We start from the raw sequence: 139,554 nt of genomic DNA on the forward strand, positions 1-139,554 counted from the left end.
GTTCGTAAGTTCTATTATTGAAGTGACTTGTGTTGATTATCTGCGGGTTCATTTTTTTGCTTATTTATTAAGTTAAGTGGCTGATTCAAATGTTTGTTAACATGAATTCTTTGTTGTTATGACTGGTCTATTCTGGTTTATTGAAATTGGAAGCCCTTGTCCTTGTTCTTTTGTGTGCCTCTCAGTGTTAGGAAAATTGACTAGCTCTCTGTATACATTCTTTGGTATCCTAGGTTCTGTAATTAAGGATCTATTGTTTCAGATTGACAGTTTAAGGTTGAAATGGCTGAATCATAAAGAAAACCATCCATCTAAATATTTAAAACGGGAGCTCAGGTTCTTTGTTGTCCTGATTGTGGACCTCCAATTTCAGAAGATTTCTGATTTCTGGAGTGCAGAGCTTATGAATTTGAACCCCAGAGCTTGTGCAAATAGATGAATCCATTCCAGAGCTGTTTGGATCCACTGAATAATCTGATCAAGCTGTTTCTATCTTCCTAGATGTTGCTGGAAATGAATCTTTGACCAAGAAAACTTATTAAGCAACAGGATATATGAGATGCAAAACTGCAAAGTGAAATGTTTGCAGTTTGCCTTTGCAGTTTTGCATTACTCATGAGCTAATGTCTTTGCATTTTGGGTTCACACTTGGAGATAAAAGGATGGTCAACCTCATGAATGTTGGTTTTGTTGTTGCTGGAATTCTCTGTGTTCTCAGTAAAGCTGGCATTGATTACTTTTACTACATTGAAGCTAATAACTGATATCTAAATCATATAAACAGAATCTGACGTTTCCTGACCGATTAGCAGCAGCTATTCATTACTTTGATCTGCTTTGTATGCCATTCTGCTGTAGAATTTAAGGACAGACAAAATGAAACAAATAATTGTTTAAGCATGTTGATACTTCTTGAGCTTTGGTACTTACTTAATGAATCAGTAGCCACTGGATTGAAATTTCTCAAAAGCCTGTGCTAAGAATATTTTTAGCAGAAGAAGTGCATATTACAAGAGTCATGGCAACCTAGGCGGTTGATCACCCAGAACTTCTGTTGTACTTCTTTTGACTGCAGCTGTGGCTGTGTTGCTTGATATGGCTTCGCTTGTATCTGATGATTCATTAGGTCAGTACTACTCAAAACGAGTACCTCATGATCAAGCAGCAAATATATCACTACTAGACAGGCATCGAACATTATGGATTAACTGACTGCGACATGCAAGCATGAATCCTTCCTTTTTGTGCTTAGCACCATATTTTATGGGCTGTGAATGTCATAAGTCATATTAGAGCAATGCATGAATCTAAAATGCTTTCCTAAGTTGCAAATAGGCCGTAACGTATGAGCTGAATTTCTGGGATTGTAGCATTTATTCAGTACTGTTGTATGATTTACATGAGGTCATAATTGGTTGTCCAATAATTATGCATTATTTGAAAAGTAGCCCCAATTAGATGCATAACCCACTGCCTGCATGCTCTCCACTAAAAGTTGGTATAACTGTTGTTTAGCCAAGATAAAGACAAAGTGGAGCGGATTCAGGTGATCAAGTTTGACATGAATAGTCTTCTACTTTGGTTTTTGGTTGCTTATTTCTTGAAGAAAAATTTTTTGGATGCTTTTATGATAGATTGTTTGATAGCATGTCTGATGTAACTTGTCAATAACCTCTTATTATGCGATAGCAATCTCTCTTCACATTTGGTAACGTTGGATGAACTCTATCCTGTGATAGCAATCACTCTTTACATTTTGTAATGTTGGTTTTAACAGTCAACGTATTGTGTTTTCGATTTGCCCGATTTTACCTTGCTCTTTCACATTTATATGTATTTGGCTGCTTATGGAGAATGTGAAACTTGTAAGTTGATGTTACAGTTCACCAATGTAACCAAAACTACAAATAGATGGATCCCATAATGAGAATCCACAGATTAGGAGTTTAGTGTGGATCTTTTGAGATGATATACCACTGATGTTATTAATATTTTTTAACGTGCACATAGATTAGAAATATCAACAAAAAAAAAAAAAAAACAAAAGCGCGCTAAGCAAAAGCTTTTGCTTAGACAGGTAAACTTTAAACTTTCTTGCTGAAGAAAAATACTAACTTCTTGGAACAGGCAGGCTGGCAGATCTGATGCAACAACGCCGTGCATAAAGATTTACTTGCACCTTCTCCTGCAATTGATCGAGAAGTTATTCAAAGCATGGTATCATGCATAGATATGAAAGTGACTTGGAGTAGGCACTGAGATTAGTTATTCAGTGCAGATAAATTCTGGATTGATGAAGTCCGTGAGGTATGGTTGGGCCTAAATAATGTCTTTACGAGGATGATATATCTCTTAGGAGCTGTGTTGTCCATGCTTCATCCAGGCTGATCAAAATGTACTTCTACAGGATAGACCATCTACTTGTAGTTGATGAAGGTTTAACAAAACAATTGTATCAAGCTCCTGTGTTTAATTATCGAATTTCTAGTATCACGAACAAAGTCATGTTTTCGGTTTTCTTGAGAATTAATGCAGAAAAAAAAATGGAAGAATTTTCCTTCAAGAAGTTCCCTGCCTGGCTTGCAACTCATTGGGCTTCCTAGAACTGTGGTATGAGGTGTAATTCTAACTTCAACTTCTGAAATGAGAAGTATCCATAATCAGGATTTTTTTCCCCCAATTTAATCTCTGTACCTGTTAGCTATCACTAAGCTGGCTATCATTCATTCTTTTTTTATTTTCCAGATATAATATTTTTTATCTCCTACTCCTCAAATCCCCTCTGAACCCCCAATCTGCTAGGCAAGGGCTCGAACTTCAGATCTTGCAAACAGGGAGAACCTTAAATGCCTCCCCCCTAGCCAAGCCCATTGGAGGAGGAGGGGGAAAGGGGGGGGGGGGGTGGTGCGGCTGGCTATTGTCGTAGGTTATGAATTATTAAGAGTACAATTTCTTCTAATTGCAGGCTTATGCATGTCTTGATAGTTTAAAGTGTCTACTTTGAATGCCGATACTTTCATGTCATTTGAAAAACCAAATCACCAATTAGTGAAATTTTGTTTTCTTGATCTGAATCATTGTTTTAATGGTTAAAAGTCCTTTTCATCATAATAATAGAAGAAAATGTTGCTTTCCCTTGATATAATAACATGATTCTCACTTGTCTTGAAGAAAAACCATATGTGGCCAGCCAGTGGCTCTCTAGTTGGTTGGATGAACAAACCAAGAAACTGTATGGTATCACTATTCTAATCCACAACGTTTCTTCTAGTTACAAGAAAAGTCATTATACAATTTCATATTAATGAAAGATTTCAAAATAATAAAGTGATTGTTTGAAAACTATAGTATAGACAATATATTCAAGAGAGGAAAAAGGGATATTCATCAGCAGACGAAGCCAACACTGTGTTGCTAAAAAGGTACTCAATTCAACCCAGAATTAGTTATCCTTTGGTAGCCTTCATGCTAAGGAAATCCTTTTTTTCACCATTTGAAAAAGGATTCTAGTACTTATTTTAATTGGGATCCAGAGAAAATACAAAAATTAAAAAAAAAAAATTAGTTCTTGTATAAATGAACTAGGAGAAATGTGAATGGACAGACGAAAAGGATTTTGTCTAATGGGGTCATCACCAATGATTTGGATTCGGCAATATCTCATAGTGGGAAGTGATATCAATTGTCTCACTCCCAAAGCATGCCTTACACTGCTTTGACCCTTGAAATTTCCTTTGTTGCTTTACATCAAAAGCTTCAACCATTCACTCACAGCACGGTTTTGGTCCAAAATTAGGAAAAACAAAAAAGATACATAGGACTCTAAAGTAAAACGAGCAGTCTTAATCCATCAATTATTAGCAAAGCATACGCTGCCAATGATTTTTCTTCACTTTCCTCTTTTTACTTTGTTACTGTTTCTTGAGAGAACAAAATTTTAATGATTGGAAATGACAACATGAAGAACAAGGTCAGGAATGGATGTTTACAACAAATTCAAACTATTCATTCAGGTCTTGAATGTAGTAATAATTTGACTGGGCACAGACATTGAAAGATGAATAAATATGTATACAACGCTAAGATCCATAAGTTACTTAGTAAATATGTATATAACGCTAAGGTCTTACACTCACTTTTCTGTTAAAGAAATAGAATTTCTTTCTTTAACAGGCCGTTCAATGGATGCTTATTAGCAGAAGACTTAATATTGGGATAATAGCCTTCCTTGAGATTTGTGATAATATCACTTAGTACCCTCTAAATTTTGAAAAATATTACTTGCCTCCTTTATTTTAACTTTTTTGTGACATTATCAACCCATTTCAACTATATTATTATAAAAATCATTAGTAGGTGAGAATATAACTTCATTCCAATATTGCCCTTTTCTTGTAAACCATTTTAGTCTCATAACAAATATAATTAATCCCTTAACTTTTAAAATCTCGGCCGACATAATTTTTTAATTAAGAATTACAAGGTGTTAACAAGGTTGAAAGACCTATTAATAATTTTCGTGTTATCAATCTAGACAAGAAATATAGTAAAATTTTGAGATTCTAAACAATTTAGAAAATTTGTAAAGTTATCTAAGAATTTTACAATGAAGAAAATAATATTTTATCCTTTAAAAGCACCTCAAATAATTTCCTAAATATATAGTTAAGAATTTATATTTTTCAAGTTTTCATGCCTTTGATCTTGACAAAAAAAATAGAAAACTCAAAAAACTTGTACATAATTCATAAATCCATAAATTCATCCACAAGCATCTTTTGAATTAAAAAAATAATTTTTGTCAATGAATAAACCTCAAATGACTTTGTAAGCATAAACATGTTATCTTTTTTTTCCTAGTTTTCAAGCCATCAATTTAAAGAGGAAATTTTCAAAATTTGAAAAACTCCTCAAATTGATCGAAAGCACTTCAAAGAAAAGGAATGACCTTTTTTTTGGCCTGAAAATAGTTTGAATATATATCCTTGAAACCAATTTTTTTATGTCAAAATACCTGTTGCTATATTGTCTCTATCAAAATTACACATTTATACAATTTGTCTTTATTTTCCACTTTTTATTACATACTTTCAATTTAAAAAAGGACGAAAAGGGAATTTTTGGTATGAAAACATCTTCTCTATCCAATAATAAATTTTTAAATAATATATTTTGAAATGGGTTGACAATGTTACAAAAGGTTAAAAGTATGGGATGCAGGTGATGTTTTTTAAAATTAAGGGGTGCTAAGTGAAATTGTCACAAACCTCAAGGGAGATTTCTGAAATTATCCCCTTGATATATATATATATATATATATATATATATATATATATATATATATATTCATGAAAACATTAAATACATACAAATATACAATTATATCTACAGATCCAGTAAGTCCCTCTGTGATTTCGTCAAAAGTCAACTAGCAGCCTTATGATTCCGTAACCACCTCATATTTTAAATTAATGTGAAATTGGACATGTAACCTAAGTGATGTATTATTATTTTTTAAATATTTTTTCTTTTTTCATTTTTTCCTTTTATTTCTGATGCTCAAATTCTTTTGACTTAACTAGCATGGGTGTTTTTAAAATTTCTAAAATTTTTGAGGTATTTTTAAATTTTCAAAAATTATCCATCCTCTCTCTCCACCCCACCACCCACCACTACCGCTCGCCAGCAGTCACCACCCCTTCTCTTCTCTCCCTTGCTTCCCACTTCTCCGCTTTCCCTTTTGTTTTCTCCTTCTCTTCATCCCTCTGCTCTCCCCTCTTTCCCTCCTCTTTCCCATTTTCCCTCTCTTGCCTAGCGATTGGAAAGGGAACGAGAAAGTAGGGAGGAGGGGATTAATGCTGGTAGCAAGAAAGGAAGGTGGTGGTAGTGGTGGCAGTGGTAACTATGTGTCAATGGAGGAAGAAAAAGGAAAAAGGAAAAGGAAATGAAAACTTAAATAAAAAAGCAAAAAAAAATAACAAAAGATTGGCTTTTGGTATTACAGCAGGTCAAAAAGCATTATTCCACTTTAGTACGAATCGCTTGGAGGTCATGTGGACATTTTTGAAAGATAGGAGAGTTTCTTCACTTTCAACGAAATCACAGGGGTTTATTGGATTTTATCCTTACATCTATCATCTCCACTTGCATTCTGATACTTTCTCATTTTAATTTAACTTTCGTTCAACAAATTAACATGTGATAATTAGTCTCCGTTAATCACCCTACCTTTGCTACTCCCAAGAGACTCGTTGAATAGAATGAGTGATCACCACTATCCTACCTTTGCGCTTTATGCTAAGTTTACTACATGAAGTTCCACGTACATACAGCCTTCCTCTCTGTTTTGGAAAGCCAAATGGGTTGAGAACTTAATAAACTAATCGAGCAATAGGAATTAGGGTAGGCCATTAATCTAAAAAGAATTACATACTCAACGATCAGTTTTACCGTCTTAACTAACAACTATTGCACTGCTAAAAGTGAACAACTGTGACAATGATCACGGTTTTCAAGGAAAGAATCTATGTAGGGATCACATAACCAATAATTACAAGCGTGATAATATTCATATGTCAAAATGTTCTTTTGCATGTATCTTTTTGGAGATTAGCAGGCTCACCTTATCCATAATATGAAAGAATAGCTCTCTAAATTTGACTATGGAATTATACTTTTGGGAACATAGAAAGATAGAGTAGATTGCCATTTGAGATTTCAGAATATATGCTAGTACACTTTATACTGTTACAAATTCAGGCGAATGAAGAAGTTTCCCTGTCAGATGATAGTAACTAAATCGTGCTTTTGGTGCATTTGCCCAAGCATATGTAGTGATTGAATGTGATGCATGCATTCTTAGAGCCGAGGTGATGATGAAACCCCAAAGTTTGGACTTAAGGCTAATTAACCTCCAAAGTCCCTTAACTTTGTATATATAACTAAGTATGAGAAGGGTATGTAACCTAGAAAGGGACCCAACTATTTGAAAGATTCTATTGAGTCCTTTAGGGTCTAAACTACGAGATTAATCTACTAAATTCTTGAACTTTTTTGTTAGACAGATAAATTTGCCTCACTTGGGTTCAGATTCTGTAGGATGCATATAACACCAATAAATAGACAATTATGTTGTAAGTCATATCCCGTATTTTGGTTCAATGGGGATGAATTTCAAATTGCAAAGTTAATATTTCCATCGACTCTCATTTTACAAATTACACTTTGTTTTGGATACTTGAAAACCTAGATGTTGCCAACTACTGTTAATTTTCATCTAATTTTTCTTTTTTAATTTTGAACTCTAAATTAGGACTTCTCCAAAATTACCCCAATCTTTGCTTAGAATTAATGAAAGAAAACAATCAATATGTGGATGCACACCCCAAAAGTGGTATTAGTCTTTAAACATGCAATAAATATGCTATAAGATTAATTTTTTGTCCACTTTTAGGAACAATGGGATTACTTATGGGTTGTATGGTATACCTTTTCAAAACTTTAAGAGTGCAAAGGGTTAAAAAGGGTTGGAGGAGAAATGTGAAAATTAGTGAAAATAATGGGTGCCAAAGTAGAATCAGTACTTTCAGATACATCCCAAAATATTGAACAAAAAAAAATCCAAGCCAAAACATAATAGACTTATATAATCATACCACTCATAAGTTCTGTAAAATTGAGAACATTAATGTTTGGTATCATTTTGGAGCAAAGTTACTATCCATGAAATGAATTTTTGTTCTAACAACTAACAAGAAGAATATGTCCTATTAATTTGCTTACTCAATTTTGTTGACAAATGTTTACAATGACTTGAAAAAGGTTGTGTAAATAAATACCCTTACATTGCCTATAATTTTACACGAAGAAAACAAAAAAATTAACTTAATTTCGTGGTAATGTTTCATTTTTTTTTTTCATAGTTTAACTTTGGAATAACATGTTTCTGGATGAAAATCCAAGAAAATTGTTTTGAGGATTTCCTATTAAGTAAAAGAGTACACTTTTGCAGATGAATTAGATTTCAAGGCTCAAGCCCTCCTTCAACTCCCCCATGAAAAATGAAGGCCGAAACACATATGTGAAATGGGCCACTAAATTCAACACTAATAATAAATCTCATAATAACAAAGACACAAAAACTTTTCCAACGGTCAAAATGTAATCTAACCATCATCATAACAGTAGCTCTCAAAGTTAGAATGACTAAGTCAACCATTCTAGTGCACCTTAATTTAATGGCTTAATTCATATTCTTTGAAAAGCCGTCCACAAATTATGCCCCTTCCACTTATGCTTTCAAGATTTTTTTTTCTTTTTTTTTTTGGGTCGAACTCCTGTTTAGCTTCATTTGCTTTACCAAAAAAAAAAAAAAAAAAAAATCGTAATTGTGTGTTAAAAAAGTCCTAAATTGTTAGAGTACATGTAATGATAATTTTAAAGCATGTATGTTTTACCTTGAAATTTGAAAATACATGAGAAGAAAAGGGAACGAAAACAAAGAGAAAAATAAAAGGGATTACGAAAGCGAAAAGAATGAAGATAAGAACGAAGTACAATAGAGACATCATGCGAGTAAAAATAGCTTTAACACAGGAATAATGGCGATGAGTAAAATAGTATTTTATGATAAGAACCGTAATTATATCAGAAAAGATGAAATGCATTTATCTCTTTCTCTTTCTTACTATAGTAAACAAGATTACCTGCAAGAGAGAAAGAAATATATATATATATATATATATATATATATATATATATATATATATATATATATATATATATATACGAGAACAAAAGTTCAGTTATAAGCTGTGTTGCTGATAAGGCATTAATCTGATGGTTAATATTGAGGCTTTTGAAATTAGTAGTCCAGAGTTTAAATCACACAATATATGAGTTTCTCCTAACCGCATGTTAGTATTCATCCCACCATATGCTAGTTAATTTATAATTTTTGAGTTACAATTTGTTTGTATTACTTCCACCATTGTGAGATTCTTGTAATTATTATTAATTAGAAGTATATAAATACATTATGTTAACACGTAAATTTTCTGTTTTTTCTTTGAAAAAAATCAAAGGCTAATTTTATTAAGCTCACCTTTTATGAAACATATGGCTGCTTACAAATGCAATTTCAAAGCAGTTTTACATATTTTTTAGCCTTCAATTTTCATGTCTTTCTCTTGTGGTTAAATTAGTGTTCTAGTAACCGAAATGTACTCACTTTACATTCACATCAAGGAAACCTAGTCATATTAAGCAAATGCTTCGTGATTGGTGGCAGTATGAACTTTAACAAGAGAAGATGGCCAAAAATAAAAATAAGAAAAGGACGCAATGCATACTAACTTGATATTTGAAGTCGTCTATACTAATAAATTTACATTATTGATTACATATTGTGTGTGAGATTTTTATAGAATAGTTTGTTACTATAGGACTTATTAATCTTGTGAAGTTCATTTCAAAATATAACGATGTTTACATTTTGATATAATATTTCGGTAATCTTTCTTCATTTCGGAGGGAAAAACTCTTTTTTTTTTGGCCCCTTCAATTCTTCTATCCTGAGTATGGGGTGTAATTCGATGCCTTACTGTTTAGAATCCATTTTACATAGGATCCATATGGCTAAATTCCATATTAGACCCTTGAACTATAGACACACTCTCATTTTAGTCGTTAAACTTTAGTTTTCGACACTTTTTCCCTAAAGTATGAAATCTATCCCACATTTTAGTTTCAGATTTTGAGCATTACTTATCTATTATTCCATTAGTTTTGACAATTTTGCATGATGGATTCCATACTTTAGGGGATAAGATGTCCAAAATTAAGTTTAAGGACTAAAATTGGATGAGTTTCGTACTTTAGGAGGTAAAGTGTCTACAATTAAGCGTCACTTGCATGTTTTTCAGTTAGTTTTGACAATTCTAGGTAAAGAATTTCATACTTTAGAAGGTAAGATGTCTACGTTAAGTTTCAGGACTATAGCAAGATGGGCTTTGTATTTTAGGGGGTAAAATATTCACAACTGAAGATTAAGAAATAAACTGAGGTGGATTTCATATATTAGAGGGTAAAATGTCAAAAAGTTAAATTTAATGATTCATGTTGAAGTATGTTTATAGTTTAAGAGTCAAAAGAAGAATTTACCCTATTTTTATCGTATTTAAATGCACACCGAGTTAAGCTCTTTAATATCCAATCGTTAAATTGCTCCAGTTCCATAACATAATAGATCTTATCAATTATGATCAATTAATTATTAGCATGAACGTCTAAGTTGCTTTGTGGATCTAATAATGGAATGCACTTTCCATGCTTTTTTTTGTAAAAATTATTTAAGCAAAAGAATTATACTAGAAATGAGAGAATGACTCAAAGCAAATAACAAATTTTATGATGATTATGCAACCAAGAAGAGAAAGGGAACTAGAAACGTTAGCATCAAAATTTAGAAAAAAAAAAAAAAAAAAAAGAATAGGAACAAATGTACAAAAGAAAAAAAAAAGAAAAGGAGAAAAGCCCATTATCCATATTTGTGGGCATATTTCTCCCTAAACATCTGTTATTCAAATGGGTACCCAAAAAAATTGATGAGATTAAAGTGACCTAATCTGCAAATTCAAGAAGGATCAAGTGTAATTTACCCAATTATCTTCATGGATTTGATTGTGTCCTTATCAATATAATTTCTACTCCTAAATTAATTTTTTTAATTTATATGTTGGCTTCTAATATGAGATTTTCTACAGATCCTTTTCGGTATTATCATACTCTCGAATTTAATTTACCAATGGATTGTAAAATAATTATTTTGGACCCTTAAATTTGAACCTCTACCATCACTTAGGAATAGAAGTTCAGAAAATGGTTTCCCAAAATATGCCATAGAATCTTCTCTCAATATGCACTTCTTCTATATAGACTCTTCTCGCAACTTTTAAAGTCTCCTCCACCATCTCATGATTTAGGGAAACTCTCCAAGGCCGCCATCTCCAAGATTTAACGTTTGAATTCGCAGCGAGGAGGGGTCTTTCCTAAGATGTTTGTTATGTAATGCATATCCTCTAGTTTTTCCCCAAAAAAAAACTCAAAATTTTTAATGACATTCATATTTAACCATTCTACCATCTAATTTAGAGAAATTGTTTTTAAGAGACTATAGTTTAGTTACCCACAAAAATGCGTATTTTAAAGCCAATTTTCAATAATTGGCCGAGATGATAGTGTTGGTGTCATGTCTTCCTCCTAACCTGAATTCGAACCTCTTTTAGAACATCCGTTTGATGCACAGGATTTGCCTAGTGCATCTTACTCCTCCTTATAGTTGGCAGGCTGTTGCACACTTTCAGGTAGTGACTACGGTTCCATATCAACAAATTTAGTTAGATCATTTTGATCTAGATCCATACCCATTAAATTTAATTAAATTTAGAACCAAATCCAAACCCTTATGGTTGAAAAAGTAAACCCGAACTCAAACTCTCATGAGTTTGGGTATCCATGGATATTTTTCTGAACATACTGCGAAGAACTAAAATAAAAATATTTTGAAAATATATAGTGTTCAAGATAATATAAATACCATCCAATTTTTATTTTCAAATAATAAAATTAACAATCATGATGTTGAATGCAATAATACGAATTCAAAGAAAGGACTATGCTCAACTAAAACTATTTATTTTCAAGGTTTCATTTGCATCTATATTCAATCTTTCATTTGTTTCTTTTTACTTTTTCTCTTTCTTGAAAAGGTTTGTACTAACTACAATAACATAGAATATTGCTTATTTTATAGATTTACTAGTATATACATAAAATCTGAGTAGAGTTTGATTTGGATTTAAATTTGGGTCTAGATCATAGAAAATCAGACCCTAACCAGACTTATAACTCTCTTGTAAGGTTTGGATTTGGATATGGTTTGGATTTGACAAATTAAACAAAATTCTATCCAAGTATATTGGATTTGGATTGAATTTGAGTGAGATTCAACCCATTGGCATGCCTATATGTAAAACTCATATTTTACGCTTTAATATGTTGACACATGTCTTCTAGGACAAAAGATACTCTGACACATAAGTGGATGTTACACCTATGCTACACTCCTCAAGTCACATACATCTTGCAATATTTAGAAATCGTTTCTTTTGATTTGTGGTTCTACTTAATCAGAATAACTCAAAAGTTTTTTCTTTTATAAGGACTATTTATTTATTGTGTTAGTTGACAAAACTAGAGTTAAACCTAACTAAGGCTTTTTATTGTGATAGTTTAAAGAAGGCAGATCGCAACACATTAAAATGTATAATATAAGTGTTACACAAGTAGGAGATTTGTAGCCATTTCAAAGTTGCAATTCTTAACTGTTGACTGTACTCAATATGATTAAAATGCATGCAATTCTTAAAAATCTGAAAAAATAACAACTTAGGATTATGTCTATGCCTTGAATTCTCAAAATTAATTTCTTGAATTCTACTATTACTCTTTGCCTAAGTAGTAACGACTTGGAATTATGTGTATGCCAAGAATTCTCGAAGTCACAATGCCTTCAATTCAATTCTTATATACACTGATAGTACATATACTATCACGGTTAGATCTATGACACGTGTAAAAATTGAATTTTAAATTCAAATTTTACATAGTTGTCATCCATCCAACGCTGATAGTGTATATACTGCCAGTGTAAGAAAGATTAATCCTTCAATTCTATGCCTTGAATTCTTGAAATCAATGTCTTTAATTCTACTATTACTCTTTGCCTAAGTATTAACGACTTGGGATCATGTGTATGCTAGGAATTCTCAATTCTACTATTACTCTTTGCCAAGCAACAATTTTTTTTTTGTTCTTCTCACACCCTTTGCCAAACACATCAGAGACACTAACAGCAGTTTTTAGTTATTGAATAACTTCGTGGACCAAGTAACCAGCTAAAAAGGACATTGCAACATCGAGATCAGAGATATTTGTAACAATTGAGCTACAACAAATCAAATGAGCAGGGAAAGAAACCTTATAAAATATTAGTATGTATCATTAAAATATCTTGTTTGCCTAAGCTTTCTCAGCAAGAAAAAGCAGCACCTCAATGGGGAATCATAACCTCTCATGCCCTTAGCCATAAGACTGCATTGATGCTCTTGTTCTTCTTTATTTTTTTTGGGTGGTGGGCCTTCTCAATTGGTTTTCTTTAACACAAATTTTTACTTTTCTCACAGGCAGCATAAATCCTTATGCACTATGATCATGATTACCTTCTCCCAACTCATGCACTAGCATTTGTTTTCTGGCCCTACATTAAATATTACACCCTAATCCCTACTAAAGCAAAAAATAGTTACATCCATGTTGGATTTAATCTCTTGTTGCTTGTCTTTTGAAATACACATCTGTATTTCTATATCTGAATTTTGATTTTGTCACCAAAATAACTGTTTTTTCCTCCGAAAATAAAATAACAAAAGGAGAAGAAACTTTTTCTTTATAATAAAAGTACTTGTTTGGAAAGGTTGAATGTCTTACCTCTCTTTTTACTTTTTTCTTTCCAAATAACAGAGGAAAATAAAATTTGGAGGAGAAAATAAGTAACATAGACATTTTAACTTGTCCTTTTCTTTTCTTACCTTCTTTTGGAAAGCAATATGTGTCTGCAATGTAAACCTACCAATCTGAGCTAGTAATTACAATTTTCTTAGTTGTATTATCCTATGTTAGACCCTAGCTAATATAACCATACGTACCCATGATAATTGTCCCTTTACAAGGCTTAGAAAGTGATGCCTAAAAAATGTGCAAGTTGAGCAACCATTTTCTGATATACACTTCATGTAAAGCTACTGCCCTGAAATTTCAAAATCCCCATGTCTCTGGTAGAGACAACCTTACACATCAACATTGCCATTGCATCAGATCCTATCAGATATGTGATTGGGGGAACATTCTCACGCTCACTGACAGAAAAAAAGGACCTCAATCTGGGATCAAACACAGTTGAATTTTTTTTTCCTCCTAAAGATCCTATCCTGGATAGACCTTGTCTGTGGGACCTATTTTTCTTTGACCAAAAGTTCATTCCATCCCTTGTGTAGTTATTTTATTCTAATCCCTTCTTGTGTCTGCAGAATAATACATTTTCACGGGCACTTAAATGTGTATGAAGTACATGTACACACTAGTGACTACACTACCAAACTCCAATCTAACTCCTTCCTTTTCTAATTCCTCCCCACGTTCCCTCCTTTTGTACATTTGCAAAACACACTAGAAAAGAACTTTCTCTAAAGCTCACTCTTCTGCTTTTTCGCTCAGAAAATTCTCCATCATACTAGCCACTCTCTCTCACTCTCTTTCTTCTTCACAAATACTTCTTCACTCAGCTCGTTTCTTCAGTTCTTGGGCCTTTTTTTTCTACCTTTCCCTTTTTTGCCACATTTTTCTTTCACATGGAGATGACCATCTCAATACGGCTTGCTCTTCCTCTTGCTGCAATACTGGTGTTAGTTTCAGTTTTAGCAGCAGATCAAGGAGGATTTTCATCGATGAAAACAGATGCGGAGGCTCTTTTATTGTTCAAGAAGATGATCCAGAAGGACCCTAGTGGAGCTTTATCAGGTTGGCAGCTTAGTAAAGATCCATGCAAATGGAATGGGGTTACTTGCAATCTTGAAAGAGTAACTCAACTAGATCTTGCCCAATCTGGTCTTGTTGGCCAAATCACTCTGGCTCCTTTTGCTTCTCTGGATATGCTGATATCCCTCAATCTGTCTGCAAATTCTCTTGCTATAAATTCGACATCTTTGGTGCAGCTTCCATATGGATTGAAGCAACTTGAATTATCATTTTCTAAACTTGTAGGTCAAGTTCCCGAAAATTTTTTCTCTAAGCATCCCAATCTCGAGTATGTGAATTTTGCTTTCAACAATATAACTGGTTCTTTACCCGAGAATTCCTTGTTATACATCGATAAATTGCAATATCTTGATCTTTCCTATAATAACCTCACAGGCTCTATTGCAAATATCAAAATTGAAACCTGCAATTCATTGTGGCATCTTGACTTGTCCGGGAACCAAATACAGGATTCCCTTCCCGTTTCCTTGTCCAATTGCACAGCTCTTCAAGAGTTGAGTTTAGCAAGCAATTTTTTCAGTGGTGAAATCCCACGATCTTTTGGTGAACTCAAAAGCTTGCAAAGATTAGATATCTCACAGAATCATCTGTCTGGTTGGATACCTCCTGAATTGGGAAATTCATGTGCCTCCCTCTTTGAGCTTAAGCTGTCTAATAACAACATTACAGGATCAATCCCTACTACTTTTGGATCATGCTCTTCGCTCCAATCATTTGATTTATCCAACAACAACCTGACAGGTCCCTTTCCTGATTCCATCCTCCAGAACTTAGGATCTTTGGAGACATTGTTACTGAGCAGTAACAAGATCTCTGGACCCTTTCCTGCTTCCATTTCCAACTGCAAGAAATTACGAGTGGTCGACTTCAGCTCCAACATGCTTTCAGGAATCATTCCACCTGATATATGTCCTGGAGCTGGGGCACTTGAAGAGCTGAAAGCACCAGACAATTCACTCATTGGAGGAATTCCACCTCAGTTATCCAAATGCTCACAGCTGAAGACAATAGACTTCAGTATAAATTACCTCAATGGTTCAATACCAGCAGAACTAGGAAATCTTGAGAATCTAGAGCAGCTCATTGCGTGGTACAATAGCTTGGACGGCAATATACCAGCAGAATTGGGAAAGTGCAAGAAACTCAAGGATCTTATTCTGAATAATAACTATTTGAGTGGCAAAATCCCTACGGAATTGTTCAATTGTGGTAATCTTGAATGGATATCCCTCACAAGCAATGTACTTACCGGTGAGATACCACGAGAATTTGGCCTTTTGACTAGGTTGGCAGTTTTGCAATTTGCAAATAATAGTTTGAGTGGTCAGATCCCGATGGAGTTGGCAAACTGCAGCAGCTTGGTTTGGCTTGACTTGAACAGCAATCGCCTTAGTGGTGAGATCCCACCTCGACTTGGAAGACAGCTTGGAGCAAAAGCACTGAGTGGAATACTCTCGGGAAACACAATGGTGTTTGTCCGAAATGTTGGGAACTCCTGCAGAGGAGTTGGAGGATTACTCGAGTTTGCAGGAATCCGCCCTGAAAGGCTATTGCAGGTTCCATCCCTGAGAAGTTGTGATTTCACAAGAATGTATTCCGGTCCAGTTTTAAGCATGTTTACTCAATACCAGACTCTGGAATATCTAGATATCTCATACAATGAGCTTCAGGGGAAAATTCCAGATGAATTTGGGGACATGATGGCTTTGCAAGTCCTTGTTATATCACATAACCAGCTATCTGGTGAGATACCTCAGACACTTGGCCAGCTGAAGAATCTGGGAGTGTTTGATGCATCACATAATAGACTGCAGGGCCATATTCCAGACGCTTTGGAGAATCTTTCTTTCCTTGTGCAAATTGATCTGTCCAACAACGAGTTAACTGGGCAAATTCCACAAAGGGGACAACTAAGTACGCTTCCTGCAAGCCAGTATGCAAATAATCCTGGGCTATGTGGGGTTCCTTTGCCTGTGTGCCAATACCAGCAACCTGCAACAAATTCAGCTGGAGATGGTCAAAAGGAAGGCCGAAGAACTTCAGCTGCATCATGGGCTAACAGCATTGTAATGGGGGTGCTTATCTCCATTGCTTCTATCTGCATTTTAATTGTGTGGGCAATTGCAATGCGTGCAAGGCAGAGGGAGGCAGATGGACTGAAAATGCTTAGTAGTCTGCAAGCAACTCATGCTGCCACGACCTGGAAAATTGACAAGGAGAAAGAGCCTTTGAGCATCAATGTAGCAACCTTTCAGCGGCAGCTTAGGAAGCTCAAGTTCTCTCAATTAATTGAGGCTACCAATGGTTTTTCGGCAGCAAGCCTCATTGGCTCTGGAGGATTTGGAGAAGTTTTCAAGGCAACTATGAAAGATGGATCAAATGTTGCTATCAAGAAGCTCATACGCCTGAGCTGCCAGGGTGACCGAGAATTCATGGCTGAGATGGAGACCTTGGGCAAGATCAAGCACAAGAATCTAGTACCCCTGCTGGGATACTGCAAGGTTGGTGAAGAAAGGCTACTGGTCTATGAGTTCATGGAATATGGAAGTCTTGAAGAAATGCTGCATGGAAGAGCAAGAGCACGTGATAGGAGAATTTTAACATGGGAAGAAAGGAAAAAAGTTGCAAGAGGAGCAGCCAAAGGACTTTGCTTTCTCCACCACAATTGCATACCCCACATAATACATCGAGATATGAAGTCAAGCAACGTACTCTTGGACCATGAAATGGAGTCTAGAGTTTCTGATTTTGGAATGGCAAGGCTCATAAGCGCACTTGACACTCACCTTAGTGTTAGCACATTAGCAGGAACACCTGGATATGTACCACCAGAGTATTATCAAAGCTTCCGGTGCACTGCAAAAGGTGATGTGTATTCATTTGGGGTTGTCCTTTTGGAACTCCTTACTGGGAAAAGGCCAACAGATAAGGAAGATTTTGGAGACACCAACTTAGTAGGTTGGGTGAAAATGAAGGTAAGAGAAGGAAAAGGAATGGAAGTAATAGATCCAGAATTACTTTCAGTGACTCAAGGGACTGATGAAGCAGAAGCCGAAGAAGTGAAAGAGATGGTGAGATATTTAGAAATTACACTGCAGTGTGTTGATGATTTCCCATCAAAAAGGCCTAATATGCTCCAGGCCGTAGCCATGTTGAGAGAGCTTATGCCCGGAAGTGCCAATACAAGCAATAGTTCCTGAAACATCATAAAATCTGTTAGTGCAACACAAGGATTGTAAGATTTGCTGTTCAAGAAGTCAGAATCTAGTTGTACTTACTTTTGCAAGAGTCTTATTTGTTTTGTATCAGTTCATTTTGCAGTAAATACCATCTACATAAAGGTTCAGAATTGTTGCCTGTAATAGAATTTACACAGAAAGTGATGAGCTTTAACCGGATGCTAAAAATAGTTGCCCTATGTAAATTCTTTCTTGAAGTGAACCAAACAAATGACGCACAGAGCTGTTATTTGGTTTGTATCTCTTTACACAGGATTAGTAAAATAGCTTAAAGTCAAGATAGCAGTCCCAACTTGCTCTTTGAGTATTTGAATGTCCATGACATATGCACCAAGATAGAATTGGACTTAGTTACGCATGTAGCTTCTACATTGTAGATTTTCAAGTTCAAGTTGAGAAATTTGTTGTGATTCTAGCAGAATCCAAGTCAACGAGTAAGGGAGTTGGCATGGCAACTTGCAAGGCCTCGATTCATAATATGAAGCAGCAGGAGTAAAAGACAATTTACATTGTTTTGGATTTCCAAAGTTGTTTAAACTTACAAGCCAATGAAATTTTGGAGCTAACACCTAAACTCATACAGAGAGAGCAAGCTAAACAATGTACTTATAAACAAATAACTGAAGAAGCTAACCAGTTTACCCCTCCCTTTAACAAATTCTGACCTCGAAAATGGTAGAAAACCAATTTTAAACAAAAGGTGCCACATAGTTATGAAGAAAATGAAACTCATAAATGCATGTATTGAAGGCCAATGGCCTCAAACTCTCTGTCTATTCTACATATGAGGTACCTGGCATTTTCCCCGAATTAATGCAGTTGATATACTCTAGAATGTCTACAGATTGTGCAGCTAACAAATAAACATGAACAGCTAGCCATTTAAATGTGAAACAATTCCTCCTCAATCTAATTGTAAAGTGTACTTTTCCAGCCATATTGTTGTGATTGACTTTGCAGAAAAAGAGATTTAGACAGGATAGAGACTCATTTGGTTACATAAGTAGATTAAATTACAATATATGATGACAAAACAGAATAAAAAAAATATTCGTAACCAAATAAAAAAGAATTAATCTTGTAAACGCTGTCAGTGTATACATTATCACCTTTAAATATATGACACATGTGTAAAATTTGAATTTGAAATTCAAATTTTATTTATATGTTGTTCATTCAACCGTAATAATGTATATATTAACAGTATATATAAGATTTACTCAATAAAAAATAGCAACCATGTAATAGCCATAATCAATTAATCATCACTGTGATGTTATTCAAACATAAGCATATTCACTACAGTGAAAGCATTTAAAAAGATTGACATCCACACTTAACCACACAGATAAATCAGAATTTCCCTCCCTCTAGTCTGTTATTATTCGATAGCCTTTTTTTTTTTTTTTGAATCAAAGGCAACTGCTTACAATTACTCCTATACTGGGGGAAGGGGAACAAATCCAACTGAAACCCTCCCCCTACTTTGCTATTATTCGAATGCTCTTTTTTTTGGGGTTAAAGGGTAACTTTTTTGTGGGGTTAAAGGGCAACTGCTTACAACTACTCCTATACTATGGGAAAGAGGTACAAATTCAATTGGATCATCGGAAACTCAAAGGGAACTAAACCACCTTTAAACTAGACAACATTACTGTCAAAAAGAACCAATTGTATTCCTGCTGACTTTCCAATTTAATTCAACTCGCCAATGAAAAAGTCATATCACACAAAAAATGAGGGAAAACACATGAAATTAGACCCGAAAAAAGAGACAGATTCCTCAAGTTATAGTCTAACTGGTACCCCGCAGCTCACTATCTTTGCATCCTAATTTTTGGCATTCTGCATCTTTATTCGTGTTCTCATCCAATGTCAATAAACCAATCCTAGTTTGCAGGGAAAGAATCGGATATAGCCCAGCGGTTAAAGGCTTTGTATTCGTCTTAGAATTAGACTTCTGACTCTCAATCAAACCACGGCTTCGGCACATCAACGCCCTATCGGAGCGGTGAGGAGCTGTGAGTTTTCACCTTTGCGCCTTTTAACAACAAAGAGGACGTGTAATTTAGTGCACTTTGGGGTAGTATGAAATCCTGACTTTATGTTGACTTCTGCGGATGGAGAGATGCTAAGAAGACGTGATACGAAACAGGCGTCTATGAAATATGAGAAATAACGCTTTTGTCTGTGATTTTTCTTCTAGACATCAATTGTCCCACGAGAATAAATCACGCCTTTAACATGTGAACTTCAATAAGACAACCCAAATAGGAGAAATTCAAATGATGGATATCTATATACATCTATACTATTTACCATATATAAAGGGGAGGGACCATTTTATGTAAATTAAAAGTTGTCACTTTACTATCTTCCTAAATTATCCTTTGTGTACAATGGCCCACTATCATATCTACTTTTGCTTCTCTTCTGATAGATAACTACATACTGCTAAATCATAATTTATTATATTTTATTTATGTGAATGTCAATTTTCTGTATGTATTAAAAAAATATAAACCAATTCTTATAAAAAAATTATTTCAACAAATATCTTTAAAAAAATTTTAAATATTTATTTGTAATTGCATGCATATCGAGTGTGCCTTGAACACTAGTATAGATAATCCAACACCCAAGGCAATGATTGTTCGAGGTTCTCCATTTGGTTGACAGTATCCCAAAAATAGGAGAAAAGAATCTTGCCTTTTAGTGAGTGTCTAAATGAAAGCGTTGTTCAGAGATTAAAAGACACTCCACGTCTTTAATCATGTTTGCTCAAGGTGCAGCTTCTAGGACACCAAAATCACGCTTTCGATCGGATATTGGCCATAGTTTATCGGAAAAAATGGGTGAATTACTTTTACCCCATATGGTTTCGTATATTAACACATAAACCCCCTTATCCACATAAATCCATTGCAGCTTTATCGAATGTCCCTAACCGACCATCATAGTTTCATATATTGTGGAAAAATAGACGAAAATCAACTTTGGTAACAGCAATTGACTTAGATAAACTTTAGAATTGCATGTCCTGAGTTCATAAGATCCATTTATCTCTCGTATTATTTTACATGTATCTACGTAATTCCCTCATAATATTATATAAAGTAATGAGCACCGTTTTAGAAGCGTATACTTTTGACCCTTTTAGAAGGCTAGCAAAACTCTAAGTCCAGATTTAGGAGCTAGAGCAAGAATCATAGAAACCAAACTCCAATTTTAGAATTTATCCAAAAAGAAGAGTCTAAAAGTGTAATTTGATCTAAATTTGATAGTAGTAGAATAGTGGTCAGCTATTGGTCAACAACTATCAATAGCCATTGATGGGCGTGTAGTAGCTGCAATGGTGATTAGATATGAATGAAGGGTTGAAGATGAAAAAGTTACATCATTTTGAGGTAGATTTCATTAGGAGTAATGGTTGAAATTGACAAATGGTTAGAAATATATATTTTTAGAAGTAAGAAGGATAAAAGTATACAAATAATAGTTGAAGGGTTGAAATTGTACAAAGTTAATAGTTCGAGGACTGACAATGTTTTTTGCCCCTTCAAAAATATAAAGACATTTCTTGCCAAATCGGAAACAGTCTTAAAAAAGAGAGGACTCAATGCCTTGGAATTACACATAAAAAGGTAATTATCCCAATTTTTCCTTCAAGTACAATGTGTCATCCTTGTTTTGGCTGTATTGCGTAATACAAAAGGGTTGCCCCCCAAGAAGGCATCTTTTTTATTACATTCTTGTAGTAATTAATTATACAGTGCTTAAATTAACCATAATAATCATTGTACCATAGATATTCAATAGGAAATCATATACATAGGCACGAGACAGTTACATAAATACCAAAGGTAAGATTCTCATACTTTGCACTCTCGAATTTGTACGTAAAATAATAGGATCAAGAAACTTTGTCTGTCTACCATACATGATTGCGTGGCCAAATCACAAAAGTGAATTTGTATAACCGTCAATTTACTTAGATTGGTAGTAATTTACTTATGGAAAATAGCAAGTATATACAAAAAGACTACTAATTTTGTGCTATATAATTTGGTCATGCAATTGTACCATACAAGTTTTACAAATTCATTTTCGAGAACAAATTCTACATTTTTCTTAACATAAAACAGATGATGAATTTTTAAGAATTAAATACTATGAGACAGTAAATATATCAAATCTAATCTTGATAATTGACCACTCTCCTTCTGTCAAGAATGAGTCTTTCGCTAAATTATATGTTTGTCATATACTCATGTGTTCGTGAAATTTAATGAGTAAAATGCAGTGTTTTTAATTAGTTACATACACAATATATATTAACAAGAGGCCATATTATGGTTGTTTTGTATGTTATTGATCCAATTCATGAACAAGGCTGCATATTATTTTGTTTTCTTGAAAGTTAAACGAATCGAAATCCGGCACTGGATCAAACAAGGAAAAACAGGCAATCAAACAAGACATGTCGATTCTAAATTGTCTAAGAATCCTAAATATGCATTATGTAAAGAATGTGAAAGTAAAGGAGGGAACAGTTGAAAGAAACAATGTTAATTAAGGTTATAACGTATAATTATATATCTTTGGTTTTTTTTTTTTTTGTTTTCTAGGAATTGCCGACTACATATGATATCAAGTTTTCTTTATTAATTATTTGTCACACCTATCTTCTCCGTAATTTTTTTTGAAGCATATGATGACATGTCTTTGTTCTTTTGCTCTTTTTTTTTTCCTTTTAATATTATTAATGTCTGTCTAGCAAATAGCAACCACTGGTAACTTGGGAGCTAAACATTCCTTAATTTTCTTGCTCCATATAAAGAAACAGTGTATTTTTATTTCTTATTATCGTCCAAATCCTAATCGTATTTAAGTTAAAACATATAAAATCCTAGTTATCATCCAAATCCAAATCCAAATCTAATTGTGTTGAAAAGAACAACAAATTTTCTCACCCCCTCTTGTCTTAAGTTCTCTTATTGATCGTCGATATTTTAAATTTAATTTTCTTTTGCACTAGAAAAACTCAGAAAATTTTAGACCAAGGAGAATAAGATCAATAAATCGATGGAACATGCCTACAAAACCCATAATTTGAAATGCATGCAATGTGAGGCTATTTGTAGGAATTGAACTTTGAAATTAACCAAACAGTACATTTTGTACGTGCACTATTAGTCGATATATTCATGCAAAAGCACATTATCTAGCTTACACTAGATCTCAAATTCTTATTCCTTTTTGTAGTAAATATTTTGCAATATTTGTAGCAGTACTTTTGTGTAGTAGATTCCTCTGCACTTGTGTACATTCATGTTCTATTTAATAAAATCCCTTTTTACGTAAAAAATATATATATTTTTTGCAATATTTGAAGGCTCGAGGAAATTTAGCTTCCATGACCCGTTGTGTAGCTGGACATGGTTGTTTATATTGATCCAGCTAAACATGCAAGTTAAAATCTTGACTGATGCATGGCAAACTAGAAAAAAGTCAAGAACTAATTAATTGCCAATAGAACAAAGATGAAAAACTCTGCTTGAATAGAAATATCAAATACGGGAGTGGGGAGAATAATTAGTTTTAGATTCTCAAATTTATGCATTTGTAATGGTTTCGTTCCGAAAATTTCTTTTGAAAAGACTTATATCTTGAATCAAAGATCGACAAGCATTTTCCTTATTTTACTGCTATAGATAGCTTCTTTTTTTTATTTTGGTGATTTTGTTTTCTCATTATTGAAGATAACTTGCTTTTCTGTAATTCAAAATTAAATCCAATCCAATTCTGTTTCTTAACTTCTATTGATTATAATTTGCTTTCAATTTTAATCAATCTTCCTGCATTCGCCTCGTGGGTTTCGTGGTTAGATAATTGTTATCTATCAGTATGTTTCGCTTACATCTAATTTCTTTAGATTGTCCTAATAATTTTGATGATCAAGGTCTAAATTAGTTTTGTTCAAATCCTAAAAGACCAAATTAGTTCATTTTCCAAAATTGTTTCAGGGAAAACAAAATGCACCATTTTCTAGTTCACGCGATCAACGTTCAAAATATTGGGGATTAAAACTAATATGTCACGCAAATCTCAAATTTGTACTAATCTTTCGTTCAATTCAGCTTATTTACCCTGGGATCCTCGATTATCGAATCTACAGGAATACCACCTTATTATCATAATTGACCCCAAAAACAAAAAAGAAATTATGAAGATAAAAATTCTTCAAATTGAAAGAAAAAAAAAAAAAAAGAAAGCATGAAGTTATACGTAGTCGGCAAATCATGCCTTTTCACAGAATACTACCATTATCAATGCACCATTTTTAACGAAGTTGCCTTCTAATCTTAGAACGAAGCTGTTGGAGTTAACGTCAAAGACATCTATAAAGCTACAAAATCAAGATAGTAAACAACTCAAAATTTTAAAATATTATTCCACACTTTTTTTTTTTTTTTTGGCCAAGTGATTGACAAATGGGATTGTCCTATAAAAGATTGAAACTTGAGCAATAATCTCCCTCAAATTTCCACACAAGAAACCTTAGGTTTCAATGGGAATGTCTCTGCCTAAGTATGACTATGAAGAGCCTCGTCCTTCAAAGGTGCCACAAATCAACTTAGCTGCGAGATTGGTGACCTTTGCATCTCTCGCTATTACAATGGTGGTCTTGCAAACTAACCGCGTTACATTCACAGATTCAGAGAATGACTTACAACTCTTATCATACCTATGAGTAAGTAATTCTCTCTCACCGTGCGTACATAAGAGTGCATGCAATTTCATTTTCTCTTCCCGGGTGGACTCAACATGCAAATATGCATATTTTGGGTCAATAATTATTGTATAGGCTTCAAAGATCCTTTTCTCTTTTTTTTTTTTTTTTACCTCCCACTCCTCTCCAAATCCTTTTCACCCGAGTTGCTGGGCTCAAGATTTAAACCTTGAACGTGACAATGGGGAGTAACTTCCAAAATTTCAAATTATTTGTTGCAATAGCATGCCTATTACAGATAGTGCTATTAGGCTGTATTCAGGCCCTTCTTCAAGAGTTAATTTCGGGAAAAAGGTAGAAATTTTCTTATAGTTCTCCGAGACCATGATGAGAAAAATTGCTTCATGGGTGCTTTTCTTTTTGTCTCCCGAGTTAAAAGAGATGAGCTTAGTCTTAGATATAGTAGGCGATGATGGATCCATTTCGAAGGATACCATCAATATACTGTTATGGATTTGATTTTGTGGAAAGTAGAAGTTAGCCTGGGTCTAGCTCTTTCAAAGCATGAACTCTTGTTTTACGAGTCATAAATTTTAAAGAGACTGCAGATTCGAAGATTTGTTTTTTAATGATCAAGATGATTAATTTTCATGATTATATTCTATGTGGTGGACAAGAATTCACTTTTTTTTTTTTTAAATTTTTCCAACAAGGAAGGGATGGAATTTAAAAAGTGGAGAGAGAAAAGAGAAATTAAAATTTAAAACTTCTAAATCCTATAGTTTCAACTTTAACCACTAGACCAAAATCTCCACGAATGCACAAGAATTCATTCGTATACTTGCAAAGGAAAAGTCTATGCTTGAATATCTTCATTTTCTACTTATCTATAGTAGCAATAGATGCCTAATCCTACGTGCATCTCTCGAATTTCGAATTCCACTGTATTGGCAAGAATTTTCTTCTTTGAAAAATGTGTATTTTGACGTGTTGCCAAAAGTAAATTCTAGAGCAGCAATAATTTTCCCATCTAAATCAGAAAAATAGGGACGACCAGAAGTAGAATTTTTTGGCCCAGGTGTGTGAGCTAAATTCGTCCTTAAGAAATTTTGTTTCCTAAAATTTGGACATTAATTGCTTTTATTATCTATAAAATTACTATATATATATATTTCAACTCATTTTATTTATCTTTTGCAGGTATACGTTTTATGTTTCGACAGTACGACTCTTCTACAGTGCCGTGCAAGCTCCATTTGCCGCGTTCTATGTAATAGTGAAAAGACGAGTTTCACTTTTCAACAGTGATACCTTACTGCGGTTAGAATTCTACTGTGACAGGGTAAACAGGAGGTCCAAGAAATAATCATATAACATTATTATTCGAAAGTGGAATTATTAAAATTCTAATCAAGACCCTAATGCGAATTTCACTCAGATAAAATGAATGTAATTTTTTCTTACATGAAATTTTGAACTTCCAAACAAGTTTGCCAAAGTGAACTGTACGTTCAGCACTCAAAATATTTCATGTCTTTCCCCATTTGAATCCGGAATGCTAAGGAAATTTTTTTTTGATTGAAAAAATGAGCATATATTCCTAGTTAAATGATTTTGCTTAGTTTAAACAATCATGGGCAAATGCTATTCAGATGCCTTTTATTCATGTGCGGTTTTGATAGTTTTTCATTTTAAACAACAATTCAATATACATTGTTTGATCTCATAATTTTTGGATTTATATTTTTTTTGGGTACCATTGACCAGCCATTTAGGTTTTTTTCCCTGACGCAGGAGGGGCGGAATTTAAAAAATGGAAAGCATGTAGGAGGATTAGAATCAGAATTTTTAACTATTGAGATCTCAACCTTAGTTATTAGAATAACAACTACTTGGCAGCCATTTAGGTTTGAACCTCTGTGTTATTAATTTCTTTTTTATTGATAAGATGTCAGAAACTAACATAGCCTACAATACTATGAGGGTTGTTTAACTATGCTTGAATAGCAGCAGAATATGTGTGTTTTTCTTGTTTCTCGTCAGGCAACGTCAATTTTTTAGTCAACTAGGTCTTTTTCTGTATTTGACTAGCTTGCGAAGTGGATTGGATGAAAGATTCTTTTTTGCTTTTTTTTTTTTTTTAGGGATTGACTGTACTTTGCACCCTTGAACTTGTATCAGTTTTCACTTTGTACCCTATATTTTGATTTTGAACACCTTACACCCTATACTCTTAATTGGACACTTAACATCCTAAAGTCTCAAGTTTTTCCCATTTAAGTCTAATCAACAATTACATTCGCAAAATTAATGAGATAAATTGCAGTAAAAATTAATGATAATGTACCATTTTATTCCAACTACAATCCCTTTTTTTTTTTTACCATTTTTAGCACATTATCACTAATTTATATGGTTTCAATTACTAATATTATTAGAAAAATTAACGACATAAAGATGGTACAAATTAATGATAATCTATTTTTCTATGATTACATTGGCACCTTTTAATTACTTTTGACAAATTATCATTGATTTGTTGGGTCCTCTATGGGGTTAATTTTGCAAAAGTTGTCATTGATTGGATTTAAATATGACAAATTTAGGAGTTTAGGATGTAATATGTCAAAATTGAGAAATTAGGGTGCAAAGTATTTAAAATTGAAGTTTGGGGTGCAAAGTGAAAATGTGATACAAGTTCAGGGATGCAAAGGGGAGATTGTCTTTTTTTTTTTTTATTTCAGAAGACAATGGAAATTCCATAAAATTGAAAAATTTAGACAAAAGTTGATATAAATAACAAAGACTGCATTAGGGTAGTCTAAGGCATCTACTGTGGTTAGTTGGCATGCAAATAGGCTTGTTAAGGTCATAACTGAACCTCGAGATATGTAAGGTCAACCCCTTCATCACTCGACATTAAAAAAAAAAATGAATAATGCCTAATCAATTCCAGAAATATGATACTATATTAATATCGTACAAGACAAAATGGTATTAAGTTTGTGACTGAAATTCAAGGATTGATTATGGATCATTTCCATGTAAATCTTCTGTTCTTCTTTTGCAAAGGATAGTTATCAGAAATTAAATTTCTACACACACCAGCACAAAATACAATTTGCCAAATACAGAAATGGAAGTGCGGACACCAAGATTTTCTGTAGATGTACATTTTTTTAAGTATAGTTTCTGATACTTTTGATACTTCGGATTTGTTCACAGCTCGTGAGATTGCTACTGGGACTTGCAGCCGGTGCATCATTTAGTGTGACGAAGGAGCTAAAGGACCATGCACTCGAGAAAGAATCCAGCTTAATGCAGTACTTTAACATGATGTTTATTGCAGCTACATTTGTTTTCACTGGATGCTTGGGTTCTACAATTTCTTCAATTTTTTCATCACGGGCTTTCCCAAAAGGTGAATAATCAAGGTGAAAAACAAAAAGAGAAAAGGAGTATTGTAGATTTTTCCTTTCGATTTTTTTTTTAAATACACCTTTACACCCCTTCCCACAACGTTTCTGTTCCAAACTACTAGGCACAGGCACATGATTCAAATCTTGAATCTGATAGCAAAAAAGACTCTAAAAGCCTTCTCTTAGCCATTGGACAGACTCCCTAGGGTTTGCTTTCGGTTAATGAGTGTTACATGAAAAAACTTTCATCAATATCTTAAAATTTTAGTGTTGATCATGATATTATGTATTTGAGTTTCTCTTGATATTATTCAACAATATGCAAATTTACCAATTATTTCACGTTGTACGTTTTCCCTCTTTTTTGTGGGTTATCTTGCATGTATTCATTCTTTTAGTGATAAAGTAGCTGAATCAAGAGACTAGACCTAAGTGTACAAGAACAAAAAATAATGTAGATTCTCGAAACTTTTCTGTGAAAATTATGAAAATAAGATTTGATGTATACTAACTTCTTTAATCAACTAGTAATTGGCGGAACACAAAAAACAGTTAACTGAAATAATTAAAAGAAGATGGTGGAGTGATGAAATTAATTAGAGAACAAATGTACAAGCACTTAGTGACAGGCACAAGCCAATACTTTCTTACAATATGATCTTTAAACGGCAATGAGCTTTTCTGGAATGGAAGCACTTTCATCAACAAATTAAAGCGTCTAAAAATGCAAAGTTGGAACTCTTTTTTTTTCCCTCTCCTTCTCTATCTCTAGACTGAAGACTAGTAATAAAAGTTTGGAATAATCGGAATACACTCAAAAATCGATCCATTTTCAATTTTCTATAAAAAAAAAAATAGAAAAATTTCATCATCTCTTGAGTTGATGTAATCAATATGAAATGAAATTAAGTTCATTCTTTTAGTTTTAAAAATAAGAATTTTTTGGTTACTGAATTATTCTAAAAATCCTAATACTTTTTTATTGACCAAAAAAAGAAAAATTTTGTTGACAAATCTTTGTAAAAGGTTTACCTTTCTTTTTCTCATTTCCAAGATGGGGAGGTTTATTTCCCCATCGACCTATTTGTCAAAGTTAGATTAATAAAAAATTTCTCTTTTTTTAGAAGAGTGGGGATAAGATCAAACTTTTCCTCGTAATCAAAATGACCTTGCTAATTTCAAATTTATCTGCACCCCGTCAGCTATAGAAGTAAGGATAGAAGAAACTTAAATAAAAGAAAAAGGAATTATGTCACAGCTGACAGAAAATTAGACCTTAGAATCATTAAATTAAGAAGCAAAGAGGTGTTTGCAACAAATGAGAAAAGGATGAAATACTGACATGGCAATGGAAGACATAGCCAGGCTGTGAAGTTGCATCAAACTGGGGTCAGGATCCATTCGAGTGTATGAAATAAAATCTCACCATTATCTTTGTAACATATCCAGGCATCATCTTGAACTTGAATATACATTCTTCCACCCCTTTTGATGAGCTGGGCACTTCCACCTTTTCACCACGTGCATATTTGCTGACATGGCACTCAGTTGCATCATTATACTTTAGCATGCAATCCTTAAATTTGGGAGATAAGATGGTTGGATCCTCTGTGCCATTATCGGATCTTAAAGTGTCAATCGCACTTAAATAAACAACATATGATAAATTAAATAAACATAATACTAAAAATAAATATAGAAGCGCCATTGAGTTAGCACCGGAAAAGTGGTACTGAGAATCCCATGTGGATTAGATGGTTCGGAGGAAACAAGTATAAGTAAGAGATTTCGAATTCGAACCCTCCAATTTATATTTAAAAAAAATGCAATCCTTGAATTCATCTTCCTTAACCAACTCCGTGTGATCCAACACTACAAAAAGGCCCATATGTATGTGCAATGGGTGATTGCCATCCGTGAGAGTATGTGCTATTTCAATTCTTGCACAAGAGGCCATATTATGTTTGTTTTGTACCTTATTCATCCAATTCATGAACGAGGCTGCATAAAATTTTGTTTTCTTGCAAGTTAAACCGAATCGAAATCCGGCATTGGATCAAACAAGGGAAAATAGGCAATGAAACGAGACATGTCGATTCTAAATTGTCTAAGAATCCTAAAGATGCATTATGTAAAGAATGTGAAAATAAAGGAGGGAACAGTTGAAAGAAACAATGCTAAGGTTATAATTATCAATGTTAATTCGCTGTCTTCTAGGAATTGCCGACTACGCATGGTATCAAGTTTGCTTTATTAATTATTTGTCAATCCTATCTTCTCCATAATCCTTTGGTAATTTCACTAGCATATGATGACGCGTCTTTGTTCTTTTTTTGCCTTTTACTATTATTAATCTGTGTCTTGCAAATAGCAGCCATTGGTAAGTTGGGAGCTAAACATTCCCTTTCTTGCTCCATATAAAGAAAGAGTGTATTTTTATTTCTTATTTCTTATTTGAGTTAAAACTTATAAAATCGTAATCTTCATCCAAATCCAAATCTAATTGTATTGAAAAGGAAAACTAATTTTAATTCTCTTATTGATAGTCAATATGTTAAATTTATTTTTTCTTTTTTTTTCGGTAAAAACAGTCTGGGTGAATTTGGATCCAATCATTGCCACGGTTCAAGGAATATTTCCAAGACCATAAGTTGTTTATAGAGTTTTTCACAAATTGCCCACCAATGTAACTCTTATATCGTTAACGGGATTCGAACACATGACGTTTTGTGAAAAAATAACCCGTCCTTACCAATTGAACCAACTTGTGTTGCCTTAAATTTAATTTTCCTTTGCTCCAAAAAACTTCAAAAAATCAAAAAAATATTAGACTAAGGAGAATAAGATCAATACATCGATGGAAGACGCCTACCAAACCCATAATTTGAACTACACGCAGAATTTTTTTTTTAAAAAAAAGGATGAAGTTAGACGCAGTCGGCAACTCAAATGATTCCTTTTCACAGAATAGTTCCATTATCAATGCACTAGTTTTAACGAAGTTGTATTGCTAATCATGGAGCCAAGTTGTTGGAGTTAACGTCAAAGACATCTATAAAGCTACAAAATCAAGTTAGTAAACAAATCAAAATTTTAAAATATTATTCCACACTTTTTTTTTTTTTTTGCCAAGTGAGTGACAAATGGAATTGTCCTATAAAAGATTAAAACTTGAGCAATCTCCCCAAAATTTCCACACAAGAAACCTTAGGTCTTAATGGAGATGTCTCTGCCGCCTAAGTATGACTATGAAGAGCCTCGTCCTTCAAGGGTGCCACTAATCAACTTAGCCGCGAGATTGGTGACCTTTGCCTCTCTCGCAATTACAATGGTGGTCTTGCAAACTAACCGTGCTACGGTCACAACTATAAAGGGTGACAAGTTCAGGCTGACTTACGGCAACTATTTTCATACCTACAAGTAAGTAATTCGCTCTCACAAGAATCTAAGATTGTATGTAGGGACGGACCTAAGGGGGGGACTGAGAAGGGCTCTGCCCCCCACCTAAATTCTTAGAAAATTTAGTTTTCTTCCCTTGCAAAATTAGAAATTTTCGGAACATTCTTTATAAATTTAAAGTTTTGCTCCCGATAAAAGTTTAAAAATATTTTATACTGTACATATAAGTCTAGATATATTCAAGCTCGTCCCCTCAAAATTAATTTTCTGGTTTCGTCTATGAGTGCGTGCAATTTCATTTTCTTTTTTGGGTGGAGCCAACATGAAATATGCATTTTTTTATCAATAATTAATATAATGCTTCAAAGGTTCTAATTGATGCTGGCATTAGTATGCCTATTATAGACATTGCTTTTAGGTTTTATGCAGGCTCTTCTTTCAAAAATTAATTAGGAAAACACGTAGACATTTTTATATAGTTCTTCTAGACTATCATCAGAAAAATTCATCATGTTTCCTTTCTTTTTTCTTTCATTTTATTTTCCCTAATCAAAAAGAGATGAGCTTAGTCTCATACGTACTCGTGCATGATTGATCCATTAGCATCAATACACTGCTATGGATTTGATTTTGAGGAGAGTATAAGTTAGCCTGGCTCTAGCTCTTTCCAAACACGAATCCTTATTACACGAGCTATAACATTTTTAAAAACTTCGGCGGAATTTAAGAGTATTTTTTATGAACAAAATAATTTTCATGATAAGGAAAAAGATCTATGCTAGAATATTTTTATTGCGCTTACCTATAATATCAATAGATGAGTCCTGCCTAATCTCAACTTCCACTTTCTTGGCAAGAATTTTCTGCCTTCAACAATTTGCATTATGTGGTACTGCCAAAAACTTCTATAGTAGCAATAATATTCTCATATAAATCAGAAACATAATTAATGACAAACAGTAGCAGAAATTTTTGCACAGATTGAAAGCTAAATCCGTCCTTAAGAAATTTTGTTTCCCAAAACCTGGACATTGTTTTTATTATCTATGAAATTTCCTCATATATTTCAACTCATTTATTTATCTTTTGCAGGTACATGTTTTATGTGTCGACAGTAGGAATCGTCTACACTGCCTTGCAAGTTCCATTTGCTGCGTTCTATGTAATAGTGAAAAGACGAGTTTTCAGCAGTGATACCTTACTCCGGATAGAATTCTACTGCGACAAGGTAAACAGGAGGTCCAAGAAATAATCATTAACGTTATTATTCAAAAGTGAAATTATTAAAAATCTAATCAAAACCCTATTGCAAATTTCACTCGGATAAAATAAATATAATTTTTTAAAATGAAATTGTGAACTTCTAAATAAGTTTGCCAAATTTGGTATGCTGAGAACACCATTTTGCTTGTAAAACTGAGAATATTTCCCAGTTACATGGTTTTCCTTATATAAAACAATCATGGATAAATGCCATTCAGAAGCTTTTTTATTTAATTTTTTGGGCACAATGATGATTTGCTGTTTTGATGGTTCAATTTTTATGTGTTGTTTATATGATAACTGTTGGATTTATAATTTTTTGGACCATTGTTCAGCTATTTAGGTTGAATACAGGTGTTACTACTTTCTGTTATGTTGAAAAAAAAAATGTCAAAAACTAGCATAGCCTACAATATATGCCCTCTTGGCATGACTATGAGGATAATTTCAGTATGCTTGAATAGCAGGAGATTAGGTCTTTCTCGTTTCTTGTTATGCAACAGCAATTACTTAGTCAACTAGGTCTTTTTCTGTATTTTTTAAGGCATTTTTCTATATCTTAGTAGCATGTGAAGTGGATTGAATCTAAGATTTTTTTTCCTTTTTTTATTTTAGAAGACTTGAAGAAAATTCCATAACATGGAAATCTTCGACAAAAAATTGAATAAATAAAAAAGATACTCCATTAGGTTGACATAATTATTGGGTACCATATCAAGCCTTTCATCACTTGACATAAAAAATTAAAAAAATATATAATGAATATGGAAATTCATTATGCATAATGAATTCCAGAACTATGTCATGACTAAATTAGATAAAAATATAGTTTTGATATCCAAACTTTGATAGATAAGCTGTTTTAATCCCCAAACTTTGAACAAAAACAAATTTGGTACCCAGACTTTCAACTTTTGAGCACATCTAGTACTCTTGATGGTTTTTTCCTAAATTGCTATTTGAAATAGTCATGTAATAGTCACATGTCTAGCACTATTAATGAAAAATTGCCGAAAAATGTAAAATATCCTTTTAATAAAATTATTAGTTCTTAAACTGAATACTTAGTGTCAGAATGATATTTTACTTGATAAAATTATTAGTCTTTAAATTTAGTACTTAATGTCAAAAGGATATTTTATGTGACAATTAGTGTCAAAAGAATATTTTACATGTTTTTGGCATTTTTTATACAATAGTTGTTGGACATATGATTATCACGTAATTTTTTTTGGTAGTAATTTGGAAAAAATCCATCAAGGGTACTGAATGTGCTCAATAGTTGAAAAATTGGGTACTAGATTTGTTTTTATCCAAAATTTGGGGATTACAACTGCTTATGTGTCAAATTTTGGGTACTAAAACTGCATTTTTTTCTCACTAAATTAATATCGTAGAAGAAATTATAGCATTAAGTTTGTGACTCAATTTCAAGTGTGGTACACCTTCTGTTTCGTCTTTGCCAAAGAATAATTTTTAGAAATTAAATTTCTTAAAGTAGTAAGCCATGACAATATCTCTCAGACACCCACACAAAATACGATTTGCCAGAAACGGAAATGCAGGCTTGATACCAAACTTTTAGTTTTGGGGTATATATTTGTTTTTTTGGATGGATTTTGATACTTAATACTTTGGATTCGTATATAGTTCGTGACATTGCTACTAGGAGCAGGAGTTGGTGCAGCATTTGGTGCCACAAGAGACCTGAAGGAGTACACACTCAATAAAGAATCCAGCTCCATGCACTACTTTGACATGAACTTCATTGCAGCTACTTTTATTCTTCTTGGATGCTTGGGTTCAACAATTTCTTCAATTTTTTCGTCATGGGCTTTCCCAACGGGTGAATAATCGGGGGGAAAAAGAAAAAGAATGATGTATTGCAGATTTTTGGTTAATGATGTTAATTACATGAAAAAAACTTTCATTAATATCATAGAATTTTAGTATGGCTCATGATATTATTTATGCATTTGAGTTTTTCTTGATATTATTCAACAATATGCAAAATTACAAATGATTAATTTTCACGGTGTATTTTTTCTCCACTTTTGTGGATATCCGGCATCGATTCATTCTTTTTGTGATAAAGTATCTCAATAAAATTTTGATTAATAACAATCTTCTAGTTTTTATCTTGTATAAAAAAGGAACACGCTTAAAACAAAAACAAAAAAAAAAAAAAAAAGAAAAAAAAAACTTCATTGTTACGTACTCTTTCCAACACTTGATTGTTTTTTCCTCTACTAAACTACTTATTCAAACTAACCCCACTACATCCCTAGTATTAGGGAGATAGAATTTGAAAATTTGATGCATTTTACAGAAAATTTGAATGGCCCAGATATTTGTAACTTTCTTTATTGAGCGTTTATGGATTATGGTACTACTATTACTCCTATAATAGAATGGTGGATGGCAAAAGGGGCCAATTCCAAGGCCCCCATCCTAGAGTCATGATTTTTGTAGTAATACTTTGCAAAAGAATTTTATCTTACTTAAGAAAGAAAAAATAAATATTTTAAATTTCTAGATCCGTGGTCTTGGCTTTAGGCAACTCTATAAGGTAATATTTGAAATCAAAACTTGAATAAATTTTTTTTTAATTAATGTTGAGGGACTAATCAATTAGTATAGCAAAGGGGGAGGGATGGTTGGATGATTCAGTGGGAGGGAATGTAAGCGAAAGGTTCCAGAGTTTAAAACCTCCCACTTACACTTAAAAAAAAAAAACCACTAATAAAATTGGTATAGCTAAGTTCAAGGTTCAATTTTAGCATTTCGTCTTTTTAAAGACCAAAAGGAATATTTTGAAAAAAGTTTAGAGACCTTTGGAGCATATACGTGTTATATTCGTTGATTCAGGAAAATTTTACAATATGAGAATTCCATCAAGCCACGTATATCATAGGCAATGCAAACCAGTGTTTTGAAAATCGAATCGAACTAATCAGTTCGATCGATTGAACTGCACACTGGTCATGTTTCCGATCCAATACAATGAATAATCTAAAGAATTAATTGAACCGATCAAATTCGATCAAGAATCGATTGAACCTGTACGGTAAAAACTGGGAAGCTCAAACGGTTTTTATTAAATTTTTATTTTCTAAAATAAATATTTTAGTTTTATTCAAAATTTTTAATGCTAAAATAAATAAATAAAAAAATTATCAAACCTTTGAATTGGGGTTGAATCATTTGAATTGGTCAAACTATGAATAGAAAGGTTTTCCGGTTTACTCTCTAGTCTAACTTTAATAACATTGACGCAAAGCAATTTTGTTGTATAGCCAAGTCAAATGAAAGCCGTCTTCTTCCCTTTGTTTTGATCTTGTTGTTCTTCTTTTCTTTGTGCTTTGGATGAAAGTGCAAATAATACATTTTAGTTCTTTATTGGAAAAGAAAATACCACATTGTAAAAATTATATTGACAACTTATACCCTCCATTTGACCTGAGATAAGGAAAAAATGGGGATTAAAATTTTTAGTTCTACTTTATTCTCTAATGTATTCCGTCTTTTTTCCTTCAAAAGATCATAAAAATGTTGATATTCAAGGTTTTCCATTTTATTTTGCGAGTATGGTTATTAGAGAACAAAAAGATTGTACGACTTAAGCACATGTTGGTCCGCAAATTTGGTTTCAACAGAAAAGCAATTCCAGAGTAGAGTAGGGGCCCTTCTACAATGAATGGGAATATATCAATCCTTTGGTTGGTACGAAGTGCAAGTGAAATACCAATTATCATTTTAGTGTTTGGTATGTCTGTATGTATGTATATATGTATGTATTTGAATCCAAAATCTTTTATTTACAATTTCTCTTATCTTACCATCCAACTCAACTCTCCTCTCGTTTAGTATAGTTATTTTCAAATGTCAAACTGGAGTGTAAAATACTCGAATGTTTACCTAAATGCATTTCATATTGTTAAATACAACACGAAATTATGGTGCTTCAAAATTTAAATCACAAATCAAAACAAAAATTTCCAAAAAATAAAATTATGTATTTAAATGTATATGTCAATGTCCATATATACATGTAGCTAAATGCATTTGCATACTTATTCACCCACACACGTATATGCTAGTTATAGCATTATAGTGTTTTCTCCACTTATTATCATATTTTCCTTTTGAATATTTGCGGAAGGCACTATACAGAAACTTGGAGTAGGAAAAAAACAATTAGTTGAAATATCAATGTAAAATTCATTTCGGTAAAGTTTAATATATCTTCGAGATAGATAATATAATAAGTATGGCAAATTGTTTCTTAGAATACGACTAATGAATCCCATAGCAGTTTTAATATATCAGTATGAATCTAAAGACCTCAGCTCTGTACACTTCTTTGACACCAGCAATTTTATTGCAGTTGAATTTATTCTAGTTGGATGCTTGGGATCTGCAATTTCTTCTATTTCTTTCATCATTGGCTCTCTCAAAAGGTGAATAATCAGGATAAAAAGAGATGGCAATTGTAGATTTTCTTCCTTTTAGATTAATGAGTGTTAAAATCTGAAATAAGTTTCATTACACTCATAAAATTTTGGGATCGATGGATTATCATGACCTTATATGTATTTGAGTTTCTACACTCAACAATAATAAATTGTTTCCACATTCTACTTTCTCACACTTTATTTTTTTTTTTGGGATATCTTGCATTATGTATTTTATTTTTCATAAAGTACCTCAGATAAATTTTGATAAATAAAACCTATACATAATGGTGAAATGGCCTAGAAGGGCTAAGAGTTAAAACTCTTGACCTATTTTGTGTGCAGATGTCAATTAAGAATGAAATATACATGCATTTCAGAATTTTCTTGACTTGAATAATTAATGTGAGCCAATTCAAAATGTTGTCACATATGCAAACAAATTATTGGGTATTCCATTTTACTAAAAGAGACCTATAGATTTCTGTGATTAGTTACATGCTCGAGCTGTACAATGAGCAAACTTAAACTATTAAAATGAAGCATAATTCTTGTATTCCAATAGATTTTATTCATTCAATGGATATATTTTAGTTCCCTATTTTATCTGTTAACCCCTATTTTATATGAAAATTTTTAAATGTAATAAAAAAGATAAATATTCTAAAACCTGAAAGGTACATGAGTTAAATGTGGAAAAAATCAATGTTGTTTATCTATATACTAATCGTTTCACCGTAAATAAATTTCAAAATTGGATGGAATTTTCACATAATTTCTTAAATATATTTATCGAATTAATTTATCACTTCCAAGAGTTCAATTGTTTAAGTGGGCTTTCAAGTGCAGGCTTTGGGCTTGACTATGTGGTCACTCAACAACCATTATTACCATTGGGCTGGACTACGTGACAATGCATCCAATTAAGTGACCATATCCGTCAATCAGGCCTGTTGTAAATTAGCAGCCACATGATTCCTTATTTTTCAAGTTTTTGCAGTTTTTCTTTTTAAGTTTTCACAGTGTTTTCTGAATATATGAAGTACTCGTAATCATTCCTTCGAGAAAGCTGCAAATGTACAGCTTGATAATGAAGTGGCATTCGTGTTTGAGATTTTAGTTTCCAGTACACGTAATCAAAGCATGTATGTGCAAATGCATACAAGGATTGTATACAAAGAAACAATGGTTTTGGATTAAACTATCCTACACGGATATTGTGATTATCTTTTTATACTAATTGATGTCGATGCATGTCAAATATACAAAAATATTTAAAGTTAAATATAGGTTAATTGTCATGCATCTAAACTAATTAGCGTAAAAAAAGTTGATATTAACACTGTGGGAAATATTAATCCACTAGTTTTCCTTTCAAGCTTAGGGTTCGAACGTGGGCTTTCTTGCTCTATTTTCTGTTGTACTATTTTTTGATTCAAAGGAAAATTTGAACCTTACAACTTTATAAGACCAAAGTGGATAGAGAAAGATTTGACAGTCGAACTAATTATAGACCCCATTATGATTTAGTTAATGTTTCTATCAATTTAATTGAGTTTTAAGATCTACTTAAATTTGTTATACAAGGCATAAACAGGGAAAAGAAATTGGAATTGCCTTGTAATTCCATGCCATTCTAGTGTATAAAGATTATGCTCCCTATCATTGAAACTAGTTTCAAAACTCTTGTTTGCAATGCATAGTTGGGTTCGTAATGCTCAGCTCTCGTACAATAATCTTTAGCTGAACCAACATCAATTGTTTGCTACAAGGGCCAAGATTAATGTCATCTAGCACTTTTAGAATGATATAAAGCTTTTTTACATTCTAAACCACTATCGAGGCTACATATTTTAAAGAAATTTTTAGGGATAATATCAGAAACCTCCCCTAAAGTTTTTGCCCCTGTCATTTAGTATCCTTCAACATCTAAAAATCTCACCTATTTCCCTAATTCAATATTTTTTTATAACATATGCAGTCCCAGAGAGAAAAAGTAAGGTTAAAATATCCATTTAATGGAGAGAACATAATTTTATTCTAATATTTCCCTTTTTATATTTTATTTTTCTAATTCTTCGCCAAACATCATTTTGGATGATTAAAAGCATAAAAAACAACGAAAGAAACTGTACAGGATTATTAGTGTAATGCAAAAAAATTTAGCATAAACAATTATCAAGCCTATTAGAATTTCAGTAGAAATAGTTATGGCATTCGAAATACATATAACAGGAGTTAGAAATGAAAAACATTGGCACATTAATAAGCAAATTTTGAAGAACAAAAAGTATTGGAGAGCACAAGTTTGTCCTATTTAAGTTGAAGAACAAAGTTATATAATTCACCAACATCTTCAAATATTTGAGAATAAAAATTTGGCACTAATTACGAGGTTCCAATAAAAAATTTCTTCATGACAATAAATAAATAAAAAAAAATCTTACTTTTGCCATGAAAAATGTAGACTTCTTCTTGTAATGTGAAGAAAATAAAATAATTCAAATGAATAGCCAAAATCATTGTGATAGGTAGATTCAATTCGAAAGATTGCACTTTCAATCATATGAACTCCTAAATTGGTGCTAATGTTTTTATGACATTTTTGCTAAAGATAGGGCAATATTTTTTCAAAATTTCCAAAAAAAAAAAAAAGCAGTAAAAATACAAATATGACAAACTCTTTTCTTGAGAAAATATTTCACAAATAAGCCTAAAGAACTAAGGGAAAAATTGTCAAATGATACTTTGTGATGTTGACTTTAAATGACAATGGAAATAAGTGATATTTTTAGAAGCTAAGGGGTGTTGAGCGATATTATCAAAAGTCTCAAGGGAGGAATCTAAAATTATATGAAATTTTTATCTTGGCCACTCTGCCAAATAATTGGCTGGTGAATGTTGATTTTTGAAGCAACTGTGTGCATCTAATTATCTACCCTTCAACTGTGATAAGAACATTCAAAAGTTGATTGTTGATGTGTTGCTCAAGTACATGATTTAAGTTCTCAAAGTGATGTTTAGCCATCAATGTTGTGATCAGTGTGACACAATATAAAAGATTGAGTAAATCAAGATTGCATTTCATGCACACTTTGTATAACCTAAACCATAAAATCATAGAAGGTGGTTAGGACTATGACAGTTCTTCTTTGCAAGGGTTAAAACCATATTATCCAAAAAGTGGAAAATCATGTGACTGGAGAAGAAAGAGTCTGATGTGCTTCTTCTGTTTGCTCGTCTACACATCTTGTCGAACGTGTTAGGATCTAGTGGTCGTGCTCAAAAAGTTAAATATGACAAATCAATACATAATTGCATCTAATCTCACAAGTTTTTTCAAAAAACTTCCAAAAAAAAAAAATAGATGTCGACTTTTCGGAATATTGGAAAAAAAAATATGCCATTTCAAAGCTTTAAACAATTTCTTCCTCAATCATATTGTCATTTAAGGTAATTTTAATAAGTTGAAACCAAAGGACTAAAGGCCCTTCAATCCCATGTACTCCACGTAGAAACCTCTGTAGTTTGTATTTAGTTTCAGGATCCAATGTTTCCACTAATAGAATTTCAGTATGGTCCCTCAAACAAATATCTTGAATATGGTTTAAGGGGGGATATTAAGGGATATGGACCATGTCTTTGAAAACATAAATTAGGACCCCTTTATCCAAGGCCACTTGAAGCAGCCCACCTTGGCCAGTTGGAATAATCATAAGTACCTCAGTCGAGGCTGTTTCTGATTAACTTCCAAAAGAGAATAAGACGAATAAAGGAGATCAGATAAAAGTAAAACCCCATTGATAAAAACACGAAAAATCCGCAACGTTAAAATTGAATACTTGGTGTAAAACAAGATCAAAAACTTCTTGAAATGATGACATTGGCACTTAGAAAGTGACTCATCGTGCACCTCATTCTTGTTTCACAATAAAAAAGCTGCTTCAAAGCAACAGTAAAATCATGTTTACTTTTGAAGATTTGGCGATTAAAATAGATGTTACTTTGGTCAAATGAAACTCATTTTTTAACCACTAAAGAACTTTTACAAGAAAAAGAAGGTGGCAGGTCACGTGAGGAGGATGTAAAGTCACGTGTTACCAAGGTGATGGCCAGCATTTGTACATGCAATTTACCATTATATATTTTCTTGAAGAAGAAGAATAATAATAATGACAGTAGTTTGTTTTGTTATGGGTCGAGGATGTTTTTTAGTTTCTGTGTATGTGTGTCTCTGAAATGCTGTGGTGGGCTCAAAGTTTGAAGCTATTTGATTAGCTCAACCTAAGTCCTAAAAAACCCCCCCACCTCTCTACATTTTCTCTCTCACGCACAACACACAGTGATTGCTGGCTAGCTTTATATAGAAGACCTTGCCTTAACCTTACCTGCTCAAGGTGGGGGTCAATGAAAGAAAGCAAGAAAGTTCATAGAAAAAGCTAAAAAGCTAGTAAAAGCTTAAAGCTTAAAGAAAGCTGATTTCCCAAAAGCAATTGCTTTTCTAGCCTCCTCCTTCTAACCCCACCTCAGCCTAACTCTCCCCCATCCCATTTTGCCTTGTAGAAGAGTAGTAGTAAAGCTGGAATAAAAACAACTCCCACCGCTTCTTGTTATCAGTACAAGTAGGGATTCATTTCTGCTCCATTTGCAGTACATATATTTCCAGCTAGCAATCCATTACACTTCCATCTATGCTAGACAACAATACAGCCTCAAATGGTCCATCTTCTTCTTCTGATGCCTTCACTTCTTCAGATAATAATGGAGTTGTAATCACCAACAAACGAAAAAGAAGACCAGCTGGTACCCCAGGTAACAAACAAAAAAAAACTCAAAAAAAAAAAGAGAAAGAAATGGTACAAAGTACCAACCTGCGATTTTTTCACATTTTCAACATTCCATGCATTATTTGGACATTACACAAGAATTTAATTTGTGGGTTTTGATCCTTTTTGATGTATAAATAGATCCAGATGCTGAGGTTGTTTCACTCTCACCCAAGACCTTGTTGGAATCAGACAAATACGTTTGTGAGATCTGTAACCAAGGTTTTCAGAGGGACCAAAACTTGCAGATGCACAGGAGGCGCCATAAGGTGCCTTGGAAGCTGCTGAAAAGGGAAACACCAGAAGTCAAGAAAAGGGTTTTTGTGTGCCCAGAACCTTCTTGCTTGCACCATGATCCTTGCCATGCCCTCGGAGATCTTGTGGGGATAAAGAAGCATTTTAGGAGAAAGCATAGCAATAATAAACAGTGGGTTTGTGAGAAATGCTCCAAAGGATACGCTGTTCAGTCGGACTATAAAGCTCACCTTAAAACTTGTGGCACTCGAGGTCATTCTTGTGACTGTGGGCGTGTGTTTTCCAGGTTTGTTTTTTTCTGTCCCATTAACTTAATATAACTTCTTTTAAGATATTCTTCACTAAAATCTATGACTACAATATCTAGTAATCCTGAATTAATATCTCTCTCCTACTCGCATTTTTATTATGCAATTTCTTTCTAGCAAACAATTAATTCAACTAGTTATGAGTTTTCCTAGTCCGCAATCTCATTTTCCTTCATTTTTTTCTTGAGGGCTTCTTTTTTTTTTTATAAATATATACATTACTATTTGAATTGTGCAGCACGAGGACTTTTGGTTAACATTTGACTAGATTTTTGTGCTTCAAAGCATCCAACTGAGCGTTGAAACCATAGTGTTAGGCTTTTAGCAAAAAGAAAAAAAGAATACTCAAACTCAGTGATGCACTATATCCAATGACAACTTTTGTTAGTTGAAATGTAAACATTGGCTTAAGGATAAAGCATTCGCATTTGTACACAACTTTGTTAGTTTTATCTTTGAATCTCTGTATTTAAAAACCTAATCATTAATAGCCTTAGGCTGTAAAAGGAAGCAAAGAAATGCAAAAATACTATATATACAGTAATTTTTCAACTAAGAAATGGCACTTTACTCTTTCAGAGTCGAGAGTTTCATAGAGCATCAAGACACCTGTACCGTCCGCCCTGTCCAGCCAGACGTACAGGCAATGCAGCCGGCTTGCTCAAGCCATGCTGCATCAAGCAACAGCCCATCAAGTGATAACAATTTCAGCGTTGCCCCGAAGCCAAGACTGATAATGCCAGCACCTTCAGGTCATCAGCCTCAGTTTGTATGTTCAGAGGCTAACAATTTGACAGGGAAAGTTCAGCAACATAGTTTAGAACTTCAGCTTCTGCCATCGTCCTACAAAGATGAAGACAATCATGCCACCGACTTGAATTTGTCGATAGGTTCATCGAGACATTGTGAAAAAAATGAACAAAAATGTTCAAATTTAGACGTTAGTACTAGAAGCTCTCATGGTGGAGAAAAATTAGTGATGGATGCATCAAGGATGAAACAAGGCGCGACCGAACAGCTGAGGGTAGCAATGGCTGAGAAGGCTTTTGCCGAACAGGCAAGGCAACAAGCAAAGAGGCAATTGGAATTGGCAGAGATGGAATTTTCTAATGCTAAGAGAATTAGACAACAGGCACAGGCTGAGCTTGAAAAGGCTCAATTGTTGAAAGAGCAAGCTACAAAAAAGATTAGTGAAACCATCTCAGAAATTACTTGTCATGCTTGCAGGCAAAGGTTTCAAGCAACAAATGTAACTCATGTTTCAGCTGATGAGACTTCTCCTGCTATGAGTTACATGTCTTCAGCCACAACAGATGCTGAAGGAGAGTAACACCATAGAAAACCATACAGAATATATGATATTGTCTTGGCATTTAGCAAATTCTGCTCTTCTCTCTCTCTCTCTCTCTCTCAATCTTGGTGCAGCATTTAATTCACTTCTCATGCTGCACTGTGTGCTCTTTTGTCAATCTTACTGTGTGAAAATTTTTTTTCATTGAGTGCAGCCAATCGGATATTTTGTTTTTGTTCATAGGGAAAATAGCACTCAATAGAAAGTATTTGGTAGGGTGTACATTTAATTTTTCGTTAAGGCTCTAAATCCTAATGACTGAGGAGTTTCATTAACCGGTTACCTCCAAATTTTGCTATTTAACTGAGCGTTATTGGATTCCTGGCATTCCATTAATTTTACTGCTTAATTGCTTTTATATTTGCTGCCTCTCCTCTCAAAAAGATAATAACATTAGAATTTATGTTTCTTACGCTAATAGTGTTAAAAAATGCATGTTTACATGAGCGGGTCTAGAATATTGGTATCTTGGTTCTGGTCTGACTAAAAAAAAAGTCTGAAACTTTGCGTAATGTGAAGGAAGGAGCTTACAGGTTATATGACAAAACCAAGACCTGTGAAGGACTAGTTCCCTTTGGATTTTAGCTATGGGAATGGCAGGAATTGTTCTGAGTTTTCTCACATGCTCTACCTAAATGCTTGTCTATCATTAAAGGGTACGAACTTTAAGAAATGGCTCTTTCAACTCCTCGGGTGTTCCTCCTTTTGGTTCTCTATGGCCATTAAAAGTTGAGCAATTTTCACTTTCTCCTGAAGGCACTGAATATAGAGAGCATTTCATTGTCAAAGGGTGACCTGCAAACATCGACTCTCTTGATTTTTTTATCAAAATCTTGTACCATTGTAGTATGTGGTTATTGTGTGAGGAAAAAGGGCTTTTCAAACAAAAATCTGGGAGGTGCTATGATGCCCCATAATAAAAGCATCCAATTCAGTAGCGGTTAATAGAAAGTTTTGGTAAACATTTTTGAATGAGAAATGCAATCTAATCTACCAAAAAGTACCCTAAACCCTGCAGGTACTACGTACTATATCTATATGTCAGAAAGACATCTAGCTGACGCTCATAAATTTGCATGGTATTCATTCCAAGGAAAATGACATCTATTTCGACTTAGTTAATCGGTTGAGTTATTCTGTAACAATCAGAAACATGCACAAATTGAAATTGATTACAAAGAAACTATAAAAAAAAAAATAGCCCTTTTTTTTTTAATTGAGGTGCCAAGTAAGTTTTGAGTCTACAATTTGCCAGCTTGTACCTAAAAAGTATATTTAGGTGACAATTTTTGACTTGGTGGGATGCTAAGTATGAAATACTTAATAATATTGCAGCTTTATACTATACTAAATGTAAAAATTACAAAATGTATGGGATAGAAAGCAACTTTATATTGGATTTGGGAGCAGGTGTAAAAAGTAACATACATTGTGGTCCAAGAACCTTTCTTTTTTGGTGTGAAGTATATGGTAACTGAATAGGCAGAAACATGGGCAAAAGGAGAAGTTATTAGTACTGTACTGGATGGAATCATTAGTTATATTTGCAGAATTAAATGTTGAAAGAGAGTATTCTACAGAAAAGACCATACAGGGAAAATGGTGAAAAAACAGTGAGAGAGTGCATACCATGGAAGAAGAGGGGATGAGTGGATTCAGTGGAAATAAATGCTTAAAAGAAACACCATGTTTTTCAGTGCCACAGTTGAATGGTTTAGGATCAGGCAAAAGTCCTTCTCAAGGAAAAATACAACACACTCACAGACACAGAAACAAACACAAACACACAAACATGAAAACTCTCTCTCCCACACATATAGGCTACCCTTTTATCATCAAAATCAAGAGAGAAGAGCTACAGCCTACAGCATCAACAGAAACAGGAGAAGCTGGGGAGCAGGTGGTATAGTGACCTTTTTCATTTATGGAGATAGATCCCCAAGAACAGAAATTGGTGATGACTATTACAAGTTTAATGTCACCTTAAATTCTCATATGGTACCATCTGCCTATCAATTTTAACCCAAAATCAGGACATATTCTGGAAAGTTAATTTCAACAATTAAAATGAAAGTTGTTGTGGCGTCAATATCTTGTTCCGCTAAAATATTATTATTTGCCAAGAATAAGGATTTTGCTGCATCAAAACATATTTTCAAATCACTTTTTCAGATTTTTATTAACTTTTTTTTTTATTTGACATGCATCATATCACAAAAAACAATGTTATAGTATTATTCTGAAAAAAATATTTCAAATAATCTTTAATAAAAATAGACGGAATTTTCAAGTCTCTTCAATATCAAGTCAAGTGTTAGGGAGAGTATCAATAGTCTAAGTCTACACACACTAATTTCAAGCACATTAGCGAAATCCAGTCACTGAAATTTGACTCACTATTAATTCGAGCTCTAAATCTAACAGGGAGAAGAATTTTAAAAATTCACTCCTGACCATGCCTTGTGGTTATTTACAAAGCATCAAGTTAAAAAATTTTAAAATTTAAATTTCTTAAAGGCCTGATAAAAAAAAAAAAAACTACGTGTTGGTTGCTGATTCAATTTTTGTTTCATCTTCTAATTAAAGCCAAAAAGCCAACATAGGGCCATGGGCTACATCTGTAAGGAACTCTATTTGCTGCCATCTGAGGGACCACGTGCACGTTTTTCAGAATTTGGCCCTGTTTGGACAGCCATTTTCCGTCGAAAAATTGCGATGTTTTCCGTGATCACATTTCTCTATCACTTTTTTTTCTCACATACATCAAATCGTTACAGTAATTTTTCTACAAAAAAATCTTAGAAAATGCAATCCAAACAAGGCCATGCATAGTTCTCTACTCCTCTTGTTGCCGTTCTTTCGTCTTTATTTGGATTAGCTATTTTATAGAAAGTTTTTGAAAAAATTTACTATAATAGTATATATAAAAAATTTTACTATAAAATTTTTTAAAATATTTGATATATTGTATAAATGAGATGTTTTTTGAGTTATTGTGAATTACTGTAGCATTGTATTTGAAAATCTTGTTTTTGAAAAAATGACCAGTCCAAACGGAGTTTTTTAGGAGAATGGCAATCGATTTTTTTTTTTTTTGAAATAGTATTCAGTTCCTTTAGTTGTGTGATAATGGCTGAATTTGCACTAAACTTCCCACAATTAGAGATCATTTGAAATTTATACCCCTTGTTAGGTTCATGAGTAAAAAGATTATGTCCCACATTGGTTTGAGAGAGATAAAGAAAGAGGGGTTAAAATATAAGTAAGAACCCAAGATTTAATGGTTTAAATTTTTTAATCAGAATTATATTCCTAACTTACATATTAGACTCTTTAATTGGCTCTCTTGAAATGTTCCTCCCTACCACCCCTAAGTTTAATATATCGACACATTAGACTCTTTAATGGATTCTCTCGAAATGTTCCTCCCTCACACCCTTAAGTTTAATACATTAGCACATTGACTCAAAGAACGATGGTCGATTATAGTAGTTAACTTTAAACATTTTTTCCCGATCCAAAACTATATCAAAAGTCTTTTCTACAGTTAGTAGACATGCATAAACTAACTTGTAACTCTCTTCTTTGCTCATTCTCTTTTTCTTTTTTTCCCCCTCCAATTTTTTCCCTATGCAATTTGACCTGCTGATGGTTATTCCCCTTCGTCATTAGTGTGGTATTTGTTATTCTTGAAGTAAGTAAAAGAATTTCTAAATTTTCTTCAATTCAAATGACATTTACGAGGGTGTTTTCTTCAATTTCTTTGAAAGGAATAGAGAAGCATTTCATTCAACTAGAAACATCATGACAGAACATCCTACGAGAAGTTTTAGTACAACATATGTACCTCTTTAAGGGTGGGCAGAAGATAATACGGTTACTTTGTTTACTGGTAGTAGATATGTATATCCAGTGCTTTAAAAATGGGACGGGACAAAGCTAGCTCATATGACGGGTCGAGTTACGAACTGGTCATGACATCGATTTAATCCTGTGGTAAAATCAAAAGGTCAATTAAAGTGGTAAAACCCAGTCAAAGTTGACAAAAATCAGACTTTTGAACTAGTTTCACTAAATTTTTCTTTTCTTATATACATTTCAATGTTATCCAAGTCATTTAATATGAAAATAATTTTTCAAAAATTTTAAAACTATTGAATCAATTAAACTATAAACCAAAAGCTCATCCCAATCACCTACCTATCCGAGTTTAAAAATTCCACTAGTTACCTTAATTTATTTGGTTCTTTCAGTTGGGATAATTCAATATATATGTTATTAAATTTGGGTTTACCCGCTTTTCTTGAACTGAGCAAAAAGTGAATAGCGTAAAATATTCTTTTGAGCTTGACTTAACTAGAAACTTTTCATCACACAGAAAATAGTAGCATCAAAAGCAACTTGATCTTTGTATGCATGTATTTGGCACTACATTAGACTACAATGATCGGTTACATAAATGATTGTCCTTTGAATATAAGGTTACCAGCGTGCCACCGCCTGTCATTGGTGATTGCCTCGTTATCCTTTTCGAATGGATTGGTCCTGTTGGATTATATGTGATGGTTCTTACACTATGTTTACTTCTTCTTCTTTTGTTTTTTTTCTTTCCTTTTGAGTAGACGATTTTGAATAATTAAAGCATCAACAAGGTGAAAGGCAAGTTCTCACGTTAATGCTAAGTTTAGTCTGGCTGCATTTTGTGCTTCAAACTTGCTACAATTCGTCATATCAAAGTTGGATATAAATAAAGGATTTCAAACCAGCACGATTTCAAGAGTAAACCATTAGGAAAATACTTGGCTTGAGAAACCTATCATTCCTGCCTCCTATGAGAATTTGGAGGCCTAAATTCCATTCTAATCAAGGCAATTTGATCAATCAGATTCTTTCCGACAGAGCCTGTTGTCCTTTTGGAATTCACTCAGCCGTGAAAAACGCGATTTCACATCGAGATTTTGGCATATCAATCGTTGTATAAAAAGTAAACAACAAACTACTAACATAAAACTATTAGGATTGGTTTAGTGGTCAAAAGAGGAATCTTAAAAGTCTACCCGTCTTCGGGAAAATCATTTTATTCCTACACCTTTTTTTTTGGGTTCAAATTTTATGTTCCTAAAGGAGGCCAACGGGTATTATTACAAACTTCTTTATTGTTGGTTTGCACTCAATTCCTACTGGTTAGTTGCTTTCCCATTTTCCTTAGTATGACAATGTGGGCATTTCCAGTTGCTGCTTCTTCTACTAGCTAGATAACGTTTCTAACCTAAATCCCTTAGAAATTTCGTGAAGTAATCCTAGCCTATCCGCCTGAACTTGCTAGAAATGTCTCCACCATAACTGCATGTTCTCCTCAATAATTTCATGATGGGTAGAGCTATTCAAACCTAAATCCCTTAAAAATTTTCATGAATTAATCCTAGCCTATCCGCCTGAGCTAGCTGGAAACGTCTCTAACATATATAACCGCATATGTTGTCCTCAATAATTTCATGGTGGGTGGAGCTAAGTAATGGGCCTTCCAGTATTGCACTGATTACCTAAGACCTTTGTCTTGTTTACTTTCGTTTTTATTCAAGAGACAGACTAAAAGATGGCATCAGGTGTCACTCAAACAAGAAGGTACTGTGGGATACAGAAATCCAAGGTGTTTTTATCTCTGTGGCAGCCTCTTTTCTTCATGAATTTGAGGATAAGAGAAGATCTTCTTTTGTTTTGTATTACAAAGCTTCCTTTCTCTTTATTGATGGAGTTATACTTTTGTTTTCATGTTGAGGGATGTTATTAGGACTACTCATGATCTGACAAGATGACGTTGCTTTCTGTCTTCCTCTTCCAAGACTAACCGGCCACCCTGCATATGGGCTGCTCAGTCCACAAGTGTTTTTTTCAATTTTCAATTATGAAAACTGAGATATTTTTCCTGCATGCTACTTTTAATTGCTTATAGTGGATTTCTATTCTAATAGAAAAAGTTTATTAAAGAAAAGCTATATTCATGTGTACATTTTAACTTCGTTAATTTTAAAGGCCCATTTATTAAAAGAAAATTGCTTTCTTTTTTTTTTCTGATATTCATATTCAAGATAAGATTATTGGCGGAATGCAATGATGATTCACTGTGATTAGGAAAAATCATTATTGGCCGAGAATCAATGCAGTATTATGACTAGGATTGTGCATACATAATCCACATGTGTCCGCATCCGTTTTATATTTTACAACTAATTTTGTTCGAACCGCGTTGGCCCCTTGCAAAGAAACTTTTCCAATGTTGTCTTTTTCATTCCCATGAGTTTCAAACCCGAGATCTCATAGTCAAGAAATGCAAATCCCTTTGCTAATATCACGATAATAGTGCATGAACTGAAGGTCCTATGTTCAATTCCTTTCCTCTCATTAAATCCCATATTCCCCTACTAAAACAATTTAAAGAAAAGTTTAATGTTTACTAAAGTAACTTTTTTTTCCTTTACAAAATTGATTATTGGTACTTAAATTAAATCATTTTGTCTGCACAGCTGTGCTGTGACATAGCAATAGTAAATCACTGAGCAGGCAATAGTAGTTAGAGAGATTTGGTCTCAGGTGACTATGCTTGCTGTATGACAATTAGAAACCCTTGCAGACCAGTCGGAATGGCCAACCATGCTGTCTAGGTTGCCATTGTCTATATATTTCACGGACGTAGAATAACTTTTGGATTTTAACAGTTAAAATTCCTCTAATAGGATTAGTCCTAATTATTAATTGTCATAACTAATTTCTAATCTCTAGTGGCACAAAACGAAAAGAAAACTGCATAGGTACAAATATAATGGTTTTTCCTATTCTGTGCTCTTAGGGCACAGAATAAGCATACATAGTATAAGGAGTGGATCCACTTTAAATTTTAAACATTATCATTCCTCCTCTAAATTCAAGTAATTTTACTGAATAAATTTTAAAGTTTTTTCGAACACCTAACGTCTAGTCCCATCTCTTATCATGTGCATTAAAAGCACAGAATAGAAGAATCCAAATATGATATATCCATTTGAACTATTACACTTTTTTCTTACCCCTATTTTGGTGCTACGAAAATCTTGTTATAACTTGGTTTATTTTTTTTTTGCATATAATTTGCTGTTTTATTTTCACATTACAAATTTTATTGTCACAACAAACCTTTTACATCTGTTTTCTTCCTTTTTAATTTAGGCCAGAAGATCTGAAGATGGGGCCGAAATTAAACAATCTAAGCTTAGAGGGAAAAGGTACAGAGCTGGCTAAAAGGGTTTCAGGTTTGATGTGGTTTTACTAATTTTGACCTCAAAGAAAAGCAGTTTCAAGACCAGTTGCTATAGGATGCAGGCATTATGCCAAGCTACCAACCTAGAAATGAGTCATTTGGAAATCAAAAGAGTAATTTTGTTTAAAATGCAAAATGTGCCCTTTAATGTGTGTGGAATGGTATAAGTTTTTTGTTTTTTTTTTTAAGCAGAAAAGAGGTAGGATTTAAGAAGCAGAAAGGGAGAAAGGGGGATTAAAATTCAGAAATTTTAAATCCTGAGACCTCAACCTTGCCCCCTAGATATGGTACAAGCTTTCATAAAACAAGCAAACATGAATTAAGGAGAGTACTAATTTGTCTACTTAACTTCTTTAAAACGTGGTTATTTAAATTCTTAAACATTAGAATATAAGTTTTGTATATGCTTGTAACTTTCTAAAATCACATTGACTATGATGATACCGGAATTATTAAAACAAATAACATATTAAAATCTCAAGTTAGAACCTATGATGAACTTAATAACGATATTGTCTCATAAGCAAAATACAGTTATAAACTTATAAAATGTCTCACCATATGTATTCTCTTGTGTGTGTGTGTGTGTGTGTGTGAGGGTGAGAATTGTGAAAAGGCTGGAAATGAGACAATAGTACGTAGTGTTGTTAATAAGGGTATCACAGCGCAAATTTCATGCAAGCTGTTGATTTCTTGTCTTTGAGTGAAACATCAAGAAGACCACCAAACACTGAAAAGTTTTGTGCCAGATATGTAATATACGTTTGTCCAAAATTCAGATCTGCAGAAGACAAACATACCCTTCTACAGTTTCTTTTCAGTCTTCACTTTGACCCGTCAGAGAAACAAAGATACCATCCACCAATTCAGTTCTTGATGAACCTAAAAACAAAGTTTAATTACCAAGGTTCAAAAGGAAGTCATCATTTCATTGGTTACAATTCAGAAATTATAATTAATATTTGTACGCATGATATAATATATTGGGTAAGAGATCTCCTTACTTTATTTTGAGATCAAGAAATTGCCGTCATTTATAGCCATTCATGATGATGCTTGATCAGCTTTCCTTTCAGCATTAATGCAAAAGAGGCTCTGAACTTTTCTGATTTCTTCAGTGGCACACAATTGTATGTGAGCTGTGTGAATGTGTTCGTATCTATGAGTGTCTGAGTCTGTATCAGACTATCAATGCTGTAATTTTTTTTATTATGTAACTTTCCCTAGCTTAGTCCTTGGAGTTTGGAGAAGCCATTGTTGACCATGATGCACAAACAATACATTTCATGTGGTTTGTCATTTTTCTTTCATTTTTTTGTGGTTTGTCATATTTTGTTTCATCATGGTTAGCCAAGAAAATAAATTAACTAGAGGTCTAAATGACACCTACATATTTTTCTATTCATCTAGCTGTTAGTAAAGCCAAAATATGTTTTTGGTCTTATATATACAACTTTTACCTTTTGTCCATATTTTACATGGATGATTTCATAAATTATCTACTAATAGAAGTTTTTTCATTGATTAAGTCACCCCTTATCTTATCTTTTCTTTTCTATTATTTCAATATTCTCCAAAACCATCATTAGAAATTTTTGCAATTTACCTTGTTAAGATACAAAAGTATAATTTTTGTAGTAAAAAAAAGTTTTGTCTATAATGAAAAGTTTAATTCTCTCAACTTAGGATCCCAAGAATTAAGTTGTAAGTGATGGGAGTTTGGCTATTAATGCGTAGAGTTAATTTCTCAAGAAAATGATAAGTAGAAGTTGTAAACAAATAACAAAAGCAAGGTATGGGGGAGGGATGGATTGGGGGAAGGGAAGGTAAGTAAGAGATCTCGAATTGGAACCCTCCCGCTTACACTAAAAAAAAAAGACAAAAGCAAGGTAAATATTAAAGTATAATTTCATAGGAAAAAAAGGTTTACTTGATATCCCAAAATTGCAGAAGAACCAAATGTTCATCTAATGTTCCCCAATAGAAAGCAAAGGTTTACTTGATATCCCATAGTCATTTTGTCAATTATTGCTCTTAATCTATAAAATAATCAGAATATGTGTCAAAATGCATGCAAGGGTATTTGTCCACCAAAGGTATTTTTTGTCAAAACGTGATTTTGATTATTTTGTAGATTAAAAATAATAATCGATGAAATGGCCATGAGTAAGCTGATTAGTTAGTATAGTGGCTAATTTGTGACGAAAAATTGTTTGATGGACAAAAGTCTACGTGGGCAATAGTTTAATAACCGTTGAGATTTTTTGCCCTATTTACTTTTATTTTTTGGTAAACTTACAATATGTAAAAAGTTTCAAGTACACTAAAAATAATCAAATAATCATTTTATCATATAAATTATGATATGTGCATACATTATTAATATGCAGTCATAATGTGTATATGTATAAAACTAATATATAGATGTATTTTTTAAAAACTTCATATTAATATGGGGGACGGGGCGAGAGTATCCTCTTCCGTCCCCCATCCCATTTAAAACGGGGAAAGAAAAATCCCCCCACCCCTGCAGCCGCCCCACTCCACCCCCACCTCACGAGTCCTCGTGCGAGACAGGTGCTCGCAGTCACCCACCCTCATTGTCATCTCTAGTTTTAGAAAGAGATAAACCTTCTAAGAACATGATTTCATTCGCATACGCAAGTTTTACTCATCATGTGTTTTCCAGAATTACCATACGGCATTCAAGCAAACATTACCCAATTTGTGCCGGAAGAAGCAAAAATCAAGTGAAACTGAATCTTATAGAAATATTGGAAACCGAAGAAAGTAAGAAACTAAAGGCACGTGTAAATATGTTTCTTTCACAGATGTGCATATCCTTTTGCCATATCCCAAAATCATTTGTTCTAAGCATGTAAATTTAACATAGTACAATCCCTATAAACTCAAATGAAAAACGTCAATAAATTGAAGGAAAAATTCAGTCAAGTATTCAAATTAAAGAGTCTTGAAATGAACCCTCCTACGGGCCTCACAAATATTGTCCAATCTTAGATAAATTATTCCAATGATTCTTGGAACACAGTAGCTTTTATTGTACAACAGCTATGGTAGGGAAGGGAAATGCAAGATATCTTGCTCACAAGAATTGCAGAGAAATATGGTTGGAATTTCTTCAATGTTTGAAACATGAACACAACGAGTATGCTGCCGAACCTCACAAATATCACATGAAACCATTCTTTCACCATCATCAATTTTAGTTCCACAAATGCAATCCACTACCAATGCATTGCTCTCAAAACTCTCAAACATCATGCAGCAAATATCAGCACTTTCTCCACTAATTTTCCCCTCGAAAACAATCTTAGTACCTGCTTTAATGAGCTTGAAAACCAAGTCTGATCCTTTGGCATCCAAATTGGCTAATGATTCTGCCACAAAATTTCTCATTCCCCAATACAAATCCCTGAATTTCCTCTCCACTTCAAGCTTGAGTTCATCAAATGTAGTAGTGTTTCTCAACATGAAAAACTCATAAGGAGTGATCATAGCCTTATTTGTTGAACCTCTATCAGTGTTGCTTGTCAAGACAATGGAGCAATGTAGCACTGATTTGTCAAGAATTGATGTTGATTCTTCAGAATAGTCTTTGATGAATAACTTAGTGTCCAAAATAATCCTTGATGCAATAGGGATACTAGCAAGAATTCCAGTGCTGCTCATTGCATTATTTTCTTTCAAGATTAGTTTGTACAAGCGTAAAAGGTCCTTCATAAGCTGAGCCCATGTAATCTTGTATCGAGGTTTCAATTTTGAGTCAGGAGTACTAATCAGTCTGCTATATCCATCTCGTCTAGGAAATGCATGAGAAATGTCTTCTAAGCAGTATTCCAATACCTTTGTTACTGGATTCAAACAACGTCGAACTAGATATTTCCCAACGATATGATTCCCTAACGATTTCAGCACGAAATCTAACAAACCTGTGTCGCCAATGTAGGCACGAGCAGCATCGCGAACTTCTTGTCTAGAAATCCATCGAAATTCAGCTCTTTGTAGTGCTTCAATAATCACCCTAATAGCCATTTCGATGCGTTTAGCGGACCATCTGCAAGATGTATCCACCAGCATTCCTGGATGAGAGGACTCAGTATTGCTCTCCTTTGGGAGTTTGGATTTCAGCTCTAGCATGAAATGGAACATATCACCAAGAGTAACCAAAATATGGCCTGACAACATTTGGTACCTTGATAGGATTGTTAGGATCTCATTGGTCTCATTGCCAAGATGATGAGCAAATAAGCCTAAAGGGGTGTTTTGCAAGGCTTCAATGGCACTTCGATACATTGGTTCCGTGACGCCAAAACTTCCTCTCCCAAATTTGTAGCCCCATTGACCAAACCAAGGTTTGCCATAGGCCATGCTGTGAAGTAGCCTAAGATCCATACCTTGCTTTTGAGATAAGTCTCTCAAACTCACTTCTCTACAATGTAAAAAAGGGAAAAAAATGTCTGCATTTCATTTTCCATAAGCTACTCCAAATCACAGACGAAATATTGAAACTACATGCTTTACATATTCTGCAGAAGCATTGAAAATTTATTTCTTTGCATATTTTGTAAAAGCCACGCATGCTTATTAATTACTCCATTTGATTAAGGGTAATATCATTTAGTAAATTCTTTCGTATTGTTTAGAACCGAAAACTTCAATTTGTCAATATGCACATCACATTAAAATCTTATGAGCAATTAACCAAAGCATAACATCACTAATTTCAAAGAACATGATCACTAACAACTTTTAGAAGAAAATTCCCTTTCTTAATAGCAAAATGATACAGAACATTTTAATAGCAAACTAACAGAAACTTCAGATGACATTGCCAACTGACAAATCCTGTGAAAATCCAAACATCGATTCAAAGAGATAAATCATCATTGGAAATTAAAACATGGATAAACCAGCAGACCTTGCTCTCAATCCAGTGCATAACCGATCCCAGAAGTCCATGATCTGAAATCCAGCCAAATCCGAGCCAGTCTCCTCTCCATTTATACACAGCAAATGCCCGAAACCATTAGAGTGAAAGACACCATGCATGGTATGACCCTGTAAATCAATCAAGTTGGACTTGCTTGCTATTGAATTTGAGGCTGTGACATTAATACCAGCGGAGCTGCCTTCATAACTTAGGCATGCTGAGACTGTATCCTTTGAGGGTAGTAGAAAGTGATACTTCTTGTTACATATCAAATGATCACCCCAGCCTGAGCTACAATATATCACATCAAGATTCCCTTATGAAACATATTCAGAAAAGAAAAACTATATATTCTACTTTGTGGACAAAATTAAAATTCTCCAGACAAGAAATCTAGCACAATCTGGAAGCAAAAATTAATTTTGAGAAATATATGTTGGTTTTCATTCTGCGGATTCAAGTTTATGTATGATTGATGATATGCCATATTAGTCGATAAATAATGGTTTCATAGAGTTACTCATGAATGAAGGAAAAAAAGTCAATACAACCCTGTAAATTGATATCACATTCTTGAGAGACAAAAGCTGTTTGGTCACAAATTTTTTTTTTTGGATTACGTTAATTTTGTTATCACAATTTCATTATTTAATTGAGGTGAAATCCAACCGCAAATAGCTAATTTTTAGATAAATTCACACTTGAATACATTAACTTATGTTAATAACATAATGTTGCACCCAGTAATTCCAAAAGCAGAAGCACAAAAAATTCTTCTTCCTAAATGTACGTACACCTAAATGTAATTGCCTATTCAAAAAAAATGAAATATACAGAATTATTTTGCATCTTGATTATTGGGAAAAACATTATGCTTTGAGATTTGAGAGCTATAACATGCCAACTTCTTTTGGGCCCAAACGGCTATGGCCCAAATCCATGCCTTACTCTTAGGTCCTCTATGTCATGGACTTCAAAGAGAGAGAGAGAGAGAGTAAAACCAAGAGCTTTTTTTCACCTAGCAAAATCAAGTTCTTGACCGTCAAATTTCAATCTTACTACCTCTTTTTGTTTTTTTTATTGTTTTGTTTTTCCTTTTGATTTTTCTGAATAGGGGCTTTGATCTTCTAGGTTCAAAAAAATCATTCAAGCGACGTTAGCAAAACCAAATGCAGTCAGTAACAATAAATCAAGAACTAATTACCTATATATTGACAATGCTTACAGCCACGGGTCAAGGACAGCTCAATTGGTTCTTCAACAACAAAGAGGAAAACATGCAGCAAAGGGTGTCGATGGACCTCTAATTGAAATGACCAAATTGGCATTGGATCACATAAGCCAGTCTCCATTTGCCCAATCTCCAAAAGGGCTCTAACATTTTCTTGAAATGAACCATTGAACTCCACTGGATATCCCTGGTCACAAAACCCCTTGAATTTAAGTACTCCCTCCCCTCTTTTCCTTTTCTTGCATCCAATGTAATCCAATTCTGACATCTTTGCAACTGCATAAAAACCAAAGTCTCATGAACGCTATCATTGGAACAGAATTTAAAGAGGGACTATTGAGCTAATGACTTGGACAATGGGTGAAAAGCAAGGAGAAGTTTGATCACACACATTTTGCCATTGATTAGATTTAGTCAATAATATCAACGAGGCTGTCGGTTTACTAAGAGCATGACATGTGTGACAATTTGTCACTCAAAATCTTACAAGAGAATGGTTAATTTTTGACCATGGAGATTCTTATTCTAATGGTAACATGCATTTGATCCTGCCCAAGTTTCATAGTACTACCACCTGTGTTCGTTTAATTAGGCGGCAAATTCTGTGCTCAGCTGAGACACATGGAGAAATTATCTAGTAAAGGAACATTAAGGGAATGTTGATTTTCTTGGCCAACTACTTATCATTTGAACCATTTGCTTCAAACGTTATTTTCATTTCCTCGTTCCTAATTGAGAGAGGGGAGAAGGGTAGAGTTTGTTTTATTCATGAGGATTATAATGATCAATATCAAGTAGATTAATTCGTTGTATGCTGCGGATACGCATCAAGCTTTAGGAGGTGTGTCATGAAATCAAAAACTAAATAAGGAATGATACCTAAAAACATCACAATTTATCTCTGAACTTACCTAAATTTAGTTAATCCTTTTAGTGAACTAACCATAAAATTGACATTATCGTATACAAGTAATTCTGTCACAGTGATTTGAATTTATATGATGTTTGATGTTTTAGTTTAGATTAGTGAGAAGGGCAATTTTGAATCAAGCTGATTGTTAGAGATCTTGTCTTATCTCAATATGAAAATATCCTTTCAAGGAGCCGTTTATGCTTAAAGAAAACTAATTAACATTATCAAACTCAATCGCGCCTAACACACTCATAAAAATGCCCTGTAAATTGCTAGGTTGTAAATGAGAACTTCTAACTCAATATATAATAGGCCTTCATGATAATAAATTTTCTAAACAACTATGCTTTCAAATTTGGACCAAATCAATCGGTCCGACCGATCGAACTTGGAATCGATCAGACATCCAGTTTGAGTGTCAATTAAAACCCCTTTATTTAAAACTCAATATAATCCGGTCAAAAAACTAGATTCAACCGAAAATCGATAAAACTAGTAAAAACTGGGTTTTTTTTTCCCATTTTTGCTTCTCTTTTTCCCCTAGTTTCCACCTTTTTCTTTGGCTGCTCCAAACGAACCCTTTGACTGCTCCAATTGAACCTTCATTGATTTTTCTTTGCTAAAAAAAAAAAAAGCAAGAAGCAGACCCAAATTATTCTTTCCTCCTCTCTTTTTTTTTGTGAGAATATTTTTCTCTTTTGGTTTGTTTTCGTCCTCTACCACGTAACCAAACACTGGCCATGGTGCGAGCTTGTCACACCATGTCCTTATTTCTAGGACTGTCAATGGGGCTGGGCCAGCCCTCGCTCGGCCCAACAGAAAGCCCGATGAACCCGATCATTTAGTGAGCCGGTCTGAACCTGAACCTAAAAATTAGGCCCGAATTAAATGTGAGCCGAGCTTGGGCCTTATTAGACTCAAACCCGATATAGGCCCGGCCCTTTAATTACCTATATATATAATATTTATATTTTGATATTATGTATAATTATATATCCAAATATATTATTACTAAATACTAAATATATACATAAATTACAATACACAAAAATACATCTAAAAACTCTTTCATGAGCTTTCTTGAGAGCCAATATTGGTAATGCATAACTAAATCTCTAATTTTTCTTATTGGTTGAGTAAATTTTTGTATTGGCATAATATTGGTTGATTTTTTTTGGTCTATAAACACAAAAATCTTCAAGCATATTTGGATTTAAATCACAAAATTATAAAAAAAGTTTCAACTTTTAAAGATGTATTGGCTTATGATCGCATGTTTTATTACAATTTTTCATGCATTTTGAATGGATTAAATATAAATATTGTTGAAAATTTTTTTTGTTTATATACGTTTTAAGAACTATTATTTGTTCATGTTTAGTTTTAATATTATATTCTTGTAAATGTTAAATTAGTTTTACAACTTAATAGTTATAGTAATTATATTAAGAAAATTAAGGAGTAATAAGTGAGCTTGGGCTAAGCCCGATTAAGGCTCACAACCCGAATATTATCTGAGCTGAGTATGAGCTTCACATTTACGAACCCGAAACTCATAGCTCAAAACCTGAAAATGATTCAAATTAAATGAGCTGAGTTTGAACTCATCAAAGCCTGTCTCATTAGGCCCGATTGACAGGCCTACTTATTTCACAAATCCACTACGATACTAAATGAGAAAATTTCATTTTCATCCCTAAACTTTGAGTTAGGGACACATTTCGTCTCTAAACTTTTAGACGCACCACATTTAGTACATAAATTAATTATTTTTTGCCATATTTAATCCAAAAAAGGTAAATTGCTTAATTTGGATGGAGAAAGTCATGTGTTTGGCACGTGGCCATTAAATAAAAATAATTTTTTAGTCAAAATTAACGGCTACGATAGCCTTCTCCATCCAAATTGAATATTTTACCCTTTTTGGACTAAATGTGGCTCAAAATAATTAATTCGTGTACTAAATGTGGTGCGTCTAAAAGTTTGAGAACGAAATGTGTCCCTAACTCAAAATTTATGGACGAAAAATGGATTTTTCCTATAGCTAAATCCTTAAGATCAAAGAGAGAGAGAGAGGATGATTTTGTACTTTTGTTTGCGGCATGGGTGAGCGAGAGTATGTATGTGATTTTGTTGAAAGAAATTTACTGACGGCTTGGAGTTGGAGAAATAAGAAAACCACAAGATTTAGGCTTTAATAGCTTTAAATGCCACAATAATTTTTTATATTGATTTTGACGCTCAACTAATTCAAGAACTAGGAGAAGAAGAAAAGGGAATAAATTCAATTCAAGTATCTCAGCAACCCTATTTTAATACATATGTAAAGTTAGCCTAGGTAAGAAAAGATTGTGATTAAGGAAAAGTAAATAATTTACGTGTTTTATTGAAAGTTCTAAATCCAATATTTTGTTTACTAATATGTGGGTTTTAATTTTAGTTTGGCATTGAATTTTTATTGCAATTATTGTGTTAAATTCATATGAAAAATTTTGGGTTCTATCCAGTTTTATTCTTGTGAAGATTTGAACAGAAATTTTGGTGATTATATGAAGGTATGGCATTATAATGCATTGAAGAAAATTATGAGATTTTAAAAATTATAGTAATCGCTCCCATTTTGACCTCAATAGTCTTAATTCTCATTCAAAATGATGCAGTATATATATATATATATATTTGTCTTTTAACAATTATACTTTTTGTTATAACGTGAGTATTAGTCTATTTAAAGTAGTAACCTTTCCTATCAACATGGTATTTTTGCCTCTTAAGTTTTTAATGGAGGATAAATTGGTCATTTCATCAATTATTTGCAAGAAATTAATTTTCCTCTTATCTTCATCTTATTAATTTTCATGTTATTTTCATCTTAATATAATAGTTCATAGGGTTTTTCTGCAATTAATCCTTTCTATAATAACCCCTTACCTACTCATGCATTTTCAAAATATTATCAGTAATATGCCTGCCTTTGCAGCACTGTTTTTAGCCGCCTTTGCAGCACTGTTTTTAAATTCGGATCCGATTGGCCGGTCCAATCGATCAAATCGAGAACCGGTCAATTATCCGATCCGAAGCATCTTAAAAAACTGCATATCAAAACTTAGTTAAATTCGACCAAAAATCAGATTTTACCGGAAAACTAGTAAAATCCGATTTTGTACTTTTTTTTTGCTGTATTTTTTCCCGTTACTGATTTTTTTTTCTTTTTCCCAAAATTTTCTTCATCTTTAAAGCCTTAATTTGATCCCTCCAACAATTTGGTAATATGTATTGGAAATCACAAGCAAAAAGTTCTAAGAGAAAATAACAAAAAAGGAAGAGAGAAGATAGATCTATGAATCTATCTTCATTATCATCTTCTAAAGATCTAGATCTAAATGAAAAAGAAGAAAGAAAGAAATTAACAAAAGAATGAAAATAAAGGAAGAGAGAAGGAATCTTGCCTATTTGAAGAAAAGAAACAAAAAGAAAATCATAAAATGAAAGGAAAAAAAAAAGAATGCAGAGAATGAAACCCCCCGGTAATTTGGTGATTTGATGATGTCGTGTTGTTTTTTCCTTTCTAATTTGGTGAATTTCTGTTTTCTAATAACATTGGTTGAAGTTGACTGGAAAAAACCAAAAAAAAAAAAAAAAAAAAGGGAAACACGGGTTGAAGGTTGAAGAGAAGATGAAGAAGAAAGAGACGGAAATGTTTCCGTCTGGTGCACGAGGAGGAATTAATGGGGTCAAAGTCTAGGGGACAGGTGTTTGGACCGAATGAAGCGTTGGAAGACAAAAGATAAGGCCAGGTGGCAGCTGCCTTCCAAGTCTAAAACTTTTCTAATTTTGTGTTTTGACCCTTTATGTTTTGAACAATTACAATTATGCTTGCAAATTTCTTTTATAATTCTTGTGTGCAACTTTAGCTTTTGCACTTTGTACAAATAAGTCTCAATTTTGTCTAAGACTTATCATGCATGTGCATTTGAACTTTATAAATGTTAACAAATTAATTTAAAATTCGTATTAAGCATTTGATATTGATTTGTCATTTTGTTCAATTTGTAACTCAATTGTGTTTTAAGAATTTGATGTGATGCAAGGACTGTGAAGTAAAAATGAACCTAATTAATATATTAATAGTAATTTTTCTATACTTTTTATTTTAAAAACTAATATATATTTATGACGTTATAATGACATCATTCGATTTTTAATATTAGTTTGACTCGATCGAACCTATTGATCCCTAGCCTCTGAGCTCAGCCAAGTCGCTTGCTAGTCTGAGTTTCAATGCATAGCTTTGCATTTGGCAAAGACATTTTGCTTACCAGTCAAATCAGGGATGATATGTAGTCTCCAACCTGATGGTTAAAATTGCAGGGTACCAATTGTCAAGCAAATTGTAGCAGACATTAGGCTTTAAATTTCATTTGCAAAGAACTTTCCACTAATATTTACAAGAGTGGTTCTCTACCATCGCATAAAGGACAACAAATATAGCTATCTTCGTACCATTGCCTTTTTTTTCTTACTTTTGTTTTTTGCTACATGGAATCCTTAAACGAAAACGGCCAATTTTTTTTCTAAACATTTTTCAAAAATTGATTTAATCCCTAACTTTATTTCTAATCAATCCTTCTACAGTGACATCACCACCTAAAAGTAATTTTGGCTCCCAATTTAATGATTAAACAAGGACATTTTAGAAACTTTGGATTATCTCCTTTCTCCATTACCAAACTCCATCACCAGCCACCCACCACTTCCTTCTCCTTTCACCTCTCTCGCCTCCACCCTCTTTTCCCCATCTTTGAGTTTATATGGTAATTGAGAAAAGTTGAAGAGGATATATGCAAATGCTTTCTGGCTCAAGTAAAAATAGCATAAATATGCAAATTTTATCACATTTGCTACCATTATGGCTGATGGAGAAAAGAAGATCCCAGCCATTTGCGCAATCATTGCTGAAGCATTTTGTAGTGACTTGATCAATAGAAGAATTGAAGAGAAAGGACAACAGAAGAAGAAGAAAAAGAAGAAGAAGAATAGAGAGAAGGAAACGTGGGGAAAAAGAAAGAGAGAGAGACTGAAGAAAGAGAAGAAATCTGTAATTTGTTGTATCTGTTATTGCATGCCTTCATCATGCTATTTGCAGACTCTTTATACAAGTTTCTTTCTGGATCCTTCTATGCTCAACTAACTATATAACAGAATAGCCATATATGACAAGCTAGTAACTAGCTTGCTAACTAACTATATGAAAAGAAAGCCACGTCAGCAACATTAACCTTTATGCTTCTGATGAGCAATATCTACGATCATAACAACACTCCACCCTTAAGAATCCTAGTCACTAGGATTGAGCTGAAAATCTAAAAATTGTGAGTGTATCACCGTAATATCTTCCCAGGTAGAATCTTCAGTTCCTAGGTTCAACCATTTGATCAGCACCTGAGCCACTTTTTGCCTTTTCCTGATAACTTCTCGTGTAGCTATCACATTCTCTGGAGCAATTTTAACTTGTCCGTCAGTGGTAATTAAGGGAAGTTCCTTAGACACATCATGATCTTTTGCTGAAGGTTTAAGTAATGAAACATTAAAGGTTGGATGGATCAATGAACTAGCTAACAACTCCAACCTATAGGTTGCATTTCCAACTTTCTGCAGAACTTTGTAGGGTCCATAGTATTTAGAGGATAGTTTTAGGTTCCTTGTGATTGCTACTAATGTTTGCCTGTAAGGTTGCAATTTCAAATAGACTAAGTCCCCTACATGAAAAGTCTTTTCACTCTTGACCTTATCAGCAGATTGCTTTATTCGATTCTGAGCTTTTATCAAGTTTTCCTTCAGCAACTCATTCCATTTTTTTTGTCCCCTAACTATTGTTCCATAGCAGCTGCTGGGGTTTCCAAAGCATCAATGCCTAATTGAGAAGGTGGATAACCACATAAGGCCTGAAAAGGGGTCATCTTCAAGGCTGTGTGATGGTTGGTGCTGTACCACCATTCTGCAGCAGCTAACAAGGCCTTCCATTTTGTGAGGTTGCTGAAAACACAGACACCTCAAATAAGCCTCTACACACTTGTTCAATCTTTCTGTTTGGGGATTGTAAGCAGTAGAGTAGTGCAGCTCAGTGCCTAGCTTCCCAAATAACTTTTGCCAGAATAAACTGGTAAACAACTTATCCCTATCTGATACAATGCTCAATGGTAATCTGTGCAGCTTGTAGATGTTCTCAAAATACATGTTGGCCACTGATTATGTTGTGTACTTAGACAGCAAGGCTATGAGGTGGTAGTGTTTAGTGAACCTGTCAATGACAACCAGAATCCCTTCATATCCTTGAGATTTGGGTAACCCCTCAATGAAAACCATTGAAATATGTTGCCATGCTTGTTCAGGAATGGGCAGAGGTTGCAGCAACCCTGGTGTATTGCAATTTTTTGACTTGTTTCTCTTACAAACAGCACACTGTTGCACCCACTTCTCTACTTCTCCCTTCATCCCAGGCCAGAAGAATGATCCCTTCAACCTTTGATAAGTTCCCAAGTTGCCTAAATGTCCACCTATGGGTGACTCATAAAGGCAAGCTATCAACTTCTATCTCAAGCCACCTGAAGAGCCAATGTATACCTTGCCTTTATACTTGAGTAAACCCCCAATAAAAGAGTAGTTTGAGATGGAATCAGGTTTAATAGTCAAGGCACTAGTTAGCTTGGAGACAACACTATCCCCTTTGTAACTCTTCAAGACTTCTGACAGCCATACAGGTTTCATGACTAAAAGGCTGTGAATAGAACCATCCTCTTCATAACCTTTCCTGGATAGTGCATCAGCCACAAGGCTCTCCTTCCCCTTCTTATATCGTAATTCATAATCTGGTCGCAACAATTCAATGAGCTACTTTGTTGTAGGCCGGTAGTTATCTTCTGCTCTAATAGGTATTTTAAATTCTGATGGTCTGTTTTGATGATGAAGTGATTACAGGTAGTTATCTTCTACTAATCATGTCACTATAAGTGGTATCAGAGCTTTCAGTCCTTAGACTAGGAAGTTGAAACCAATATATCATAATGGCAGAAGGAACACGGATGAAAACAATGGAGGACCAACTTCGCAGGCAAGAAACCAGAATTCAAGGAATCGTGGATTCCATGGCAATTGACAAGAAAAGCTTGGAGGGCAAGATTGATGCAGTGAATGTTGAGCTAAGTAATAAGCTGGATGCATTCATGGCGGCCATCTCTCAGCAATTTGCCAATTTGAGCCGTGGTAACAATGAAAAAGGAATATTGAGATCCCCAAAGGCGAGTAACTCAAAGAACTCAGATATGGGGAATCGAGAGCAAAGTGAAAGGAATGGCAGAAGTGCCTTCTATACCAGTGTGCCCAAAATGGAAATTCCAGCATTTAGAGGAGAAAATCCTAGAGAATGGATCAGGAAAATTCAAAAGTATTTCCAGCTTTTACACATTCCCATGGATCAATGGATGGAGATAGCAGAATTTTACCTGGAAGACAAAGCAGCAGATGTGTGGTATCAAGGTTTTAGATCGACTAAGGGTAATAAGGTAGATTGGGTAGAGTTCTCTGGGAAATTGTGCAATAGATTCAGTGTCTTAGGGCAAATGGATCCAGTGGAGGAGTTTAACAGGTTACAGCTCTCCTCCACAGTGTTAGCCTATCAAGAAAATTTTGAAGAATTACTATAAGAGGTAATGATTAGAGCCCCACACCTATCTGAAACTTATTACATTTCCTGTTTTTTGAGTGGCTTGCCAGAAGAGTTGAGATCAATGGTGAAAACTCACAATCTTGAGACGTTGTCCAAAGCATTGAATTGGCAAAACTGCAAGAGAGTGCCTTTGAAGCCTACCACATGAAGTACAAATCTCATCAGAAAACCAACTCCGTGGCGAGTGTTACACAAACTCCTACTCACTATCACCTGCCTCATGCCAAGCCTGTCATTGCCAATGCTGTCAAGAAGCCAACTCCTCAGTATTAAAGGAAGGTCACACTAGCAGAAATACAGTACAGGAAAGAGCACCATCTTTGCTACAAATATGGAGAGAAGTTTGGTCCTAGTCACCATTGTAAACAGAAGGAAATTCATTTGGTCGTAGCAATAGAAGATAACTCTTGTGAGAACCTGTAAATTACATTTTCTAGGTTTTCGCATTTTTCATGACTTGTTTTCTGCACTTTCTGTATCCGGAAAATTTTCTAGATAATTTTTATGAGTAAATATAGTTTTTAGATGGTTTTTCTAGTAACGAATAGATTTTGAGAAATTAAGAGCGTATACCGGATGTGGGACCCACTAGTGTGAGATGTTCTGAAAAATTCGGCCAATTAGGTTAAGTTTCGGATACTGGTTGAAATTTATCGGGTGTTAAGAGATAAGTAGAGGTTGAGATGTGATTGATGTGAGAGGGACTTAAAGGATAGAGATGTTTTAAAGGAAGTGACAAGTGTCACCTTAAGAGTGGTTGTAACTTATGACAACTATTCACCTTTTTGACTTATTTGACCAATTGATTAAATATCTCAAAAATTACCACAAAAATCACCATTTCTTACCTCCATTGTGGCCGGCCACCTTAAGCAAGGAAGAAAGAAAAACTCTTCAAAGTTTGGCATCCATCTAGTGCAAATCATCCAAAGCAATCACTTAGACTTGTTTCTACTCCATAAAATCTCTTCTTTAGGTGTTAGTAAGTGGTTTGGTGAAGTGTTTTGGGAAGCTAAGGTGACAAACAACTCTTCCTCTCTTGTTTACTAGGTGAGTGGTGATTGAACTTTCTCCTTCACTTAATGAAGCTTAATTAGTGCCTAGTGGTAGTTAAAGTGATGAATTTTGTGGTTTACTTCTTGGTTTTGGATGAATTGATGAAGTTTTCAATTTATTGATGAATTTTCTGGTTTAATATGAATGTGATGTTGTGGCTATCCTTGATGATGGGAACTGATGTTTAATGACTCTAGGAGGTGGAAAAAGTGAAAGATTGCAATTAATTTCTGTTTTGGAAGAAATCTGGAAAATTAGGGTTCTTGGTTCTTCATTCTGTCCGAAATTTTTGGTCCTAGATAGAGGCCGAATTGGCCTTACCTCAAAACATAAAAGTTGTAGGGAATGAAATTTTAGAGGTGCCTAAAAAATTTCAGATCAATCGGAGTAGTGTAGAGTGAGAAAAATCGAAATTACTATTGTTATTCTGGTTTACCCGAAATTGGGATTTGCGACTGTAATTGGTTGTTTTGGCTGGAATTGCTTCCGAATTGGTTATTGAGGCCTTCTGATGAAATTTAGCCCTATTTCTTAGCTTTCAACTGGTTTTGGAATTTCTGGATTTGGACTTGTAGAGCCTGAGTTATGATATTTCCGCTAGAATGCATTTTGGTGAATCTGTTTTACGTTGTTGATGAAGTATCTTGCATTTTTGACCTGTTTGCACTCAAAACTGGGTTGAGTGACCTTCTGTGATGTTGTAGCCCTGTCTTTTAGTTTCGAAATGGTGGATCTTTCACTCTCATCCGATAATCGTAGTGCATTTGGTGCTATTACCGCAAGTAAAGTCAAAACCTGTTTTTTTCAGGGCCAAAGTTAATTGCATGTCCGAAATTTCTGGTTTTCTTTAATGTTTGTATATGTTTATGGAACCCTATTGGGGTCATACTTGGCATTGGTTTATGACTCGTTATCGAGTCTCCTTGTACTTGTTTGCATGTTTTAGGGCTTGCTTTCATTCCGGTCATTTCCTAGCTAACTTTTGTTCTTGTACTACTTTGAGCCTCGTGAACGGCTTTTGGGAAATGAGATGACTTTTGTGTGAGATGTTGGGACTGATTTGAGGAAATAATGAAGCCTTAATGGCTGGAAAAGTAAGAAATTTAGGGGAAGTGCTGCCCGATTTTCTAGGCCGTTTGGTTCTTTTAAGTTGGATTTGCCTTTTGGTAGAAATAAAAGGGCTTTTGGGTTGTTGAACCTAGGTCTTCATGTTATCTTTTTATTCCCAAAAATCATGTTTTGTACCCTTGCATTTGTAATTATTTGGCGAGGCATACGACTAGTAGTCGAGCCTCATGTGCATTTTGTTTACTCGATTATAGATGTGAAACCTTCAATTGGTTTATTTTGATTATTTTAGGGTTTCTTGGCGATTAAGGCCAATCTGAAGTAAAAACTTTTGAAGTTGAATCAGTGAGTGTACCACTCCCCTCCATTGCTATTTAACTTGATTTCTGCTCTGCAATCTGTTTATTTGTTCGAGACGAGGGTGTACTTTATCACACTCGTTCTCTTGTCTGTTCATATGCCAATTTACTATGCAAAATTTGAATATGTTATCTGTGTCTGCATCTGTTCGGATTTCTATGACCTATGAGTTCAATCCTGTGGCTAAGTTATTCGAGTCGGGCCGGCAATGGTCTGGACGATTAGATAACGAACCACGGTAGTCTGTTCGGGGATTTTGGGTATTGAGACCCTTGATTCCGGTATACTCGAGTATTACCATTTATGTTCGAATACGGTGAGCGGGCCCGGTAAAGGGGTGTTTGGTGGACGGAATTCGGTGCGAAGTGAGGTCTACGGACGCGTTGGTTCTATATACGTTGACGGAGAGTCAACCGGTTTGGATCAAGTATTGCGCTGGAAATTTGGCTCCTGAGAGCCACCTGTATCCTTCTGATTTGAATCATTAGTTACTTTACTTTACATCTGGCATGTGTATCTGATTTGTTAAATGTGAAATGCCATGATTTTCTGCTATATGTTTGGTACCTCATTGAACGCAAGCTCACCCCTTTCTGTTCCTTTTTGTTTTCCTTACAGGAAAATAAATACTTTTGGACTGGATTTGACAAATGGTTGCCGAATTGAGCTAGTTAGACATATCTTTTGTATAGCTCATTGATTTAAACCCTAAATATACTTTTGGGTCCGTTTCTCTTTTGGATTTGGCAAATCGTACATGTATCCACTTTTGAATCATTTTGGTATGCCCTTTGGGTTGTATATGCTAACTTTTGAGATGTAAATATTTGCTTGACGTTTGGTTGGGTCTTGCCATGTCGGTTCCTATTCATGGCCGACTCCGATTTCATTTTGTTTTATTCTAGGATTTTGACTTGTCTATGCGCGTTGTACGGTCCGGAACGTATTCGATCGCTCTAATCTAAACCGTTAGTCCTGGCGAGAGTTGGGCAGGCGGTCCACCGAACCCTTTGGTTCGCCTTAGGGTGAGGTAAGGCTGTCACAACTCTAAAGAGTTGGTAGAAGGGGAGGTGATTGAGTACCAAGGCGCACAATCTTCCAAAGGGGTGGAGATGGCTATACATGCATTAACGGGGAAAATGACTGACAATACTATCAAGTTGCAGGGTTTGTTCAAGGGGGCTCAATTATCAATTCTGGTGGATGGAGGAAGTACTCATAGTTTTGTCAAAAATACTGTGGCTCAACTTTATCCAGGAATGGTCCAATCAATTAAACCTTTTAAAGTCAGGGTGGCTAATTAGGAGTATTTGACTTGTAATAAGATGATTCCAGGCATGAGTTATGAAATGCAAGGTAAATAGTTCACTTATGATATGTTTGTAATTAACTTAGAACCATATATATGATCATAGAGGTAGATTGGATGGTTGCACATAGTCCTATTACCTTTGACTTCAGATAGCTGAATATCTCTTTAGATAAGGAAGGAGAACGGATCCTATTACAAGGGGAGTCCAAGGAGACTATCCTCAAGCTTCATAAAGACAATTCTGAGAAGGGAGAACTGAGCACCAAAGTTTGAAAGCATGCTTGTGGCCTGAAGATGACTGAAACTCAGATAAACCTTAATTTTTAGCAGTCCTTGAATGCTTTACTTGAAGGTTACAAGGATGTATTTGGAGAGCCAAAATCCCTACCTCCTTCTAGAAACTGTGACCACCAGATTCCCTTAATACCAAATGTCAAACCTTTCAAATTAGCACCCTACAGATACCCTTATAATCAGAAAAATGAAATAGAAAAGCAAATGAAAGAAATGCTCAGTAGTGGCGTTATTTAGCTTAGTCATAGCCTTTTTGCCCCTCCAGTTCTGTTAGTGAAAACGAAAGATGGAACTTGGAGGTTTTGTATTGATTATAGACAACTAAATAACCTGACCATCAAAGATAAATTTTCAATACCTATCATTGATGATTTAATAGATGAACTGTATGGAGCCAAGTTCTTTTCCAAGATTGATCTAAGAGCTAGCTACCATCAAATCAGAATGTATCTTGCTGACATTCCAAAAACTTCCTTCAAGACCCACTTTGGACTGTATGAGTTCACTGTCATGCCCTTTGGCTTACCAATGCACCTGTAACCTTCCAATGACTTATGAACCATGTATTTGAACCTTACTTGAGGAAGTTTGTGCTAGTTTTTTTTATGACATTCTTGTATACAGTTCAGATCCAGACACTCACATTCTTCACCTCAGAATTGTCCTAGAAACACTCAAATCTCACTCCCTATTTGCCAAGCATTCCAAATGCATCTTTGGACAGTCCCAAGTAGAGTATTTGGGACATCTTATCAGTGGAGATGGAGTATAGGCAGATTCCTCTAAGGTTAGGAGTATGATGGAATGGCCTACACCTAAATCAATAAAGGCACTAAGAGGATTCCTGGGGCTTACAGGATACTATAGGAGGTTTGTGAAGAGGTATGGACTCATTGCCAAGCCACTTACTGAGTTGCTGAAGAAGGATAATTTTTGCTGGAGTGAACAAACTGAAATAGCCTTTCAGAAACTTAAGCAACTGATGAGTAGCACACCAATTCTAGCACTTCCCAATTTTTCAATTCCCTTTGTTTTGGAAATAGACGCCAGCCACAAGGCTATAGGTGTAGTTTTGATGCAGCAAGGGAGACCTATTGCTTTTCTGAGTCAAGCTCTGATACTACTTGTAGTGATCTGATCAGTAGAAGAATTGAAGAGGAAGGATAACAGAAGAAGAAGAAGAAGAATAGAGAGAAGGAAACGTGGGGAAGAAGAAAGAGAGAGAAATTGAAGGAGAAGAAGAAATCTGTAAGTTGTTGTATCTGTTATTGCATGCCTTCATCATTCCATTTGCAGGCTTTTTATATAAGTTTCTTTTTGGATCCTTCTATGCTCAACTAACTACACAACAGAATAGCCACATATAACAAGCTAGTAACTAACTTGCTAACTGATTATATGAAAAGAAAGCCACATCAGCAACACTAACCTTCATGCTTCTGATGAGCCATATCTAGGATCATAACACATTTGTTAGCTACAATTGGTTCACCGTCATAATCATCACTTTGCTATGTCCACCCTCTGCTGTCATACTAATAGTTTCACGATTCCTAAAAATCATCTTAGTTTTTCTACATATTTGAGCCCACACAATAATATAACTTTGTCTAGTTCACTAACAAATTCTTACAAAATTCCTGCTGTTTCGTCCTATAATACTTCAAAATTTTCACGACGGAGTTTAGTGACTTACAGAGGTTACAAATACAAGAATTTTTGATATCCCTCTTGACTTCTCGTTGGCTCACTTGAACTTTGCAAGTTAAATAATTTTGTAGATGTGTAAGATGTTTTGAATTTGTCAAACGCATTTCAAAGCAAATTGCTTGTGCTGCTGTAAGACCCAGTGGAACTGGTAGCTAGTAGAAATGAGCTATCTATCAATTGTTGGAATGCATTTTGAATTTGTTGAACGCTTTTTCAATTGTTGGAATGGATGATATGAGATGAATATTCTTGAGTAACACTCAGCAAGAGAGAGGGGTGGGAGAGGAATGCTGGTGAAGGGGTCGTGAAGGGTAAGGGTGTTGAGGAAAGGGGGGAATGGTGTGGGTTAATGGAAAAGGAGGTGACTGAGGAAAGTAGCTAATAGAGAGAGGAGGGGAAGAAAGAAGAGGCGGCGGTGTCAGTGGCAAGGAGGGGTGAGGTAGGGGAGGGTTACGAAATTGATTAAAAAATTTTAAAGTAACTTTAAAAAGTTTTAAATTTTAAAAATATTCAAAATACTAATGATTTTTTTTAATTTACTCATTTTGATTACAATTCATACCTGAAGTTCTTGAAATACCTTTTTTTAACCGTTAAATTAGAAATCCGATTGCGTTTAGGTGGTGGATTTAAATATTAAATTTAAGGAGCAAATTGATGAGGTCTAGAAAGCGCTCCCACAGCTTCCTAGCAACCTTGGAGACTGAATTAGACAAAAAGAGAAAAGCTCCGTACCAGGAGGTGAGACTAACAGAGCGAAGCCCTCGCTCGCGTCATGGAAACTAGGGAATTTTCTGGTGTTCAGTAAGGAGCGAAACTAATGATCAGTATACAAAAGAATGGTATTCATAAGATAAGAGATACAAAATTGATCAGAAATAAAAGTTAAGAACCAAATCGATTTTGATAAGAAGTTTGGACACGAAATTTGCCATTTTCCTGAACTTTAAAAACGTCTACAATCTAGGAGTTGTTACTCTCATGCATAAAATCTTGCAAAATCTGATCCCTAGCTTCCCTAAGAGGGACCATTGAAACTTGTTTCAAATCAGTACTTAGAGCTGCAACAACATACATATAACTACTTCTAATGCAACTCTAATTTTGTTGAAAAATCCCAACTTTGAAGCCATCATGTCCTAGTGCTTTGCTATCCTTTATATTTCAAACACAAAATCCTTCACTCCCTCATGAGTTTCCTTACCTTCAAAGCTGGACTTTCTGCAGAAGTGACTTAGAAATCACCTCCTGTGCTTGCCTTCGATCATTAATGACGATAGGCCTGAATATGCATCCAGTTGCCATTGAGGACACATTATTATCATTTGGTCGACTGCACAAAAGCGTGAATCTTTCTTGAATCATTCCACAGCTTTCGTTCACCTTTACTGTATAGTATCATCTAGGGAAAGAAAGGAAAAGACCATTCATTCAAATTACCAAGAACGATTGAACGAGTATTAGATCCTAGAGGAGCTTGCTTTGCAAAACGGAGATTCATTTTAACATTTTTTGTTTTGCAGACTAGATTGATTCTAAATTTTATCAGTGTAACAGGGTTGTAGATTGTCTTGCATTAGATGAATTGCATAGTTTTTCATGATGGTACGGGATCTCATTCATATTGTAGAGGACGATAGAACTGGAAAAATATGCCTTCATTAATCAACCTCTGTTGTACTTTCTGAGTACAATTGACCACAAGACATTAAAACGATATTCACCATTCTCATGGGCTAATTTGCGTCTTTATATGTCAATTGAGTGTACAGTATAAAGTATAAGAACAACATTACCTCACAAAAGAAACGCCGCTCGCATAACACGGAAAATGCTTTGCTTTTCCAAGTACGATCCATGTTTGGAATTGGCATATGGTGTGCTACTACTATAATCCAGTTAGTGCCTGTCTTTTTTCTTCCCCAATCTTGAAGGATAACTCTCCAGATATTTTGTACGTACTGCTTCTAGCAAGATCGTTCAAAACGTTTCACATATTTCATTAAATGAATTTTTTATCGTTCACTTTGTAAAGTCAAGTTAGCTAAATTTGGTCTCTCAATAATTTTCTCATTATTTTTTAGTTTGAATCAATCATGTGACTCATATTTAGTCAATTTTAGGTGTAAAAAGGTTACATTCCATTTTTAGGGAAAAAATGAATGTGGATGGGATAATTTGTTTAATACTTTAATTACATTTAGGGGGAAAACATGAATGTGTATATGATTTTAACTATAAACAGAATCTAACTTTTTTGAGCTTAAAAAAATGACCACGTGTGGTTTATGTGGTATATTCAGATTAAAAAATGGTCGCAAACCTAAATTGGAATCAAATTTGATTTACTTGATTTTATAAGGGTAATAAAGTCAACATTTTATAAGTGAGAAATAAAAAAATTTATTTTGACAAAATATAAGGGACGTTTTAAATAATTTTTTCATTATGTTTTCTCCGAAAAAGAGTACTAGCGGTTGCTTATTACAAATATTTATTTCACTACAGTTTTCATAAAAGTGCTTTGTTTTTGTCTAATAAAAATGTTTAATCCTCTCATTTAGAAGCACATTTAAATAAGTACCTTTTGTGTTTGATGACGCATGGTTTTTGAATCTTCTAAATGTATGTATGCCCTTAATTTAGTTCAAAATTCATGACAAAAGGTCAACCTCTCTATTCTCAGATTTCTATATTGAAAAAAGCTACTATCTCCAAAGAATGCTAGGTAATTTTTAACTCTAAAAGCTTTTTAAACCAAAAATCCAATTTCTATATTTATCAAACACTCTTTGTTTTTTTTTTTCCCTTTTTTACTTTTATATTTTGAAATCACCCTTTTGGCAAAGAAGAGTAATCTTGAAGACCTTAGAAGTACTTATTATTGATTTGGAGATTTGTTGTATTATTCAAATGACCTTAGTATATGTACTTCCTTTCCTTCCTTTTTCTAATGAAACAAAGAAATCATATAGTAGTATTCCAAATCTTGTACTAAGTACACATTAAAGTAGTTTTAAAAAAAAAAATCAAAAAGGAAAAGTTGGGAGTGGGGTTGCCCTAAAATTCAATAGGGGATAAGGAATAGCCTAACCACCTAAGGTCGGTCCTTCTTGTCACCTGAGAAAGCATATGTACTGCAAATAGTAAATTTCTAACATTAGACATCGGTTGGATTTGTTTTATTTAAATCTGGAAATATTTTTTTTCCAATTTTCATTCATTCAAACAATATATAATAGTTTGACAAAAAAAAAAAAAAACAATATATAATAAAACACTTCAATTTTAACGCCAACCTCTCTCTCTTTCTCTCACACATTTTCTCTCTCCCTTTCTCTTTCTTAGTTTTATCTCTCTCCTCTCTCCTCTTTCTTCTCTCTCTCCTGTCTCCTCTCTCTCTTTCTCTTTCTCTTTCTCTTTCTCTCTCCTCTCTCCTCTCTCTCCAGAAGGGAAAATAAACCCTAACTAAAAGAGCTGTTTACCCACAAGTAAGTTCTCTCTCTGTCTCTCTCTCTTTCTCCCTTTCTTTCCCTCTCTGTGGATATAAAAATCTGAACTTTTTCATTTCTGTCTAAATATTTGAACTTCAATTTTGCCCTAAATTTTGTTTGCATGTTTATTGTACTTTGAACGATTTTTAGCTGCTGATTTGATTCCAATTATGGATCGGTTGTTTTTGCCTCTTTTAGGTCAGATCTGTATGGAAAAAATTAAAGATTTGAACTTTGTAGTGGAATCTTCATATCATGAGAAGTCCTTCAATGGGATTTCGTATTTCGATGATTTCTTATCTGGGTTTTTGTTTTTTTTTGGATTTTTATGAGATGGGTTTCGCAGATCTTCTCGTTTTTGTGTTTGATTTGTGTAGGTCACCTTCTTGGGTGTTGTGAAACTAAATTGCTTCATTTTAAAGCTTTGTTGTGGCAATTAAGCTGAAAACCTTTTTTGCTTTAGGGGGGAATCTGGTGAGATTTATGGAATATTGTTGTGGAAATTCCAATGCCATTAATGGGTATCTATCTGTTTCTTACAGAATCAACAAACTTGAATTCCAAATCATATTTTTGTTTAAAATGTGGTTTAACTTTCTTTTGTTGTCTGTTGTTTTGTTTAGAATAGTTCCTAAGATTCAATTGATAGTGATCTGCTCAGGGGCTGTTATTGCATGACATTTGTTAGATCTGCCTGTTTTCCTGGTTTTATGCTTGTTTATCTTTGATTTTCTTAGTTGTCGTTTGATTCTTCTATAGCATTGGGGGCAGAGATGCCCATCTTGGGAAATTGAGATCATGGCGAGAAGCTAATGTGTCTAGTGATGTCTGTTGTGATCTGTAGTTTTGATGGATGACGACGGATTGAACATGAGGAACTGGGGTTATTATGAACCTTCTTCCCTTAAAGGGAATCTTGCTCTGCAGCTTATGTCATCTGTGGCGGATCGGGACACGAAACCTTTCCTTTCTGGGCGTGATAGTGGTGTGATGGGAGCTGCCAATGGAGTGTATCATCCCCGGGATTATTTAATTTCAGGAGCTCCTGATCACATGGACTATGTGAGGGACAGTTGGATAAACCATCGAGACAAATTCGTTCACATGTTTCCGGGGAATCCATACAATACTGTGCTTCCAGAGACTTCTGGAACTCATCAAATGCAGATGCTGCAACAACCTGAACCTAGCAAGGATGCCAGGGTGAGTGTGGAGGATGTTGGTGTCAGAAAGGAGCCTGGTCCTGCAAAAAAGAGGGCAGCTGTTTCTGCCCCAAAGGCCCCTAAATCAAAGAAGCCAAAGAAAAACCCTGCTGTGCCAAAGGAAAATGGAAGTTCCTCGGGTCAGCGAAGCAAAGCAGTGAAGAAGAGCATGGACGTTGTGATAAATGGGATTGATCTGGACATTTCTGGTATTCCTATTCCTGTTTGCTCTTGCACTGGTACTCCTCAGCAATGCTATCGATGGGGATGTGGCGGTTGGCAATCAGCTTGCTGTACCACGACTATATCTATGTATCCCTTGCCAATGAGTGCCAAAAGACGTGGAGCCAGAATTGCTGGAAGGAAGATGAGTCAGGGTGCTTTCAAAAAGGTTTTGGAGAAACTTGCAGCTGAGGGTTATAACTTTGCTAATCCAATTGATCTCAGGAGTCACTGGGCCAAGCATGGTACCAACAAGTTTGTAACAATCAGGTAGACCTGCACAGTGGGTACAATTCGTGGACTGCCACTGCACCCGGTCTGTTTCTCCTGTATATATATCTGTGGCCTTCTGCAAAGGTTAATTTGGCATCCTGTAGTCCATCAATTTTACTGTAATGAGGACATCTGTCTTCAACTTCCAGATATGATTCTCAAGAGGCGTTGTTTAATTTCCTTTCTGTTGGTGTCAATGGCTAGCAAGTTATCTGGCCACTGAGTGTAGGAATGTCAATGACTTTTCCTTTAATTAATTGGAGAATTTTTTTAATTTTAAGTATGTATTAATGATCTTTCCTTCCTTTCTCTTAGTATTTATCTTGTATGCGTCATCCTCCGACTAAATAGATGCCTGCATATTGTATCATAGTAGGAATTGCTAAGTTTCAATCATAGTTGACCTATTGGACGTGCCCTAGCATTGCTTTTTACTGATTCTTAATAATTGAGTTTTTTTAAGATATGTAGTTCACCAATTTGCATGACTTAGTATATTTGCTGAATTATCTAAGTAATTTATTATTCGGACTGTGTATGCTCATTCAGCTGTTATCTGGTCCACAAACATATGCTTGAATTAATGCTGTGTATTTTTGGGTCGTGCATGATGACCTCTTAGATGTTTTTGCTTGCATTTTGTCCTCTCTGCTACTATTTGCACTAGCCCTGATCCATTTGGTCAAAGCGTGACGGAAAAAGAACAGATGATACAAGTTCCTCAATTTTGAGATCTTAATCTTTTGGCTACTCTAGTTCTTTTCATTTCTAATGAGTTGCTACAATTCAAGCCAACCACAAATGCAATATGATTACTCGAAAGGTCCTGATTCAGTTAAATATTTTGAATATCTCCTGCTGCTGGTGTTTGAATGAGTAAATCTAAAAATGTTAGGTTGATAGCTTGGGAGAATTTGATAAAAGTTGCACTCTTTTTGACCAATTAGATCATTTTGAATCTTTCTTGCAGCGCTGAGAGCTGAGAAGATTGTTGTTTCTAAGATAAGATGTCAAATGCCAAGTAACTCTTGGGTCAATTATGTGAATAGGATGTATGGTTGTTTTTTCTTCATTTAACTAGAATAGCAGATTTTGGTAAATCTACTAGTTCTTTGACTGTTTTTTGGGTCAAGTGGTCCATCAACTTTAGTCTTGTTTGGATTGATTGTGAACAAATTGTTACAAAGAAGAGCATTTGTTAATTGTGGCTGCTCTTTCTTTTTGTCGAACTCTTGATTGATGTAGTCAAGACCGGCCAGAGTAGTTTGGTTTCAGTAACTGTGAAATAGGTCGGATTTGCCTTGTATGTGTTGACCTGAAATCCGAAACGCTAGTGAAACAATCTGTCAAACCTGTGTCGGGGTAATTGAGAATCAGGACTTGGATTGATTAGGAAAATCTGAAGAGTTGAGTCTGGATGCTTTTGTTACATTGGTTTAATGAATCTTTAGGTTAGAATAGTATGTTATTCATGTATATAAGAAATTTTACATGATAGCAATGTCAGTCTCACCACCCTGGTTCAGATTTCTCAAATTTGTGGAAAATGCCAACTGAGAATATATTCCTGGTTTAAGAACGGTGATTCCCGCATCATTAATGCTTTGAGTGTTGGAAGTTCTTTTTGACTAGCTACTTAAGAGATTCTTAGATATTTGCCTTTAAGTGACCTCCTGCAGCTTACCTTCTTGGTTCCAAGTTAATTTTCTTCGTTGAGGATTAAACTCAAGGATTTCGACTGACCTTTACATCTAAATATTGCCAGCTTTCCAGACTTATACACGAATACTTTTGTAAGTTTGAGCACATTGGTTGATGACAAACATCAAGATTATTATGATAAGACTGGAGTTTTAGCAGATTTTTGTTTAGTTATGTTTCAAATCTTACTCTGAAGGTTAGACGTATCATCTATGTTATCAATATTTATTGCCTTCTTTCATCACAAGTGTGAAGCCTCTCTGGCTTTCCTTCACCTGTAGCTTACGTGCATGTACTTTTTTGACGCTGGTAATTAGCGTTCTGGATTTTCTACCATGTGGTTATGACATACAGCTATCTTTTAAGGGTAATTTCACAAGGATCTTATGCTTGGCAAGTTCTCTTGAGACCTTATTTTCTTGACAAGTTTATATAGTCATTTCTTATGTTGTTACTTTCTTGACAAATTTCCACCCTTTCTGAATGTGTGCTTGTGTGAGCTTTTGCATTGGACTGAATGTTGATGGAGTATTCTAAATTTAACCTATTGTGCCTGTGTACTGGAAGACTTCTATGACCACATCATATGGCTTGTGTGTATCTGTTGATTGATTTGTTGTGTCAAAATTGTAGCCTGTCTTGCTGGAACATTTTTGTACTGTCCAAGTAAATGACTTGATGAAGGTGCATCATTTTTTTTCCCTAGGGTTGATGCAAATTGTCTGTTTCTTAAGTTTGCTGTTCACTGAAACGATTTTCGTTTCTCATCCCCTGAGGAGTTTTGGAAGGAAGGAAGGGGGCTTTCTGGATTTTGGTGGAGGGTTGGGGAGTGCGATAATGTTTGCATTGAGTTTTTGGATAGTGATAAATGGAGAAAAGTGTCCTAAAATTGCTATGCTGCTATTTTCCTTGAAGCTTGCATCATTATAAGCTCTAGCTTAAGTGATTCTTTTGGTCGTATTCTTCCTTTGTTTGCTTGATGATTTAGCATTCTCAGTGGAAGTGGAAGAGGTATCTGAAGCTCTAGTTGGCTTCAGTCCCCAAGGCAGTGAAATTCCCTTGCCTTGAAAAGGGTGGAATTGTATTCTCATTCCTTCCCTTTGCAGCCTTTTGAACGCTAACGTGCAAAGGGGGCATCTGATTCCTCTACGGATAAGATCAGTCATTTTCTTGAATTACTTTTCTTTCTAGTCCCCTGGATTAGTGTTGATCTTCTTCCACGAGTGAATCATAAAAGCGAATAGAATATAAGCCTTAGTTGGTCCTGCTCCTACAGTTTGCAATATGTTAACCCTTGAAGAAATTTCACTACTCTGATAATACGATTCAGAAGAGATGAAAAAGCACTGCAGAAACTGTGAATGGTTGAGTCCTGAGAACCGTGTAGCCAACATCTTAATAAATAAAAAGCAATGCAGAAACTGAGTGGCTATGAGTTTTTGAGAATTGTGGCTTTGTGATGCCAAATGGGACTATATTTTTGGCTTATAAAAGAAAGAAAAAGAAAAAGGACTTGATTTTGGGATTATAAGGTTGGAACATTTAGGCCTTGTTTGGATTATCATTTTCCATCCAAAAATTTTTGTAATATTATAAACATATTTGTCAATTAACATTTTATCTCACATATATTAAATTACTACAGTATATTTTTCTATAAAATCTCCAGAAAATAACAATCCAAATGGGCTCTTACGTTTCACTATGCATATGCAAATTGGGGACACAGAGTTACTGATATTTGTTTAGGATACACAGACCGGAACTTATGGGCAGAGAAATGGTTCCACTGCTACATAGTAACTACAACCTTGCCTGTGGTGACAGGATTAGAAGCAAAAACTCTGTATTTCATTCAATCTTCTGGTGGTGTAAAAAGATTTACTTTGTGACAGAAATTTCCTCTAGGATGAAATGGAAGTGCTCTTTTCCTTTTATATTTAGTGTGGTCATGCTGGTAAAGAAGGTAGAGCCTAAACAAATTTCTTCATGGCTTACAACACCCTCCAACCAAAAAAAAAAAAAAAAAAAAATCTAAAAAGGACATGCAAGCAAGATACTATCATATTGGTCTTGCTTGGTTTTTTCTCTAAATTTAGTGCATATGCTAATTCATGAATGTGAATTTGGTAAAATACACTCTTTGATGGCGAAGATGACTAGCACCAAGAATGAGATTCCATATACGCCAAACAAAAGAGATAATTATTCTTCACTGCCGAATGTTTTAATCAACCACATTCAAACTACATATTGGGTATTGAATCAACATCATTGTAATAACTTTCAAGACCTATGGATCAAGGTAGTCCAAACTTAAATAGAAATTTGTTCATGGTAAGAATCAAAGATTTGTATTAGTTGTGCTTGAGTTGATGATTGTTTTGCAAGTTATGTATTAAGCCTAATAGCTTTATTGTTCAAACCAAATTACCGGCCAAAATGGTGGACTTAATTCAAGTTTTAAGAATATGGTGTGCATGGCTAGGGAAAAAATGATAAGAGAAAGAAAAGCACTTCAAATCATTGATTACATGAAAGTTACACCAAACTAAGTTCTCAGAATGAATGAATGAATGAATGAAAATAGTTTATCATAGTGAACTGAACACAAAAATAAGAAAATCTAACTTAATTGTAGTTCAAAGAGAGTATCTCTATAGGCAAACTAGTGTGCTTCATTAGAGTCTAAACTCAAATCATTATTTATTTTTGTCAAAACTGAGGAATGTAACACAAGATGAATCTCTCATCGAATCATGTTGTATTTCCTTGTACTATCACCTAGGTAATTTGTAAACATGTTTTTTTGTGATTGTTCATACAAATGATTTCTGCGTCCTTTCGATGCAATTGATGTGGAACTTGAATATAATGGAAGGGGACATGAAAGATTATGCAGGCTAGAAGGTAATTAAATCTGGTAGATCATCACATTTACCCTGTTGTTGATGGGGTGGTGACAGAAAAGGATTGGTTTTTGAGGCAGCTGTGAGAGAATTTTCCGAGCAAATCACCATCAAATCTTCATCAAATTTCTCCCAATTATCTGTGATTACTGTCCTTAATCTGCTTCTTGAATCTACCAATACTGTTTCATTTTGACTCGCAACAATTGCCTTTTTAGCTGCTTCTGATTTCCCATCCATTTCTGAGAAATATTCATCCATCTCTGATTTATCAGAGATTTCATTGATCATGATCTCAAGATCATGGATGTCTTCTTGAGGAATTTCCACACTTTGAGGACATCCTTTGGCATTAACAACACCGATTTCTCTGCAAAGTTGAAAATACATCGAAAGTTCATCGCCTTGAACAATTGCTTTCTTCAGAATCCTGACTGCCATTGCTGCTTCAGCCTTTCCTGCTGTATCAATCCTCTTCAGGACCTTGGCAATCATTTGACAGATTCGGCTATAAACGTCGTATACTTCAATGATAATGCATTCCATGGCTTCCACAATAAGGAAAACACTTGCTGCTTTCGATAAAGGTTTGATCTGAATCAGCATATCAAGCAAGCCTTGCAACTTCTGTAAAATCACAAGATCTTGCATTAATGATCTCTGTTCCTGAACAACGCCTCCTCCTCGAAAAGCTCTCCTCTCTTGCATATTAATGAAAAGCAGCGTAGATTTCTGATCAAGAAATGCGTAATACGCCCGAATGAATGCATTATGAGCCCAAATTTCTCCAGGCTTATTATATCCATCCTTGAAATTTGAGAGATCAAAGGGCAATCTCCCAATCCTCTGAACGACAGGGACCTTAGACGAAAAAACGCCATGCATCAGCATCAATCCCTTCAAGGCCACAACCCAACACCGCGTTTTCTCCATCCGAAGAGATAAACACCACACAAGAGGCTTGATATGAGCATCTGACAAACGTATCCATTTGTAAACTCTCTCAGCATTCTTGTAATCGATCGAGAATTCGTCGTGGCTGGTGGCTTTGATGATTGCTGCTTCAATGTCAGGGTTCCGGAGTGCTGTTCTTCTTGATAAGCTTGAAATCCAGAGGCTATTCTGATCTTTCAACACTCCGGAAGCCCTTCTCCATAGCCTCATTTCCTGCTATCTAAGGTCCCTTTAGTTGGACTTGGTATTGCCCAAAATTTTCCTTCCTTATCTGATGCAGAAATGTGTCTGATGTTACATTATTCAACATATTTTTCGCTTCTCTTCTCTCTCTCTCCTGGACATGATTATTCATCATACTAGTCAAAGCAAACAACACAAGGCCTAATGGATCCCCATACACAACGCACCAAAGCCGGCAAAGGATTTACACTTGTTAGCCAATTTGGTTTAGGCTATCATCCTATATTCTTTCTCCTCGTTCCCACTTGTCTATATTTGCTTAGTGTAAAATAGAATGTAGTCTTGGACCTCTTGGTTCTTTTAATTGGCATTTTGCTTGAAATTTTGGCTTTTTTTGTGTATTTCTTTTTGTAAAGACAGAAAATTTGCCTCGAAAAGCCCATCTTGTGCAGATTATGACACTCTTGAGTCCTTTTTTTTTTTTTTTTTTTGCTGTAGACCTAGGTGAACTTGTCCCATGCAATTATAGAGAAAAACGAATTAATGTTTACAATGACAAATAAAATATAAGAGCAATACAACTTGCAGAATGATCCATTAGAGGGTGGCACGACTTGGTCTAAATGCTAGCATTTCTCTGATTATGTTAAAATAATATAAAATGTACATTTTTTTTTTATTTTTCTTTTGTGGCCATGTAGGGGTGTCAATGGGTTGGGTTTGGACCCGGACTCGACCCGGATCTGATAAATTTTTTGGGGTTTGAGTTGAAAAATAATTCCAATACCCGAACTCGGATCCGGACCCATTTACTCTAACAAAAAAATGGGTCGGATATGGAATATAGGATTCCGACGTGGACTTGAACAATATATTAATAATTATAAAATATAAATATTTCTAAATACATTTTTTTTACCAAATTAACAATTTAGTAATGACTTTGTAGATTGATTTGTGGTTAGTTTTGAATTGAATATTGCGAGTTATTTGTGATTTAGTTTTGTAATTTGATTTGTTAAAGTTTGAATATTGGATTTGAGATTGGTTTTAGATTTAATTCTGAAATATTTAAATTTGGATATTTTCTTTTTGGGTAGACTCGGATCCGACTCGAGATCCGTCGGACCCAATTTCGGAACTCTAAGGTCAAGACCCATTAGATATACAAGTCTGGTTCGGATCTACTGCATAAAAATGGGTCCGAGTCCGACATTTTTCAATTTCGGCCTGAACCCGACTTGTTGACGCCCCTATGGCCATGGAGAAATATAAATTCATTTTTTGTGGGCGATAAAATATAATAAAGAAGAGGGATTTTGCAAGGTTACAGTGCGCAAATTGTATCAGAAGTCATTAAGTTAAATTTTAATAATTTTTTAGGTGTGGGGGGTGTTGAATTGAAAAGCTTGTTAAAGTTACATATTGAAAAATTAAATGAATTGCAAAATCATATAATACAAAATTAAAGTTAAACTAACGTATCAATTATGATTCACCTATACACTGTAATTAACAATTTCTAGATTAAAAAACATGACTAATATATTATATCTAAAGATTAAAGTTTACACATCTTTTTGATTGAAAGTGATTTAAAGTTTACATACCTAAAGCTACCAGGGATGCTTCTTGTTTTTTCCCTTTTACACAAAATTATAGGAGGTTAAGTTAATATTATTCAATAGCAGGGGAATTATGCAATAAAACGTTAAACTGCAGGGTTCAATAGTAATTTACTCTAAGTAATGCATTATTAAACCGATAGCTTGGGCCAAGTTCAGATATGGATATGGTTCTAGACTTGGACTCAGAACACCCAAACATCTATTGAAATCCAAAAAGCTTTTTTAACTGGAAGGATCCAACTATTATAATAGATCCAGCCCACTCATTCAAGAAGTAGAGGTGGCCTAAACCCGCAAAGTTTATTAATATCTCGATCCAACCAGCATCTTCTCCTCTCTGCACTTTCCCCTTTCTGGCTCTCTAACGCTGTTTCAGAACAAGCCCTGTGTTCCCAGGTATTTTTCTCCTTTGAAGCCATTTTTGCAATTAGTTTGTGTAGTTTTGTAATTTTTCTAACTGGGATTTTGGGGAATTCTAATTTTAGTCACTTGTTTGTTTTTCTTGGCGAACTTTTATGATGGTTTTGTTGTTCAACTAGTTCAGTAATTGGAATGTTTCGTCGAGGCCATTTTTGCAATATTAGTTTATTTAACTTTGAGATTTTGTAATTGGGATTTTAGGGCATTGTAACGTTTTGTCGCTTAGTTTATTTTTGATGACTGTTGTTGATCTAGTTAAGAAATAAGTGTGTTAGGAGTAAAAATTTGCCTGAAATTACTGTTAAACGAGCCTATTGAGTCGAAGCTTTCAGTTTTTCTTCTCTTTTTTTTTGAATGAGGTTAATTTTGGGTTCTAGTTTGCATGGATTTTTGCTGGAGCCAAACTCTGACAAGCTTTCTATTGAGCTCGGGTTCAAATAGTTCAACTTATTTGTATGTGGAAAGATTTTTGGTTCTATGCTTATGTATTTGTGTTCGAGTTCAGCTTAAAATGTTAATGAATCCAAAATCTTGTGATAATATGAAATGCAGAGCAAAGCGGTGCAATTTGTCTATCCGTTTGGGGTCCAATTTGAAGATTTGAAAGATTTGGGAGGATTTAAAATTAGTTTAGCACTTTCTTGATACGAGATTAGATAAATTGTTAAGCATTAGAGAAAAAATAAGATGCAAAAGTTCAACTTTTGTATGGATTAGGTAACACATGTGGTCAGTTGAGGTTGATTTGAATGGGTGAATTAAAATGAAGGAGGATATAGATAAGAAGTATGGGAAGTCAGAGCGACAATAAGAATTAGATAGTAATTCTAGTTGAAGAGAGTTGCATTTCTGATGCAATTCTGCTTATTTTTCAGCTATTAAAATTTACAAAGTCAATTCATACGGGGGCTACATGCATGAGTAAAAGCTGAGAAGCTTCTCAATCATGCATGTTACTTGTAATGTGACTAGAAATTTGAAGTTGGTATGTGGAAATTTTGACTTTTGACTAGTTGAAAGCTGTTTTAATGCAGTTGAATACTGTTTTCTTACAATTTTTGGATCTTTAGAGTTAATTGAATCGGTCTGATCTGGATGTGAGTTCTTTTGTCAACTCTGTCTTAGGGTGAATTGGTGTTTTCACCTTAGTGCAGTATGGCGTTTTCTTCTGGTTAAGGTTGTTATACCTGTCTCACACATGATACTATGTAAAATTTTTACTTATTTTGTATGCCTGGTTTCTGCTCCTGTCTCTGTTGCCAATTATTGGATACACACCAGAGAAACTCCTTATGAGATATAATTGAACAAAAAGATACACAGTGATTTTAATGAGTGAATGCAGAAGATTGATTCAAGAGTAAATTGAGGGCTTCGTCTTTTGTTTTCTTGGGTTTTATGATGGAGAAATTGAAAACAGCTTCCAAGGGAAACTCTTGCTTAAGTTAAGGTTATAGTTTTATTCATTCTGTTTTTTGTGTCAATCTGTATAGTTATTCTGATACTTGAATTGTTTTCTTCTAGACCTTTTAGAATTAAACTAGATAGTTGGTTTCGTTTATGATGCATGGGTGCTATCTTCTCATCCATTCTTTTTGTACAAAAAAAAGAAGATAGGGAACTAAATTTTGTTTATAAATGCTTGCATTTTGTTGTAGGTTTCTGCTCTAATCAACAGTTAAAATGCCAAAGGTGAAGACTAATCGGGTTCGATACCCTGAAGGTTGGGAGTTGATTGAACCCACTCTTAATGAGTTACAAGCTAAGATGAGAGAAGGTTTTGATTACTTAATTATCTTATCAAGCTCTATGGTTCTTCTTCCCTTTTTCTGGTTAAATTCTATAAGTTGCTAAGTAATTCTTGGCTAACTTAGTCTCATTTCCTGTTTTCTTTATTAAACAGCTGAAAACGATCCAAATGATAATAAAAGAAAATGTGAGGCATTATGGCCCGTTTTTAAGATAGCCCATCAGAAGAGTCGCTACATCTTTGACCTTTATTACAGGAGGAAGGAAATCTCCAAGGAATTGTACGAGTTTTGCTTGGATCAGGGCTATGCTGACAGGAACTTAATTGCAAAGTGGAAAAAGGTTTGTCAGTTAATGTTGGCAATTATATATTCTGGGTATTATCTTCCTTTCTGTTGGGATGGGCTCCAACTGATCATTTTGGCACTGAGTCTCAAAATTGTTTCTCCATTTTTGGTGTGAGAATCAGCTAAATATTGCTGTGGCTTGTTTTCCTATGTTGTTTACTTTCTAAGGCTTATTTTTGGCTTGTTTTTCCTTTTTTCTCCATTTTATAGGTAATTGCCAGTCATGGCTGTATGGCGAGTCATGAGTTTACGGACAATTTGAACTGTAGATTTGAAATGTAGACCATTTGTTCACTAATGGTGCCAGATGGGGTGTAGTGTAGACTTGACTCCATATATGGCCAAAGTTTTAATGAAAAAGTAAAATATCATGGGAACTTGGAATGATGGTGGAGAATGGAACTGATTATAGATAGGAAAAAGTTTTTAACCTGTTCAAAACTTTCAAGATGCTTTCTGAAACTCCATTTTTTTTTTTTTTTTGCAATCTCTAGGCATGTTAGTCTGCTAGTTTGTACAATTTCCTACTAGTTTGAATAACAGCCTCCTTTGTCTTTTTGTGGTTGGGCATGGGGAAAGCAATTGCGTGTGTTCTCATTGTTTTGTGCATTCATTTCTAATGTTTAATTTAATCATCGCAGCCTGGATATGAACGTCTCTGCTGTCTACGCTGCATGCAACCTCGTGATCATAATTTCCAGACGACATGCGTTTGCAGAGTACCTAAGCATCTAAGGGAGGAGAAGGTTATAGAGTGTGTACATTGTGGCTGCAGGGGTTGTGCCAGCGGGGATTGAGCAGAGCAGATAGTTTGACTTGATCTTGGCTGATATGTCATGAAAGGTGTGATCAGCTCTCTTCAACTGCCCATTAAGAATAGATGCTGTAATTGTATTTGCCTTTTTGGCAATCCCTGTACATCAAGGAGGTTAGAGACTCTAAAATGCCGAGTTATGGCAGCTCTGTTTTGGTATTTGATTAGCTGTTTGTCAATGGCAAACACTTGAATTTATTAATCATGCACTTGCTCATTGTTCAAACATTTGAGTCTTATGGGGTTACATTTACTTGTTGCCCAGTGAAATATGTGCCATTCTACCTGATAATTTATCCGGTTAGTGGAGGCAATGCTATAGATGGTGGCTTTCGATTACAAGGACCAGCTATTCTGTGGTATTTATCCCATTTTTACCTGAAAAGGTTCGTTCAGCAGGGATGTACTGAACCTTAAAATTATGTCTGCTGGTGATTCTGATCTAGGCCCCGACAAGTCAACTGTTTATCTGAAGAAGCAAACATCACTCGGGAAGCCAAGAAAGCTTCCTACTGAGTCTTTCAAAGTAGGACTTAATTGGTGATCGAGTACTATAGACAACTATTATCCGCAAGGTACAACAGAAGATTGGTATGGTTAAATCAGTCTAATAAATAAATTGACAGGCATATTGTGAGATGTCATATTGTATTCTCCAAGTTTAAGAACAACAATACCTACATTAGATGTTGGTATTTTGTACAAGGTCGGAGGCACATTCTGTTATTATTTGCATTTGTATGTGATGTTAAATTAATGAGATTGGAAACTTTCATGCTCTTGTCAGATTTTGAAAAATTTTGTCTGAGAGGCTCCTAGGAGTTGTGGTAGAACTTGCAAGCTCTGATCGCTGCCAATTGGAAGGAAATTTTGTACCCCTTGCTTCGGTTTCCTAGTTTGACTGACTCGCCTCTGCTGTAAATCAGATTCCTAAACAGAATCTGTTTGGATCCTTGTCGTATAGTTTTGTTAAAATTTGCTATCGAATCAAAATCAACATAGAGTGGATAAGAGGGATATAGAGGTCTGCTAAATTGGGTCAATAATGGAAAAGCAGAAAAAGATGGATTTTGATCTCATAAGCAAAATGTATAGTCAAGGTTGTCACTGAAAGAGGCTGCAAGGACAAACGTTGTATCCCACAGGTGGGACAATTTATGGAAATCATATGGTGGTTGTTCGGACTTTGATAATGATATGGAGACTAAAGCGATTCTACATCAGGGCCAAAAAATGTTTGATATCGAACAGAGGAAGCAAATAGACAGGGTGAATCAAGTGGTGGTTTCACATTAAGGCACAACCATTGAATAATTTAGGGTGTCTAATTGTCTTCTGAATTGGGAAGAGATCCCGCGAGTATTCTCGATAAATGGAAGGAGTTTGCAGCAGGAATGGCGACGGCGCGGGGCTGGGGCGGGAGTCCCACTGCCCACTAGGGCCCTCCATCCCTGTCCTGCCCCCTGCTCCCGTTCCTTCGTCCCATCCTGCTCCTCTTGGGAGGACACTTGCCTCGTCCATTGTTATTGTGTTTTTTTTTTGGTAAAAAAAAGTGTTATTATGTTAGATGTAATTAGGAATTTGGTATAAATGTATTAGTAAATTTAGCATAACTAATTAATAATTTTTATTAATATACATGTATAATTATTAATATAATTGATAATATTAATCATATTATATATATATTAATATACATTATATAATATTTATAATTAATAATATCATTATTATAAGTTTATAATTAATTAAATTAAATATTATATATAATTATATATATATTTAATTTTTCTTAACGGGTGGCGGGATGGGGATGGGCTATACTTCCCCGCCCCTACCCCATCAATCCCCATGGACACTCACCCTAATTGCTATCCCTAGTTTGCAGCAATTAGGAAGGTTCAGAAGCTTGAGTTGGATTTATCATCTATGTTTGCAGCAGTCTTTGCGAATTATGCCATAGTCCTTGCAAATGATTCCACTCTAGGTATGATGCCAAGGGGTAATAATAGTTTCTTTGGAACCATGGCTAACTACATCACGCCTTCACCTGTTCCACTTAGCCGGAAAATTCATTCGGGACACAAGCCATCAAATGAAATTAAGATTTAAGACTGTAGATCCACATCAGACAATCTGACTTCTGTGATCCATATGAAGTTAGCAAAAGATGAGCTACCCAAAATATTCAGAGGGAATATTTACACAGAATGAAGCAATGCCATCCTGAAGTGAAATAAACTCTACTTAATCTGGTTGAGCTAAGAAGATATTACTAAAGGGTGAATAGGTCACACTTAGGCGGAGCTAAGAAAAACTCCGTGTTGATTGAAGGAAAATCACATATGAAATATGCTAACATACCAATAAGATGACATAGTTTTCGACAGTGGCCTTATAGACTATTATTCCTGTGTTATGAAATACAACAAAAAGCCCTCGTACACACATAGTTGTGCTCAGAGCACACATAGTTGTTCTAATCATCCTTAATCCACCTGACTAAGTTGTTGAAATTCTTGCCAGAACATCCATCTTCTTTAAGACTATTCATAACCTTTGCTTTTAAATCCAAGGCCCTCTCCCTGTAGCCTTTAACAGTGACTAGCGGCTCAATTTTGTTCTTAAGTTCTCCTTGTGCAATGATTCCATTTTCATCTTTTTCCAATCCTAATCCAACCTTCCAAATATCACATATGTAGCTTCTGTTAGCGAACTGGTCTCCAAAGCAAGGCCAGCAGACAAAAGGGACACCATTGCTTATGCCTTCCATTGTAGAATTCCAGCCACAGTGGCTGAGGAAGCAGGCAACTGAAGGATGGCTCAGGACCTGTTGTTGAGGTGCCCAACTGGCTAATCTTCCTCGTCCTTGTATTCGATCTCTGAAACCTTTTGGATATGCACTATCTGTTTCTGCAGTTAAATTACGCCTCACAACCCAAAGGAATGGCATATTGGTGAGTTCAAGTCCCAGAGCCAGTTCTTGGAACTGTGTGTGGTCAAAAACTGTTAAGCTCCCAAATGCAACATAAATGACTGATTGGACTGGTTGTTTATCAAGCCACGCCAAGCAATCCGAGTCTTCGGACCAGTAGGAACCAACTGATTTTCCAAGCCGGTTACTGGCTAGAAGAGGGCCAATAGGCAACATTTCTGGGAATGAGGTGAAGACTGATGCCTCTAACTCATTACTTGAGTTGCCGATAATCCTATCAGCCAATTTAAATGTTCTGTTATTTATTGCCATAGCATCAAAAACAATACCCCGTGTGGTCGCATCACCGACACTTGCCCAAGCAAAGTGTTCAGAGTCCATGGCTAATGTGGCGGGTGATAACTGAACCATCTGCTTCTTCATGATAGTTCCTGCCACAAAATTTGCCTTAACAAATGTCAAATTTGATAATCATTGATCTGGAAAAGCATTTTTTTTTCCTTTGCTGCAAAAATTTCCTTGCATTGATGAAAACTAATTCACTTGATATGTTTTTCAACTTTCAACTTATTTTGAAGCACCCAAAATTGCACCACCCTGTTTCCTATGAGTTTGTTACTTTGCTTGCATTTTGATTTTTACCTTCATAGGTTCCAATTCTAATAAACTTTTATCGTTTTACCATTTTATGACTACAAAGAAGTAAGTGCTTATACGAAAATGATGAAACTATAAAAGTATTATGCTGACATGAATCTTACCAGAGCTGTCTATGATTCCATCATCAATGAGCTTTGGAATATTGAGTTTCAGAGCATATAGAGCTGCTGCTGCAGGCGAGAAGGATACTGCCCTGACTCCCATTTTCTTCGCAACCTCCAGTGCCAAACCCAAGAACTCATCAACAATAATGCACGTGACTTTGTCACTTTCAGATTGATTTATCTTCTCAATTAGAGCCTCCAGCTTTACAGGGATAACACGAAAAATCGCCTTCATTGACTTCGCCGCATCATTTCTGTCTTCCCACGATTCCAGGCCATCTGGGATGGATACCAGATGCATCATATCAGGTACATTTTCTTCACCAGATAATGATTCAATGACTCGTTTGTGATCAAATTCTGTGTACACAAATGTAACTTTGATACCATGCTTCACCAGGCATAAGGCCAGTTCCATTAGGGGAAGTACATGACCTTGTGCTGGATAAGGTACGGCTAGAACATGTGGACTGCCCATATTGTTTCTTCAACACTATACTACCATTAATCTTCAAATATGTGTCCCTATTTATATGCCACAATTCATCTGTTTTCTTATTAAGGAGAGCACCCATGGCACATCAAATGGCTAATCACTAATATGTGGTCAAGTTTTCCAGAGCCTGAAAGAGGCAACGTTTTTCTCGAGTGCACCTTTCTTTGTCTTGATTTTGGTATCTGTCAACGTTTTCCACAATCTTGGAATTGTGGCTAACCAATACTTTTAGATTGAAATGAAAACTGAAGATGGATTGCAAGGGACAGATTGGGATTGGAGACTGTTTTATTATTTTATCTCCATAATTGAAAAGTATGTTTTAGTTTTCTAACTTCGTTATCATGATTGATATTTTAAGTTAAAGTTTGTGTCTCGAGATAATCTAAAATCGAATTCCGTTGAAACTCTAAAAAATCTCATGATATTTTTAAAAAGAGAATAAATTTTCTTTCTTTGGAATGTTTGAATGCATATACCTTTAATTTGAAGGGGCAAGCTTCATACAAATTTGAATGTTTTAACTAATGGAAAATCTTTAAAAAAGGTTTATGTGATTGAAACTTTTGATAGGAAAGAAGTCTCAGTGTATTATGGGGACAGCCAATTTTGTAGGACTCGACAGCCAATTTTCGCTTAATTAATTATGAGGTAGGAAAATCAGTCTGCTCTTTTCAAGGACTGTCCTTTTCCAAATTTTTTTTTTAAACATGTCCTTTTCCAAAATTGGATGCAATTAGAACCACGTAGGCCGCGTCCCTTATTCACTATGTCCAAAATATAGCCCCTGTCCCCTTTTTTTTTTCAGAAATAATAGGAATTTTTATTGTGGAATCAAAACTGTCCCTTATTCACAATTATTGCACCAATCATCTTTACTAACAAGCACAATTATTGCACCAAATCGGATGAAAGTTCAACCAAACGTCCCTATCCCTTCTTCCTTTTTTTTTTCAACAAACGTCCCTGTCCCGTATTCACATGTCCAAAGTTCAACCAAATCGGAAAACATTCGTGTTAGGTTTGGAGTAATATATGAGGAGATTATTTGGTTTTGGCTACGGTGGAAAGCGAACATATGAGAAGGCCAATTAGTGCTTGGTGGGGCCGGGTAGAGGGAGGAAGCAAGCAATTCACATGGCTTAAAAAAAAAACTATCGATATCATAGGGGAGCCCTTTTGCAAATTTAGTCATCATAAAATGGTCCAATAATTAGAGATATTTTTGGAAACTCTCTAGATATATGGGCCCCAACAAAAATGAAAATAAAAAAGTGAATGGTACCAAAGAAACATGAAAGAAAAAGAGGACTGAGTATTGTCGCGACCCATTTTTTTTTTAAAGAAATAAAATTACGGGTTTATAAAATGGATTTTTGATTTGTTTTTGAGTGAAAATGAGTTTTTTATTTTTGGAGAATAAATAAAGAAAAAGGGCCTAAAATGGGACTTAAAGTGCGACGATTTTGGCCCAAAATAATAGTTTAAAAAGGATTTTTAATGAAAAATAGGAGTCGCTACTTGGTATTGAGTTAAAGTGTACCAAATCACCTAAAATGAATTTTAAATAAAAAGTAGAGAAAAATCCTTTTTAAATGACTCCAAATCTTCGAAAATCAAGAGAAAAGGGTTCGGGAGTCACGGTTGAAGAAAGGGAAAGTAAGGATAAAATCTAAGGCACATTTTTAATCTAACCAAGGCTAGTTGCGTAATTTAATCGAAAAATTTCCTTAATTTAACCTAAAAACTTATCACACTTGGACGTTACTATATGAATGCAAATCTAGACCTAATGGTTATCGGAAGGGTCAAAATGTTTCTTCACATTTTAGTTGGTGTAAATCGCATTAATTGTGACGCCCAAAAGTGATTATTTGAGGAGGTCATGAATATGCAACAATGAGACTTGAAAAAAAAAAAGAAAAATTATAATATACAAATATACGTTACCTAAAAGAGAGGGATGCAACATAACGGGTACGGGGGCTGAGATTCATGACTCAATTTTCCCTTTTATAGAGGGAATACGAGCGTGCTAAGGCTAAGAAGCCATACTCGTCCATATCCCATATTCAAGGGGTACTCCCTAACCTAATCAGGCAAATGCATTAACCTATTTCTAATTTTTCTTACATGGAATGTAAGTCTAAATGTCATGTTTCACACATAGGGATAAGGGATATGCATATAGAGGAAATATCACGCAAAAAATGGTAAATATCCTAAAAAGTACAAAATATGCATGAAATGTAGTGATTTGTTACACAAACATGATCTAGCGCGTGGACGGCCCCTAAGGGTCTAGCATTGGACCAGCTCATGTATTCTCACTAACGTTGGACTAGCGAGAAATCGAGAAAATAGACCACAACTAGCGTTGGACTAGTGTGGTGACGTCATGCATTTATTATAACTTAATAGATCATATAAAACATAATAAAAGCAAGTAAACACATAAATCATGTAAAACACATAACACATAAGCATGATATCTAGATGCAAAGACCCTAAGAAAACGAGTAAACACGTAAACACACAAGCATGCAAGCGCACAAAGCAAGTAAGAGCAAATAGAGACTTAACTATTATATTTAGGGGCACTAACTATAATCTAAGGGGGAAAAGAATAAAATAATAAAATAACTATCTAACTATTACATATTCTATCTAAATACATGTCTTGAACTCCCTAACTATTACAATTTGACATTTAAATGCCTCTCAAATAATCAAAAATTAAATTAGAATCAATATACAAAATTAAAAAACAAATAAAGCGAATAAATAAATAAAACAAAATAAAATTCAAAAAATATGCAATTACACACATAAATTCACATAGGATCAAGTAAAATAAAAAATAAAGGAGTAGAGTGTATCTCCCTTGAATTGGTGACCTAATGAGACGAAATTTCTCTTATTTATCTTCCAAAACAAAGAAAATTGTCAAGGCACCACTTTAATTAATACATAATCATAAGAGATGGAAATAAACATGAAATTGAACAATTAAAGCATTTAAATGAAAGTAAACAACCTATATTTAAAAATTTAAAAACAAGTGGGGACTTAATTGAAAGAATTAAAGAAGTTTGAGGGGTCAAATTATTATTATTACAAATATTAAGGGTTTAAATTAAAATAAAATAAAATTAAGGACTCAAAACAAAGCCTATCACACCTAATGATAAAATTCACAAAAATAAATGAATACCCACTTGCTCCACTTGCTAAAATTAAACAACAAAAAGAATCACCTAAATATTTAATTTTTTTGCTAAAACCCAAATCAAAACTATAAATCTATCAAAACTATTAAACCTCAAATTTCATCCTAAAACTCATAAAAAAATCTGTCCAAAAATCACATTAAAGCATACCAAAGAAAATTAACATTTTAAGGGACAAGAATTGATTTTTTTTCAATTTTCTGGGCCATAGTAGCATTAGACAAAAAATGGAGCCAAAATACAATTTTCAAAAGTTCCCATGCAAGTAATCGCATCTTTCTTGTTCGAAAGCTTTCTTTTTCCCTGCAACCTTTCTGGGTTCATCCGAAACAAATTCCAAGCCAACAAGATTATGCAACTTATACTTTTTATTTCTAAAACTTAAATGCTCAAGATTCACAAACACAAAGGAGAGTATCAAGGAGATCAAACATGGCAAAGCAATGGAACAAAAATCGTCAAACCCCAGCAAAGGTTCCGCAATTCGCACACAAGATGGGCTCTAATTTTTACCAAAAAGAAACTTTAAACCGGTACAAATAAAATCCATGAATACCTGGAAATGTTTGTGAGTTCTGACAGCGAGAAATGTTCCTTAGAATGCTGACTGGTTCGTGAGATGAAGTCAAGCAAATTTCGTCACAGTGGGGTGCAGCAAAAACGAACCCGTGACTTGGAGCTTCGATTTGGTTGTCATGGAGGGATTTTTGATGAACGATTTCTTCACAAAAGTTGCTTTCGGGTATCCATAGATGATGTATAAAAGCTATCTCTTTCAAAAAACTAGAAATCAAGTCGGAAATTGATCTACAAGGAGGCTGATTGATCAGCCTGGTACCAGAAATTTTTCCAGCAAAAATATTTTCCCTTCCTTCGCTGATTTCCTCTCACTTTTCTTTCCTTTGCCTTTTGTTTTCCTTTCTAATCTTCCCCAGGTTTCCCCCCTTTCTCCTCTCTTTCTCTGGTTTCCTTTCTTCCTCCCTTTCTCCCTTCCTTTCTTTCTCTCTCTCTTTTCCTTCGCTATCCCCAGAAACCCTTTTCCTTTTTCCTGTTTTCCCCGAAGCTCTCCCTCTCTTTCCATCTTTCTTGTTTTTTGTCTTCTGATCTCCGCCACCCCCTCTCAATCCCTCCTCCCTCTCTCAGTTCTTTCTCTTCCTTGTTTCCTCCTTTCCCTTCAGCCGTTACCTCCTCTTGGGGTTTCTTTTTTCTTGCCCGAAGCCTTCTTGCCCGCAGCTCCCTCTTCCTTTCTTACTTGTTCCAGATTTTTCCCTCATCTTCCTACACCTGTCTTGTCACCTAGCCCCTTGCATGTGTTGTGCAAAAAACCAAGACACATGTCTAATGCTCACCTAATACACTCAGCTACCATGCATGCCTTCCACCTATCTTGTTTTCTTTTTTTGTTTTTCAAAAAAAATTTAGGGTAAACAAAATATTAATTCCTAATTGATTTTTATTTGGAAGAATTTTATTTTATTTGGAAGAAATTGAATTTGAAAAGACTAAAAATAATTTTTTTCTGAGAATTTTCCCTTTTTCAGAAATTTAATGCAAAAAACATTTTAAAAATGATGAACCTTATTCAATAACAATAGGTAATTATCATTTTGTGAATTTTGATTAACTAAAAATAAAATAAAATAAATAAAAATAGAATTAAGAAGAATTGAAATTTTGGTGTCTACAGGCATAAAGAAAACAGTGAACTTTTCAAATATAGTGTTGCAATTTTGTACTTGAAACAAGAAAAAATAATGCTGGATAAGTGAATTAAGTGGAGTATAAAGATAAGTGGAAGAACTGGAAATTTAGATGTGATTATATTAAATGGCAATTACCAAAAGTAGTAAATGTTAGTATTGTGAACAAAAATGTAATTAAAAATTAGATGAAAATTAGATTTTTGCATATGTGCATGTTGGAGCTGAAGTCCCTGCATATTGTTTAATCATAACTAATAGTATTTTGTTGTAATAAAAATTAAAACATATTATGTTAGTAAATAAATTTTTTATCCAAATAAAAGGAAAAAGAAAAGAATCAAAGAAAATTCGTACCATGACACAAATGATGATTGTGACAAGTGTCAACTAATGAAATATCAGCCTCGTTTGGTAAATGATTTTTTTTTGTGTTTGTCTAAAACTTTACTGTAATTTACTGTAGAAGTTGTAGGAAAAATTTTTGAAATATGTAAATTTTTTGGTATTTTGAAGTGTATAGTTTAAAATTTTTGAGAAGTTTTTTGAGATGACTGTAGTTAAAGTTGTTAAAAAACATGCAGAAGACAAACTTGGCCAAAAACTTGTTTGTTAAGTAAAGTCATTACTGGAGTTAAATAAATTTTAGGTATTAACATGAGAATTAGTTAGGCAACAATTGAAAATTTTGCTTGGATATTTGGAATAAGGAGAAAGAATGAGAAGGACAAAAAAGTAAAAGAAAGTTAGTGGATTTGCTTAAGGATTGATATTCTATATTTTATATACTAATAACATACACACTGTCAGTTTTTTATAAATGACAACTATACAAAATTTATATTTGGAATCGAACTTTTACACGTACGTCATAAATCCAACAGCAACGATGTATACATTGCCTACGTATAGGATTTACTCTTCACTTAACCACCTATGAATATTTTAGTTTCAATATGGATTTAGATTTAAATGAGTCATTCGAATCCATCAAATCAAAACTCGCTAAATAAATAAGTCTAAGTAGCAATGTATAAGCATAACAAATAATCCAAAATTGAATTTAGCTTGAAAAAAAATACACGTGACATGCATTTGGACTAGTATATCTACTTTCAATAAAGAAAATATTAAGCCTTTTTTGTACTATCTATACAATAGATAAAGTTAAAGATTAGGAGCATTATCATGTAGTGTTTACACACGCTTAATATTTTCTAAACTTTCATTTATACCTTTATTATTAAGAGTATTTAATTTTTCTTCAGATAAAAAATTATGATTTCAAGGGTAGTTGTGTCAATTAATTAATTACACTCCCTCCTGTTTTAAAATATGAACTTAAATTATGTTAGTAATTGGCCAATTGAAATTAATTACCAAAAAATTCACCATATCATAAATATCCTTTACAAAAACTAATTTTCATGAATAATATTTTTACAAAAAACCATAATTTTGATTTTGATTACTTGTGCACACCTAGAAAGTGTCTTACGCACTAATATGACATTAAGTACCAATTGTTCGTTGACTTTTTTTTTCTTTACTTGCAATTGATCATTGATTTATTTTGCATACTCTCAAAACATTAAGGTTAAAAAAATTTACATCACATATTTCATGAATTTTCACAAAAATTTATCTACACAAATTTTACCATCAATCAAGTTTAGCATAAGTCAATTTATTTCATGTACTTAAAAGGCATTCAATAAGTTGGTCCCTTAAGGAATGAGTTTCAAAATTATTCATAGTGATGCTTATCATTTGATTAAGGTTAATTGGAATGAGTTAATAGATATCGTAGGCTCATTTTGTGATTGACTATTATTTTAATAAGGAATCAATATTTATTTACCAATGTAATTGATATTTTTAATTAAAAATAAAAAGTTAACAAATAATGGAAGAAATTAAGAGAGTAAAGAAAATTTAGAAAAAAAAAGAGTAGGAAAAAGAAAAAAATGTCGACCTATTTCTATATTTTTAGTTATAAAACACTCTATGGTTTTCAACAAAAAAATCCATTACTATTAACTAATAAATAGTACTTAGTGAATGTAGGTGCATTGTTATTATAATAGAATACTTAAGAAAGTTTACGTGACAATAAATAATTAGGTGTTTAAAAAGTGTTAAATCAAGATGAACTTGATATACTTTAAACTCTTTAGAGAAAGAGATAGAAGACACACTTCATGATAATGTGGAACAAATGGGATCTAACACTAGATTAAACTGAGTTAATGAATTTTGTACATACTAAATAAAAATGTCGTCCGAGTTCCCAAAATGATAAAGATGCCACTTTAAAATAATTGGAAATGTTGCATTGGGTCAAGAAGATCTCATGGATGCTAGAACCGAAGACAGGAAAGTGGCATCTTTATTCCTTCTCTATAACAGGCTCTATTTTAGGGAAGTTCCAAAAAACAAAAACTGGTGGCCACCACCAAAGTATTAAATCTTGATGGGGTGGGAGGCAATTTGCCACAATTAAATGTGGTCTTACTTAAAAAATCCAGGCGGGTGCGTAGTGCACCCGTCTGGCCCGGTGGTGGTTCAGTATCCTTCGGGTTACCTTTGGACCTCTTCAGGTTTTTCCCCTCCCTCATAGTATAGGAAGCTATGGTATCGACCAAAAAAAAAAAGAAAACAGGCTCTATTTTAGGGAAGTTCCAAGAAACAAAACTGTGGGCCCCTTGTTCATTACCGTTTCTAGCATGTCTGGGACTTCCTTTATTACAGAGAAATTGACATAAAGAGCGCTTTGTCCTAGCTACAATTTTCATTTTTGTCTATCATTTAGGCCATTTAGCTGTGTTGTCCTATTCCTGTTACTTCTTCCCACCGTGCAAAGATGACTCAGCTTTGCACCATAGAAGCAATTATTCGTTGGTGGAACGATTTTTTTTCTTTTTTCTTTTTGTATTTAAATGGCAAAAGAAAAAATAACCTAGGGCTATTTCTCAAAATTAGCCTCTGTCACTAAAAACAAAGGTTAAAGGGATAAAAACATGTGAAGTTATCTTCTCTTTTCATTGTGTTTTATTTGTAGTAAATAAAGTCTAATTTGAAAGAATCCATTGCTTTCTTAGTGATTATCATTGAATAAAACACTTGGAATAGCTAAGGGCATTCTTAGTTCTACGTTGAACTGGTATAAGAGATGCAAGAAACTAGAAGCATAAAGATACTGCATGCTGCTGTATTTCTTTCAGCATGCAGCATGTGTGAGAACCCAAAAATTATTTTATATTTTCTCTTATTTTTGAAAAAGTTAATTTATATTTTCTTTTATTTTACTTTATTAGCCTTAAATTTTATGGTGATTTTAAAGATTAAGGCAAGATTTTTCTCTTTTCCCTTTCATAATTTGGTGCATGTTAAGTTTCGTAGAGTATTATGATAGTTTGACTAATTAGTGAGGTGTGCGTGTTATATTTGGTGGACGAGAACAGGTGTGGTGCTAGAGAAATTATGTGATTAGAATTATTGAGAGTGTATTAGAGGAATACAAGATAGATTGGTTATTGAGACGAAAGAGAGACAAAGAGATAGGAATGGAATCATGTTGTGCCAATTGTCAACGCTTGAAACTTCCATTGACCAAGACTTTTCTCTAGTCTTTCTCTTACATTTTAACAAAAAATTTCTTCACTTTTTCTTGCTCTTGGCCGAAATTAAGAGAGGGAAATAGGAGAGAAAAACTTCCACAGTTCATCTTGATTTCCTTGCTTGATTTGTGAAGAATCCAAAGGCCAACCTTAATCCACTCCAATAAACCTTGAGTTAAGCTTGGAGGTGAGCCTTTGATGGAGTTATTTGAGGAAGAGAACTCTTGAGTTGCTTGTCATTTTGGAATTTTGAGGTAAATTTTCTAGCTAACATCTCTTTTTACTTGTCTCTTGAGATTTATGCAAGATATGTTATGATTGAAGTTAAAGGAAGCATGTTTATGGTAATTTATGGTTTTGCTAGGGTTTGGTGAAGTTGTTGCTAGGGTTTGGTCAATTTCCAGCTTTAATGTTCAATTTTCTAACTTTGAGATGAATTTTCAGCTTTCATAAGAGATGTTTTAGCTTTGATATGTGAATTTCAAGCTTGGTATGCAAATTTCCAGCTTTGAAAGGTAAAATTCCAGCCTTGATGTAGTTGCTTGAAGCTTTATATATATATGGAGTTGTGATGGATTTTCTTGCCAAGAATATACATCATAAGCCTCTCGTTTCAGAAATTTTGTGGTGATTTTGATATACTCTTGTTCAAGATATTTGTGAAAACCTTGCTCTTCATATATATGTTGATTTTGAGCCAAAACAAAAAGGTATAAGAGAGGAAAAACCTAGTTTTCCAAACTATTTGCTTGCTAGAAATTTTCGTAGGAGACTCAGCGCAGTTTTGAGAAATTTGCTATAACTTCGTATAGAAAAGTTAGAATTGAGTTTCATTTGTTGCTTTTGAAACTAGACTCATAGATCTTCCAACGATATAAAATCCAGGGTTTGGTTCAATTTTTATAAATACTAGCGAATCGGCAAAATTCTCTTAAAAATCATGACTGTTCTGTTTCTGCACTTATGATAGTAGTAAGTTTTAAACTGAAATTTGACTAATCTATGAGCTGAATTTCATGAAGGTGTCTTCTAAAGCTTGTGTGTAAGTTTTGTGATTTTTCGACCTACGGAACTCAAATTATACCTTTTCAAAGAATGTCACTAAAGTTGGGAATTTTATCAAATGGATTGAGTAGGACTTGGAAAACTTTAGAAAACTTTTCTGGGTTTTAAACCTAACTTTCTTTGGTTAAATCCTGTATATTTTGATTTGAAATACTTAGTGTGTTAACCTTAGCATGCATGAATATTTCACTTGATTTGAACTCAATAAAAACTTGATTTAAATAAGGAACCGTGGCCCTTTTGGTCTTCTAATATTAGGGTTAAACCTGTGGCTTCTGTGGTTGCTAAGTGAAGTTTCGAATCTCATATTTTCTCATAATCTCGACTTTAAGTGACTAGACTCTTGATGTATTACATGATCACAAGACTTAAAAGTGTCCAAGAGGACGAACCAAGGTTGAAGTGAAACGATTGTGATCAAGTGGTGAGTGTTCCTTGCATGTTTGTGCTTTAAATGACTAAATGGAATGTTGTGTATGCTTGTTTGAGTGTTAAATGCTTTCCAATGATTGTTAAATCGATTTTCAATGGGCAAGTGTGTACTTTATCGCACTTGACCTAAGCGAAAGTGGGTTTTCAATGATCAACTGATTGAACATTACTTGTGCATGAATGTAAACCATCCGGCACTGTACTGTACCGCATTGGTTGAATTGGGCCCTTGCCCTTCGTCGCTAGCCTATTCGAGCCAGAAGCGGATTCAATCGAGTAGGTTGATGACCTTGGGCCACTATTTTGGTATACTCAAGTATAACCATGAAATCTGGTGGAGTACTGGCCAGTGAATGAAATGACTGATTGAATGAAATGATCACTGTTGGAGTTTTATTTTCAAATGTTTTCACATGTCGGAGATATAAGGGAGAAACGGTCAGAGACTGAATGACTCCAAGTAAGCACGTATTCTTCTACTGAATGTGCTATTGTTATTTGAATGCTTCAAATGTTTTCCTTGGTTGGTTGTTGCTAAATGTAATATGTCCGTGATTTATTGCTTGAATGCTTGTTTGGAAACCTTACTGGGCTTTTAACTCATTCTTTTAGTTTGTTTTCTTTACAAAAGTGGATGTTCGGAGCAAATAAGCGTGAATTAGGGTGAATAACCCTCTTGTACTTGTACTTTGGTAGATAGAATATATTTTGGATATTTGATGTTGTATCTTACATTTCATTTTTGGTTTGTAATTAAACTTGAATCATTGGTTCAATTATAAAACTTAAATGTTATTTTGGAGGTCTGAACGGTTATTTTGATAATTGATTGAAGTGAATGTAGTGAGTCCTGACGAGAGTTGGACAGACGATCTGCCAAACCCTTGGGTACGCCCTAGGATAGAAGAGATGCAAGAAACTGGAAGCATAAAGATACTGCATGCAAATACAGGAGTAGAGTGAGGAAGTAAATATTGTCTACAAATACAAATTTGGCTGTGCTGTAATGACAATGAGCCACCCACTTCAGGGGTTAGGAGCCTTCCTAATTACTACGATGAGAGTCTTCAATCAGTGGAGACAATGACAGACACAAAGGGGGTGGCCAGGGCAGCCATCTCCAAATTTTCCAAAATGCTATATAGAGCATTAGATTTAAGTTTTATTTTAAGATTAGTTAACATGTCTACCTCCTTTAATTTCTCTTTGAAAACATGTTTTGTAATACCTCACTCCAATTTCCTTTTATATATATATATATTAAATTTCATTATAACTTTAATGTATTTAGTATATCCTTACATTGGTTAAGGTAAGGAAACAAATAATTGATAAATAAAAGGAAATTCAACCATGTTTAGAATTATATTTAAGTTTTTTTTAAGATTAGTTAACATATCTACCTCCTTTAATTTCTCTTTGAAAACATGTTTTGTAATACCTCACTCTAGTTTCCTTATATATATATATATATATAAAATTTCATTATAACTTTAATGTATTTAGTATATCCTTACATTAGTTAAGATAAGGAAACAAATAATTGATAAATAAAAGGAAATTCAACCATGTTTAGAATTATATTATATGTAATCAATTTGATGCATTAGTCAAAACCCAATACCCAATGATTCAATCAAGTCAAAAACTAACATCCAAAGGAACAAGCAAGTATTGATCTTTCCTTCAAGAAAAGTCTAATTTTTTCTCCTTTACAATCCTATTATATTTTGATTCACAATCATTAATTTATGACTTAGATTTTTTTATGATTATTAATTTGTCAGTTGTTCTTATCTTAAATTTGTATCTTTGAATTTTTGTGTTAATTTGGATAGGGTTAATGTCTATTCATTGAATCATATATATATATAATAAAGTCGTATCCTCATTCTTATCCCTTCATGTTTTCTCTTTCCTACGTGGCTTAACGAGACGGCAAGTAGTTTCCTACGTGGCTTGCTCCTTTTTTGTTTAGATATATATCAATTGTTATTTCCTATAAGAATTCTTAATATTATATGATTCTTATTTCCTACCCAAAAAATGGAACTGGAAAGTAATGCGATATAAATAAAAGAAACATAAATATCTCTATTAGATATATCTCTAAATTCATGCCAATAATTTGTGTACTGCATAGGGAGCCGAAGTAAATAAGAATTGTTATCACTAGAAGAAGTAGAAAAGTAACTAATTTCAAAAGGAACCATTAATAACAGAAGTCAATATCTGATGTTGGAAATAAGATTCTTAATAAATTTTATTATTAAGTGCGTTATCAAGACATAGTGCATAGCACGAAATTTATGGAAAAGAAAAAGTTAATTGAATCCAATTAACTATATGTATTTGACCTGTACGGTCAAATATAAATTCCTATTTGAGCACGGGTTTGTAAATTCCTATAAACCCGTTCGTTGTTAATCAAAACATGCAGGTTATACTCATTGCTAGGTTATAGGATTCACAATACATCTCTGCTCAGATGGTGGGGAGTATTTAGTGTATGGGCCCACACCATAGGAGTCCATGCGCTTAAAGGACTCGATATAGTTGAGGTGGTCTTTCAAAGTAGGTAAAATCTGTCTTGAGAATGCACTTTTATTTCCTATAAGAATTCTTAATATTATAGGATTCTTATTTCTTACCCAAAGTTACGTACTTTAAACAGCTTAAATCAAGATAAACCTACATTTAATGTTCTTATCAATATCTTTTTATATTCTTATCAATTCTTATTTCTTATGCCTACACTACATATAGCCTCTAATATATTGATTTCAAGCATCAAATTCATGGTTAAATATTTTCAGTGCAAGCGGTTGGCACATTAAAACATCGATTTTGGGTTTCCACTTCTCTTGATTATCAGGTACATCTTCTTTCAATACATTTTTTTTTTAAAAGGCATGTTGATCTTCAATTATAAAAGTTTAGTAATATATCTTGAATTTTGTTTTTTGTTTGTTTTATTTTCTGTTTGTTTTTTTATGAACACATAGGATTAGTAATATATCTTGAATTAGTAATAAATTTCTGTTATATTTCACATATTGTATCTCACATAATATTTTTGCCTTTAATTTTGATAAATTATTATCAGATTGGTGGAACCGACAACCAATACCAACCTGAAGCATCTTCTTCCTAGATCTCAATTAGTATAACAAATGATTCTAATCAACAACACTTCAATACACTTCATATGAATCATTCATCAGAGGGTTCAACAAAAATCACAGAGGAAGGAATTCCTCATAAAAAGATTTGCATGAGAAGGTAGATTTAATATACTATTTTACTTTCTTAAATTATAATTTTTACGTGTTGTTATACACAATCTTGAATGCGATAAATCATTTATTATTTTTATACTTAGTTATCCTACTTTGCTATCATGCAGTGATAATGAAAAATCAATAAATGCTGATTTGCACGGACAAATCGAGGAGAATGTTCAAACAGAAGAAAAATAAAAACAAGTTTCTGAAGAGTAGAATATTATTTGATACTCTTTACTGCACTTTTTATTTATTTTCAAGTTTTTGAATGTTATAGTATTGTCAAATGTTATTTTTTCCATTTTTAAATTATTATTTACTGAATTAGATGTTCAAATTTATATTATAAGAATATTTTATATTACAATGCGCATATAGTAATATACTTAAGAAAAGGTTATAGTAAAATATACATTAAGTTTGTATTTCATATCAACATTTTTATAAAATTGACTAAATAATTTATTATTTTTCGAAGATTCCTGTTCAACGAACGGGTACAAAACTAGTTTAGTTAATATTTATGTGATTTTGGTTCATGAGTTAATTTTCGTGTTTTACTTTATGCTTTTGTCTCTTATTATCGTTTATGTGATTTAGTTGTTAGTTATCGTTTATTAAACTTTGGTTTTAAGACTTTGATTTCAAGTAAGAATTCATCATTTGTTTTGATAATTTTTTATTACTCATTGTTTGATCATTTGCTTCCTTTAAACCAAAATTCTGCGTGCGTCCTGAGTGGAGTCATGACTTACTGCTAGTGGAAATTGGATTATAAACTTAATATGATGTTATTAATATACAAAGTAGAAACTTTATTTAAGATTACGTTTTTTTTATTACGAGTATTCTTTTGCATTTAAATTTTAAGTCATTTTAGTAGTAACTAAGTTTGTGTTGTAATAGCTCCAAAATAATTGTATCATAGTAGAGACATGTAGAAGGTAATGTGAGGTAAGTTGGGAATTTATCATAATATCGAGGGCAATGTTAAAGGAAAAAGACATTTTCTAAATTTTAGGGGAGACAACTATAATTAATTTTAAAAATTTGTAACTGTTTTTCTACTTAATCTTTAAAATTTGCAAAGTTGGACGAGGCAGTTGTCAGATCTCGCAAAGCATGGCTCCGTCCTTATCTACAATACGTATGCTACAACAAAAAATGTACACTCTAGTGACAAACGTTTGGCACTTACTTGAATCATTCCTATATAAAAAGTGTGACGAGACTTGCTAATAGGGAGTATAAGAATGGAAGCATAGTTTGATCTTAGATTTTGCGACTAAATTACCCTCATGTCCTTTAATTAGAGTATTATACGCCTTTTAATGAGAGTTATTGCATTTTAATCATGATACTAATAAGAAAAAAAATAAAAAATTTCAATAAATTACATCTCAAAAATGTTGGTAATTAAGATTAAAAACTACCTATCTACAACTATATTCACCAATCATATCCCTCATCTCCAATTATTGTATGTGTTAAAATTATCTCCAATTATTATATAATTAAATGTGATAATTAAAGTTAACTATATTTTATATACGTATTGGTTTAGAAGAAAATTATGATTAATAAGAACACAAAATGTCATAAACAATCAATGGAAAAATAAAATGTTAAATTGATGATTAAATTCACTACATTATATCATATTAATTAAGAAAACTCCCAAAAAAATTTATCGATAATTATAAAAAATTACAACATAAAAGGTTTACAACTACTGAAATTGATAAAAATTTGTTGTATCCAAATCAGAATGTTTTAGTATATATTTTGCTCAAGTTTTGTTGCATGCACTGGTCTGAGATAGCATAGAGAATTTCCCCTGTTTACTGTCGCAATCCAAATAAAATATGCAACAACTTAATTTAGATACAATAATATTCTATTTTAAGAGTTTTCATAATTGTAATATGCACGATAAAGTTTTAATTGTTTTGTATATAATAAACATTTTGTACAACTGGCAATTGTTTAATTTTGTTTATTATATGGCTTCTTAGTCAACATTATACCAACAATTTAGTTTAAATATGATAATATTCCATTTTCAGTGTTTTTATGAATGTAGAATGCACAATAGACTTCTAATTACTTTGTATACAATAAATGCATTGTACAATTACCAATTGCTTAATTTTATTCATTATATAGTTTCTCAATTTATATTCATAACAACAATCAAAGTTTTACACAGAAATTTAGTTCATTAAAGGTTTTATATCTTGAAAAGATGTATTCACGTGCAAAACACGTGACCTATTACTAGTATTAATAAAGTTGCAAAGCAACAACAAATTTTATTTAACTAACTACTCCCAAAATAGTTAGCCACCAAGAGAGATTTAAAACTCTATTTGGGTGTAGGTCAAGGGATCAAATCCTTGATTTGCATTCTAATATTCAGACTTTCCTGAAAATATTTCTCCACGCGTGCAAAGTCTGGACCGGTGGTGGTTCACTAGGTTTTTCTTGACTTCTTTAGGTCCCCCCTCTTCTAATGTAGAGTATTCTAGTTGTTTCTCTTGTTCTCTTTAGATCCCTCCTCTTCTAGCGTAGAGTATTTTAGTCGTAATATAGAATTTATCGTGTCGAAAAAAAATAAATTTTTTACATCAAACGCAATCGCCATTGAACAAAAGCAAAATGTACGGTAAACTCATAGTGGTCCCACATCGGCTGTCCCGGGTTCATTCGGTGGCCCTCATGACAGCAATGTTTTGAAAACCGGACCGGACCGGCCGGTTCGACCGGTTGAACTGCGAACCGGCCATGGCACCGGTCCGGTTCTATGCTCTGGTTGACTTTGCCAGAGAACCGGTCAAACCCGGTAAAAACCGGGAAAACCGGTGAACCGTGTTGAACCGGATTGAACCGGTTTTTGAGTTTTCCTTTTTTTTTTTTTTTTTTTTACTTTTTGCAAAATGCTTCTATCAAGATTCGAACTCAAAACCTTTGTAATAGAAGACCAATGTAGTAACCATTGCACCATCACATCTTATTTGCTTTTTTTGATAACTTATTTATATAAAACAAACATCTATATTTCATTTTTTCATTTTTCTTACAAAATCTCATCCTCTCATGACTCTTTCTTTTTAATCTTCAACTCTTTCTTTTCTCCCTCATCTTTTCTTTTGTCACTCCATTTTTAATCAAACCTCATTAGTTTTAATTTATTGATGTTTTCTTCTATCTTTTAATTTTGTTTTTGCCCATTAAATTGGAAAAAGTTAAAAAAGAATTATTTTTCTTTAACCCAAATTATTTAATGCCACAACCACTCACTTTTATCTCATTTTTTGTTTCTTATCAAGTTTGCATTTCTATTTTCAATTTTCTTAACTTCTTTCGAACTCCAAACTTTCTTTTTTAAATTACAATCTTTAAATCTCAAAGACGTAAATTAAAATTTAAGTTCACAATATCAAATTCTCATAGACGTGAATTTGTATAATTTCAAAATATTGTGATATTTTTGGGTTGGATTTAAGATTTTTTTGGTAGATATAATTGAAATTGAGATGAAATTTATTTGTTTTAACTTATAATTTAAATAATTTATTTTTGAAAATCCAAATTATTCAAAAATAGTGAACTTTTCATCATATAAAGTTTTAAATTAGTCCATTGCATGTCTTATTTTATGCATATATATAGTTATATAAATTATTTTTAAAAAAATTCATTGAACCGAGGTTGAACCGGTCCGACCGGTTGAACCTCGACCCTTTCACCTCACCGGTTCAATTGACGGTCCGGGTTTTAAAACATTGCATGACAGGCCCCTCATCGACCTCTCCGGCTCTCCCTACCTCACCCTGATAGCCCAATCGCCATGGCGCACCTGGTCTCTAGTCACTAATTTCAGTCAGCCAGTAACGTGAACCAGATTCTACTTGGCCTGACAGAGACATTAACCCGTCCATTGATGTTGGGTGCCAAAGGCATATACCTTGAGAGGGGAAGATGCTTGAACAGAGGACTTGCGTTTACTAGGAGTGATTATATTTCAAGATCTCTCAGCAGAACCTTTCAATTTAGCAGCTAAAATTACAGCAAACGTTGATGAGTATTCATGTATTGTGTTACCATTCTATCTCATATCCATTTGACTTGCAACTAGATGGGCAAAAAAATATCATGGAACATTGCTGCTGTATAGTATTTTTGTTTGAAAGGACTATTTCTACACTCGTGGGGTTACACATGAATACCAATGCAATCACTAGTTTAGAGAGTCATCACTGCAAAGTGCGAAGCACAAATAGGAGAAACTAGTTAAAGGAAGAAATTGAAATAGGAAATAAAAGCAGAAAATAATAGTTAGTCCTGCGGAGAAAAGAATACAAGAGGGGACAGGTCAGAGACCGAGGCTTAGCTAAGAAAAATTCCGGGTTGATTGAAGGAAAATCACATATGAAATATGCTAATGTAGCAATAAGTTGTTCTAATCATCCTTAATCCACTTGACTAAGTTGTTGAAATTCTTGCCAGAACATCCATCTTCTCTAAGACTATTCATAACCTTTGCTTTTAAATCCAAGGACCTCTCCTTGTAGCCTTTAACAGTGACTAGCTGCTCAATTTTGTTCTTAACTTCTCCTTGTGCAATGATTCCATTTTCATCTTTTTCCAATCCTAATCCAACCTTCCAAACATCACATATGTAGCTTTTGTTAGTGAACTGGTCAGTAAAGTAAGGCCAGCAGAGGAAAGGGACACCATTGCTTACACCTTCCATTGTAGAATTCCAACCACAGTGGCTGAAGAAGCAGGCAACTGAAGGATGGCTCAGGACCTGTTGTTGAGGTGCCCAACTGGCTAATCTTCCTCGTCCTTGTATTCGATCTCTGAAACCTTTTGGATATGCATTATCTTTTCCTGCGGTTAAATTGTGCCTCACAACCCAAAGGAATGGCATATTGGTGAGTTCAAGCCCCAAAGCCAGTTCTTGGAACTGTGTGTGGTCAAAAACTGTGGTGCTCCCAAATGCAACATAAATGACTGATTGCACTGGTTGTTTATCAAGCCACGCCAAGCAATCCGAGTCTTCGGACCAGTAGGAACCAACTGATTTTCCAAGCCTGTTGCTAGCTAGGAGAGGACCTATAGGTAACATTTCTGCGTACAAGGTGAAGACTGATGCCTCTAACTCATTACTTGAGTTGCCGATAATCCAATCAGCCATTTTTAATGTTCTGTTATTTTTTACTATAGCATCAAAAACAATACCCTGTGTGGTTGGATCACCGACACAGGCCCAAACAAGGTGTTCAGAGTCCACGGCTAACATGGTGGATGATAACTGGACCATCTGCTTCTTCAAGACACTTCCTGCCACAAAATTTGCCTTAATAAATGCCAAATTTGATAATCATTGTTCTGGCAAAGCATTGTTTTTTCCTTTGCTGCAAAAATTTCCTTGCATTGATGGAAACTAATTCACTTGATATGTTTTTCAACTTTCAACTTATTTTGAAGCACCCAAAATTGCACCACCCTGTTTCCTATGAGTTTGATACTTTGCTTGCATTATGATTTTTAACTTCATAGGTTCCAATTCTAAATTAACTTTATATTGTTTTACTGTTTTATGACAACAAAGAAGTAAGTGCTTATTCGAAAATGATGAAACTGTAGAAGTATTATGCTGAGATGAGTCTTACCAGATGTGTCTATGATTCCATCGTCTATGAGCTTTGGAATATTGAGTTTCAGAGCGATTTGAGCTGCTGCTGCGGGCCAGAAGGCTACTGTCCTAACTTTCATTTTCTTCGCGACCTCCAGTGCCCAACCCACGTTCTCATCAGCAATAAGGCATGTGATTTTGTCACTTTTAGATTGATTTATCTTCTCAATTACATCCTCCAGCTTTGCCGGCATAACACGAAAAATCGCCTTCATTAACTTCCCCGCATCATTTCTATCTTCCCACGATTCCAGGCCATCTGGGATGGATACCAGATGCATCATATCAGGTATATTTTCTTCACCAGATAATGATTCAATGACTCGTTTGTGATCAAATTCTGTGTTCACAAATGTAACGTTGATACCATGCTTCACTAGGCATAAGGCCAGTTCCATTAGGGGAAGTACATGACCTTGTGCTGGATAAGGTACGGCTAGAACATGTGGACTGCCCATATTGTTTCTTCAACACTATACTACCATTAATCTTCAAATATGTGTCCCCATTTATATGCCACAATTCATCAGTTTTCTTATTAAAGAGAGCACCCATGGCACATCAAATGGCTAATCACTAATATGTGGTCAAGTTTTCCAGAGCCTGAAAGAGGCAACGTTTTTCTCGAGTGCACCTTTCTTTGTCTTGATTTTGGTATCTGTCAACGTTTTCCACAATCTTGGAATTGTGGCTAACCAATACTTTTAGATTGAAATGAAAACTGAACATGGATTGCAAGGGACAGATTGGGATTGGAGACTGTTTTATTATTTTATCTCCATAATTGAAAGGTATGTTTTAGTTTTCTAACTTCGTTATCATGATTGATATTTTGAGTTAAAGTTTGTGCCTCGAGATAATCTAAAATCGAATTCCGTTGAAACTCTAAAAAATCTCATGATATTTTTAAAAAGAGAATAAATTTTCTTTCTTTGGATGTTTGAATGCATATACCTTTAATTTGAAGGGGCAAGCTTCATACAAATTTGAATGTTTTAACTAATGGAAAATCTTTAAAAAAGGTTTATGTGATTGAAACTTTTGATAGGAAAGAAGTCTCAGTGTATTATGGGGACAGCCAATTTTGTAGGACTCGACAGCCAATTTTCGCCTAATTAATTATGAGGTAGGAAAATCAGTCTGCTCTTTTCAAGGACTGTCCTTTTCCAAATTTTTTTTTTAAACATGTCCTTTTCCAAATTGGATGCAATTAGAACCACGTAGGCCGCGTCCCTTATTCACTATGTCCAAAATATAGCCCCTGTCCCCTTTTTTTTTTCAGAAATAATAGGAATTTTTATTGTGGAATCAAAACTGTCCCTTATTCACAATTATTGCACCAATCATCTTTACTAACAAGCACAATTATTGCACCAAATCGGATGAAAGTTCAACCAAACGTCCCTATCCCTTCTTTTTTTTTTTTTCAATAAACGTCCCTGTCCCGTATTCACATGTCCAAAGTTCAACCAAATCGGAAAACATTCGTGTTAGGTTTGGAGTAATATATGAGGAGATTATTTGGTTTTGGCTACGGTGGAAAGCGAACATATGAGAAGGCCAATTAGTGCTTGGTGGGGCCGGGTAGAGGGAGGAAGCAAGCAATTCACATAGCTTAAAAAAAAAACTATCGATATCATAGGGGAGCCCTTTTGCAAATTTAGTCATCATAAAATGGTCCAATAATTAGAGATATTTTTGGAAACTCTCTAGATATATGGGCCCCAACAAAAATGAAAATAAAAAAGTGAATGGTACCAAAGAAACATGAAAGAAAAAGAGGACTGAGTATTGTCGCGACCCATTTTTTTTAAAAGAAATAAAATTACGGGTTTATAAAATGGATTTTTGATTTGTTTTTGAGTGAAAATGAGTTTTTTTTTTTTTGGAGAATAAATAAAGAAAAATGGCCTAAAATGGGACTTAAAGTGCGACGATTTTGGCCCAAAATAATAGTTTAAAAAGGATTTTTAATGAAAAATAGGAGTCGCTACTTGGTATTGAGTTAAAGTGTACCAAATCACCTAAAATGAATTTTAAATAAAAAGTAGAGAAAAATCCTTTTTAAACGACTCCAAATCTTCGAAAATCAAGAGAAAAGGGTTCGGGAGTCACGGTTGAAGAAAGGGAAAGTAAGGATAAAATCCAAAGCACCCTTTCAACCTAACCAAAGTTAGTTGCGTAATTTAATCGAGAAATTTCCTTAATTTAACCTAAAAACTTATCACACTTGGACGTTACTATATGAATGCAAATCTAGACCTAATGGTTATCGGAAGGGTCAAGATGTCTCTTCAAATGTGCAACTCGTATTAATTGTGACGCTCAAAAGTGATTCTTTGAAGAGGTCATGAATATGCAACAATGAGACTTGAAAAAAAAAGAAAAATTATAATATACAAATATACGTTACCTAAAAGAGAGGGATGCAACATAACGGGTACGGAGGCTGAGATTCATGGCTCAATTTTCCCTTTTATAGAGGGAATACGAGCGTGCTAAGACTAAGAAGCCATACTCGTCCATATCCCATATTCAAGGGATACTCTCTAACCTAATCAGGCAAATGCATTAACCTATTTCTAATTTTTCTTACATGGAATGCAAGTCTAAATGTCATGTTTCACACATAGGGATAAGGAATATGCATATAGAGGAAATATCATGCAAAAAATGGTAAATATCCTAAAAAGTAGAAAATATGCATTAAATGTAATGATTTGTTACACAAACATGATCTAGCGCGTGGACGGCTCCTAAGGGTTTAGCATTGGACCAGTCCATGTATTCTCACTAGCGTTGGACTAGCGAGAAATCGAAAAAATAGACCACAACTAGCGTTGGACTAGTGTGGTGACGTCATGCATTTATTATAACTTAATAGATCATATAAAACATAATAAAAGCAAGTAAACACATAAATCATGTAAAACACATAACACATAAGTATGATATCTAGATGCAAAGACCCTAAAAAAGCGAGTAAACACGTAAACACACAAGCATGCAAGCACACAAAGCAAGTAAGAGCAAATAGAGACTTAACTATTATATTTAGAGGCACTAACTATAATCTAAGGGGGAAAAGAATAAAAGAATAAAATAACTATCTAACTATTATATATTCTATCTAAATATATGTCTTGAACTCCCTAACTATTACAATTTGATATTTAAATGCCTCTCAAATAATCAAAAATTAAATTAAAATAAATATACAAAATTAAAAAACAAATAAAGTGAATAAATAAATAAAACAAAATAAAATAAAAAAAATTCAAAAAACATGCAATTACACACATAAATTCACATAGGATCAAGTAAAATAAAAAATAAAGGAGTAGAGTGTATCTCCCTTGAATTGGTGACCTAATGAGACGAAATTTCTCTTATTTATCCTCCAAAACAAAGAAAATTGTCAAGGCACCACTTTACTTAATGCATAATCATAAGAGATGGAAATAAACATGAAATTGAACAATTAAAGCATTTAAATGAAAGTAAACAACCTATATTTAAAAATTTAAAAACAAGTGGGGACTTAATTGAAAGAATTAAAGAAGTTTGAGGGGTTAAATTATTATTATTACAAATATTAAGGGTTTAAATTAAAATAAAATAAAATTAAGGACTCAAAACAAAGCCTACCACACCTAATGATAAAATTCACAAAAATAAATGAATACCCACTTGCTCCACTTGCTAAAATTAAACAACAAAAAGAATCACCTAAATATTTAATTCTTTTGCTAAAACCCAAATCAAAACTATAAATCTATCAAAATTATTAAACCTCAAATTTCATCCTAAAACTCATAAAAAAATCTGTCCAAAAATCACATTAAAGCATACCAAAGATAATTAACATTTTAAGGGACAAGAATTGATTGATTTTTTCAATTTTCTGGGCCATAGTAGCATTAGACAAAAAATGGAGCCAAAATACAATTTTCAAAAGTTCCCATGCAAGTAATCGCATCTTTCTTGTTCGAAAGCTTTCTTTTTCCCTGCAACCTTTCTGGGTTCATCCGAAACAAATTCCAAGCCAACAAGATTATGCAACTTATACTTTTTATTTCTAAAACTTAAATGCTCAAGATTCACAAACACAAAGGAGAGTATGAAGGAGATCAAACATGGCAAAGCAATGGAACAAAAATCATCAAACCCCAGCAAAGGTTCCGCAATTCGCACACAAGATGGGCTCTAATTTTTACCAAAAAGAAACTTTAAACCGGTACAAATAAAATCCATGAATACCTGGAAATGTTTGTGAGTTCTGACAGCGAGAAATGTTCCGTAGAATGCTGACTGGTTCGTGAGATGAAGTCAAGCAAATTTCGTCACAGTGGGGTGCAGCAAAAACGAACCCGTGACTTGGAGCTTCGATTTGGTTGTCATGGAGGGATTTTTGATGAACGATTTCCTCACAAAAGTTGCTTTCGGGTATCCATAGATGGTGTAGAAAAGCTATCTCTTTCAAAAACTAGAAATCAAGTCGGAAATTGATCTACAAGGAGGCTGATTGATCAGCCTGGTACCAGAAATTTTTCCAGCAAAAAAATTTTCCCTTCCTTCGCTGATTTCCTCTCACTTTTCTTTCCTTTGCCTTTTGTTTTCCTTTCTAATCTTCCCCAGGTTTCCCCCCTTTCTCCTCTCTTTCTCTGGTTTCCTTTCTTCCTCCCTTTCTCCCTTCCTTTCTTTCTCTCTCTCTCTTTTCCTTCGCTATCCCCAGAAACCCATTTCCTTTTTCCTGTTTTCCCCGAAGCTCTCCCTCTCTTTCCATCTTTCTTGTTTTTTGTCTTCTGATCTCCGCCACCCCCTCTCAATCCCTCCTCCCTCTCTCAGTTCTTTCTCTTCTTTGCTTCCTCCTTTCCCTTCAGCCGTTACCTCCTCTTGGGGTTTCTTTTTTCTTGCCCGCAGCTCCCTCTTCCTTTCTTGCTTGTTCCAGATTTTTCCCTCATCTTCCTACACCTGTCTTGCCACCTAACCCCTTGCATGTGTTGTGCAAAAAACCAAGACACATGTCTAATGCTCACCTAATACACTTAGCTACCATGCATGCCTTCCACCTATCTTGTTTTTCTTTTTTTTTTTTCTTTTTTTGTTTTTCAAAAAAAATTTAGGGTAAACAAAATATTAATTCCTAATTGAGATTGCCTTGCAAAAATTTTATTTTATTTGGAAGAAATTGAATTTGAAAAGACTAAAAATAATTTTTTCTGAGAATTTTCCCTTTTTCAGAAATTTAATGCAAAAACATTTTAAAAATGATGAACCTAATTCAATAACAATAGGTAATTATCATTTTGTGAATTTTGATTAACTAAAAATAAAATAAAAATAGAATTAAGAAGAATTGAAATTTTGGTGTCTACAGGTATAAAGAAAACAGTGAACTTTTCAAATATAGTGTTGCAATTTTGTACTTGAAACAAGAAAAAATAATGCTGGATAAGTGAATTAAGTGGAGTATAAAGATAAGTGGAAGAACTGGAAATTTAGATGTGATTATATTAAATGGCAATTAGCAAAAGTAGTAAATGTTAGTATTGTGAACAAAAATGTAATTAAAAATTAGATAAAAATTAGATTTTTGCATATGTGCATGTTGGAGCTGAAGTCCCTGCATATTGTTTAATCATAACTAATAGTATTTTGTTGTAATAAAAATTAAAACATATTATGTTAGTAAATAAATTTTTTATCCAAATAAAAGGAAAAAGAAAAGAATCGAAGAAAATTCGTGCCATGACACAAATGATGATTGTGACAAGTGTCAACTAATGAAATATTAGCCTCGTTTGGTAAATGATTTTTTTTTTGTGTTTGTCTAAAACTTTACTGTAGAAGTTGTAGGAAAAATTTTTGAAATATGTAAATTTTTTGGTATTTTGAAGTGTATAGTTTAAAAATTTTGAGAAGTTTTTTGAGATGACTGTAGTTAAAGTTGTTAAAAAACATGCAGAAGACAAACTTGGCCAAAAACTTGTTTGTTAAGCAAAGTCATTACTGGAGTTAAAAAAAATTTAGGTATTAACATGAGAATTAGTTAGGCAACAATTGAAAATTTTGCTTGAATATTTGGAATAAGGAGAAAGAATGAGAAGGACAAAAAAGTAAAAGAAAGTTAGTGGATTTGCTGAAGGATTGATATTCTATATTTTATATACTAACAACATACACACTGTCAGTTTTTTATAAATGACAACTATACAAAATTTATCTTTGGAATCGAACTTTTACACGTACGTCATAAATCCAACAGCAACGATGTATACATTGCCTGCGTATAGGATTTACTCTTCGCTTAACCACCTATGAATATTTTAGTTTCAATATGGATTTAGATTTAAATGAGTCATTCGAATCCATCAAATCAAAACTCGCTAAATAAATAAGTCTAAGTAGCAATGTATAAGCATAACAAATAATCCAAAATTGAATTTAGCTTGAAAAAAAATACACGTGACATGCATTTGGACTAGTATATCTACTTTCAATAAAGAAAATATTAAGCCTTTTTTGTACTATCTATACAATAGATAAAGTTAAAGATTAGGAGCATTATCATGTAGTGTTTACACACGCTTAATATTTTCTAAACTTTCATTTATACCTTTATTATTAAGAGTATTTAATTTTTCTTCAGATAAAAAATTATGATTTCAAGGGTAGTTGTGTCAATTAATTAATTACACTCCCTCCTATTTTAAAATATGAACTTAAATTATGTTAGTAATTGGCCAATTGAAATTAATTACCAAAAAAATCACCATATCATAAATATCCTTTACAAAAACTAATTTTCATGAATAATATTTTTACAAAAAACCATAATTTTGATTACTTGTGCACACCTAGAAAGTGTCTTACGCACTAATATGACATTAAGTACCAATTGTTCGTTGACTTTTTTTTTTCTTTACTAGCAATTGATCATTGATTCATTTTGCATACTCTCAAAACATTAAGGTTAAAAAAAATTACTCATAGTTTGAGGATTGCATCACATATTTCATGAATTTTCACAAAAATTTATCTACACAAATTTTACCATCAATCAAGTTTAGCATAAGTCAATTTATTTCATGTACTTAAAAGGCATTCAATAAGCTGGTCCCTTAAGGAATGAGTTTCAAAATTATTCATAGTGATGCTTATCATTTGATTAAGGTTAATTGGAATGAGTTAATAAATATCGTAGGCTCATTTTGTGATTGACTATTATTTTAATAAGGAATCAATATTTATTCACCAATGTAATCGATATTTTTAATTAAAAATAAAAAGTTAACAAATACTAGAAGAAATTAAGAGAGTAAAGAAAATTTAGAAAAAAAAGAGTAGGAAAAAGAAAAAAATGTCGACCTATTTCTATATTTTTAGTTATAAAACACTCTATGGTTTTCAACAAAAAAATCCATTACTATTAACTAATAAATAATACTTAGTGAATGTAGGTGCATTGTTATTATAATAGAATACTTAAGAAAGTTTACGTGACAATAAATAATTAGGTGTTTAAAAAGTGTTAAATCAAGATGAACTTGATATACTTTAAACTCTTTAGAGAAATAGATAGAAGACACACACTTCATGATAATGTGGAACAAATGGGATCTAACACTAGATTAAACTGAGTTAATGAATTTTGTACATGCTAAATAAAAATGTCGTCCGAGTTCCCAAAATGATAAAGATGCCACTTTAAAATAATTGAAAATGTTGCATTGGGTCAAGAAGATCTTATGGATGCTAGAACCGAAGACAGGAAAGTGGCATCTTTATTCCTTCTCTATAACAGGCTCTATTTTAGGGAAGTTCCAAAAAACAAAAACTGGTGGCCACCACCAAAGTATTAAATCTTGATGGGGTGGGAGGCAATTTGCCACAATTAAATGTGGCCTTACTTAAAAATCCAGGCGGGTGCGTAGTGCATCCGTTTGGCCCGGTGATGGTTCAGTCTCCTTCGGATTACCTTTGGACTTCTTCAGGTTTTTCCCCTCCCTCATAGTATAGGAAGCTATGGTATCGACCAAAAAAAAAAAAAAAAAGAAGACAGGCTCTATTTTAGGGAAGTTCCAAGAAACAAAACTGTGGGCCCCTTGTTCATTACCGTTTCTAGCCTGTCTGGGACTTCCTTTATTACAGAGAAATTGACATAAAGAGTGCTTTGCCCTAGCTACAATTTTCATTTTTGTCTATCATTTAGCCCACTTAGCTGTGTTGTCCTATTCCTGTTACTTCTTCCCACCGTGCAAAGATGACTTAGCTTTGCACCATAGAAGCAATTATTCGTTGGTGGAACAATTTTTTTTCTTTTTTCTTTTTGTATTTAAATGGCAAAAGAAAAAAAGTAACCTAGGGCTATTTCTCAAAATTAGCCTCTGTCACTGAAAACAAAGGTTAAAGGGATAAAAACATGTGAAGTTATCTTCTCTTTTCATTGTGTTTTATTTGTAGTAAATAAAGTCTAATGTGAAAGAATCCATTGCTTTCTTAGTGATTATCATTGAATAAAACACTTGGAATAGCTAAGGGCATTCTTAGTTCTACGTTGAACTGGTATAAGAGATGCAAGAAACTGGAAGCATAAAAATACTGCATACTGCTGTATTTCTTTCAGCATGCAGCATGTGTGAGAACCCAAAAATTATTTTATATTTTCTCTTATTTTTTAAAAAGTTAATTTATATTTTCTTTTATTTTACTTTATTAGCCTTAAATTTTATGGTGATTTTAAAGATTAAGGCAAGATTTTTCTCTTTTCCCTTTTATAATTTGGTGCATGTTAAGTTTTGTAGAGTATTATGATAGTTTGATTGATTAGTGAGGTGTGCGTATTATATTTGGTGGACGAGAATAGGTGTGGTGCTAGAGAAATTATGTAATTAGAATTATTGAGAGTGTATTAGAGGAATACAAGATAGATTGGTTATTGAGACGAAAGAGAGACAAAGAGATAGGAATGGAATCATGTTGTGCCAAGTGTCAACGCTTGAAACTTCCATTGAGCAAGACTTTTCTCTAGTCTTTCTCTTACATTTTAACAAAAAATTTCTTCATTTTTTCTTGCTCTTGGCCGAAATTAAGAGAGGGAAATAGGAGAGAAAAACTTCCACCGTTCATCTTGATTTCCTTGCTTGATTTGTGAAGAATCCAAAGGCCAACCTTAATCCACTCCAATAAACGTTGAGTTAAGCTTGGAGGTGAGCCTTTGATGGAGTTATTTGAGGAAGAGAACTCTTGAGTTGCTTGTCATTTTGGAATTTTGAGGTAAATTTTCTAGATAACATCTCTTTTTACTTGTCTCTTGAGATTTATGCAAGATATGTTATGATTGAAGTTAAAGGAAGCATGTTTATGGTAATTTATGGTTTTGCTAGGGTTTGGGGAAGTTGTTGCTAGGGTTTGGTCAATTTCCAGCTTTAATGTTCAATTTTCTAACTTTGAGATGAATTTTCAGCTTTCATAAGAGATGTTTTAGCTTTGATATGTGAATTTCAAGCTTGGTATGCAAATTTCCAGCTTTGAAAGGTAAAATTCCAGCCTTGATGTAGTTACTTGAAGCTTTACATATATATGGAGTTGTGATGGATTTTCTTGCCAAGAATATACGTCATAAGCCTCATGACATGTTAGTTATAAGATATAGTACATTTGCTATGGAATTAAGTAAGAAAGTTGGGAATTTTGATGGAAAATTTCTGTTATGGCTGGCCGAGAGGGAAAGAAGGAATTTCAGCTTTCTTTTCAAAAATTTTCTCAAGACATTTGTGAAAACCTTACTCTTCATATATATGTTGATTTTGAGCCAAAACAAAAAGGTATAAGAGGGGAAAAACCTAGTTTTCCAAACTATTTGCTTGCTAGAAATTTTCGTAGGAGGCTCAGCGCAGTTTTGAGAAATTTGCTATAACTTCGTATAGAAAAGTTAGAATTGAGTTTCATTTGTTGCTTTTGAAACTAGACTCATAGATCTTCCAACGATATAAAATCCAGGGTTTGGTTCAATTTTTATAAATACCAGCGAATTGGTAAAATTCTCTTAAAAATCATGACTGTTCTGTTTCTGCACTTATGATAGCAGTAAGTTTTAAACTGAAATTTGACTAATCTATGAGTTGAAATTCATGAAGGTGTCTTCTAAAGCTTGTGTGTAAGTTTTGTGATTTTTCGACCTACAGAACTCAAATTATACCTTTTCAAAGAATGTCGCTAAAGTTGGGAATTTTATCAAATGGATTGAGTAGGACTTGGAAAACTTTAGAAAACTTTTCTGGGTTTTAAACCTAACTTTCTTTGGTTAAATCCTATATATTTTGATTTGAAATACTTAGTGTGTTAACCTTAGCATGCATGAATATTTCACTTGATTTCAACTCAATAAGAACTTGATTTAAATAAGGAACCGTGGCCCTTTTGGTCTTCTAATATTAGGGTTAAACCTGTGGCTTCTGTGGTTGCTAAGTGAAGTTTCGAATCTCATATTTTCTCATCATCTCGACTTTAAGTGACTAGACTCTTGATGTATTACATGATCACAAGACTTAAAAGTGTCCAAGAGGACGAACCAAGGTTGAAGTGAAACGATTGTGATCAAGTGGTAAGTGTTCCTTGCATGTTTGTGCTTTAAATGACTAAGTGGAATGTTGTGTATGTTTGTTTGAGTGTTAAATGCTTTTCAATGATTGTTAAATGGATTTTCAATGGGCGAGTGTATACTTTATCGCACTTGACCTAAGTGAAAGTGGATTTTCAATGATCGACTAATTGAACATTACTTGTGCATGAATGTAAACCATCCGGCACTGTACTGTACCGCATTGGTTGAATTGGGCCCTTGCCCTTCGTCGCTAGCATATTCGAGCCAGAAGCGGATTCAATCGAGTAGGTTGATGACCTTGGGCCACTATTTTGGTATACTCAAGTATAACCATGAAATCTGGTGGAGTACTGGCCAGTGAATGAAATGACTGATTGAATGAAATGATCACTGTTAGAGTTTCATTTTCAATGTTTTCATATGTCGGAGATATAAGGGAGAAATGGTCAGAGACCGAATGACTAAATGAATGAATGACTCCAAGTAAGCACATATTCTTCTACTAAATGTGCTATTGTTATTTGAATGCTTCAAATGTTTTCCTTGGCTGGTTGTTGCTAAATGTAATATGTCCGTGATTTATTGCTTGAATGCTTGTTTGGAAACCTTACTGGGCTTTTAGCTCATTCTTTTAGTTTGTTTTCTTTACAAAAGTGGATGTTCGGAGCAAATAAGCCACTACAAGAAAATTGGTCATCAGTGACAACTTTTCTCTGTGACGAAACAAAGTTGTCACAAAAGAGGGCCCTTTATTGACGACTTTCTAACTTGTCACAAACCTCTAATGGTAGCCAACTCATTTGTAAATTCCCGCCAAGATTTAGCAAGAGGGCGGGAGTGTTTAGAACACACAATAGTGACGACATTAAGAACATCATCACTATTGCTTGGTCTATTTACCGACGACTTTTTGTTGTCGTCACTGATCACTAAAAAAAAATTATTAGTGACAACATTTTTTAGTGATGACAATAAGTCGTCACAAAATGGGCTTCTTTAGTCGCGACACCCAAATTTGTCATAATTGCATCAAAGCAACTAAATGTTTAGTGACGACCCGTTATTTTCGTCACAAACTACACTGCAAGAAATATGTTCATTAGTGACAACATTTTCTAGTGATGACAAAAGTCGTCAGAAAATGTGTTGTTTAGTGACGACAAAAAAAGTTGTCATAATTGCTCGAAGAAACTAAGTCTTCAGTGACGACCTTGAAAAACGTTGTCACTAAAATGATCTATATAGTGACAACTTCTAATATCGTCACTGTCACTGTAACTATTCAGATTAGTGACAAGAATTAATCGTCACTGTTTAAAGTACTTATTTCTAAGTCACTTTCATTAATTCTACTGTGCCACCCTAACTTTTGCGATTTAGCCCCAAATGTTGTAAAAAATTCCATTAATTCCATTATGATATCTTAACTTTTACAATTTAGCCCCATATGTAGTACACCGATTTCTTTAATTCTATTATTACTCCCTAACTTTTGTAATTTAGCCCCATATGTAATTCATCAATTTCATTAATTCTACTATGGTACTCTAACTTTTGCAATTTAACCCCCATATGTAATACACCAATTTTATTATTTGTATTATGGCACCCTAGCTTTTACAATTTAGTCCCTATTTTTTTATTAGGAAATTGTGAATGGTATCTTGATAAACTATGCATAAATATTTTATAATTTTCTCAAACTTAAGTAATAATTTGTTATAAACTCTAAAAATATATCTTTCATTACAATAGTTATAAGGCATGCAAGTCTTTTTATCAATGGAATAAGAAATTTATGCCAGCTGTATCCTTTGTACTACATGCCAAGTAGTATTAGCAAAGGAATAACAAAGTACTACAAAGTAATTAACAAAATAGCCTTCAGGAGTGTAGTTTATGGGCAAATAAGCATTATCTATTCAAAGTACCAACTTTTTATGGGCATTTTATATACTCTCAAACATATAATTTATGATAAATTTATAAATGTTTGTAAGTAAAATTTAAAAAGTGTTACACTGATTTCTTACAAAACGAAAATTGGCAGGTTATCTTTTCAACATAAATTAAATTTTTATTTAAAAAAAATGGCCCATAAAGTACCAACTCTTTGTGGGTTTCCTCCATTACATGAACAAATATTCTGCTCTTTATGGGCATTTCACTCTGAATCATTTAATTTATGTTAAATACATAAATGTTTGTAAGTAAAATTCAAAAAGTGTTGCACTAATATTTTTATGAAAGGGAAACTGGTAGGTTTTGTATTTAACATAAATGAAATATGTGAAAGCAAAAAAAAAAGAAATTACCCATAAATCTATGTCTTGCAAATCTATACTAGTAAAATAGTTTCAAACAAAATTAAACATTAAAATAAACTGTAATTTATACACATTAAAATATCTGTAATTTATACACATTTTACAACTACTACTTTGTGTTTTCTCTGTAATGAATTTTTTAACTATTGAGAACTTAAGTTTTGTCTTGCAAATCTATACTAGTACAATAGTTTTAAACAAAATTAAACATTAAAATAAATGTTTGAAAAAGAAGAAAAGTACATTTATCACTTGCAGTAATGTAACAAAATTTTCTCAACCATTATCAATATTTTCACAAAAGTATTAAAAACTAGCAATTGACAATATTAAAAACTAGCAATTTAATTAGTCACGACTTTTCTTGTCATTATAATCTTGAATAAATTAGTGATAACATTATGTCATCACTAAATTTTCTTTGATTTTGACTTAACAATAACGTCTTTTTAATAGCATTTGATTATTTTTAATGAAAGTCTGTTATAACCATAGAATTTGACTTTTGTTATTTTCAATTAATGATGTACTTTAGTGCTGTAATTATAAAAGTATATTTTCACTTATATGTAATTAACAAATTTTGCCACCTATATTGATGAAAATTTGTGTTTTTGTACTAAAAAATAAAGAATAATACTATAGCAATAAAATCTATGCTTCAAAGCAAATTAAAAATAAAAAAAAGCATGAGTTTTTTAAAATTTGATGATTTATTAACTATGACTTTATTTAATTGTGAGCCTCAATATTAATTTAGATTTTTTTTAAATTTGATGATTTATTAAAGTAGTCATAGTTACTTAAATATTAATTTAATTTTTTAAAAATTTGATGATTTATTAAACTAGTCATAGTTACTCAATAGGTTTTAACTGAAAAAAATTAATGAAAGTTTCTAGTTAGAACAACTATCTAAACTATTACAACTTGAGAAAGAATATATTTACTAGTTCTTTGAATTTAGCAAAAATTTTTCATCCATTATAATTTTTTGATAAATATGTTAAGAAGTAGTGATTAGAAATACATTAGTAAATTTAATTAAAATTTGAAGCTAAAAATTCACTTGTAATATTAATATCGGATCAACTGTTTGATGTCATAAAAAATTAACTATTTGAAGCAGATCCAAGGTGCATTTACCGCTTGTAATATTTCAACATAATTTTCTCATCCATTATGAATATTTTCACAAAAATATTTAAAAGTAGCAAGTAATATTATATTTGTAAAATATTAATTCAACTAAAATGTTGGAAACTAAAAAACGTTGATTGAAATTTTGGTACTGAACCAGGGGGAAATCTAAGGAATTGAAATTTCATTCAAAGGCAATATTTTGAGGAGAGGCGCGGAAACACTTAGAACACTTAGAACGAAATAGCCAACACTACCTGCAGTATCCTAAAGCCAACACTACCAGTATCACCGAACAAAACACACACTATCAGTATCCTAAAGCCAACAGCTAACACTTAGAACCAACCGTAGCACACTGCTCCTCGCCATCTCCTCGCCGAAACATCTCCTCGCCCGTCTCCTCGCCATCTCCTAATTGATCTTGGCTCGGAAATGATCAAATAGAAGACCACATTTAGCAGCAACTCTCTACCAAAAAAGGTATGCCGATTCTCTTTTTCCTCCCTAATTTTCCCCCAAATGTTTTGCCGTAATTTTTTTTTTGCAAAGTGGTCATATTGTTTTGCTCACATTATAGTGATTAATGGTTTTGTTTGAACCCCTGCAACAAGATGAAACCTTTTGGTTGTTGCAACTGTTTCCGGTACTTTTTTTTTTTTTTTAATCTTTTTTTGCCTTTCGGTCGCTGAGATAGCGTTTGATGTGATGCTGTGTTTGTTGTTTGATCCAAAGGTTTTAACTTTCTCCAATCTGGTAAGCCAAAGACTACATCTTTGGTCCTTATTTAAAGCAAAGTTGCTGTCACTCCCCCCCTGCCCGCGGTTAGAGTAGCTAGACAGAGACTTGCTCCTCTCGTCCACCTTGACTGTCTGAATCTCATAAAACAAACATTTGCCTTCCCAAAATAAGGGAAGATTTAGTTGGAATTTGACTGCTTCACTTTCTGCAGAAATGAAGAAAACAAAGGATTGATGGATGGTTTTAATTAATTTGGCTGGAGAACAGGTCATTGAAATCTTGACGAGTTGACTACTTGTTTTGGAAGTCTCTGTTTGGAATGTACGCTACGTTATGTTAGGCACAATCTTGATTTGACATCTATCCCTGAATCATAGTATTCCTACATGAAAGTGTAGACTGAGCGGCTTTGTACATTCTGATCCCTATAAATAGACTGGATCTTGGTTTTGGCACAAGTTTTGTAACGTGTCCCTCTGTTTTAGGGGTAACATGGAAATGTGTATAGTAGCAAAAGGATTTGTTGAATGGTATCCATTGGAATTTTATTGAAAACCTATTATATGGTATTCTTCCAGTGGATCTTTTTGGAAGCATACACTGGGGAATTTTTCTGGCCCTGAGTTAATTAGAATTTTTTTTCCTTCTTTTTTTTGGGGGGGGGAGGGTGTGGTGCGTGGGGTTTATCTGGTCAAGTGGTGTTCACAGTTAATACACTGAAGTTATACAGTGCAAGTTTTTATAGGAAAATTTAACTTGAGGTGGTTGGTAACTTTGTTTCGTCTTGAGTAGTTTTAGGGTTTATTGAATGGAAGGCTGTATGAAACTTAGTAGAAGTCCTGTAAATGGATGTTTTAGGTTGAGTATAGACCTTTTTGGAACTGGTTTCTGGGGACTTTTTCTGGCTCGAAGTAAGTACATGTGGAGAGTTTTGTCTGATTTCGAGATGATCATGCCCATTATGCAGAAAAGTATGTTCCTTGAGATGGTGGAATGTTTGGAAGAATGTTTGGAATGGACTTCTCTCCCTTTCCTGTATGAAGTTTCAAAAACAAAAGTTTGGGGCTTGTGGTCCAACACTCAACATAGTTAAATAACCCTATAATTGGATCTAGAAGCTTATCTAGCCTCATTAGCCCCGTAGTAGAAGGGCAAAACAAGAGCGATTGAAAAGGGCTTCACCAAAAAGATCCCTGATCTGATTTGTTTCACGAGAAACATGCTGAAAATAGAGGTTTTGAATTTGTATAAGCCTTGTAACATCTTGAAGAGAAGGCATAATTACTATAGGTCCCCAATTTTGTATTTTTTAAAGGCCAGATGGGACCTGAAAATCCATCTGAACCAAGACTTTGTGTAAAGCCAACTGGGAAATAAGTTATTATACTTTCCAGTTAGGCCAAGGCTACTGCTTGGCCTTGACCCAAAAAATGGCAGCAACGTTGCCCTTATCATCCTTTACAGCTCCTTCATGCCTAGCTAACCACACCACACATTAAACTTGATCATCTGTTTATATAAACACAAAGGTTAGACTTTTCAAATGCCTCGATTACCAATCTGGTAAGCCAAAGTTTCTGGAATGGTTTGAATTTCCTTTTTGGTTGGTTTGTTGTTTGATAATAATCTCATATATGAGTATGCTACGATTTAAAACAGCAATCAGTAAGCCTGCTACCTTCTGTTGTGCCAGTGTTCGTTCACTTGTTTAAGTAACTGTTTTCTTACGTTTCTGTGGAGTTTTGCTTTAGAGCCCGTTTGAGAGATTTTGACTTGCTTTACCATGAAACAAGACTTTCACTGCTGTTTTCCTTTTCATAATGCCGACCAAGTGTGAGTGTTAACTTGTTAAGTGAACTCCCATAGGTAAATTCAGAACTGGTGGAGCCATTTTGAATGAATTAGAATTTGCAAACTTTCACTTTGTTAGCTCTTATCCTCTTGTATGTACAATATGGCATTTTGATTATGAGTTTACGAAAGTTAATGTCGGTTTGGCTGCTGAATCTGTTTGGGTTTGAGCTGCAATTGTTGCAGCAGAAAGAGGTTGCTTTGTGGGAGCAAAGAAAGCTTCGGTCTGCCGGAGTCCAGAAACCTTTTTTTTTTTTGTGTTAGGATCAACAGTGCTTGTGAAAAAACATGGATAGGAGTTGGATGACAATTAAAGATTACTTGCATCCTAGATATTTGGCAGGAGTGAAAGAATTCGTTGAATTTGCTTATTTAGGCAAGGATCCCACATATAAGCTCCCTTGTCCATGTAAAGGGTGCAACAACTTTGAGGATCAAACTATGGAGGTCATGAAAAGTCATTTGTGTGGGGGAATTGTTGAGAGCTATACTAGGTGGGTATATCATGGTGAAAGGTTTGAAGATTCTGATGAGGATGAAAATGATAACATAGTTTTAGATGAAGAAAACAGTGAGTCAGATGATATTCAAGAACTGTTAAATGACGTTGGTACTGCAAACTTTGGCGAGAATTGGAGAAATTCGGGGGAACATAATAGGGATATACCAAATAAGCAAGAGGGGGAAGCAAGTAAGTTTCTTAGATTATTATCTGAAGCTGAAAAAAGTCTCTACCCGGGTTGTGATAAGTACTCAAAACTTTCCTTTGTTGTCCATATCCTTCATTTGAAAACTATGAATCGGTGGACTTGCAAATCCATCGATATGCTACTGAAATTCCTCATTCAAGTCTTCCCCATGGCATCAATTCCTAGCTCATACTATGATGCAAAAATTTTAATTCGTGAGCTAGGACTCAAGTGTGAAAAAATACATGCATGTGAAAATGATTGTGCACTTTATTGGAAAGAAAATGAAAGCCTCGATCACTGCCCAAATGAAAAATGTAAAGCACCTCGTTATAAATCCCCGGGTTCTAAAATTCCTAGAAAAGTGCTTCGCTATTTCCCCTTAAAATCAAGGTTGCAAAGACTATTCATAAACAAGGAGATAGCTCAAGATATGAGGTGGCATAAAGAGAGACGCGTTCCCAAGGAAAACACAATGACACACCCTGCTGACTCAATAGCTTGGAAGGAGTTTGATAACAGTCACCCATCTTTTGCCGAAGATCCTCGTAATGTTAGGTTGGGGCTTTCAACTGATGGTTTCAATCCCTATGGAAACATGAATAATGCATATAGTATATGGCCTGTAATCCTTGTTCCTTACAATCTACCACCTTGGAAATGCTTAAAGGACCCTTTTTTCCTGTTATCAATGATTATTCCAGGTCCTAAGTGCATAGGAAATGATATGGATATATTTTTTAGGCCTCTAATTGATGAGTTGAAAGAGTTTTTTGACACTGGCTTTGAGACTTATGATGCAGCCGTGGGAGAAAAATTTATGTTACGGGCTGCTCTATTGTGGACTATAAGTGATTTTCCAGCATATGCATATTTGTCAGGGTGGAGTACGAAAGGTTATAAGGCCTGCCCTATTTGTTTAGATGATACAACCAGTGTATATCTGAGAAATGGATTAAAATGTTGCTATATGGGGCACCGGCGATTTTTGCCAGCGGACCATAAATGGCGCAGAGAAAGAAAGTCATTTGATGGCAAGAGTGATCTTAGACAGCCTGTTAGAACTTTATCCGGTGAAGAAATCTTTGAACAACTTCAAGAGTTTGATCAAATGGTGTTTGGTAAGGCACCTGAATTGCTTAAAGAGAAGAAAAGAAAACGCATGCAAAATCAGTCAAATTGGTTGAAGAAAAGCATTTTTTTTGAGCTGCCATATTGGAGTACTAACAAAATTAGACACAACTTGGACATTATGCATATCGTGAAGAATGTGTGTGAAATTTTGTTGGCTACAGTGATGGGTACGGGACACAAAAATAGGGACACTTGGCAAGCTAGAGAGGATTTGAAGGAAATGAGATTGAGGGAAGAATTGCATCTTCAAACTCAAGGGGATTCAAGGGTGATGCCCGCTGCATGCTACACTCTTTCACGCAGCGAAAAACAAAAACTATGCCAGTTTTTGAGCTCACTCAAGTTCCCCGATGGATTTGCCTCAAACATATCTCATTGTGTTAAGCCAAAAGAGTGCCAAATTTCAGGGATGAAGAGTCATGATTATCATGTATTCTTGCAACGTCTACTTCCATTAGCAATTAGAGGCATGCTGCCAAAGGATGTTTCCCAAACTTTGGTAGAACTAAGCAATTTTTTTAGGAAAATTTGTTCCAGGACTCTTTATGTAGATGAGTTAGATGCACAGGAGAAAAACATTGTTGTAATACTCTGCAAACTTGAAAAAATTTTCCCTCCAAATTTCTTCGATGTAATGGTCCATTTAATGGTCCATTTACCTGCTGAAGCAAAACTTGCTGGCCCAGCACAATACCGGTGGATGTTCCCATTTGAGAGGTAGTGTAAAGGCTATTTTAAGACTGAATCTTCTTTTGCTTCATAGGGTCGTACTGCTGTGACATCTTATGGCTGCATTTTTGTGACACAGAAAAATGGGTCAATACAAAGGTTATGTGCACAACAGAGCTCGACCGGAAGGATGCATTGTTGAGCGTTACTTGGATGATGAATGTCTAACATTCATTTCTAGGTACTTGCACAATGTTCCTACAATATTTAATGAACCAGAAAGAAACACCGAACGCTTTGAGGCTGCTGGAAAGTTGTCTATTTTTTCTGGAATGGCTCGGCCTTTTGGGGCAGCAACATTTTGTTGCTTAAGTGAATCAGAGTTGATGAAAATACATTTATTCATCTTGAAAAATTGTGAAGAAATTGATGATTACATAAGGTAATAAATTTATTACCTTATGTATATGAGAAGTGTTATATGTTTAGTCAATTATAGCACTAACCGTAGCACATAGATAACTAATAATACTATTGTATAGGATGCACAAAGAATTGCTTCAGCAGCAAAATGTGTCGAATGTAGAGCAGATGCACGATTTAGAGTTTCCAAAGTGGTTTGAAGATCGTGTAAGTATGGAACAAACTACTAGAAAACTTGTGGTATTTATATAGTTGTTAATTTGTTCAGTCATTCTAATTTCTTATTTGGGTTATATAGGTCACTTACATGCATACACAAGGCAGATGCTGTGATGAATTGTTGTCTTTGGCCAAAGGACTGGATTTTAGAGTGATCAAATATCCTGGTTGTAATGTCAATGGGTTTAGATTTCATACCAAAACACGTGAGGTAGACAGAAAAACCCAGAATAGTGGCATTATGGTGAAGGGTGAGCATGCTGATGTAGAAATAAACTTCTATGGTGCTATTACAGATATCTTAGAGGTTGAATACTCCTTCAGTCAAAGCCGAGTAGTTCTGTTCAAGTGTGATTGGTGGGACTTGAAAAATAGCTCATGTCTTAAAATAGACAAACAGAGTAATCTAAGCAGCGTCAATTTGTCAAAAAAATGGTATATAGACCAGCCATTTGTATTCGCTTCCCAAGCCGAACAGGTCTTTTACGTAAAGGATATGAGGCTTGGAGGTGATTGGCATGTTGTCGAGTCAGTCTGTCCACGTTCATCATATGCTGTTCTTGAAAAGGATGAGGATAAATCATGTGAAGAAGAGGTTTACCAAGAAGATTATCTTGAAGACCTAATTGGGGTTCAAGAGAATGTCGATTTGTCTAACTTGAAAAGAGGTGATATGCTAGCTGATGAAGCTGTAGAAACTGGCATCCTAAATTCTGATTCTTCAGCTAAACATGCCAGGAAAATGGATGATTTTTTTGTTGATGATGATGAGATTCAGCAATTGAGCTCGAGTGAAGATGAAAGTGAAAAATTTGTAGAAAGTGATGACTATGAGTCTGACTAAACGATGTTGTAAATAACATTTTCAGTTTCTATTTATAGTTACCATGTAACTTTTGGTTCAAATCAAGTGTATTTCTTATCTTGAATTATTTTTAGTCACTCTTATCTTCTAATTTGCAATATCTATTGTAAAATACAAGGCATATTAATTAAGTTCCTCCTTCGGGTGAGCATGCTGGTAATTGTACCTTGTCCTGGCTTTTTAGACATATTTAGTCTAAATGCATGGCTGATTGATATCTTTTTATCATGTAGTTACATGGCTGGGCCAGGGAAGAAAGGAAAATGTCCTATGCGACCAACTCGAGGTGCTGAAATACCTAATGCAGCAGAAGCTAGAGAAAAAATAGGTGAACAGGTGATGAAAATTGACTTTGCTATGTACTTGTACCTTCACTTCTTTATACCATTGGTTTTAAACAATTAAGCATCTGCCCTGCTGTGTATTTCTTACTTCACTATAGCAAGTTGGTGGCCCAAAAGGTAGTCTGGCTAGCAATGCCAATAATGGTGCTGAATTCAGCCTATCTAGAAAGTCAGTTCAAATTCGCCTATTTGATGAGACTGAGGTTAGTTCTTACTTTTGGTAGTTGGCAATATTTCAAAAATACATTTCTAATGTGTAGATGGCTGGATTTTAGGATCCTACTACCTCAAATGGTCGCAAAACTGCTACAGGATCATCAAGACATGAGTTGACAACTCCTACATCTATTGAGCAGCAAAATACTACTCCTACTTCAGTACAAGTCGGATCTAACCAGTCCATTGGTTGTGGAAGTGACCGGAATAATGAGAGCGATGATGTTCAACAGAATGATACCGGTATATGAGATTTACTTGTAATTTATATTACACAGCTAATTTCATTTCAGATTTTTCCACTCACATTCATAACTGTGTACTATGTTTTGGGTAGGTGGTATCAATGTAACTAGGAAAAGAGGATATACTCGCAATATTGCACTGTCCAAGGAAAAGAAGGCCGGCAAAAAGGTAAAAGTCCAGGTCTCTGAAGTTAGTGGAAGAGTAATTGGAGAAGGGGCACAACAGTACATCTCAGAGGCAAGTTGTGTCATTCGTAAATATGGCAAATGGAAAGCAGAAAAATGGTCCAAACTCCAAGAATCTGATAGAGAAGGAATGCTAAAACTTGTTAATGTAAGTGAAATTGTTTTGAAGGCTTGTTTTTCTTCTTGACTTGGTAACAACTAGTTCTGCAACAGGTCATTTATGCACTTTTTCTGACATTTACAATAAATTTTTCACTCATATTTCAGAATAGTTTTGCTTATGATGAAGGAGAACATGTTAAGCCAGCACTTCTTAAGCAGTTAAATACACAGTACAGAAGTCGACGATACAATTTTCACAAGATTTTCAAGAAATTTAGTACAAAAGAGGAAGCACTTGCAAATCGTCCACAATATGTTGAAGAATCTGATTGGATTTACCTTTGTGACTATTTCTGTAGTCTAAATTTTATGGTATAGAGGCCGACTTTTGATCATTTACTATTGTTCTTTCTCATATTTTTTGTGTGTTAAATTTTGATCACGGCTGAACTTGATAAGTGCAGAAGATAAGTGAGAGGAACAAGATCAATAGATCAAAGCAAAAAACTGCTCATACAGCTGGAACAAAATCCTTTCTTCGTCATAAAGCTTACCGGGTATTTGATTATCTTGAAGACATGTCTTTTGGATTGTTTAGGCAGGTTATTTAACTTCTTATTGTAACAGGAAGCACAAGAAGGGAGGGAAGTTGGACCAATAGAACTTTATGACATCACCCATTACAGCAAGAAGAAGAATGCAATGGTTGACGAAACATCTGCTATGAACTTAGTAAGAAAAATGGAATTGGTACTCTAATATTGTTGTACAACTCTTATGAAAGTCTAACTTCAGAATTTACCTTTGTGACAGAGCGTGATGAAGGAGAAAAAGTTGGAATCTGAATCCAGTGGTGCAAATAGGACTGAAGAAGACATTTCCATTGAAGTAACTGGACGTGTAACTGGATACGTACATGGCCGTGGTCCCTCCAAAGCTGGAATAATTGCCCAAAAGCTTGCAGAGATAGATGATTTCAAGAAAAGAGCAGAACAAACGGAGAAGCGCTCAGCTGAGTTGGAAATAACAGTCCAATCTCAACAACAACTTATGGAGAAGCTTGTGAACCAGCAAAGTGAAATGCAGAACCAACAAAGTGAAATGCAAGATCTCCTTAAATCTTTGAAAGCACAGCTGCAAGCCAACAAGTAAGACGATGAAGGCACATCTGAACGAACTGATTGGTAAGCAATTTTCAACTATATATACTTGTCTAAATAGATATAATGGCTGCTATGGTTTAAAGTTAACATAAGTTATTGCAAATTAGTTATTGGTAGGCGACAATATTAACTTGTAATATCAAGACTGAGGAGGGACATTTAAGAATTACTTCTGTCAACACAAGGTTCTAATCAGATGGTGTTTTGATCCTGGGAGTACATTTGTGGCTTTATCATAGCTTTGTTATCATGAAACAATAACATTACACAAAAAAAAAGCTTCAATAGTGTTTCTGTTTCATGATATTAATTTGAGGAGCACAGAAGGGCTAAAGAATAGAAAAGATTATTATTGTCATTTGGCCAATGAGTTAGCTAAAAACTTTTCATGGCCAATGAGTTAGCTAAAAACTTTTGACGGAACAAGATATACAGTCCCAAGTGTTAAGTGAACAATTTAATCAATCTCCGACTTGTGTTGGGATGGGAGAATACTGCATTTGATTACGTGAACATTTTATCAATCGCTGACTTGTATTGTAAGATTACTGATTTGATTACGTGACTATTCTAAAAGGAATATTCCTCTTGTATAGCAGAGTGGTAGTATAGTAGTGATGGACGAACAAAACAGAAGATTTATTCATCTTTGACAGTATTTTGACAGATTAAAGAAACATTGCTGATGCCAAAATTGGTCTTCATTTGTGACAAACCTCCTCTTTACAACCGTTAACAGTCCTTGTTCTTTGGTAGTCAACCAAGGCATCTTGTGTAGTAGATAAGGCCTGCAATTATCACAGTTCCCAGTTTTTCCCTGTTTCCATCCATTGCAGCAAAAACATTTCATTTCTTGACATCCAGGCAAAATTTGCAGAAACAAGATTTTTCTACCCCACCGATGTCTTCAGCAATCATATTCGGATCATCAATCCAATCCACCAACTCTTTCCTCCTACACACACTCCTGTGCACTAATTTTTTTTTCCACAGACCATCAATCCATTTACAATCCTCCAGATGGCATGCAGGGTGGAATCCGATTCAGCTCTACAGACTTCAGTTCTAAAGATTGCTTTTTCTTCATTGGGGTAAACAGTTTTGTTATGTCTTACCAGTCATGAGAAGAACTGCCACCTACCTACCTAGTCCTCCTTGCTCACCTGTTACACATACTCTCCCCTTCTCCATCTTCTCCCCTTCCATTAATTTGTGTCCGTCTAGCCTTTAATACCAGTATAGTACTGTTTGGTCTCTCTGCAGTAGATTGTCAGTTTCAACTTGAAGAATTAATGTATTTCTAGTATAGTATTTCACTTGAAGAATACCAGTATAGTACATGCGAAATGTATTTCCTTCAAGTAGTTAAAGGGAATCTTCCTTGTTAGTTAGACTGTTGTGCTGAGTCAACAATCAAGTAGTTATTTTGTTATTCTTGAGCTGTATAAGAATGCAGAAATCTGGATTGGGCAACATGGAAAAATCATTTTGAATAATATCTCTCTTTCTTCTTCCTCAAGTCTAGTTTCTCTCCCCCTTATCACTCTATTTCTGCTGCAATTGCTGCATTCATTACGGTGGTATCAGATTAATGAATGCTTGTTACTTTTGTTGTTTATTTAGCAATTAGAGACTGTTTTGCTTTTGTCACCTGATAATTTTACTAATAACTTTACTACTTTATTACAGATATATTGCTCATTTTGGAGGTTTCGAAGAAGATTAGCAGTACGGCTTACATGTCGGCTCAAAAACTGTGGTTATAGTGCTGTCTTAAGTTTAGAAAATGTTTCAGAAGCGCAGGAAATGTTTTGGGACTTGGAATATGTTTTTTAGTGCAGCCTTAACTTATATTAGTATTTGTTCTACTCAAACTTATGAAACTATTTGTACTATGATGTTGCACTTATTTATGACATTTGAATATTTAATATATTATTTTGGCATATTCTATTGTAACGGGTGCCTACATTTGTTATTTATTAAACATTGCTGATATTTTCATTTTTTAGATATTATTGTAGTAGGAAAGTCATGTGTAAGGTGTTGTAAATGAGTAGTATTTTTCTAGGCAGGATGTCTTTATTGACAATTGTTATTGTCACTCAATCAAAACTGTCTATTGATAAGGGAATGTTGCCACAGTTGATCAAGGGTTTATTGACAACAAAGTCGTCACTAATTCCCCTATCCCCTCAATACCGTGGCTTCATGCATCACTTGCATCACTGACAAGAGAAGGTGTTGTCACTAGATTTACAGCTTTTACTGATGACATATGTTGTCATAAAAAGTTTCATTCAGTGACGACTCTAAGGGTGCCACAGTTGATCAGGGGTTTATTGACAACAAAGTCGTCACTAATTCCCCTATCCCCTCACTATCGTGGCTTCATGCATCACTTGCATCACTGACAAGAGAAGGTGTTGTCACTATATTTATAACTTTTACTGATGACATATGTTGTCATAAAAGGTTTCCTTCAGTGACGATCCTAGGGTCGTCACTGTATACTTTCATCTTTTACTGACGACATAGATTGTCATAAAAAAGGTTCTATTTACTGACGACTTTAAAGTCGTCACTGTATACTTTTACCGACGGAGATTCAGTGACGACCTTGCGACAACTAAAATGTTGTCAATAATGGTCATCAGTGACGACTTTTTGATTATTTGTGACGAAAAGTAGTTATCACTGATGACCAAAATTCTTGTAGTGAGCGTGAATTAGGGTGTATAACCCTCTTGTACTTGTACTTTGGTAGATAGAATATATTTTGGATATTTGATGTTGTATCTTACATTTCATTTTTGGTTTGTAATTAAACTTGAATCATTGGTTCAATTATAAAACTTAAATGTTATTTTGGAGGTCTGAACGGTTATTTTGATAATTGATTGAAGTGAATGTATTGAGTCCTGACGAGAGTTGGACAAGCGATCTGCCAAACCCTTGGGTACGCCCTAGGATGGAAGAGATGCAAGAAACTGGAAGCATAAAGATACTGCATGCAAATACAGGAGTAGAGTGAGGAAGTAAATATTGTCTACAAATACAAATTTGGCTGTGCTGTAATTACAATGAGCCACCCACTTCAGGGGTTAGGAGCCTTCCTAATTACTACGATGAGAGTCTTCAATCAGTGGAGACAATGACAGACACAAAGGGGGTGGCCAGGGCAGCCATCTCCAAATTTTCCAGAATGCTATATAGAGCATTAGATTTAAGTTTTATTTTAAGATTAGTTAACATGTCTACCTCCTTTAATTTCTCTTTGAAAACATGTTTTGTAATACCTCACTCCAGTTTCCTTTTATATATATATATATATTTATATATATATTAAATTTCATTATAACTTTAATGTATTTAGTATATCCTTACATTGGTTAAGGTAAGGAAACAAATAATTGATAAATAAAAGGAAATTCAACCATGTTTAGAATTATATTTAAGTTTTTTTTAAGATTAGTTAACATGTCTACCTCCTTTAATTTCTCTTTGAAAACATGTTTTGTAATACCTCACTCTAGTTTCCTTACATATATATATATATATATATATATATTAAATTTCATTATAACTTTAATGTATTTAGTATATCCTTACATTAGTTAAGATAAGGAAACAAATAATTGATAAATAAAAGGAAATTCAACCATGTTTAGAATTATATTATATGTAATCAACTTGATGCATTAGATAAAACCCAATACCCAATGATTCAATCAAGTCAAAAACTAACATCCAAAGGAACAAGCAAGTATTGATCTTTCCTTCAAGAAAAGTCTAATTTTTTCTCCTTTACAATCCTATTATATTTTGATTCACAATCATTAATTTATGACTTAGATTTTTATGATTATTAATTTGTCAGCTGTTCTTATCTTAAATTTGTATCTTTGAATTTTTGTGTTAATTTGTATAGGGTTAATGTCTATTCATTGAATATATATATATATATATATAATAAAGTCGTATCCTCATTCTTATCCATTCATGTTTTCTCTTTCTTACGTGGCTTAACGAGACGGCAAGTAGTTTCCTACGTGGCTTGCTCCTTTTTTGTTTAGATATATATCAATTATTATTTCCTATAAGAATTCTTAATATTATATGATTCTTATTTCCTACCCAAAAATGGAACTGGAAAGTAATGCGATATAAATAAAAGAGACATAAATATCTCTATTAGATATATCTCCAAATTCATGCCAATAATTTGTGTACTGCATAGGAAGTCGAAGTAAATAAGAATTGTTATCACTAGAAGAAGTAGAAAAGTAACTAATTTCAAAAGGAATCATTAATAACAGAAGTCAATATCTGATGTTGGAAATAAGATTCTTAATAAATTTTATTATTAAGTGCGTTATCAAGACATAGTGCATAGCACGAAATTTATAGAAAAGAAAAAGTTAATTGAATCCAATTAACTATATGTATAGAACTGTACGGTCAAATATAAATTCCTATTTGAGCACGGGTTTGTAAATTCCTATAAACCCGTTCGTTGTTAATCAAAACATGCAGGTTATACTCATTGCTAGGTTATAGGATTCACAATACATCTCTGCTCAGATGGTGGGGAGTATTTAGTGTATGGGCCCACACCATAGGAGTCCATGCGCTTAAAGGACTCGATATAGTTGAGATGGTCTTTCAAAGTAGGTAAAATCTGTCTTGAGAATGCATTTTTATTTCCTATAAGAATTCTTAATATTATAGGATTCTTATTTCTTACCCAAAGTTACGTACTTTAAACAACTTAAATCAAGATAAACCTACATTTAATGTTCTTATCAATATCTTTTTATATTCTTATCAATTCTTATTTCTTATGCCTACACTACATATAGCCTCTAATATATTGATTTCAAGCATCAAATTCATGGTTAGGTATTTTCAGTGCAAGCGGTTGGCACATTAAAACATCGATTTTGGGTTTCCACTCCTCTTGATTATCAGGTACATCTTCTTTCAATACATATTTTTTTTAAAAAGGCATGTTGATCTTCAATTATAAAAGTTTAGTAATATATCTTGAATTTTGTTTTTTTTTTGTTTTATTTTCTGTTTGTTTTTTTATGAACACATAGGATTAGTAATATATCTTGAATTAGTAATAAATTTCTCTTATATTTCACATATTATATCTCACATAATATTTTTGCCTTTAATTTTGATAAATTATTATCAGATTGGTGGAACCGACAACCAATACCAACCTGAAGCATCTTCTTCCCAGATCTCAATTAGTATAACAGATGATTCTAATCAACAACACTTCAATACACTTCATATGAATCATTCATCAGAGGGTTCAACAAAAACCACAGAGGAAGGGAATCATCATAAAAAGATTTGCATGAGAAGGTAGATTTAATATACTATTTTACTTTCTTAAATTATAATTTTTACGTGTTGTTATACACAATCTTGAATGCGATAAATCATTTATTTTTTTTATACTTAGTTATCCTACTTTGCTATCATGCAGTGATAATGGAAAATCAATAAATGCTGATTTGCACGGACAAATCGAGGAGAATGTTCAAACAAAAGAAAAACAAAAACAAGTTTCTGAAGAGTAGAATATTATTTGATACTCTTTACTGCACTTTTTATTTATTTTCAAGTTTTTGAATGTTATGGTATTGTCGAATGTTATTTTTTCCATTTTTA

The 139,554-nt window shown here is 34.0% G+C and overlaps 12 protein-coding genes and 1 long non-coding RNA gene across 19 annotated transcripts in view; 9 read left to right on the plus strand and 4 right to left on the minus strand.

Moving 5' to 3' along the window:
• LOC140021502 (uncharacterized) overlaps nt 1–2,566 on the plus strand; it is a 10,208-nt gene extending 7,642 nt beyond the window's left edge. For both annotated transcript variants that reach the window (XR_011825334.1, XR_011825333.1), the window contains exon 3: nt 1–2,566. This exon is cut by the window's left edge and continues 2,768 nt beyond it. This is a non-coding gene — a long non-coding RNA (uncharacterized lncRNA).
• Nucleotides 2,567–14,102: 11,536 nt separating this feature from the next.
• On the plus strand, nt 14,103–18,062 carry LOC140021617 (serine/threonine-protein kinase BRI1-like 2). The gene has a single exon (XM_072072878.1). The coding sequence runs from the start codon at nt 14,469–14,471 to the stop codon at nt 17,853–17,855; it is 3,387 nt and encodes a 1,128-aa protein (XP_071928979.1). The 5' UTR covers nt 14,103–14,468; the 3' UTR covers nt 17,856–18,062.
• A 13,196-nt stretch (nt 18,063–31,258) lies between these two features.
• Nucleotides 31,259–34,667, plus strand: LOC113718428 (CASP-like protein PIMP1). Its single transcript, XM_027243335.2, has 3 exons — nt 31,259–31,466; nt 32,538–32,673; nt 34,359–34,667. The coding sequence occupies exons 1-3, from the start codon at nt 31,264–31,266 to the stop codon at nt 34,560–34,562; spliced, it is 543 nt and encodes a 180-aa protein (XP_027099136.1). The 5' UTR covers nt 31,259–31,263; the 3' UTR covers nt 34,563–34,667.
• Nucleotides 34,668–41,552: 6,885 nt separating this feature from the next.
• Nucleotides 41,553–44,124, plus strand: LOC113717863 (protein indeterminate-domain 16-like). Its single transcript, XM_027242700.2, has 3 exons — nt 41,553–41,974; nt 42,130–42,529; nt 43,131–44,124. The coding sequence occupies exons 1-3, from the start codon at nt 41,854–41,856 to the stop codon at nt 43,879–43,881; spliced, it is 1,272 nt and encodes a 423-aa protein (XP_027098501.1). The 5' UTR covers nt 41,553–41,853; the 3' UTR covers nt 43,882–44,124.
• A 10,141-nt stretch (nt 44,125–54,265) lies between these two features.
• LOC140021133 (PHD finger protein MALE STERILITY 1-like) lies at nt 54,266–57,646 on the minus strand. The gene is made up of 3 exons (XM_072071904.1): nt 57,352–57,646; nt 56,136–56,433; nt 54,266–55,646 (listed from the first exon to the last, which is right to left on the minus strand). The coding sequence occupies exons 1-3, from the start codon at nt 57,644–57,646 to the stop codon at nt 54,266–54,268; spliced, it is 1,974 nt and encodes a 657-aa protein (XP_071928005.1).
• A 13,260-nt stretch (nt 57,647–70,906) lies between these two features.
• LOC140021358 (uncharacterized mitochondrial protein AtMg00860-like) lies at nt 70,907–71,245 on the plus strand. Its single transcript, XM_072072116.1, has one exon. The coding sequence runs from the start codon at nt 70,907–70,909 to the stop codon at nt 71,243–71,245; it is 339 nt and encodes a 112-aa protein (XP_071928217.1).
• Nucleotides 71,246–75,093: 3,848 nt separating this feature from the next.
• On the plus strand, nt 75,094–77,291 carry LOC113719229 (protein BASIC PENTACYSTEINE1-like). Of its 2 annotated transcripts, none has more exons than XM_027244384.2 (2): nt 75,094–75,308; nt 76,071–77,291. In XM_027244384.2, the coding sequence occupies exon 2, from the start codon at nt 76,161–76,163 to the stop codon at nt 77,007–77,009; it is 849 nt and encodes a 282-aa protein (XP_027100185.2). In that variant the 5' UTR covers nt 75,094–75,308; nt 76,071–76,160; the 3' UTR covers nt 77,010–77,291. The 2 variants fall into 2 exon arrangements, with proteins under 2 accessions (XP_027100185.2, XP_027100184.2); XM_027244383.2 differs by having other exon boundaries at nt 75,096–75,308; nt 76,156–77,291.
• Nucleotides 77,292–81,458: 4,167 nt separating this feature from the next.
• LOC140021049 (putative clathrin assembly protein At1g25240) lies at nt 81,459–83,074 on the minus strand. Its single transcript, XM_072071770.1, has one exon. It carries the CDS (start codon nt 82,780–82,782, stop codon nt 81,613–81,615), a length of 1,170 nt encoding a protein of 389 aa, XP_071927871.1. The 5' UTR covers nt 82,783–83,074; the 3' UTR covers nt 81,459–81,612.
• A 1,565-nt stretch (nt 83,075–84,639) lies between these two features.
• Nucleotides 84,640–88,494, plus strand: LOC113719364 (protein BUD31 homolog 2). 3 transcript variants are annotated; one of them, XR_003454865.2, is made up of 5 exons: nt 84,640–84,779; nt 86,462–86,580; nt 86,707–86,894; nt 87,541–87,827; nt 87,979–88,494. XR_003454865.2 is itself a non-coding variant. In XM_027244579.2 (5 exons), exons 2-4 carry the CDS (start codon nt 86,487–86,489, stop codon nt 87,694–87,696), a joined length of 438 nt encoding a protein of 145 aa, XP_027100380.1. In that variant the 5' UTR covers nt 84,640–84,779; nt 86,462–86,486; the 3' UTR covers nt 87,697–87,742; nt 87,979–88,494. The 3 variants fall into 3 exon arrangements, 2 of the variants coding, with proteins under 2 accessions (XP_027100380.1, XP_027100379.1); XM_027244579.2 differs by having other exon boundaries at nt 87,541–87,742; XM_027244578.2 differs by lacking the exon at nt 87,979–88,494 and having other exon boundaries at nt 87,541–87,939.
• A 1,475-nt stretch (nt 88,495–89,969) lies between these two features.
• On the minus strand, nt 89,970–94,289 carry LOC140021511 (UDP-glycosyltransferase 83A1-like). 2 transcript variants are annotated; one of them, XM_072072520.1, is made up of 3 exons: nt 93,859–94,289; nt 91,410–91,691; nt 89,970–91,079 (listed from the first exon to the last, which is right to left on the minus strand). In XM_072072520.1, the coding sequence occupies exons 1-3, from the start codon at nt 93,878–93,880 to the stop codon at nt 90,193–90,195; spliced, it is 1,191 nt and encodes a 396-aa protein (XP_071928621.1). In that variant the 5' UTR covers nt 93,881–94,289; the 3' UTR covers nt 89,970–90,192. The 2 variants fall into 2 exon arrangements, with proteins under 2 accessions (XP_071928621.1, XP_071928620.1); XM_072072519.1 differs by lacking the exon at nt 93,859–94,289 and having other exon boundaries at nt 91,410–93,235.
• A 15,243-nt stretch (nt 94,290–109,532) lies between these two features.
• On the minus strand, nt 109,533–113,493 carry LOC140021584 (UDP-glycosyltransferase 83A1-like). Of its 2 annotated transcripts, XM_072072772.1 has the most exons (3): nt 113,357–113,493; nt 110,921–111,202; nt 109,533–110,588 (listed from the first exon to the last, which is right to left on the minus strand). In XM_072072772.1, exons 1-3 carry the CDS (start codon nt 113,376–113,378, stop codon nt 109,702–109,704), a joined length of 1,191 nt encoding a protein of 396 aa, XP_071928873.1. In that variant the 5' UTR covers nt 113,379–113,493; the 3' UTR covers nt 109,533–109,701. The 2 variants fall into 2 exon arrangements, with proteins under 2 accessions (XP_071928873.1, XP_071928872.1); XM_072072771.1 differs by lacking the exon at nt 113,357–113,493 and having other exon boundaries at nt 110,921–111,401.
• Nucleotides 113,494–125,338: 11,845 nt separating this feature from the next.
• Nucleotides 125,339–133,855, plus strand: LOC140021360 (uncharacterized). The gene is made up of 9 exons (XM_072072118.1): nt 125,339–125,502; nt 131,844–131,946; nt 132,053–132,157; nt 132,230–132,413; nt 132,508–132,749; nt 132,869–133,075; nt 133,168–133,260; nt 133,331–133,435; nt 133,517–133,855. Exons 2-9 carry the CDS (start codon nt 131,848–131,850, stop codon nt 133,853–133,855), a joined length of 1,374 nt encoding a protein of 457 aa, XP_071928219.1. The 5' UTR covers nt 125,339–125,502; nt 131,844–131,847.
• Nucleotides 127,900–131,589, plus strand: LOC140021359 (uncharacterized). The gene is made up of 4 exons (XM_072072117.1): nt 127,900–130,151; nt 130,243–130,545; nt 130,646–130,733; nt 130,825–131,589. The coding sequence occupies exons 1-4, from the start codon at nt 127,900–127,902 to the stop codon at nt 131,587–131,589; spliced, it is 3,408 nt and encodes a 1,135-aa protein (XP_071928218.1).
• Nucleotides 133,856–139,554: the final 5,699 nt, after the last annotated feature.

This window comes from Coffea arabica, chromosome 11e (assembly GCF_036785885.1).
Source record: "Coffea arabica cultivar ET-39 chromosome 11e, Coffea Arabica ET-39 HiFi, whole genome shotgun sequence".
In the NCBI taxonomy this organism is placed as follows: domain Eukaryota; kingdom Viridiplantae; phylum Streptophyta; class Magnoliopsida; order Gentianales; family Rubiaceae; genus Coffea; species Coffea arabica.

Bases quoted from the DNA above. Each gene is read 5' to 3' on its own strand.
- LOC140021617 (XM_072072878.1), top strand. From the start codon at position 14,469: ATGGAGATGACCATCTCAATACGGCTTGCTCTTCCTCTTGCTGCAATA.
- LOC113718428 (XM_027243335.2), top strand. From the start codon at position 31,264: ATGGAGATGTCTCTGCCGCCTAAGTATGACTATGAAGAGCCTCGTCCT. The intron at 31,467-32,537 runs GTAAGTAATTCG...TATCTTTTGCAG, and splicing joins AACTATTTTCATACCTACAA to GTACATGTTTTATGTGTCGA. The intron at 32,674-34,358 runs GTAAACAGGAGG...ATTCGTATATAG, and splicing joins TAGAATTCTACTGCGACAAG to TTCGTGACATTGCTACTAGG.
- LOC113717863 (XM_027242700.2), top strand. From the start codon at position 41,854: ATGCTAGACAACAATACAGCCTCAAATGGTCCATCTTCTTCTTCTGAT. The intron at 41,975-42,129 runs GTAACAAACAAA...ATGTATAAATAG, and splicing joins AAGACCAGCTGGTACCCCAG to ATCCAGATGCTGAGGTTGTT. The intron at 42,530-43,130 runs GTTTGTTTTTTT...TTACTCTTTCAG, and splicing joins TGTGGGCGTGTGTTTTCCAG to AGTCGAGAGTTTCATAGAGC.
- LOC140021133 (XM_072071904.1), bottom strand. From the start codon at position 57,646: ATGTCAGAATTGGATTACATTGGATGCAAGAAAAGGAAAAGAGGGGAG. The intron at 56,434-57,351 runs GTAATTAGTTCT...ATTGTAGCTCAG, and splicing joins TAAGCATTGTCAATATATAG to GCTGGGGTGATCATTTGATA. The intron at 55,647-56,135 runs GTCTGCTGGTTT...TTTACATTGTAG, and splicing joins TGCACTGGATTGAGAGCAAG to AGAAGTGAGTTTGAGAGACT.
- LOC140021358 (XM_072072116.1), top strand. From the start codon at position 70,907: ATGGAATGGCCTACACCTAAATCAATAAAGGCACTAAGAGGATTCCTG.
- LOC113719229 (XM_027244384.2), top strand. From the start codon at position 76,161: ATGGATGACGACGGATTGAACATGAGGAACTGGGGTTATTATGAACCT.
- LOC140021049 (XM_072071770.1), bottom strand. From the start codon at position 82,782: ATGAGGCTATGGAGAAGGGCTTCCGGAGTGTTGAAAGATCAGAATAGC.
- LOC113719364 (XM_027244579.2), top strand. From the start codon at position 86,487: ATGCCAAAGGTGAAGACTAATCGGGTTCGATACCCTGAAGGTTGGGAG. The intron at 86,581-86,706 runs GTTTTGATTACT...TTTATTAAACAG, and splicing joins ACAAGCTAAGATGAGAGAAG to CTGAAAACGATCCAAATGAT. The intron at 86,895-87,540 runs GTTTGTCAGTTA...TAATCATCGCAG, and splicing joins TAATTGCAAAGTGGAAAAAG to CCTGGATATGAACGTCTCTG.
- LOC140021511 (XM_072072519.1), bottom strand. From the start codon at position 91,890: ATGGGCAGTCCACATGTTCTAGCCGTACCTTATCCAGCACAAGGTCAT. The intron at 91,080-91,409 runs GTAAGATTCATG...ATTTTGTGGCAG, and splicing joins TGGAATCATAGACAGCTCTG to GAACTATCATGAAGAAGCAG.
- LOC140021584 (XM_072072771.1), bottom strand. From the start codon at position 111,401: ATGGGCAGTCCACATGTTCTAGCCGTACCTTATCCAGCACAAGGTCAT. The intron at 110,589-110,920 runs GTAAGACTCATC...ATTTTGTGGCAG, and splicing joins TGGAATCATAGACACATCTG to GAAGTGTCTTGAAGAAGCAG.
- LOC140021359 (XM_072072117.1), top strand. From the start codon at position 127,900: ATGGATAGGAGTTGGATGACAATTAAAGATTACTTGCATCCTAGATAT. The intron at 130,152-130,242 runs GTAGTGTAAAGG...TTTGTGACACAG, and splicing joins TGGATGTTCCCATTTGAGAG to AAAAATGGGTCAATACAAAG. The intron at 130,546-130,645 runs GTAATAAATTTA...ACTATTGTATAG, and splicing joins GAAATTGATGATTACATAAG to GATGCACAAAGAATTGCTTC.
- LOC140021360 (XM_072072118.1), top strand. From the start codon at position 131,848: ATGGCTGGGCCAGGGAAGAAAGGAAAATGTCCTATGCGACCAACTCGA. The intron at 131,947-132,052 runs GTGATGAAAATT...ACTTCACTATAG, and splicing joins GAGAAAAAATAGGTGAACAG to CAAGTTGGTGGCCCAAAAGG. The intron at 132,414-132,507 runs GTATATGAGATT...TGTTTTGGGTAG, and splicing joins TGTTCAACAGAATGATACCG to GTGGTATCAATGTAACTAGG.